General features: G+C 35.2%; 1 protein-coding gene across 1 annotated transcript; it reads left to right on the forward strand.

Annotated features, from left to right (window-relative positions):
• The first annotated feature begins 30700 nt into the window (after positions 1-30700).
• On the forward strand, positions 30701-94943 carry RB1CC1 (RB1 inducible coiled-coil 1). The gene is made up of 23 exons (XM_044666313.1): positions 30701-30766; positions 32450-32579; positions 34920-35046; positions 35554-35724; positions 41083-41285; positions 42545-42977; positions 52471-52641; positions 55028-55212; positions 55519-55705; positions 55792-55873; positions 60165-60226; positions 60977-61080; positions 61451-61577; positions 62526-64426; positions 72806-72971; positions 79458-79566; positions 79702-79942; positions 82455-82509; positions 83747-83794; positions 86034-86092; positions 88412-88548; positions 92726-92796; positions 93495-94943. Exons 2-23 carry the CDS (start codon positions 32509-32511, stop codon positions 93570-93572), a joined length of 4788 nt encoding a protein of 1595 aa, XP_044522248.1. The 5' UTR covers positions 30701-30766; positions 32450-32508; the 3' UTR covers positions 93573-94943.
• The last annotated feature ends 49236 nt before the right edge of the window (positions 94944-144179 follow it).

The following is a 144179-nucleotide window of genomic DNA, read 5'->3' on the forward strand; positions in this document are numbered from 1 at the left end:
TTTCTTCTCTTTTTCATTTGTTTGCAATGTTTCTATGCCCTATTACATGGTCAATCTTTGTGAATGTACCATGTGCAGCTGAAAAGAAGTTGTATTCCTTTTTGTCCCTATTTATTTTTCTCTACATATCAATTAAATCTAATTTTTCTAGGACTTCATTCACCTCTCTTACCTCTTTCTTATTTATTTTTCGGTTTGATTTATCTTGATCTGAAAGAGGAATATTTAGATCTCCCACTATTATGGTTTTACTATCTATTTCCTTCTTGAGCTCTGCCAGTTTCTCCTTTATGAATTTGGATGCTATGCCACTTGGTGCATACATATTGAGCAGTGTTATTTCCTCATTGTTTATACTGCCTTTAATCAGGATGTAATGACCTTCCCTGTCTTTTTTAATCACATCTATTTACTTTGGCTTTGTCAGAAATCATAATAGCCACTCCTGCCTTCTTTTTCTCATTTGACGCCCAAAAGATTTTGCTCAAGCCCTTAACCTTAAACTTGTATATGTCCACCCACCTCATATGTGTTTCTTGTAGACAACATATGGTGGGATTTTGGTTTCTAATCCATTCTTCTATTTGCTTCCGTTTTATGAGTGAGTTCATCCCATTCACATTCAGAGTTATAATTATCAGTTGTGCATTCGCTGACATTTTTGTATCCTCCCCTAGACCCACCCCTTCTTCTTACACTATTTCCTTTTAAACCAGTGGTTTGCTTTAAGCCAGTATCCCTTATCCTCTCCCTTGATTAACTTCCCTTTCTATCCCCTCCATTATTATTCCCCTCTTTTTATTTTTAAAGGCCTAATGAATTCCCTCCGCCTTCTTCTCCCCTCCCTTTTTTTGACCTCCCCACTCCTTTGCCCCCCTTGGTTTATCCCTTCTGACTTTCTCAGTAGGGTTAGATAGAGTTTTATATCCCAATGGATAATATAGCTACTCTTCCCTCTCCGGGTTGATTACACTGAGAGTAAGGTTTAAATATTACCTCTTAATGCTGTCTTCCTCGCCTTCTTATAATAGTATTTGTCCCCTTCCCTTCCCATGCCCTCTTTGTGTATAATACAATATCCTATTTTTCTTATTCACTCAAGTTTCTCTTGGTGTCCCCTACTATTCACCCCCCTCTTTCCCACCCCCATATCATCTTAGACCATTTAGTATTCCACCCTCTCCCTATGAATTATTCTTCTGATTACTATAATAGTAAATACTATAATAGTGAATAGAGTTCACTACAGAGAATTATACATAACATTTCTCCACCTATTAATACAGATAATTAGATCTTATTTAAGCCCTTAAAGAGTCAAATTTAAAGAATTATAAGTTTTCTTTCTTTCCCCTCTGTTTCTTATTTACCTTTTTATGTTTCTCTTGATTTTTGTGATTGGATATCAAACTTTCCATGTAGCCCTCGTCTTTTCTGTGCAAATACTTGGAAATCTTCAATTTTGTTGAATGCCCATACTTTCCCCTGGAAGTATATAGTCAGTTTTGATGGGTATTTAATCCGTGGTTGAAGGCCCAGTTCTCTTGCCTTTCTTAATATCATATTCCAAGCCTTGTGGTCTTTTAGCGTGGAGGGTGCCAGATCCTGTGTGATCCTGATTGGTGCTCCTTGATATTTGAATTGTCTCTTTCTGGCTTCTTGTAAGATTTTTTATTTTACTTGGAAACTCTTGAATTTGGTTGGAAATTAATTTTTTTAATTTTAATAGCAATTAATAGGAAAGATAAATGCACCTGTAGCCATCACTGCCCCCCCTGGATGGCTGCAGCACCCACCAGGGGGCAGTGGTGCCCACTTTGGGAATCACTATGATACATATTCACCCATCCAGACTAACAATTTAAAAAAATAAACACCTTGATTTAAATTTTAAAAAATTCAGTCACTTCAGCGATTATCCCCTGTCAAGTTGCTCATTGATGATGATTTGTGGTGCCTATGACCAAGTGAACTGGATTAATACAGAGGACTGGAGTAATATTGGAGATGACCCATCAGAATAAGCATATGAAAGCATTCTTATATTTAATATTTATCTTATTTTAAATTACATTCAGAAAAAAACAGCCACTAAAGTTAATCTTCTTAAAATGTAGGTCAGTCACATCATGCACCCTTCCTCACTTGCCCATAAACTCCAGTGGCTTCCTATTGCCTCCAGGAACAAATGAAAATATTTTATTTGGCAAAGTCTTTCATAACCAAGCCCCTCCTTCTCCCTTTCTAGTCTTCTTAAACTCTACTCCCTCTCAGATACTCTTCAGTCCAATGATCCTGGCCTCCTAGCTATTCTATTAATATCATGGCTCCATATCTCATGGCTCTGGGAATTTTCTCTGTCTGTCTCAATAACCGGAACACTTTCCTCTTCTGCTCCAACTACTGACCTCCCTGGCTTCCTTTGGATGACAACTAAAATCTTTCTTACTATAGGAAGCCTTCTTCAACTCATTAATTCTAATGCTTTCCCTCTGTTAATCATTTCCTATTTATCTCATATAGCATGTTTTGTATGTATTTGTTTGCATGCTGTCTGCCTTATTAAACTTCAAGCTCCTCCAGGGCAGGGACTGTCTTTGTACTTTTTTGAACCTCAGCACTTAGGATGGTGCCTAGCACATAGTAGGCACTTGAAAAATGTTTATTACCTAAAAAATATCCATGCTTTGTTGTTAGAAAAATTATTAAGACCTAGAGTTGTTTTTTTTTTTAAACCTTTCTGTCTTAGAATCAATACTATATATTGGTTCTAAGGCAGAAGAGTGGTAAGGGCAAGGCAATGGGGGTCAAGTGACATGCCCAGGGTCACACAGCTAGAAGTTTCTTGAGGCCACATTTGAACCCAGAATCTCCCATCTCTGGGCCTGGCTCTCAATCCACTGAGCCACCCAGCTGCCCCCAACCCAGAGTTTTAAGAACAAAAATGACTGAGACCCAGAGTTCTAAAGATAGATTAAGGAGTTGATCAAAATAGGACATAAGGTTACAGTGGAATATCACTGAGGCCCAGAAGGAAAAAAAATTTTTTGTACTGCCACAAATATAAGTGGGTTAAAAAGAATGACTAGTAGCAGAAATCAAGCTAGCCTGCATTCTGAATTTGGAGTCAAGAGACTTAGGTTTAATGCTACCTGTGTCTTTTACTAATGAGCACAAAGAGGTATTGTGTCACATTTAGAGCTGCAAGAACCGTATACGTCATTAAGTTTACTGAGGCACAGAGTTCTGACTTACTTAGGATCACATAATTATCTAAAGTGGGATTTCTAAGGATTTTCATTGGTTATCCTCCATGCCTAGAATGCTCTCCCTCATCTCTGCCTCCTGGCTTTTTTTAAGATTCAACCAAAATCCCTTTCACAGGTGGTCTTTCCCAGTCCTTAATTCTAGGACTTTCCTTCTACCTAATATCTCCAATTTATCTTGTATACAGCTTGTTTGCCTGTTGTCCCCCCAGTTAAAATGTGAGTTCCTTGAAATCAAGGATTTTTTTTTTAAACCCTTACCTTCCGTCTTGGGCTCCAAGGCAGAAGAGTGGTAAAGGTAGGCAATGGGGGTCAAGTGACTTGCCCAGGGTCACACAGCTGAGACGTGTCTGAGGCCAGATTTGAACCTAGGACCTCCCGTCTCTAGGCCTGGCTCTCAATCCACTTAGCTACCCAGCTGCCCCCATCAAGGATTGTTTTTTAACATTTCTTTGCAACCCTAGGACTTAACACAGCACTGATGCCAAGTCTAATGCCCCAGTGTATAATGTTGATTCTCAAGACAGTGGTGAATGAGCAAGTCTTGAGTTAGAATATCAACCTCACATTCTATTGGTCATATGATCCTGCTTGTACTATAGTACCCCTCAGCTTCAGTTTGCTTCTCTATAAAATAAGTCTATCTACAGTATCTTATAAAGCTGTTGTATGGATGACATGGAAAACACTTAACAAATCTTAAAGCACCTACAGTGGTTATAATCTTTTTGACCCCATTTCCTTATCTCTGAAAACTTGTAGTACCTTGTAGCAAACTTGTAGTTTGCTATAATAAGGTAATATATGTATTATGTAAAGCTTGAAGTGCTTAATTTAGGTAATTTAGGTAAGCTGTCATTATTACGATTAGCTACCACTGAGCATAAAGCAGGAACTAATAAAGGCCACCATAAAACAACAACTGCTAAGTCTGAAGGTAGTGCTGTGTAAAACTAAAACTGCCTCTAGGGAATGGAAGGAAGTTTTACATGCTCTGATATTAAACAGACTCTTAGATATAAAGGAATAAAATACAATTTTCTAATGTGGAAAATTGTCAGATAAAGGAATCGGCATTTGTATAGAACTTAGTATGTGCCAGATAATGTGCCAAGCACTTTTTTAAAAACATAAATCTCATTTGATCCTCACAACAACCTTGAGAGGTAGGTGCTATTATCTCCATTTTACAAGAAAGAAGAAAACAGAGATTAAATAAATTGCCTAGTTAGTATCAACATAGCTAATGTCTGAGGCATGTAAGGGCTAAAAGGGGGCTTATTGTTGGATATTAATATTTAAAGGTGTGGTTGCCAAGGAACTGAATACCAATTCCTAAAAGGATTTTAGTAATTTATTTACAAACTATAGGAGAGAGTAGAAGTAGAGAGATGAGAAGAAGGTAGAGTAAGAGATTTGTATTCAAGTCTGGGCTTTACTCCGGCCGGGCTCCAGAGCCCTAGCTGGAGAGCCAAAAAGTTTAGCCACAAGGGCTTCTCCCAATCAAGGCAGCCTCCAGGAGGCTATTGCCTCCTGGGAGATTAAAAGAGTCAGCCTTCTTCACTCACCACATGTAGTTCTAAGAGTTCTAAGAGTCTCACCAAGTTCTCAAGGTCCCAGCTCCAGGGCTCCTCCATGTCTAAGCAAGAACCAGAAGAGGTCCTTCAGGTCCAAGACATGAGTCAGAAGACCCCTGCTAAGTTCAATGAACTCTCTTTTAAAGGGTCTTCTTTTGTGTCACTTCCTGTGTCTTCATCTTAGTCCAATCATAATATAAGTTTTTCTTAGGACTGCCCAGGAGGTAGTCAGTAAATTCTGATTTGTCACTCACTCTAGCACACAGACCTCCCAACTTGTGAGTTAAATGGAGATGTTTTCACCTTTGGTGATTAAATCTAAAGATTAATCTAATTATCACAGGCAGTACCTGAACTCTATCCTCTATACCACCAACTATCACATATTATTGAGGAAACTGAAATTGTATTACTGTTGGTGCTGAAAATTTATCAGATACCACCAGTATTTTGTTCAATAATCTCAAATTATTTATATTCACAGGCTGAATAATTTTTCTGGACCTTGGCTCCTCATTGTCACTTAATTTATGAATGGCCTTTCTTTTTAAGGCTATCAAGTTATCTGGACAGGTATTAAAGATGTTTTCATTTAAAAATCAAATATGTTAACTCTATGTTAATCACAGTTATGATATGCTCTAAGTATGTGCACAGTTCTAAGTATGTAGGGCATTCTATGTAGGGCACATAAAAGAGGATAAAATTCTTGTGTTTAATAATTTAATCATAAGAACTCAATAGCTATCCATAATTATGCTATAAAATTAGTGTATGAACCTGACAACTGTACATGGGTAAATATCTATTTTTTTTAAAGTTGTAGCTTTTTTTTCCTTTTCAAGTAATTGTAACCTACGTAACAGTATTAAAAATATCAAAATGAAAAGATATATTTGTTTTGTCTTTAGTTTTGGCATTTATGAAATTAATCCTACCTGTTCTGCTCAAATGTAGTCTTCTCTTTTTTAAGGGGAAAAAATTGCATTAGGAACTATTTAACAATAAACTGGGGGGTTGGGATTCATAGGCTACTATGACTCTAGGAAATGAATACATAATTGTCTAAGAAAAATTTTAAAACCTCATTTCTTTTACATGTTAAAATTTCACCCAATTTTCTCCTTCAAATATTTAGAAAACCATCTCATATAACAAGTATTTAAAAAATGTGTAGGGGGAATCTGCAAAATTGATTAATATGGGAAAAAAAATCTATGGTATTTCCCATTCCACACTTAGTTCTTCTACCTCTGCAAAGGAGTGGGAAAGAAGTGTCTTTTTTCTTATTTCTTTGCAACTGTTCTTTAACTTTTGATTGTTTTGTGGTTCTTTTCATTTGCATTGTTATAATTGCTGTTTATGTTGTTTTCTTGGCTCTGCTTAATTTTAACATGGTTCATGTGATTGTGAAGGGTTCCAGTGCCAGGATAATGCATTTGTATTTGATCCTCTAGGCCAGTAATGGCAAACCTTTTAGAGACTGTGTACCATGCCCCACCCCTCCAGAATGCTGGGCATCCCCCTTCTCCATACCCCACACAGGGGAGTGAGGAAGCACTCCCATTGGGCAGCTGGGCAGAGGGGCAGGTGATGTGAAAAAATGTCAGGCATGGTGGAGAGGAGGAGGGGAGCAGTTCTGTCTGAGTCCCTCTGCTTTTCTAGTAATGAACTCTGGGTGGGGAGAGGGAGGGTGGCTCATGTGCCTACAGAGAGTGCTCTACATGCCAAAGGTTTGCTATCACTGCTCTAGGCAAATGAGAGTCACCTCAATGAAGGTTTCTGAATATGGTCCAACCTATGTCCTGGGAAAGGTATTTTGGCAATTGTGTGGATGGATTGTTGAGAAAAATCTAGAAACAGGCTGACCAATTAGGAGTCTATTTCATTAAACAGAAAAAAAGTAATTAAAGTCTGAAATAGAGTGGCTTTAAGTGAGTAAAATGAGACAAATGTAAAGAATATTTTGAATGCAGACTCAAAAAGACCTGATAACCATAATGAATGAAATTCTCTGGAGGTTGTATTTTTAGTTTTAAAATACTAATTTATTAATTGGTTGCTCAAGAAAATCTAACTAGTCAATGGACCCCCTCATAGTCTGAACAAATGCCACAGAACTCAAGTGGGGCAGAAAAAGATAAGATGTGAGCAAGAGCTTCCAGGCAGCTAGCTAGGCTAGGCCAGAGAGTAGAGGCTCAAGTGAAAGCAACTAAGCAGTTATGCTTGGTGAGGAGAGACACATCTAGGAAGGTAGGAAGGAGAGCTGGGTGAGCCAAAGTTCCTTCCTAGGCCATTTTTGATTGGAGAATAGTCCCACAGGAAATGAACTCAGACCTAAATCACAGTAAGAGGCAGGTCTTCAGGACCCTTCCCAACATGGTAGCTGCCTAGATGAAGTCATTACCATAGAGTTCTTGTTTACAAATAATTATGGCATAGGTCTTTACTCTGCCTGTAAAAGATCTAGATAAAATAAGGGAGGATCCAATTCGGTTTCATAGCCTGGGGGACTGTTTGAGCTCTAAAATCAAGAGTTTTTTTTGGGGGGGGAGGAAGGAGGAAAAAAGGTGGGATTTCTCAAAAAGTATCCCAATTCAATATTAATTTTCCACACAACTAAGTGGATATGGGAAGAAGGAATCATTATTGACTGAGGTTATGAACCCGGGCTGCTAGGTGATATGGACAGTGTGCCAGGCCACGAGCTGGGAAGACCTGAGTTCAAATCTAGCCTCAGACACTTCCTAGTTGTGTTACCCTAGGCAATTGCATATAATTGCAACTGCCTAGTCCTTTCTGCTCTTATGTCTTGGAACCAATAGTTAATACTGGTTCTAAGACAGTAGGGTAAAGGTTAAAAAAAAAAGTTTGGGCTGATAATGGTACCTTTGATAGAAAAAAGGAAGTCTGGAAGAGGAGGCAGACTTTCCATTTTTTATGTTTAGATTTGTTACTCATTCAAAACATCTATTCAGTTTTATTTTTTATCTTTGTGATCTACCCATAAATTCCACATTCATTCCTCCAAATTGTACTGAACTTGGCTGATGGGAGAATATAGTCCAGCCTTTAGTTTTATTTAAGTCAACAAAAGATCAGACAATCTCAAAGCAGCTGAAAAAGTTCCCAGGTTCCATTAACTATTAAAATCTTTAGAGCGATAAAGAGCATGCTGTATGAACTTAATGGAAAAAAAAGACCAGGAAAGGATACATCTGGTATCTCAGTGTAGTGGTTAGATCTTTGGGAGGTACAGTCAACTGAACAAGTATTTTTGGATGTTGTGACGCTGGAAAAATGTTGCTTCTCAGCTAACCAGATATTTTTAATGAGCTTTGAAAATAGTAATTTGTAAGTTATCATCATTAATTACAGCTATCTGTGGCATATACTATAACAACAAAGAATGGTAGTTGGAAGTTCTGAAATTATTAGTTTAATGATTTCATTAATGCAACATAGTAGCCTCTAAATGGCACAAGACTATATTTAACAGCTTGAAATAGTTGTTAGTCTTAAAATAAAGTTACAACATACCTTTTCTTTCCTGGTAAAATATAGGGAATTTTTATTGATTCTTTGAAGGCACATACTTGTATGATCTATATATAAGGGGATTACTAAGAGAAAGAAAAAAGATTCTGGGATTGAATGCACACATTGAAGGAAAGTTCACACCCAATATTGCAATTATGAATTGTTTTTGAGCTTCTTGGTATCTCTTCTGGGTTTGAAAAGGCAAATCTGGCACAAACATTGTATTGCAATGATCTGGTTTACATGAAGATTAATTATCACTAAATACTATTCATTAGATTCTACTATTGTGTAATAGTTGCATTAAAGTCATAGCTAAACTTCTTTTATTTTCTTTAAAAACTACACCAGTACTCCTCACACATGCTTACTATTTACTGAACAGAATCATATCATGATACAGAGGTAGAGTATTAGTAAATTTTTCAGGTTTATGAAAATTTCTCAGTATTCATTTTTAATTGTTTTGCTATTGTTTGGAAGCACATACAATATTGTTACAAGTCCTTTCAGGAAAACTTCCTTAGTATGGGGTGGATAATACATATATTTTACAGTTTGCACTTTGCACATATTACTTGAACCTATTTTGTAGATGTGCAAACTGAAACTGAGAGGAGTCAGATGACTTGCCATGAGTAGATAATTAAAAAGTATTAAAAGACAAGATTTGAGCTCAAGTCTTCTTTACTACAAGTCCAATATCCTATCTCCTAAAGGAAAACTACCTGCCTCTCACTGCTGGATGTGCTAAATTCAGTTCCAATGAATAGATATTACTCCATAGAACTGGAGATTTTTTTGCTTATCATTACAATCTCTATCCAAACAAGACTCTGTCTGTCACCTATTTAATAAAAAAAATATTTTTTCTTCAGATTTTGATTCTGTCAAAGCCTTCTTTTTAATTCTAATCTTCATTTCCTGGCACAGCCTTTTTGTAATCATTCTTTTCAATTTTTTCAGCTGTGCTCTTTTGGAAATTTTTGTAGATACCTCAAGCATTTAGGGGGCATTGTGGAAAGAGTACTGAACTGAACAGTTAGGCAGACTTGAGTTCAAATCTCTGCTTGATATTTACTTTTATCTGTGACTCTTGGCAAATCACTTAATGTCCCTATAAAAAGGGAATAATAGTACCAACTTTAGAGGGCTGTTGCTTTATGCAAAGCAAAATAAATATAGCTAGCAAGTGCTGGCTGGCTGGCTATTGTTATTTATTTTATAGCCTTATTTATTCACCAGATTCAAACAGTTGGAACTTTCTCCCATTTATGTTCATAGATATTTTTCCTTTTGCCACCAAACTCTCCTCTTCCATGTGACTTTATGATTTGAGGATATTTACTAATAGCAAATATAAACAAAAATCTTAATTTACTGGGCTTCTTCCTCTTCCAAATTTGACTTCTGTAAAATTAAATGCTAAAATTGCCCTTCCTAATAATGTACATTTACCTTTCATCCAATGTCCTTTACACACACTGGTATATATTCTCTTCTTGTTTTCTTTTTGAATTTCCCTATTACTCTGCATAGTAAGTAAATCTGAATTACTTTCAACATTGATGTCTATTTTAGCTTTAGCACTGTAATTACAGGTATAAAAAAACTCTCAAATTTGATGAGGCATATCTTATCCAGTTTCTATATACTTTCCAGGGAGAATATAATCACCAGTTTCCAACTGCCTTGAGACCAGTCATTCTTTTTATTTCAAACACGATGAAAACTAAGCATGAAGATTATGTACAATAGATTTTGAGTCATATTTGGTGAGGTTTCAAGAAGTTGAGACACCAGTAAGTTGAGAGCTGGAGCCCAGCTTTTTAATCTATCAATTTATCAGTTAATTATAGCAGTTTAAGCAGTTGTACTGGCTCTAAAAAAGTCATGAATAAAACAGTTTTAAAAAACAACAAAGCCAAAATGAAATAGCTATAGCTGAAACATCTTACTTTGTTTTTTAAAAAAATCCTTACCTTCTGTCTTAGAATCAAAGCAAAATATTGATCCCAAGGCAGAAGAACTGTAAAGGCTAGGCAAATGGAATTACACAGCTAGGAAGTGTTTGAAGCCAGATTTAAACCCAGGTCTGACTCTAAATCTTACTTTAAAAGCTGACCTACTCAAAAGTTTTGAACTCCAACTTGGACAATCTTAACACCCCAGTGGAAATAAGATACAATGTAGCTTATGGAAGCATACAATATGTCCCCTTTCCCTTAATAATCCTGGTTACATTAACTGCAAATTTTCCGGGTGTTGATTACTGTTTTCTAGACATTTATCAAATCTATATGCCTTGTAATTTAATACAATGGCTACTAGATCATAGAATCACAAACAAGATAGTAGAACCCTGCCATCTAAATAGCTGTTGAAATTGATGTGTGGCCAAGTTAAGAGACTTGTCCAAAGTACGTTGGTACTAAATAGCAAGAACTTGGATTTGAATTTGGGACAACTGACTTCAAATTCAGCTGTCCTCCCACCCTCCACCCCCGCCACTATATTAATAACTAATATGCTTTATGAGCTCACCAAACCTGACTGGGGTCTCTTGAAAATTGTCTCCCTTTGTAGCCAAGCGAAAGTCTCCTCCTGGAGTTCACCTTTAGGACAGGTGATATCAAGATGAGATTATCTATCCTCTTTCAAAAAGCCCTCATTTAGTGCTTCGCATAACACCGTAATATTTCCAAATCTGACTACTTCTTAAATTTGGTGAAATAGAATAACTTTATAATGCTAAACAGATTCGCCAATTTGTTCATTTAAAGCATTGAGTATATACACTCTCTCATTCTCTCTTTTGGTAAGAATTGATCTTCTTTACTTCTCGGTCTCAGATCGGGTCATACCTAAATAGCAGTTTCCCCCTTCCCTCTCCTCCTCAGGACTGGGGCCTTCCTCTCCCCCCAGGTGACTACGATTAGAGGTTTCTGAGTTTGAAAGGTCTCTGTCCCCAGATCTTGGAGATCCGGGAAATGGGCCGCTGGCTTGCAAGGGAGGCCTAGCGTTCTGGAGTCAGGGGAGTGAAGGGCTGGCAGGGCGGCGGAGATCCAGGAACTGGGAGCTTTCCCTCACCTACGACTGATCCCAAAGCCGGAGGGGACAGGCCCAGCTGACTGTCCCCACAGTGAAGGTCAAATGCACCAGGTAGAAGAACGACCCTGCCATAGGCGTGGCTCAGGCCCGAGCTGCGAGTCCCAATTGCAGCGCCCAGGAGGTGGGGGTAGGGAGGAAACCAGCCCCGGCCCGAGCCTGAGAGGCGGAGTCACTCAGTTTTGCGTTGGCTCCGACGGTTTCCGACCATGCGCGGTGACACCTCTAACCTCTCTGGGTTTCCGATGTCCGTCTCTATGGTGTTACTCACAGCCCCCTCCCCCCTTAGCCCGATCAGCCCTTTCCCAGCTTGCACCGCGGCGGAAGAGACAGAATCGACAATAACAAACCGAACCCCGGCGGTGTCTGCGACTAGGGCCCAGCGGTGCCCCTGACCCGCGGAGTCGCCTCAGTCGTGGGGCCCAACCGTGTTGTCTCTCAGTTCCACTTGTTACCGACCAGGAGCCAAGGGGCCTGGCAGCGCACCGAGAGCTTTGCTTAGTGGCCTGAACTCCTCCCCGCCCGGAGCCCGGCGGGGCTGGGGGGGAGCCGCCGCCGCTTGTGTCGGTTAGCAGTGCCGAATGGGCGGTTTGGAGCCGCCGCCGAAAGAGTAGGCGGCGGCGGAAGATGGTTCCGGGGGCCCCCGAGGCTGCCCGCGGAGGAGGAGGCGCTGCCGCCGGGTAAGAGGGTGCCTCTGCTGCCGAACGCCTTCCTCTCTCAGCGGGGCAGCTGCCACCGCCGCCGCCCGGGGCTGCGCGTCCCTGAAGCGGAGCATGCCCGGGGGAGGGGGCGCGCACTGGGGCCTTGGGGTCCTGGCCTTGGAGCCCCCTCTTCGTGGGGGCCAGGATCCATGGGGCAAGGGGTGGGAATACTGCTTGAACTCCCTTCTGGCTAGTGGGCTTGGGCACCCCTGACCAAGCGCTGGCCGCCTTGGAGACAAAAGCGTCCAAGTCTTGGATTTTGGGAGGAGCCGGGGTTGTCTGATGCCATATGGGGCAGAGCTGACATTGGGTTTCTTAAAGCTTCCAGGGCTTTATGTTCCCCGACTCTGCTGCCCCGTAGGAGGCAGGCAAAGTTGTGAGGAAAGGGAATCGATGACAGGGGAGACCCTTTCCCGTAGAAGACCTCCTTCCCAGGAAGGGGACGAAGGGAATGGTGTTTTCATCTTGTAGCAAATACAAAGTCCATCTGGTGTGGGCTGAATGAAGCCCTGCTTGGGTTGTTGGGAGAGACAGCCGTGTCTTTGTCCCCTTGGAGTGAGAGGGTCAGTATAAAGTTACTTCTAGGAATGACTCAGCCTCTCCGCACATTTCCACCTCCCCCCACTAATGATTTTTTTTGTTTTTGAGGGGTGGTTGGAGTGAGTTTGGGGAGTTTCACAACTCATGAGTACAAACTGTTAAACGTGAGAAATGACAGGCCTTAGAGGGTGAGGAATTTCCTTCCACTTTTTTTGTGTGCCTAGGCAATGTTTGCAGTTGGCAATTTCGTAATCTGTGTTATTTCCCATCATGACTCTTTACAAGTTTAGTTATATCATAAGAAGTCCGTCTAGGCCTACTTATCAAAGCAGTAATGTGCCTATCCTTGATAGTCATGCTGCCCCTTGATAATTTTGCTAGTTGGGAATGTTTCCCCAACTTGACCCTCTTAGTGTGCTGATTTCATATTGAAAAAGTCGGAGGCTGTCAATAAGTACTTGTTTCTGTTTCCCCTTTTTTTTAGGTTTTCACCTGTAGCTAACCTTCACATTGTTTTCATAAGTAGTTATAGAAGCTTGGTTAATAACGAGATTTTGAAAGTTTTTTAAATGTGAATTATCGTCAGCAACTTAAAAATTGTTAAATAACCGAGCACTCTAAAAATGACAGCATGAGGGGGGAGAATGTTGATGCACCAGTACAATTAATGAACATTGCCTAAGGTTTAGAGATTGTTTTTTCACATATTGTAATGGAATAAACATGTATAAGCAAGTTCTCTTTGTGCCATTCCTATTCTATATAAACTGATGTTTTTTAATGGCTTTTTTTTTCCTTTTTTTGCTTTTGTGTGTAATGGTTTAGGCTAGCTTTTCTCATAATAAAAATCTTGAGCAAAGTAGATAATCAAATTCTGATTAGTTGATTGCATTAAACACCTTGACCAGTACTTATATTTTAGAGATGTTTGAGACAGTGTTTGGAATATTGACTTGAAGACTCCATTTTCAGTAGTTTTAGCTAATAAACATAATATGCATTTTAAAAACTTCAATAGAATTCATTGTGTCTCACCCTCCAATTGTATACTGGTAGCATGTTTAAGCAATATTTTTTGAAATGTACTATGAAGAAAGCATGAACTACTTTTTCCGAGTTTTCAGAGGGGGGAAATTGTTTAAGGATTTTGCTTACAGGAGGTCAGAATGCACGACAACATTTTGAACTTTTGAATCTGACTTTCTAAAAGGGCAAGGAACACAAAACCTTTGTTCCTGATTCCCTGCTCCATGTCCATGTCTTTACATAAAGAGCTGTATTTGAAGTCAAAGGATACTGATTAGAATACCAACCCCAGGCACTTGCCAAGTGCAAATCACTTTGGGCCTCAGTTTCCTCATCTGTAAAATGAGTTCCCAGAAGTCTAGCCATAAAGGTCTAATTCTCTGATCCTACGAACTTTTAACATAAACTTGGGCTGTTTAAAGTAATGCTCTCTTCATCCTTTCAGTACTTTTGATTCTTTGTGATCCCATTTGGAGTTTTCTTGGCAAAGATACTGTAATGGTTTGCCATTTCGTTCTCCAGCCCATTTTACAGATGAGGAAGCTGAAGAAAACAGGATTAAGGGACTTGCCTAGAGTCACAGCTAGTAAATGTCTGAGGTCAGATTTGAACTCATCTACCTGACCATGGGCCTGGCAAATGTCCCATTGCACACATTTCCTACAGGCTAATACTTAGTACTAATACTAAAAGCTAGCTTTTATATAGGGCTTTATATAAGGTTTGAAAACACTTTTTAAAATTAACTCATTCTTTCCTCTTAACAACCTTAAAAGCTAGGTGCTATTATTTCCCTCATTTAACAGATAGGGAAACTTGGACAGGCAGAACATGACTTGCCCAGGGTTAAATAAGAGCTAATAAGTATGTGAGACATGATTTGAACTTGTTCTTTCTGATCCAGGTCCAGTGTTCTGTTCCCCCAGTTACCTCTATCTAGCAAATTTTAATTTTTAGATTGTACTAATGTGAAAATAAATTGGTGATTGGATATACTAAATGCTTACTCTGTTCTAGGCACTTTACTAAATGCTAAGTAGATAGATAAAAGCAGTCCCCACTTCAAGGAAGTTCTGGCATTTAGCATTGGGGGGAATTAGAGATGAGAGTCAATAACAAGACAAGGCTTCCTCTATAAAGTGGGATTTGAGCTCTGAAGAACACTAGGAAAACCAAGCCAAAGGAGTCACAAAGGAAGAGTTTTTTAGGCATAGGGTACAATCAATGAAATGCCAAGAGATAGCATATCTGGGAGAGTCAATGTAGATGGATAATAAATTGAATTCGTGGAGAAGAGTGGGGAGTAAAGTGTAAGAAGACTGGAAAATAAGAAGACTTCAAAGGAATGAATGGACCAGTTTGTGAAAATTTTATGAAAATGATCCTTGAGGTAATAGGGAACAATTAAGTGCTGAAGTTTTACAATAATCACATTTGGCAGCATAATGAGTAAGATTAGGGATTGGATTGAGGTGAAGAGACTTGCGAAGGGGAGACTGACTCATCTGATGGCTCTTTCTAGTCTAGTTGGACTGGGTTAGGGTGGTAGCTATGTGAGTTGACTATAGGGGACCTTGATTGTTTTTGCCATTTGATTTGATTTTCTTTGAAATTTAGAATATTTTTCCATGGTTACATGATTCATGATCCCTCTTCCCCCACTTCCCTGCTCTTCCCCTCTCCCAAAGCTGACAAGCAGTTCCACTGGTTATAACATGTATCATTGTTCAAAACTTATTTCCATGTTATTCATATTTGCAGTAGAGCAATCTTTTAACATCAAAATCCTAATTATATCCCCATCGAACTACGTAAGCCATCATGTGTTCTTCTGCATTTATTCCCACAGTTCGTTCTCTGGATGTGGAAAGTGTTCTTTCTCATAAGTTCCTCTGGATTGGGGGACCTTGATTCTGTGAAAGTAGAAATGACAAACTCTGACAGTGTGGGGTGAATGAGATGTGCCTTGGAGAATGGTGATGCCCTGGATAGTAATAGGAAAGTTAAAAAGAGATAAAGGTTTTGGGGGGAAATTCTGTTTTAGAGTTGGAGATATTTTACAAATTCTATTGATGATTCAGGACTGGAGGTCAGGTGAGAGATGTGATCAAGATATTCTAGATATATTTTTATAAAAAGTATATGCTTTTGACACATACTGAAGGGATTGCAGACTTGAACTATCAGTATTAAAGATTTGCTTTGTGCAAGGCAGTTTAGGATTTTCAGATAGTTAAGACTAGCTCCCTTCCATTAAATAGCTTATAGTCTGGTAGAGGAATCAACAAAAAATACTTGAACACCTGTTACATGCATAGTGCTACTAATAAGGAATAAAAAGAGAAGCCCCCACTTTGAAGGAACTGACAAGTTTAGTTGGAGAGAAAAATACATTAAGGCTTCAATTAACCAAGAGGTGTGGCCAAAAATACAAAAGGAGCTCATTATCTGTTGGAGGATTCAACAAATATATACAAACAAGATCTATACCAGATAAATGGGAAATAATGAACAGAAAGTGGGCACTAGATTTAAGAGAGGTTGGAAAATGCTTTCTGTAAAAGATGAGATTTTTAGGTGAGACATAAAAGAAGGCAGGGAAAACCAGTAGATTAAGATAAGGATTCTTTCAGAGCATTTCAGGCTTGGGAGCTTGGCCAGAGAAAATGCCTAGCAGGGAAGTTAGTTGTTTAGTCTTTCCAATCATGCATTACTCTTTGTGACCTCATTTGAGGTTTTCTTGGCAAAGATTACTGGAGTGGTCACTATTTCCTCTCCAACTCATTTTACAGATGAGGAAACTGAGGCAAACAGGGTTAAGTGACTTGCTGTGGGTCACAAAGTCAGTGAATGTCTGAGTCCTGATTTGCACTCAGGAAGAGGAGTTCTACATTTTAACCACCACTGTGCCATCTACCTTGCCTAGCAAAGAGGTCACTTTAGGTCTATTGACAAATAAATAAAGGGAGTAAGGTGTGAGAAGACTGGAAAGGTAAGAGAGTGCTAGGTTTTGAAGAGTTTTGAATTTTGAATTTACTTTTTATATTTGGGATACAGGGCCATTTTTTGATTAATAACCTCACATGACCAAATCCTGTTTTATGGGATATGAAAATTTACTCTAGATCTATAAACATTTTTTAGATAAGAACCTAGAGGAAGACTCTCAGTTACTTCTGATTGACATTAGGCAAATCCTCCTCTTCTATCAGCCTATTCGTGAACCCTCAAAACTGTATTTAACCAGAAACCTGACTTAGTTTAGAATTTGACTAGGTTTGTTTCCTTAGCATTTAAAAGTACTTAATTTGGTTCAGCTCTTATGACATTAAAAGAAGTATGGGATTATGGATCTATCTTTAATTTTTGTAATTTAAGAAGAATGTGCAAGATTGAAGTATGTGAATTAATTATTTCTCTGTTACTGCAATATAATTTTGTCTTGTTAGAATCCTAATGATTAGGGGCAACTGGAGAGCCGGACCTAAAGTTGGAAGTCCTGACTTCAAATTGTCTCAGACAATTCCTAGCTTAGCTGTGTGGCCCTGGGCAAGTTACTTAACCCCAATTGCCTAGCCCTTATCTCTCTGCCTTGGATCAGATACTTATGGATTCTAAGATAGAAGTTTAGGTTTTTATATTTTATTTTTATTATTATTATTATTTTTTAAACCCTTACCTTTGGTCTTGGAGTCAATACTGTGTATTGGCTCCAAGGCGGAAGAGTGGTAAGAGCTAGGCAATGGGAGTTAAGTGGCTTGCCCAGGTTCACACAGCTGGGAAGTGTCTGAAGCCAGATTTAAACCTAGGACCTCCCCTCTATAGGCCTGGCTCTCAATCCACGGAGCTACCCAGCTGCCCCCTAGAAGGTTAGGTTTAAAAAAAAAAAAAAAAAAAAGAATCCTAATGATCAGGTTTTCTGTTGAGGCTTGAAACTCATACTTGAGCAAAATAATAAAACCTGTTTTTACCTCCATAATTTCTGGTTAAAATATACTTATATATTTGGCAGCAATTGTCTACCCATGAACTCAGAAAGGAGATTCTCATGTAAAAAAAGGAAGCCAATGGAGTTTAATGAGTAGAATGGTGACCTGATTGGACCTGCTCTCTAGGAAAATCAGTTTAGTGGCTTAAAGTGAGAAGAAACATGAAGGAGGCAGATAACACCAACAGACTATTGAAACAGGATGTGAGGTTATGAGGGCTTGCACTAAAGTGGTAGCAGTGTCAGGAGAATATAATGCTAAAAGATGAAACAGGCATTGGCAACAACTTGGATAGAGGAGGTGGAGTGAGAGATGGTGAAGTCTTCAGACTCACACTGAGCTTTGTGCTTGAGGGACTGGGAGGATGTTGCCTTCTACAGATAAAGAGAAGGCAGGAGAAGGAAAGAGTTCAGGGGGAAACGAGATCAAATTTGGACATGTGGAGTTTAATATGCCTACTGAACATCCAGTTTCAGATATCAGAAAGACAGTTGGAGATAGGATAGTGGAAGTCAGGGCAGGATAAATAGATTATTAAACTGTCCTCAATTACTAAAGAAAACAAGACTGAGCATAAGACATTATGTGATAAATACTGTATCTTAAGAATGGTGTGATTGAAATGCTTTTTGAAGTTCAGATTGTCATTGGTCTCAATTTTTTTTGTTTAAACCCTAAAGTCTTATAATCAATACCGTGTATTGGATACAATGTAGAAGAGCAGTAAAGGCCCAGCAGTGGGGATTAAGTGACTTGCCTATTTGAGGCTACATTTGAGTACTGGACTCCTGTCTCTAGGTCTAGCTTTTAATGCTACCTATCTGCCTGCCAGTCACTTTTTTTCAAGAGGAATTAAGAGGAGCTTTTTTTGTGGTCCTTGAGCTATGATTTGAAGGCTGAACAGAATTTTTATTGAGAAAAGGTTTGGGAGGACATTGTGGATGAAAAGAATACAATTTTTAAAGCTCCTGTGGGCAAAACAGTGCAAGTGAGATAAAGGTAAATTAAAAACCATCTGTCATTTAGGAGGCATATTTAGGGATTAGTAGGTAATCTAGGGTAGTTAGAGCATCAAGTATGTATATTGCTGGAAAGGTAGATTGAGGTTCTATTGCAAGAAGGCCTTGAATATTTGGTCGAGCTCTTTTATATTTCATCCAAAGGATCAAATAGTACACTGGAAATACAAGACCCCTATTACAAACATAGTCAAGTAAAACAAATTTTTGCATTGGCCATGTCCAAGAAATATATATGTTTCATTGTTCACTCTGAGTCTTTCATCTCTCTATTAGAAAGTGAGTAGTATGTTTCATCCATATGCCAAAATTTATTCAGCTATTCCCCTGTTGATGGGCACCTCCCTCTTCCTCTTTACATTTGTTTTCATTTTTTTCCTTTTAATGTCCTTTTGGGGATCAGGAAATCATTATGTTTGGACTCTTCCCTTCCCTGTCTTTGCTCTAAAATCTCTTTCTCTTTATTCCCCACCCCCTAACCTGCTGATATTGATGTATTTCTGTATTAAATTCTCCATTAAAAAAAACATAACAAAATTTTACTTTTCTTAGTTACAGCTCTTAAGACAGAAGGGCAAGGCAGTTTAGGTTAAGTGACTTGTCCAGGGTCACACAGCTAGGAAGTATTTGAGGCCACATTTTGTCCCAGGTCCTCCTGATTCCAGAGCTAAGGGTCTATCCACTGTGCTACCTATCTGTCCCAAATTCTTCATTTTTTGCCTTAGTTTGCTTATGTCTACTCTTTTATTTGGTTCAAAGTCTAGTGTGGTCCATCAGATGGTTCCTTCAACTCTTCTCTACAAGTATATTCTTTATGTCAGCCCTGAATGACTCTTTCCTGACTGTATGGGTTTTTCTTAACAAAGATACTAGAGTTTGCCATTTTCTTTTCCTTAAGGCAAACAAAGATCAAGTGACTTGGCTAGAGTCACACAGCTAAATGAGTGTCTAAGGGTGGAGTTGAATTTGGATCTTCCTGACTCCAGTCCCAGCACTCTATCCACTGAACAACCTAGCTGTCTCCAAGGCAAACAGAGGCTAAATGATTTACCCAGTCCCATCAGTCATGTCAGGCTAAATGACTTGCCTAGCTAGTAAGTGTCTAAGATTGTATTTGAACTCAGGTCTTTCTGTTTCCAGATCCAGAACTCTTTCCCCTGGCCACTTAGCTGCCTCATATTTCTTTACCATTCCTTATTTTTATCTTCCTAAAATCTTTGTGACAAACTCTTCTGTTTTTCTTATTTTATTTCCACAATACCTGTTGAAGACACTACAACTCTTGTACAAGATGAAAGTTTTGAGAGGATTCTGGATATGAAAAATCAATTTATTAATAATGGTCTAAGGTTCTCTTAGTAGCCAGAGACAAGGATTGCAGTTTCTGACAGCTCATTAGTCAGCAAAAAACATTTCTAATTGGTGGGTATCCAATAAGGAAGTGGACTAATATTTTCTAGCTCCATTCCAATTACTTTAATAGTGATGATGGGGGGAGTCAAGAGCAATGCATGGTCCTGATTAAAAAACAAACAAACTCTTATCTTCCATCTTGGAAGGTTCCAAGATAGAGTGTGGTAAGGACTAGGCAACTGTGGTTATCTAAGGCTAGATGTGAACACAAGACTTCCCTTCTCTAGGCCTGGTTCTCTATTCTCTGTGCCCCCTGGTCTTAAGATTCTAATAGCCTTCATTGGATGGAAAGATCCATCATGTTGTGGTTCTTCTGAACCAATTCTTCTACATTTTAGTGTAGAAGTGTCCTCTTCCCTGGCCTAAATCAGTTCTTGTTGACAGAAATAGAAGAATTCAACTTCTCAAACCTAGGTATCCCAATTTTAGAAATTCTCTGGGATAAGGAATGCAAGGACATTTCTAGAATTGTCAGGATTTAGGAGTAGGGTAAAGTTTGGACACAAAAGCCAATGTTACAGATTAACATTAAAAATTAATGACATCCCCCATTGCCCAATCTTACCAATCTTCCACCTATGAGACAATACACCGAAGTACAAGGGTTTAAAAAAAAATTAATGACATGGCATTAAAAATACTTTTCCTCACTATGAAAGGGACATTTGTTTTTACTCCTCATAGAATGTCAACCTCTTGGTTATCATACAATTCCTTCCAAACTATACAAATAAATTTACTTTTGTCGGTTCCTAAGTAATCTTATCATTTTATTTCAGGGTTCTTTATGCAGACTCTGATCTTTTCATCAAGAATACTTGAAATTGGGGGCAGCTGGGTAGCTCAGTGGAGTGAGAGTCAGGCCTAGAGACAGGAGGTCCTAGGTTCAAACCCGGCCTCAACCACTTCCCAGCTGTGTGACCCTGGGCAAGTCACTTGACCCCCATTGCCCACCCTTAACAATCTTCCACCTATGAGACAATACACCGAAGTACAAGGGTTTAAAAAAAAAAAAAAAGAATACTTGAAATTCCACTGTTCCCTTAAAGGTTTATTCTCTGCCCTACCCTTCATGTAGGATTATATTATAAGTTTTGCATTTATTCTAGATTGTAATTTTCCCCCTTTCCTCAATTTGGAATATTCCAAGATTACCTTGTCTTTATAATAGAAGTAACCAGGTCTTCTATGGTACCAATTGTGAATCCTTGGTACCAGAACTCTTTCCTGGTTGCTTATAATATTTTTCCATTGACATGGAAGTTCTGTTAGAAGTTCGATGGCCAGGACATTTCTGGAATTCTACTTTTACTTTGTCCTTTGGTTCTAATATATCTGGACAGTTTTTATTTCTGATTTTAGTTTTTGTTTTTAAATCAAAATGTTCAGGAAGTTTGAGCCTTAGATTATTCTTGTTTTTAGGTCATATTTTTCATAGCTTCTGTTTTTCAGGCTCTTCATTTTTGTTCTAAATACTAATTTATCATAGAGTCCTTGATTTCTATTACAGTCTAATTTTTATGGAGTCTATTACTTGGGTGGAAGCTGTTTTTTACTGCCTTCTAGTTCTTTTGGTTGATTTTCTTCCCTAATATTTTTAAAACCCTTAACTTCCATCTTAGAATGAGTACTGTATATTGGTTCCAAGGCAGAAGAGTGGTAAGGGCTAGATAGTGGGGGGGTTAAATTAATTGGGGTCCAGGGTCACACAGCTAAGAAGTGTGTTAGGCCAGATTTGTACTCTAGGCCTGGCTTTCAATCCACTGAACCACCCAGCTGCCCCTCTAATTTTCTTTAGATATCAATACAGTCCTTTTTTCTTCTGGTTTTTATTGGAAGAGTTGTGTGGTTGGAGATCTTCAAATAGACTAGTTTGGCTGGAATATGGAATGTATGAATGGGGCATAATGTGTAGTAAGTCTGGAAGCATGCCAAAGCTAGATTGTGCAGGGTTTTAAATGCCAAGCTGAGTTGATAAGTTGATAAGGGCCATGAAATAGTATGGCATGTAAAAAGAAAAGAATGGATTTATGAAGGACACATTTGTAGGATTTGGGTAGGTGATTTGATGTTTTGAGCTTGAGTAATATAGGAAATCCTCGTTCTTCTGACCAAAGGAGCTTTTGATTTTAGGGTTTTTTTTTTGGAAAATTTCAATTAATTAATTTAGGGTATCTTTTCCATGGTTACATGATTCATGTTCTTTTCTTCCCCTCCTTCCACCCCTCTCCCATAGCCAACGAGCAATTCCACTGGGTTTTACCTGTGTCATTGATCAAGACCTATTTGATATTTGTATTAGGATGATTGCTTAGAGTCTACATCCCCAATCATATCCCCATTGAACCATGTGATCAAGCAGTTGTTTTTTTTTTTCTTCTGTGTTTCTACTTCTACACTTCTTTCTCTGGATGTGAATAGCATTCTTTCTCAGAATTGTCCTGGATCATTGCATTGCTGCTAGTAAAGAAATCTATTACATTCAATTGTGCCACAGTGTATCCATCTCTGTGTATAAGGTCCTCCTGGTTCTGCTTCTTTCACTCTGCTTTTGATGTTATTTTAATAATAATTTCTATTATTATAACAAAGTACTTTCCTATCCATTATCTTGTTGAGTTTTATATTACCTCTGAAACACAGGTTTCTGGGCTTTTGGCCTGGCCTTAAAAAAATCTTTATTATGAATATCAAATGTTAACATAGGCATTTTCATAAACAATGAACAGAAAGATGATAGTACATGAAGCCACAAATCTGTAATGTAAAGCTTTTTTAAAAGAATTTTAAATTAAATTTGAGATTATTGTGCAACCAACCCTGCTTGGATGTGTATCCTCAGTATTCTCTTCTGTTAATTTCTTAAATATTTCATTAAGATTCTTTTATTTTTTGTTAAAATCTTTTATTATATTTTTATTATTTTATTATATTTTTATATCAAAATAGACCCTTCTCTGGTAGTGTAGTCATTGGCATAGTGGAGAGAAACCTGGGCTCAGTCTAGAAAACCTGAAATCAAATTTTTTTTTTTAGACAACACTTAATTGGATTATGATAGATGCTTTACAAATAATTCTTATTTTAACACTTTCCCTCCCAAGTAAGTTTACTCTTAAAACAAAAAAATATTAATATACTGACTGTTTATCTCTGAATTCAGTTCATTTCAATCATTTTTCATAATTAGAGTTGAAGGACTTTAAAGGTTTTATGAAGTTGTCATTTATTTTTTTCTTGAGGACTTCCTGTGAGAAGAACTTACTACCATCCAAATCAGACTTCCATTTTTAATAACCTTAATTATTAAGAAGATTTTATATCAGATTCTGTTTAAACATTTTTTGCTCTGAATTAATGAAGCAGTAACAAAAATGAACATTTCAATATATAGAAAACAAAAATCAATTTTCTTTATTTTTATTTAGGTGGTTTATACTCTCAATGTATGCATTGCATATGTTATGTGTTTGTATGTATATTATAGAAAAACCATTAGCCCCAACATTAGGATATATTTGGATAGGCTTTATTCATTCATTCATTCATTCATTCATTTATTTATTTATTTTCATTTTAGTTGTGAATTCTTATACATTTTTGTTTCTGGGAATTTGCTTTTTAAGGACCCCTTTATAAAAATAACTAATTGGTGATGAACTCTAGATATGGCAATTCCTGAATGAAAGAAAAGTGTGTAGTATACTTCTATATCTGATTTTCAGTGATAATTGTAGAATAATAATGGCAGAGGGTATTGCGGGTGATCAGACAGATCAGTAGTTTCTATGCATTCTATAACTTTAGCTTAGCTAAATGTGAAATCCTTATGCATTGACTAATGTGGGCATATTTCTGCTCTAGGAATGGACTCCTATCAGTCTTGAAAGACTTTAGTATAAATGAAACTAGAAGAAAAAGGGTTGCTGCAGCAAAGTGGAAGGATGACTCTGGCTCTTCTTGGGGTAAAAAAGGGGAAAATGCAAGGTTTTGTGATACTCCATAGTAAATAAAACCTTTTACCATCCCATAATTGAAGGAAATACAGAATATAAAATTAACTTTAAAAAATAATACAGCCAAGTCTAATGCTATCTTCAAAATTTTCTTCCAAGAAAATGTCTCTCTCTCTCTCTCTCTCTCTCTCTTTTTTTTTTTTTTTTTGTCTAAGTTGGTATTTATCATTTGGCTGATGGGGAAGTGTTGAGAAGGTAGAACCAAGAAGGCTCAGCAATTTTTTGGTTCTGGTAGTTGATTGAGCATGAAGGAGATGAGAGTAACTCGTAGGTAGAGAACCTGGGTAATTGCAAGAATGGTTACACCTTGACAAAAATAGGGAAATAAAGATGGGGTGAGTTTTGGGGGGAATAGGGGAAGGGAAATATTGAATTATTTGACATTCCAAATTGGATTTCCTGTGGGAAATGAGATGAGTAAGGATTTTATACATAAATTTAGAAATTACTTGTACAGAGATAATAGAATAGGTCCTAAGGAGAGTGTATGTAGGGAGAAAAAGAGGTCCAAGGACAGAAGCTGGAGTCTACCTACACATAGCAGATGGGACATGAGTGATGAACCTACAAAGGATTCTGCCCAAGCATGATAGAAATAGACAGACTGAAAATGTTGCCTTTCATTGAGCATGCCTATTTCCACATATTTTTTTGTATAGTTAATTGAATTGGTAGTTGTTGGTCTATCAATAGTTGCACATGCGTGTGCGTGTGTGTGTGTGTGTCTGTGTGTGTCTGTGTGTGTGTGTGTGTATTGCTGTTGATTTCTTTTTCATTCTTTGGCTCCTTCAGTCATGAAAAATTGCGTCTGGATTCCTTTGACACTACTTTAGATCTCTTCTTTGAGTTCTTAATTAGTATAGCTTATCTTGATTTCCTCATCTTAACTGTCATGTCCATTTTCTATTTTTATAAAAATTGGGTAATGTGAAAATAATAATAATAGGATTGAATGTGGTTCTGCTTTATTAGTGATGGCAAAAAAGTTGCTCTTGAAACCCTGGCAGTTCTAGGTTGCATCTGTTTTTTGTCTTTAAAGTTTCATATATAAAGGTTCATGAAGTGATCAGAATTAGCTGATCTTGCCAAACTGAAGTCACATTTTTCCTTCTATTATTTTTGGCCATAAGGTATTGTACTGTCTATTATCTCTTTTTTTCTTTCTCAAGAGAGAAAAGGTAGTCTTTCTCAAGGTAGTCTTTTGCACTTGTAAATCCCTTCTAACAGTCAGGCTGAGACTGGTAGATTTCTTGAGCTCAGTTCTGAGTTACATTGAGCTAAGCTAATCATGTCAATCAATATGGCCACACACTGCCTGCCCCCCTGCACGCCCAGGACAGTCTATGGAGTTGCTTTAGGAGGGGTGAACTGGCATAGGTTATCAAAAATGGAGCAAGTCAAAGCTCCTAATTAGTAGCCTGTGAACAACCACCTTAATTCCTTCCTGGATGAAATAAATAAGGTCACCCACATTCTTTTTTTTCTTTTTTTCTTTTTTGGTGATCTGAAGAATTTAATTAATTAATTTGGGATATTTTCCCATGGTTACATGTTCTTTCCCTTCCCTCCTCCCACCCCCTCCTGTAGCCAAGGAGCAATTGGACAACCACATTCTTAAAGAAATATATATGTATATGTTTAAATTAAAGCATAGAAATGCATTATTGAATCCATTTATTAATTCTCTGCTAGCACTACTAGCCTCAGGGTTTTAAAAAAGAGTGAAAAATAGTTCTTTCCCTTAAAGAGTATTTTTTACTGAGGGGTTGGGGGAGAGGACATTGTATGTAAAATTGTATATATCAACTAATTTGGGGAAGCAGGGGAGGAGGGTTAATATAGTGGGTTTAGAAGGTAACTTGTGAACTGAACATTGAAGGGGGAGGAAGTTAAATCCAAAATTGGGATGAGAAAGTAGTTCATTCTAGCTAGTTTAATATTGGTTAGATGTGAAAGATAACCTGTGCAATGATCTGAAGGGTATAGTGCTGAATACTTACATGAATTTGACTGGAACATAGTCTGTGAATTTATGTGTAGGAAGTTTGGGAAGGTAGGCTGGATGCCAGATTGTGAAGATCTTTAAATACCCACATGAGAAGTTTAATTTCATCCTTAAGGCAGTTAGGAGCCATTGAAGCTTCTTGAAGTAAATGTTACTTATTTGCAAAACCTTTTTTCTTCTAAAGCAATCTATCTACTCCCACTATCTTCTTTTTTCCTTTTCATTGCTAACTCTTTGAGGAAGCTATCTTTGCCATCACTTCTCTCCTCACTTTTCTCTATAATTTGCTGACCTCATCATTTAGTTGAAACTGCTCTCTCAATTTATCAATTATCTTTCATTTGCCATATCTATTGAACTTTTCCCAATTCTTTTCCACATCCTCTGGACTTTACTCCTTGACACATTATATATACTGATTTCCCCCAAATCTTGTATCAGATTTGCAAATTCCTATTGTACCTTATGAATGTTAACCTGTTTTCTTCAAAGAAATGATTTCCTTTTTTTACATATGGTATTGGTTATTGTTACGTTAGAAATCTTTAATTCTGTCATCATCATCAAGGTCAGCATTGTAGGGATTAAATTTATGGTTGGACTAAATATAAGAGAATGTGGTCTCCGATTTAAAAAAAAAATACAGCTCAAATCAAAATGACTTTTAGCAGCTTTATTTACCAAAAAAAGAGGGAAAGAGTGAAAATAGAGAAATGTGAAAGGAGGTAGAGAAAGAAATCTTATCACCCTAAATATTGCTCCAAGTCTCCTGCTCAACCCAGTAGGGCTTGTAGCTGGAGGGCTTGGTGTTGAATTAAGCAAGGGTTTCCCCTATGTGGCTTCCTCTGAGAGGGAGGCCTCTCCGGGTTCTAATATCTCCAGAAGCCAGGAAAGGAGAGTCGGCTTTTTTCACTCACTCAATCCATAATCCAAAGGGAGAAGATTCAAGAGCAGTCTTACCAGAAGCAGGCCAAGAGTCAGAATCCCAGTCCAAGCTGAAGCCTCCTCCAAAGCAAGTTCAAAGGAGAAAGTTTGGACAGGAAGTTCAGGGTTTTTATAATTTTTTTTTCCACATTCCTTCTTGTCTCTTCCTCCACTTTATGGGGGCCAAGTGCAGTCTTTTAAATTTGCTTAGCACTGCCCAGGGGTCAGTCAATGGCTCCTGGAGGTGTAAACCACTTTAGTAAGTGGTTTGTGATCCTCCCCTACTTGTGGTTAAGTAGTGGTGTCTTGCTTTTGTTGATTAAATTTAAAAGTAGGTCAGGGGACAGTTAATCCCATATTCACAGCATTTATATTCATTCCTGCTTAGTTTCCCAATTTCACCATTTTAGAGCTAGGGGCTGACTTTGTCACAGTACTATTTTATTTTATTTTGTTTATTATTTATTTTGTTTATTTTTGCTTTCCTTATTTGTACTTTAGTTTTTCCTGAATTTTGTGCCCTCTGTCAATTTTATGAGACATAAAGCATGTCCTTTTGCCAAATTTGTAAAAGGTAAATTCTAAGAAAGAGTTTTAACTGTTTAGAAATAGTAGTGATACTTGTTTGAACTTTGAATTGAATAAATCATAGTAAGGGTAAAAAAATAACCAGTCCAAGTAAAAGCTGGTACATGCAAACTACCATGTAGCAGGTATGTATAACTTTGATATTACAGTGGTGCTAAGAAAATGTTTAAAAGATCTAGCAGAAGTATATCATGGAAGATTAGAAGGGCATGAACAAGAATTGTACAGGATGAGAAATAATACATAGGTGTTATCTGACCCATTAGAATGGACATGGATCATGAATCCACTGAAGAATTAAAGTATAAAATTAAGATTAAAGGCCAAAGTTTTGTTTATTTTATCTGCATATTGGTTAAGAAGAACTTCAGTCTTGAGATCTTGCTAGATTAAATAAAAGAAGAAAGTGAGATAAATAAAAATGTAGTTCTTTAGAATAAACCAGAATGATTAATAATTAAGTTGTTTGAAATACAAATGGGGAGGGAAAGAACAAGCACAGAGTTTATTAAAGGAAAGATAATTTATAGAAGGGAGTACTAACTACTTAGTGTTAGTAGAAAATGCATCTGATAGAAGTGTTAGCCATTTGATGAAGGATTTTAGGAGTTTTTAAGTAGAGCTAAAAGTATGTCTGGAAATGTGGTAAGGTTGAAGGCATCTAGGTTCCAGTTAAGTTTTGAAATATATATCTTGCAAAAGATAATAGTAATATGTAGATTCCTCTTCCCAGCCTAGGAATCAATGAATATCTGCAGAGAATATACCCTGGGATAGATTAGCTGGCATAGCTAGAAAGTGAGTCACAAGCAACCTTTGAGCTTTTCAGAGGGTCAGGATAGGAGAAATGTGCCTGGCCATGATGGCGAACCTATGGCACACATATCACATATAGCAGAACATTCTCTGTGGACCCTCGGCCACCCTTCCTTCCGAGTTTATTACTAGAAAGACAGAGCTGCTCCCCTCCCTCTCTCCACCATGATGACATTTTTTCACACCCTCTGCCCAGAGATCAACTAGAAAGCTTTTTCTAGAGATGTTAGGAAGGTAAAATTGACAAGCCTTGGTGCAGGTTAGAGATATGGAGGAGGTATAGGGGAATAGTCTAATCAGTGAGGCAAGGGTGGTGACTGGGATGATAGGTTGAATATCAAAGGAGGAAAAGTCATTAAGTGATGATAAAGGGAGAATCTAGAGGTGGCCATTGGAATCAAACAATATTCTGACTACCATCACCACTGGGTCAGAGGGGTATGAGTGAAATTACAACTGGTTCTACAATGGGTGACCAGAGATATTGTGTTTTCAGGTGGAGCCATGTGTCACTGAAATCTGGAAGATAGAGTGGATAGTTTTCTTGTTTGTTTTCTACCACATGACCTTTATTTTTTAATTGTCTAATAAACCTGTCTTCAAGATTCATATGTATTCCTACATAGAGATCATGTTTTAAAATATTATCCTTTGCTTCTCTTTGAATATTGTCCCTTACTTTTGTGTATTTGCATCCCCAATCATTTGTTCCTTTTTTCTGCTTTTTGGAGAAATTTGCAAGTATGGACACAAGTTTTTCTTTTCTGCTTTACAGGTCATAAATTCTGTTTTTTTTTTTTTTTTTTTTTTTACAATTCTTATTTCTCTCCTATGTTCTCTTGGGAATCTAGAGGTTTTCTGCATCATCAGGTGTTGACTAATTTTTGAAATATTATAGTCAGATGTTTAGTTGGTTTGGAGTTGGTATTCCTCTTTATCATTACTGTCTGCCCTATTGGTTTATGGACAGCTAGATGGCATGTTAGTGCTGGTGTCAAGAAGACTCATCTTACTGAGTTCAAATCTGGCCTCAGATACTTAGTGTTGTGTGATCCTGAGCAAGTCATTAAACTCTGTTTGTTTCAGTTTCTTCATCTGTAAAATGAGATAGAGATTGAAATGACAAATCACACCAATATTTTTGCCAAGACAACTCCCAAATAGGATCAACAACTGTGGTTTATCTGCTTATGCTCAAGATTTTTTTTTTTACTGAGCTTTTCTCCTACTGACATTTTTGGCAGTTAAATTCCCTTCCCCTTTTTTTCTTTATTTTTCTTCCATATTACTCATTTTCTCATTCCTTTTTTGATGATGATTCCCTTGTATGACCCTAAAAAGTTCTGTTAGTCTCCTTCCTTAGTCTCTTCTCTAGGTGACTTTTAGGGGACAGAACTGGTCTCTGTTGGATTCCAGTCCCCTTTCCTTCAGGTTTGGTGGAACTACACCCACATGTTGGAACCTTACCCCCCAATTCCTTTATTTCTGATGTCTTGAGCTGTTTATACTGCAGCACACTTGCTGACCCCAGAGAGAGCATAGCAGTAGCAAGGAAATTGCTAAGTGGATCCCAGAATTTGTCTGCCTGTGTGGCAACTTGGTGATGGGGTAATAAGTGAGTACATTAGTGCTTATGGAGCTGTTGCCGAGTTATTACCTTGTTAAGGTTCGGGTGTCTTAGACTATTGATATTGATATAGTTTCAGTTATTTAATTCTTGACCCTAGAGATGTCACAAGGAAATGTTCAGTCTTCCTTCTTGTTTGTCACATGATCTGGAAGTCTCTGGTGACTTATGTATTACAGATATCTTTCCCTAAATTAGTAACTGGAAAATTGCTTAAAACTGATTCACTTGATTGGGAGTCAGACCTAGAGATGGGAAGTCTTGGGTTCAAATCTGGCCTCAGATACTTCCTAGCAGTGTGACCCTGGGGAAGTCACTTAACCCCCATTGCCTGGCCCTCTTCTGCCTTGGAACCAATATGTAGTATTGATCTGTTGGCTAAGGAGCTTTCATGACCAACCTGCCCCCTAGAATCTTCTTCAAAGATATGGGTCTTGGGTATATGTGGTACTTTTTAATTAATGAACCAAAAAATTTTTTTTTCTAGGACACCAGATTTCATTTTGAACAGTAATGCCATTCTGTTGCCAATATCAAGCAAAGGAAATATACACCAGTTTTTAGTCTCTTACAGTTAAGAAAAGTGGTAGCCCTTTTAACAGTGCCTAAAGGTAAGCCTAAATCTTACTTTTACATGTAGTAATTGGTTGGTTATCTTTAACTTTTAACATTTTTTCATAGAACTGCTTTTTTTTCCTTTTCATCCCTAGGCTCTAGCATAGTGCCTTATAATTGTAGATATTTAGTAATTAAAAAAATTAAGCGGTTAAATACTTTGCATGATATAATAGAAATGTTATTAGTATTATACTTAGAAGAAATGGATTAAAGTTATATCTATCACTAAGATTTTTTTTTTTAATAGCTGCAAGGAAACCCTTAAAATATATATATTTATGGAACTCTTTAGATTATACCTAACATCACCTACTGTATCCCCCTTTACTCCTTTTTGAGATCCAAGAGGAATGACTGATTTATACTTAAAAAGCATTTTTTAATTCATCTATAGTCTAGAGCAGTGATCTGCAAACTTTTTAAAGAGGGGGGCCAAAGGAAAGGAAATTCTTATCTGTCAGTCTGTTTCTAAGACAACTCTTTACAAGTTTCATTGTATTGTATCCTACTCATTGTATTCGTCAGATTAGGAATAATGTCCTGCGGCCAGATAGAACATTTCAGGCCTCCCCACCCCCCATCTGGCCCGTGGGTGGTAGTTTGCCCATCACTGGTCTAGAGTTGGTGAACCTATGGCACACATACCTGAGCCTTTTGGAGGGCGCTGCTCCTCTTCCCCTTTCTACTACTCATGAGGACACTTCTCCTATTACCCATGCAGCAACCCAGTGAGAGTGCTTCCTCCCTCCCCTTTCTGGGGTAAGGGGGAAGCTCACATGTGGCATGAGGGTTGCAGTTTGGGCACTCTAAAAAAAAATCTCTAAAAGATTCACCATCACTGGTCTAAAGAGGGATCATTTTTTGAAGTTAGAAAAATATAAAGAAGACCAAGTAATCAGTCAACATGCATTTATTAAGCACTTAATACATTCCAGGGATAATAATAAGTTCTGGAAATGGTAATTACACATAGTCCCTCCTTTCCCTCAGGGAACTTATGTTGAAATGGGGGACACCACATGCAAATAACTTGATAGATGCAAGATTTAAATAGTATAGATAGTACACTATCTCTGAGAAGATACTGGCAGTAGAGGGCAAGAGTTTAGTCTCCTGTAACATATGGGATATAAGCTACAAATTAAGGAAAATCAGGAGATGGAAGTAAGGAAATTACATTTCATAGGAATGGGAAAATAGAGACGAGCAGTATCATGATACAGGAACTTCAGAAAGGCCAGTGCAACAAGATCATAGAGTGTTTGAAGGAAACATAGGAAGTGTCAAGGATATACCAGCAGCTTTAAATACTAAACAGATGAGCTTTTATTTGATCCTGGAGATAATAGAAGGCTAATGGAACTGACTGAATAGGAACATATGATATAGAGAATGGCGTAGATAGGGAAAGATGGAAGTAAATATAGTAACTTTTGTCTTCATTGAAGTGAAAATTATGATTATCATGTTAACTTTCCTTTTAATATTATAGTTTGCCACTCTGGCTATATCACTTCTATATTGTAACCATTTTTGTTATATAGTTAATATTAATCATATTATATGTGAAAGCCGACTATTTGTCTTACATGTATATACATGCTCTAAAAATGAGATGATTTTTCTAAGTAAATGTGCTCTATGTTAAAAATTGGCCTGTTTTCTCTTCTTTTTAGTTCTTAAATGACCATATCAGAGTGAGAGACATAAACTCCTGGAATCCAGAGAAATCATCATGAAGTTATATGTATTTTTGGTCAACACTGGAACTACCCTAACATTTGACACTGAACTTGCAGTTCAAACGTGAGAATATTTTATTGACAGAACTCTGCATGCATGTGGGTGTGAATGTGTGTAATAAGTAAAGAAAATACATCTTACTACAGTAGGCAATATACAAATGCTTATTCCCTTTTCTTCCCCATACCTCAATCCTGTCTCTAGCCCATTATTGAACAAGAATATGATTGGTATGTATAAAAACATTCATTTTTTTCCCCAAAAAAATAAGTTTGGTACCTAAAATTTTCAAATCACATTTTGGTTAAGTATGATAAATTTTGCTTATGATTCATGAATTTTTTATTTAAATGCTTCTAAAAATTTGCGATTTCATTATAGCCCCTTAAAATTTTAGAGGAAAGCTTCAATTGTTGCTGCTGTGGCAGTTTTTAACACTTGCTTGCTAACGGTATGGTCATGAATATACTTGTATTTAGCTAGTCAGGTCCTTGTAAAGTTGATTCAGTTCATTATTGGGCCCATGTACTCTTTCTATCTTGGAAAGACTTGTAAGTTGACAGGAACTTATTGCCATGTTTATTCCAAAAATAATTGAGTTCACTGAAAGGAAAGATAAGGTCCAATAGCCTAAAATTCCAAAGAGAAAGTTAGTGTAGGAGGAATGTGAGGCTCATCAGAAGGAATTCTTAACACTAGAAAACTTTTCTGACAAGGGGAAAGGAAAACATTTTATCAAGAGACTGTTGTGAGTACACAGAGAACTAGCCAACTTAAATTTTAAAAAGAGTTGTACATAGTGTGGAAACAGTAGTAGGCACTGCAGAATGAATACAAAAATTCGAAACGATCAGGATTGTGAAATGAGTTAAGGATGACAAGAAAAGCTAAGGGGCTACAAAAACATTCTTAAAATGCTGTTTTGGGAGAACTAGGAATATCAAAAAGGAAACAGAGTTGCTGATTTCTGGCACAGTGATAGTAGTCCATACAGAGCAGAACTACGCAATTTTCATTTTCTTTCTAATTTTCTCTGCCAAGGAGACAGAAAAGTTGTAACAAAAAATGATTAATAGTGCATTAATAACCTAAAATGCATGAGAATATTCAGCTGTTCTCATTACCTAACTCAGATGAGCTAGGGCATTGGAAAAAATTCTTAGAGATGATTGCTAAGCCATTGTCAAAGAACTTTGAAAAATATGAAGAATTTGAAAGAGTTAAAAGTCCTGGAAAAGGGTAGACCTGGAGGATTTGGGGAAGATGCTTTTAAGTTAGGATGTAAAGGACCCAGTTTGAGAGAGAGAGACAGAACTACAAATTGAAAATAATGATTCTGTGGTTTTAGGGGAAAATAATAAATCAGGATAGAGAAGTGGAATGAGTACTCACTCATGTAGGCTTCAGAGAATCTTATAGAAATGAATGAATCATTAGATTATCTAAAAATCATTACCAAACAAACTTGTTAACCATATTTCAGTTAGTCCAAGATTAAATGAAAACTTCCCAGACCTCTAAACTACAGGGCAAAAAGAAACAGAATGGAATAGAGTTTACCAATCATATCCTAAAAGAAAACCTAAAGTGAAAACTCCAAGGAACATCATAGTTAAAATCCAGAACTTCAAGGATAAATAAAAAATACTATAAGCAACCAAAAAAGTGGAGTTTTCAAGTAACAAGGAATCATAGTTAGGATGATGCAAGGCTTGTTTATAATTGTTTCCTGACAAATGGTAAAATGAATATAAAACTATTCCATTTCTGGTTCTGAAGTCAAATTTTTCATATTGAAATGAAAACTATCTTAATTAAAATTCAGGCTTTTAGAATGTAGTTACTTAATTTATAGAATCTAGCTAAAAATCACATTGGTTACATGTTAATTATGATATTGTTCTTTTTTTCCCTCTCCGATAATAGTGAAAATCTTTTTTTTGAGATATAGAATACAGAGGACATTCAGTAGGTTTGACTGTTAATTTTCTGAGTTCCAAACTTAGAGGTGGCTGAATTGTCATGTGTCTTTGAAATCAGTTTCATTTTTATGATGTGCCTCAAATTATACCAGACTTAATTGAGAAGAATTTTGTTATCTTAAGAAAGTAAATAGTTATTTTTTTAATAAAAATTTAAAAATAAGATAAAAAGGGAGGTTTGTTGTTGTTTTTTTCCCCCCTTATTTCTTCATGTTCAGGATTTTTACTTTTCATGTTTATATATTAGCTTGTAATTGTGATAATAAGATTTGTACATTTTTGATATTAACATTTAAATAAAATTTAGTTAAACCATGAAGATTTGAATTCTGGCATAAACCACTTTAAATTTTATATTTTGTGAATAAGTCTTTCTCTTATTGAAGCAACTATGGAATAACTTAGTTATCTTTTCTCTTAGTGTGGCAGACCTTAAGCATGCAATCCAAAACAAATATAAGATTGCAATTCACCAGCAGGTACTGGTAGTAAATGGAGGAGAATGTATGGCCTCAGATCGAAGAGTATGCACTTACAGTGCTGGGACAGTAAGTATACCACTATGGTCTACTATATATTTATTTCACTTGAAGAGGGGAAAACTTAGAATCCAAAGATTTTTAGGCTTGCATCCTAGATTATTGAGAATGAAAAGGTTTATAGCCAAAAGATAGAAATATTCATATTCTAGAGCAGTGATGGAGAACCTTTTAGAGGCCGCATGCCATTCCCTCCCCCAGAGCACTGGGGAAAGAGAAAGAACTCCCATTGGACTGCTAGGGAGACATGTGGATGATGTGAAAAAATGTTATCAGGTGTGGTGGAGAGGGGGAAGAGAGCAGCTCTGCCTGAGTCCCTCTGCCTTTCTAGTAATGAACTTGGGGGGAGGGGGGAGGAAGGGAGCATGCCCACAAAGAGTGTTCTGACATAGGTTCATCATCACTGTTCTAGAGGAAACCATTTTGCTATCAGTCATACAATCATAATTTTAAAATTGGGAAGGATTGCGAATTATGTTGTTACATAACTTGAAAATTATATTTTTTAAAATACAGGACACAAATCCAATTTTTCTGTTTAACAAAGAAATGATATTATGTGATCGTCCGCCTGCTATTCCCAAAACAACATTTTCAGCAGAAAATGATATGGAATTAAAAGTTGAAGAGTCTCTTATGATGCCGGCAGTTTTCCATACCGTAGCTTCAAGGACACAGCTTGCTGTGGTAAGTTTTAAATAAATACCTTTTGACTTTTCCGAATAATTTCTTTCTTTATTAGATTTTAATTTCTTTTAAATTTAAGTATTGTTCTATGGTTCAACGAGTCATATTCTTTCCTTGCCCTCTCCCAGAGCTGACAAGCAATTCCACTGACTTATATACGTATTATCACTCAACACCTATTTCCACATTATTCATTTTTGTGATAATCTTTTAAGAAGAACCTATACCCATACAAAGAAGCGATAAATCAAATGTTTTCCTTCTGCATTTCTACCCCAATAGTTCTTTCTCTTGATGTGGATAGCATTCTTTCTCATAAGTTCTTCAGGATCGTCCTGGATCATTGCATTGCTATTAGTAGCAATATAGTAGTAGATTACATATGATCATCCCATAATGTCTCTTGCTTGTTTTTAACTTCCTTCCTATCCTTTAGATTGGACAGGTTATAATATTCTATGCTCACCTAATTTATTTATTTATTTGTTTGTTTTTAATAATTTTTGTTCTTTAGAAAAGTTAACCTGGTTACATGATTCATGCTCTTACTTTCCCCTTCACCCCCCAACATCCCCTCCTTACCCCCCATAACCAAAGCACATTTCCACTGGTTTTAACATGTGTCATCGATCAAGACCTATTTCCAAATTGTTGATAGTTGCATTGGTGTGGTAGTTTTGAGTCTACATCCCCAATCATGTCCACCTCCACCTAATTTATTTATGATTTCACTCTTTATATTTAAATCATTTACCCGTTTTAAATTTATCTTGTTTTGGGGTGTGTGAAAACCAAATTTTTCCTATACTATTTTCCAATTTTCCTCTTTTGTCAAATATTGAGCTCTTGTTCCAAAAGCTTGAATCTTCCCAAATAATTTCTGCTTCTTTTATCTAGTAGAACTTTTATTTAAAAAAAAAATTTAGAATTTTCTTTTTCTACATCACTCAGATTTCTCAATGTAACTTTTCATCCTCTTTGAGAGCCATTGCATTAAAAAAAAAAGGTTTTTGTTTAAAGAAAGGGAAAAAAACTTATCAGTCATCAAAACTTATCAGTACTAAAACAACCTTTTTTCCAAATTCATGTACTTCTCTCCTCTGCAGAGCAGTAGGCTGAATTCTAGGCCTTCTATCTGTTCTTTGGGGCCTTACTTATTCATTGCAGTTTTTAAAAATTCACTTTTTTTTGGGTGGTAGTTCTTTTCATATATATTATTGCAGTCTTTGTGTATGTGTAATTTTCTTGTTCTGCATCACTTTGAATCAGTTCATTTCTTTCTGTGCTTCTCTATATTCATTATATATAGTCATCACTCCTTAAGATACAATAACATACTATTACATTCATATAACCAAATTAGTTTAGTCATTCCCTAATTGATGGACACCTTACTTTGTTTCTAGTTCTTTGCTACCACAAAAAGTGCTATTATAAACATAATGGTGGAGATGGGTACTTTCTTTTTATCCTAGTCACTTTTGGATGGACTTGCTACAGAGAGATTCAAGATTTTCTTTTCTGATAATTCTGCTGTTCAGAACATAAATTCTAGTATTTTGTTTCCTTTCAAGATTTTGATTTCTGTCTACACTTTTGAAAATTTGCTGTTATTCAGTTCTCTCTTTGGAATCCAAAGGGTTCTCTGTCTCATCAGGAATTGGTTTTATTTCTTTTGTTTGTTTTTTTTTTAGAGGTGTTTTCAGTCATTTCAGATGTCTTCATAGCCATTTTCCCTTATGTTTAAAAATTTTCCCTCTTGATTTATATATTTGTACTCTTAGGTTTTTAACTGAACTGTCTTCTTGAGATCTTTAATTGATTTTAGTCTTTTCCCCTTTTATTCCCCTATTCACTTCCTGTCTCTTGTCTTTGATGGAGGGTCCCCCCAAAGTTAAAGTAATCATGTGTCTCATTATCCTCCCACATTGTATATGTGCCTTACACCAGCTTGAGTCTCAGCCTCAGGTATATTGTGGGGACGTGGGACTGTCTTCATCTCAATCCTAGCCAGGTTCCCTAGCCAGTCCTATTCCTTTATGTTTAATACATAGTGGTGTTGTCCTAATTCTCTCATTTCTTAATTTTTTTGGCTTAGCACTGCTGTCTCAAGTAAAGCATGCTTTTGCCTTCCTCCACTTCTTCCTCCTCTGAAAGTGGGTAGCAGAATTTAGCTATACTATATTTTGCCTGCCTAGGGCAGGGACAGAGTGTGCTGGCAGAGACTATAGCAACAACGGAGAAGTTGGTTGAATGTATCCCAGAACACAATCTAGTAGGTCAGGCTATGCATCTTGCTATAGCATATGGTCTACTGGCATTATTGCTGCAGGCTTTTTGATATTTTGTTCTGTAAAGATGGTTGGAATTACTTCTAAATTTTTCCTTAGTTTTCTAAAGTTTCTAAAGTTTTTCCTTAGGGAGTTTTCGATAATGTATTTGAGAATTAGAGAAGATTTCTTATATCTTGTTTGCCCTGTGGATTATCTTTATTAATGACCATTTTATTAATGTCTGTAGTGGATCTCTGGGTTGAAAGGTAGTCACATTATTTGCATAACTACATATTGCTTCTCAAAAAAAGTTGAACCAGTTTCTAATTCCAGCAAAAATACATGTATACCCGTTTCCTTTACCCCTCAAACAATGATTATTCCTAAATCTTTTGTTATCCTTTTCTTGTTAGCCAGTTTCTTGGTATGAAATGAAATTTCAATGTTTTGATTTGCATTTTCCCTTCTAACAATTTTATTCTCTTTGTGTAAACTTGCAAACTTGACTTCTTCCTTTTCTAATGTTACATTGCATTTACTGAGAACCATTTATCAGCTAACTCTTTTAGTCAGGCCTTAAAAACCTCATTTCTGCTTGTCATTAAAGTTGATTTTCAAGAGTCTTTTTGACCTGTCTGTGATCTTTACTTCCAAATAACTTAGCCAGTTCGGCTGTGTTTTCTTTCTCCTTTAGTGTAGTTTTGTGTTCTGTTGTTGAGAGTGACCACAGATAAATTGTAGACCACAAACACACATACATAATACAGAGCAGAACTTATATCACAGTGGTTAAATGGCACTTTGTAGTTATGAATATCCCGACTCTGATATACATTAGCTTTGTGATCAAGGACAAGTAAGTTAAAATGCCACAATGATTAGAATATAAGTCTGAGAATTAAGAAAAGCAAGCCTGAGTACAAATCCTTACTCAGATGGTTACTAACTGATCTTATGCACAAGTCACTTAATCTCCATCTGCCTTTACTTCCTCATTTATAAAATAGGGATAAATAACAGTGTCTACCTCTCAGGGTTGTTAAGAAGACAAAATGTGAAAGAATTTTTAAAGTGCTTTGCAAATCTTAATGCTAGTTAGTATTCTTACGTAACTACTAAGTCATTTAACCACTAATTAACCCAGATGAATATCTAAGGCAGGAATTGGCTACCTTTTTGGCTGTGAGAGCCATAAAGCCACGTTTTTTAAAATGTAATTTCATGAGAGCCGTACAGTGCTCATAGTGTGTGCTCCTGTAACAGCGCCTGAAAAAAAATTGACTTTATGGCTCCTGTAGAAAGAGCCATACCTGGCCCTCAAAAGAGCCAAATATGGCTCAAGAGCCATACGTTGCTGACCCCTGGTCTAAGGAGTAAAATGTAGCATTTTATTCTAGTGGATAAAGTGCTAAATTTAGACCTCTGAGTTATAGCCCCAGTCTTCCACATAATACTACCTTGTATAGGTCACTTAATCTTTCTAGGCTATAGTTACTTGACTGTAAAATGAAGGGGCTAAGCTAGTTGACCTCTGAGATCCCTTTCAACATTAAATCTAATTCTTTGATGCTACAAGTTAGGATCTGTGAACTTTTTGTATTTTTGATAACTATTTCAGTATAATTGGTTTCCTTTTGTAATCCTATGTATTTTATCTTATGCATTTGAAAATATTTTTTGTAAGAAAGGGTCCATGATCTTCACCAAAGGGACTTGTGACCCAAAAAGAGTTAAGTATACCTGAAAAATGTTGCCAAACTATCTACATTGGAAGAAGTTTTTTACACCATGAGTTTCTTTCACTAATGAAATGAAACCACAGCACCAGAACCTTACTTCATTTGTGTATACACATAAAATATGTGTACATACTCAGCCTTCCTACTTCAGTATAGTAATAATTCTGTATATTAATAATTCTGTGATCTGATTCCTGTGGGCTCATGTGTAATTTTAAAAATGAAAATGATTTGTGAAGAATTGCAATTATATTAATTTATAAGAAGATACATAATTTAAAAAAAGGTTTTGCTTTTGGAGTTCCTCTCTTTCAAGGATCATGGAATGAATAATGAATGAATGCACAAAGCATTTATTAAGTTCTGTGTGCAAATCACTGATATAAGTACTGAGGATTCAGGTAGAAAAATATTTTGCTCTTAAGGAGTTCATATTTCTAATGAGGGAAATAACACATGGGTGGTTTCTACTACAACTCATGAAAAAGTCTCTTTGTCCTTAGGGTATACTGGTAAAGCAGATATTGATGCCTTATCAGGTCATTTCTACTAATAAAGTGATGTGATGTTGAACCATTTGACAATGCCAAGGACTTTGGTAACAAGAACTTTACTTTCTGGGTCTTCATTAGCTATGGCTATATTACCTGCAGGAGCAGTTGCCTGGCTGCATCTCTGTAGGATTTGCTTCCCAGGTGACAACTGAGGTCATTGGGCTTGAAGCATTGCTGTTCTCAAGGCTCTTCTGTTTGCAGTCCTGGGTTGTCTCCATTAGAATTAGAGTTCATATCCAGAGCAGGAAGGAATGTCAGAGACCATAGAGACAACACCACCCCTCTTTTATAGATGAGGAAACTTGAGACCTACCAAAGGTGAAATTTGAACTTATCTTCTCTAATACTAATGCTCTTTCCAAAACTGTAATGACATTCAGCTTCAGTATGTATTTTTTGTTGTTGTTGCAGTTTTTAAATTTTATTTCATTTTATCTTATTTTAAAAGTAATTGTTCTTAGTTGTGTGACCCTGGACAAGTCATTTAACCACAGTTGCCTAGTCCTTACTGCTCTTTGGCCTTGGAACTAATATTTAGTGTCAATTCTAAGACACAAAGGTAAGGATTTTTGAAAAAAGTTATAGCTTTAAAAAAGTTTGTTTTAGGCATACTAAAATCTCAAGAGAAAATATTCACAGCTTGCTATAGTTGCCATAAGGGAAATGACTACCATTGACCCTTGCCTCCTAAGAACTCTTATTATCTCCCTACCTACTTTGGGAATATTAGGTCATTTCTAAAACTGATCTGATGGAATATTTTTTCTTCTTCTTCTTTTTTTTTTAACATAGGAAATGCATGAGGTTGCCAAGAAACTCTGTTCCTTTTGTGAAGGTCTAGTCCATGATGAACATCTACAACATCAAGGCTGGGCTGCAATAATGGCCAATTTAGAGGATTGTACATTTTCCTACCAAAAACTGCTTTTCAAGTTTGAAAGTGCTTATTCAAATTATCTGCAGTCCATAGAAGATATCAAGCTGAAACTTACACAGTATGTCTGCTATTAATACTTATAGAATTCAACTGTAAACATCTAGTTTTTATTTTGTAATTTTATCATTTTTGTAATTAAATTTAACTATTTGAATTTTTCTTGAGTTGTTAGTTGTCCTGCCAAATTAGTTTCTTGGGTGACTAAATGGATGGTCTGCTTTCAGAATTTTAAGAAATATAACCTACAGATAATCCTGAGAAATAAAATATGGTAATTAAATAATATATACATTTAAAAAGTTGATGACTACTTGTGTATCTGTCTCAAACTTCTTTTCCTTATTATTTTCTCTCTCATTTGAAAGGAGGAAACCACTTTTATTAAAATTTTTTAAAAGTAAAAGAAAATTCGATAGTGATGTAAAGTTATTCATAGGCCAGTTTCTTCCATAATTTTCATTTTAAAAGATAAAAAGAAAAGAAAGAGATTGTCTAATGAAATGAGTAGTATAAAAATGACAGTAGCTCAATAGATAGAGAGCTGGGGCTGGAGATGGGAGATCCTAGATCCAAATGTGGTCCTCACACATGTTCTATCTGTGTCACCGCAAGTCATTTAACTCCAGTTGCCTAATCCTTATGACTCTTCTGTCTTGGAATCATTAATGATTGGTGGAGAGTTAATTTGTTTTTTCACAAAGTGGAGTTTCTTAAGATTAAATTTTATTGAGTTGGTGCATGAATAATAATAAGAACCCACATTTACATAATATTTTAATATCAGCAAGAATGTTTTCATCACTTCAGCTCTATCTGGATTTCATATTTATGCTTATTCCCGTTTTTCACATGAGGAAACACATGATTGCACAACTTTGACAAAATCAAGTTAAAACCAATTTCTGACTTCAAATTTAGTGTCATTTCTATTTTACCCAACTGTGCTGATTATTTTTCTGTTTACCAAAACAACAAATACAATTTTAAAATCATATGTAATATGCTTTTTTAGTGACTTCATTTAAAAATTTTCTCCGGGGCCAGCTGGGTGGCTTAGTGGATTGAGAGCCAGACTTAAGAGGTCCTGGATTCAAGTCTTGCCTCAGAGACTTCCTAGCTCTGTGACTCTGGGCAAGTCGCTTAACTCCCCATTGCCTAGTCCTTACCACTCTTCTGCCTTGGAACCAATACACAGATTTGATTCTAAGGCAGAAGGTAAGGGTTAAAAAAAAAAAAAAAAGAAATTCTCTCCACTTAGTTTGAATTAGTACATTTTGATATATTTTCTTGTTAATGACAGATCACTTATGTTTTAAGTTTAGGAACTGCGGTTTCAGTAATGGCCAAGATTCCACTTTTGGAGTGCCTCACAAGACATAGCTACAGGGAATGTTTGGGAAGACTTGATTCTTCTCCTGAACATGAAGGAAAAGAACCAGAGAACAATGAGACTGAAAAATCATCAGAATTGGTGCTTTATCCTGATATGCCTCGGATGACTAACAAATCATTGTTAGCCTCATGTTGCAAGTCAGTGGAACATTCAGCCCTAGACAACACAGATCCTGAAAATGGCAAAGAAATTAGGGAATCTTGTCAGAGCACTATCCAGGAGGAAGAAGTTTCAGTAGAACCTAAAGAAAGTGACTTGCCTTCTTTCAACGTTTCTTTATTAGACTGGATAAATGTTCAAGATAGGCCTAATGATGTGGAATCTTTGGTCAGAAAGTGCTTTGATTCTATGAATAGAGTAAGTAATCATTTTGTTATTTGAACATAATAAAGTTATTGCTAATTGCAATATTATTATTGCATGGTTCCAAATATTCAAAATATATACTTTTTCTTTTGTTCCTCATAACTTTTAAGTTAACTCTTAACTTATTCATTAATAAACGGAATTTTCAAGAAAGGGGAATGTGTTTAAGTTACATAATATTAAAATGGTATCTTATTTTTGTTTTATCTTGTGATTAAAATGCAGGTTTTAGAACTACATAATTGTTGACATTTGGTTTTTTGTTTCAGTGAAATGTTAAAGGACTGTTCAAGTTGTGTTTATAAAAATTCAAAGTTATAGCCATAAAAATAATATGAAACTTTAGTTAGTACTAAGATTATATTTCATCGTAAAACTTTCCTGGCAATTTACTATTTTTAATCTCTGTAGGCAGTTAAAAAGAAAATAATTAGAAAACATTTATGCCTTAAAGGAATGCGAAAAAAGTCACAAATGATTCTATCAAATGAAGAAAGCTTATTTGAAAGTTTTGTTTTATTTATTTTTTTTTTTTTACTGTGTGATTGGTGCCTTTGTGAATTAGTAACTTGGATCAGGTAGACCGCAATATAAGACTGTGTCTAGACTATCTGAACCATAGATGTGTTGTGTTTTGTTTTGGGGTTTTGTTTTTTTTTTTCTAGAATGCTGAACCTGTAGTCAGAACTAATTTGAAGCCTTGGTCTGATATTTTTTGCCTTTTTGAACTTACTTATTTGAGTATCAGTTTACTGTAAAAATTGGCATTATAACATGTGCAAGAAGAACATTATTTATAAATTTCAAAGTACCAGGTGCCTGGCTATTCACAACAACCTCTGTTTTACCGGAGAAGCTGTAGAATCTGATATCACTGCTCCCATACTGATGTCATAGTCTATCTTCAAAAGGACCTTGGTGTTGAGTGTTGACAGTCTAATCAAATGGTTCTTTCCCTATCTTAAGACTGGTAAATTCTCATTTTCTGTGATTCATAGTTGCTTCCTAGAGAGGAAAAACTCCTTCCCCCTTGCTATCTTCCCATACTTTCATTCTTATTCTTAGTCCTTCTCCCTAGTACATTTTTTAAGTCTTTATCCATTCTGCTTTCTAGATTTTCTTGCTCTATTGTTAATAGAGTCCTCTTCAATCTTTGTCTTTTATCCTTTTCATCTTCTGGCCCTCCTGGAAACTGATCTCTTTTAAAGATATCTTAAAGAAGGTGTAGTCACCTTGACACACACGGAGCCAAGAAGAGGATTTGGTTAGACTGTAACAAACCAACTTCCTCTACATTCTAGTTCACTCATATCTTTTTATATTACCTTTTCCTATAATATACTTATCTCTAGGCTATCCTTCTTGCTTTCTCAAGTTAAGTAACTAGCTCACAGTTTTCCTCTCTGTCTCTTCTCTTTCTTTCCCTTATACTAAGGACTTGAATATAACATGCCTCACTTTCCTCCCTTGATCCTTGATAGCCTTGATCCTGTCTCCTCTTTCCTTGAATCCCTTTCTCCTAACAGTCACATCCTATCAATTTCTGAACCTTGGTTCATTCCCTCCATTGTTACTTCCTTGCTTCTACTCTTTTGTTGTGGAATACCAGTGATGGGAATTTCTCAACTGGGCCTCTGTTGCATGGTAGTTCTTTTATTCTTCACTGATTGACATTTTACCACATTCCCCAAAGGAAGCATTCCAAAATTCTTCTCTCTCTAGGTCTACCAGGCTTCCTTTGCTTTTTTTACTCTATCCCTTTATTGATATTTATTTTTTTATAACCCTTACCTTCCACCTTAGAATCAATGTATTGATTCTAAGGCAGAAAAGTGGTAAGGGCTAGTCAATGGTGGGGTGGAGGGTGTAAGTGGCTTTCCCAGGGTCACACAGCTAGGAAGTGTTTGAGGGCAGATTTGAATCTGGGACCTTCCAACTCTAGACCTGCCTCTCAATCCACTGAGCCACGTAGCTGCCCCCTGACCTCCTTTTTTTTTTTTTTTTTTTTTTTTTTAAAGAAAGTCAAGTTTATCTTTTGTCGGCTTTCTCATCACAAGGAAGATATATCCCTTTACTTTGCCAAAGTAAACTCAACTTGTCCTCTTGATCTCAATCTGTTCTATATCTTTTAGGAACTTAAGCCTTTGATCATTGATTGCCTCAGTCTCTCATCTTTAAATTTTCTACAAGCTCTTTCCTTGTTCTTTCTTTTATCCTTTGGAAACCTTTATTTTAACTTGCTATTCCTTAATGATTTTATCCTATGTTTCCTATTCAACTTGATTCCAAGGAAGAATTCTTCCTAGTATGATCACTACTTACTCACTTCATAATCATTTTTACAGTCAGGTTTCCAACTCTATTGCTCTCCAGAAACTACATTCTCCAAGATTACCCAGAATCTTATAATTGCAAAATCTAATACATTTTTCTTTGGCCTCATCCTTTTTGACCTCTCTGTAGCTTTTGAAACTATTAAACATTCCTATACCTTAATTTTTTCCCCCTTTTACATCAGTGACACTGCAACCTACCTTTAAGTTCAGAGATTTGTCCTAGATTCTTTCATTACTTTTGTACTCAATTATGATCTCTATATATGACAACAAAATCAATCTGCAACACTTTCTTCCAAATGTCAGTCCTCTATTGACAGTTGTCTAATAGACATTTCTATCCAAATTAATGTACAGTATCAAACTTGACATCTCATAAATATAATGCAATATCTCTTTTCCCACACTATCTGATGAAGGCATTAACTTCCTTTTAGGCTTCAGGTTCATTAACTTTAGGATCTTGCCTTGAGAAATCAACAAAGACAACCTTTTATTCTTACTAACTGGGAAAAACTGGTTGCTGAATTGTGAATAATGAGAACTTTTGCATGGAAGTAGCTTCTATGTCAAAAGTTTCAGGTGGGGAAAAAATAGAAAGATCTCATAGGGTTCAGAAGGGAATGCAAACCTAAGAAAGATAGGAAACTTAAAAAAAACTGAAAACATAACTGGAAACAATTACAATAAAAGTGAAATCTGGAAGCACAGTATGCATCAATCTACATAGATATAGAAATGATATGAACAAAAGGTGTAAGGAAAAGCAGATAACTGAAAATGTATAAATTAAAAGTATGTTTCAATCTTGGGAGATTAGTGCTATAAATGTAGCTCAGAAACACACCAGGATAGGCCATTCACCCCTACTCTCTTAATGTTCATCTGACCATGTCTTTGGGAACATTTAGCTTTAGAATTCTTACCTTGGCGCTTGAGTTACCCTGATTGTAGCATGCCCCTCATGTTCTACTGTATTTAGGCTGCCTTCAGCCATGCCTTACTCTATGTCTTGATCATTTTTTCTTGGTCTTCCTCCCCCAGCCCCCAACCCACTTCTAGTTTTAGAATCACAATCAAATCAATGCAGCCATTGGTACTTGAAAGAGTATATCTAGACTTATTATGCCCCTGGTTTCCCAGATTATATTTTCTTTCTCTGGACATCAATGTATAATCTCTTCCATACAAATATGAAATTCTTGAGTACAGAAAATTTTTTTCTTTGTATCTCAAGTACTTACTGCTTTACCAATAGCAGGCACTTAACTGTCTTTTCAATTCATTCAGCCCCACATGACAAGAAAAGTTTTTAAGTTACTATGAACAAAAAGAGGATCAAAAAGAGAATATGGTGACTTGATGATAGCTGAGAATTGAGAGGAAATAGAATTACTTCTTCCCTAGTAATCCTGTTTCCACCCCTGTTCATCAGAAGGCCTGAGGCATTCACCTCTCCTGAGGTGCTCTTTAAGAGGGGCCAACTGTACTGATATCCACTGAAACTTGGCCTGACATTACTACCTTTATGACCATTGCTGCTGTTACTTCTTTGGCCACTGCCCACTTTCTGCTTGGACCTACACATTGCCCACTGTGCTAGTCATTTGCCCAACCCCCATGTCCCAAGGAGAGAGTGCTATCTTGAATGCTGCTAATGCTCCATTCTATTAGGGTAAAATAACTATTAGTATTAGGGCTTGGGCTCTACTCTCTTAGACTGAGTCAAGCATCAACTGTCCTGTGCTTGGGACTTGACTCTGGCCTCCTATGTAAAATGTTTTTACTGCCCTGTGCTGCCATTACCTCCTGTGCTTGTTGAGAGAAGTCTCTGCTTTGTCTGCTTATGTCTCTGCTTTGGCTAGACTCTGCCTTCCTGTGCTGGGAGGCAAGATGCTGAATCCATAAAGTGATTGCCTCTGCCTGGTCCACGTAGGTTAAAGAGGTCAAGAACTGCCTTGTGAGATGGTTCATGCCAGAACTTGCATTCTTATTCCTATCAATGATTATCTTCTTCAGTGCAAGATATTTTTGCTGCTAAGTTGGCACCTACTTAGGGACCCAGGAGGTCATAGCATCTCAAACTCCCAAAGCAGCCACCAAAACTAGAAATGTCCAGATTTGCAATCTTGGTCCTCCACTTAAAAAAAATTATTTTAGTTTTTACATCAAAAATTTCTCTTCCCCCTGTCCATTAGCCTATATATATATTTGCAGAGGGAGGAAGAGGTCCATGATTATAGAACATATGGCATATTAATTTTTTTCTCTTCTTTATTTTTAACCTTCTGCCCTTATCCAGTTAGTCATTTGTCATCTCTACCTGTTCTACTTGCATCCACCTCATCTATAAATTGAACATTTATTTTCTCTACTTCCTACCTTTTTACTTCTTTCCCTGATTAAGAAACAAATAAACCTTTGTAACAAATATTCATAGTCAAGCAAAACAAATACTCTTGGGTCATATCCAAAATTGTATCCCTCATTTTAAAGATTGAGTATATCTACCTTTATTTTAGACATTGGGCAGCATTCTTCATCAGTTCACTGGAATTGGTTGATTTATTGTAGACAGTGAACAAATTATCATATATTAATGTATTGGAAAACTCTTGTGCTGTAAGAAATAATGAAGGTTTCAAAGAATGAGATTTTTATGAACTTCTGCAGTATATTTGGAGAGCAATTTATAATATATCAAAAACTTGGAAATGGAAGTTTGGAAAGTTTAAGATTGGCATTTAAGGCATTTAAAACCTTTTGCTACCTGTTTCTAGTCTACCTTTTCATTCTTATTTAAAATTATGCCCCTTCATACTTCTTTGGTGCTCTTCCTCATTCAAGGAATTTATCTACTATCTCTGTGCAGTTGTACAACTTGCCTTCTTTCTTGGACTAAATGCCTAGAACCTCTAGTTTCATTCAGATCTTAATTCAAATGCATTTTCCTTCTTGAGGCCTTTTATATTCTCCCTAACTCCCTCTTTCTACAACAAAATTATCTTGAATAGATCTATATGCTTAATTTGTATATACTATTATATATATACCCATTCCCAGTAGAAATAAGCTAATCAAAGGGAAAGATTATTTCATTTTAATGTTTTTGTTACCCCAGTGGCTATTACTCTCCTGGAACATAATAGATGGCTAATAATAAGAAATGCTTGTTAATTAATTTCTGTGTTTGTATAGATTGAATAATAAAGAGATGTTTAAACTGTAAAATTTTAATTTGGGACAGATAAAGTTTTTTCCCCTTTAGCTTCTCATACATAATTTATAAAGTTTTAAGATAGCATTGCTGCTAATTTGAAGTGAAACGGTTCTTAAGAATAATAATTTTCACATTATGAATTATTGTATTTTTCCAGATTCGAGCACATTATTATAGGGACCCCAAAAAGTGGAATGCCCCATAATGTTAGACAGTGATTATTTGCTACAATTCTGCTGTATTACATTTTTGTTATGAATAGCATATGTTAAGTGAGTCTCTCTAGCCACTTAGCTTCTTTAATTACAATATAGTTACCTCAGATTCCTGCCTTAATAAAATCAGAGACTGTTCATCCTAAATCAGTTGCCACTAATATCTTAAAATGTTTTCTTATGTGAGTGTATATTAAGCCTGCTATGTTTGCCCAGGCACTATGCTAAAGGCTAAAGGCTGAAGATATCCCCTTGCCCTAAAGGTTCTCACAATCTTATAGGGGAGACAGCGGGCAAAAATATGCAAGCAAACTACATAGAAAGTAAATAGGAAGTATTCTTCTATATCCTTCATTTTCAGAAGGAAGACATTAGAGTTAGAGGCAGGGAGAGTGAGAAAGGCATCTTGTAAAAGATGGGATTTTAGACGGGACTTAAAGGAAGCTGGAGGAGCCAGTATGCAGGTTGAAGAAAAAGCATTCTTGGCTTTGGGGGACAGCCAGAGAAAATGCCTGGAGCCAAGAGATAGTGGAACAGCAAGTAAGCCTGTCCCTTGATTGAAGTGTATGTGGCAGAGAGAAGGTGTAAGAAGACTGGAAAGGTAGGAGGAGGTTAGGTTATGAAGGACTTTGAATGCCAAACAGAACCTTTTGTAATTTGATCCTAAGGTTGGGAGCCACTGGAGTTTGGGTTGGAGTGGTGACATATTTGGACCTGCACTTTGCAAAAATCACTTTAGTGAGTGAATAGAGGATAGATTGGAGTGAAGAGAAACTTGAGGTAGGCAGACCCATCAGCAGGCTGATAGCAGTCCAGGTATAAAGTGATGAGGGCTGTACTAGAATGGTGGTGGTGTGAGAGGAGAGAAAGTGTATTTTGAGAGATATTACAAAGGTGAAATCAACAGGCTATATGGATATGATGGATCAATAAATGGTGAGGACTTGAGGACAACTCCTAGGTGTCTATCTTAAGGGACTGGGAAGATTGTGTTGCTTTAAGGGGAAAAATAATGAGTTCCACTTTGGACATATAAGGGTTAATATGTCTACTGGACATCCAGTTCAAAGTATCTAAAACGCAGTGGTAGAAGAAGAGAGATAGAGAAACAGAGTCAGACAGACATGCCCAGGACAGAATGATGTGGAACATATATACATGCATATTAGAGAGGTGTCATTTTTTGCATGGATATTAATTCTTTTTTTTTTTTTTAAACCCTTACCTTATGAGTGGTAAGGACTAGGCAATGGGTTAAGTGACTTGTCTAGTGTCACACAGCTAGGAAGTGTCTGAGGCCAGATTTGAACCTAGGATCTCCTGGCTCTCAATCCACTGAGCCACCCAGGTGCTTCCCCACCCCCCGATTATTTCTTAATCAGTTTCAGAATCCTGATGCCTTTTTCCTTATTTTTAAGAGTAATAATAATTGCGTAATTTCTTCCATTATATTTTTAATTATTTTCTTAATAAACCATTCTTTCTTTTGACCATGTATATACTTTCTGTATTTGAAGAAAAATTGCTTTTTTAAATTTGCTTTTCTCTTTTAATTACTTGGAACAATCCTTGTTAAAACGTTTTTTAAATCATAATTATTATTATAATCTTTTGTTTTAAAATCATTTTCTTTTTATAATTTATCTGTTCCTAGTCCTTACCCCCACAGAGAGAGCACTATGTTCTAACAAAGAATAAAATTAAAGGAGTTGGGGGTAGCAGGAAGCAATTTGATAAAACTAAGATATTCCACAAGTCTGAGAGTATTACCAATTATGCACTTTCCTATAAAGAATGGTGATATGCTTTCTAATATTAATTTTCTAGGGATATTCTTGGTCATTATAATTATGTATATAGTAGCATTTAGTTTTCCATTTACCATATTGTCTTGTGTATAATTTTCCTGGTTCTTCATTTTGCATCAGGTTTATATATGTCTTCCCCATACTTTTCTATATTCTTAATATTATTTTTTTACAGTGCATTAATACTTCATTTCATTCATGGATCATAATTCAAATAGTCACTCCCTAGTTAATGATAGCTCTTAATTGAGTTGTTTGCTACTATAAACATAATGATATAAATATTTTTAAATTTATAGTGCTTTCTATTTTTGACCCTGAGCTATAATCCTAATAATACATACTCTTTGGAATAGTTAATAATTAATTAAAGGTGATTTAGTCATTCTGTTTTATATCTATTTTAATGATCTCCAAAATACTCTGGAAATACATTGCAGTTCTATTAATTATCAAATTAAAAATGTCTTGATACCAATTTTAATTTTTAAGTAAAGTCTATAGCTATATAACACTTTTAGAGCTACATAAGTATGAACTATCATTTGAAAACAAAACATTTTAATTCTTGTGATAACATACTTAGATATCAGCTTTCAAATAATAAGTGTGACAATATTTTGATGATAGAGCAATTAACCTTAGAAGAATATTAGCCTTAGCTTTTGTATTATACCCCCAAATTTTGTTATTTAAAAACAAATTTATTTCTCCTTTAGAATAATTTCTGATGTATTTTAAAATTCAAACTATTATCTAAGATAATAAATTATAGATAAGTTGGTGAACTGCATTGGTAGAGGGAGTTTTTATATTAGGATATGATGAAATCATACTTTACTATTTGGGGGAAGTAATAGTCTAAGAGAAGGCATCTAGGATGATAAGCTGTGTACTGACGAATGGTTGAAGAGGTGATACATTAATCCATAGGAGAAAGGTCCAAGAGGAAACTTGACAGTCATCTCTAAATAATAGAAATATCATCACATAGAAGAGTAGACAAATGGACAAATAGAAAGCAGATTTTGGTTGGCTGACTTTCTAACAATTAGGAATGCATAATAGTAGAATAGGGTATCATTATTCATATATCATTTCTCTCTCAGATCAAATAACTGAGGTTAAAATTAAGAATTGATTGTGATCTGACTTAATGAAAAGTGAAAATATTGATAAATTCCATTATATTTCCCCAGTCTCTTAACTAAACACTCTGATTCTGAAATCATTTCGGTATGACCTAAGGATATATTTTGATACTTAATTTTTGAAAATGAATTTATTCAATTTTCTTGGACAGTACAACATTTCAACTAAAGCACTTAAGACCTAGCTAAAGAAAAATATTATTTAACTTTGTCTACTGCCCCATATCATATTTTTCTTAGCATAAGTTATAATGGTCTTAACAATCCATATTTTTGCTTTAGACCTTTCCAGTTTGTTTATTGAAGCCTTTTACTTTTTCTTCAAGATACATAGAAATTAGATCACTTACTATGCTTTTTGTAATAAAAATTTGAAAGCAGTATTTTTCTGTAGGACATTTTGTTTATGGCCTATGACCTTTTCCTTTACTGCTAATGATGTAACATTGATAGTGTAGGTACATTGACTCCCTGCTTTCTTTGCTATTTGCTCCATTAGTATTTGTCCCAGAGGCTTCTAGGATGATGATAGGCGTCAGTTCTCTTTTTCTTAGAAAATTATTCACCATGTTCATCTTGCCCTTTTCACAGCAAGACATCGGATTTAGCATAGCTTACTACCTTGTTTAACACCTTTTTAAAATTTGCTTAAAAAGTAATTTTAAAAATAGTACAAAATATCATTTGGGGTGCATGTGAATTTAAAAAATCCTTCCAAAAGTCATTGAAGTATTTCTTTGCTCTTGTCTTTTAGCTTGATCCAAGGTTCATTCAGCCCTTTTTGGCAGATTGTCGACAAACTGTTGCCAAACTGGATAATCAGAACATGAAAGCCATTAAAGGACTTGAAGACAGGCTTTATGCACTGGACCAGATGATAGCTAGCTGCAGCCGACTGGTAAATGAACAAAAAGAACTTGCTCAGGTAATTATGTCCCTCATACTAAAAAAAAAAGCCTTGTAATTGTTCTGTATAGTATCCATTCACCATAATCAAAGAAGAGTCTTTATATCAATATATGGTTATATATTATTGGTTCCTTTTAATTGTGAATTAGAATTGGAACATAACTTTTATAACTTTATGTAAGATCAACATAAAAATGAGATGATTTAAAAACTAATTGCAAAGGTGGGTATTTCTACTGTAGATATTTGCTGAAGAGGGCTAGGATAGTTTATACCAATTTAATTTAATTATACTAATTTAAAAATAGTAAACAAAGTCCAAGAAAGAAGCTGGTAGAGGATTTAACACAAGGGAGCAAATGTGATCTTATTATAAGTCTTGGTAGAAATAAAACCTATCATCTGGACTTTGGTTCTGGATAAGATATACCTTATTCAAAAGAAACAGAAAAGATAAAGAGTGCTGGAGGAATGTATCCTGCCTATCCCTCTTCTGATCTTTTTTTTTTTTTAAGTTTATTGCTTTTTCTGATCTTTTCCATATAGATCAACAAAATGCCAAAATTTGGTAATATGGACTTTGTGTATATGAAAGGAAACTGATAACTATTAATTAGCCATATTTCAGATATAATTTCATAAATTTGACATTTATTTCCTGACAATTTTATTTCAGCTGTCTTGGTGTATTGAATAAAAAATTATCCTTGAAGTTGGAGAACCTTACTCTTCTAATCAGAAATGGACAATTTTTCTATATCATTGATCATAGGATCATAGATTTAAAGGTGCAAAGGTATCTTAGAAGCCATCTATGCCAGTAGCTTCATTCTGGAGATGAAAAAAGATGTAAAGGGGTCTAAATAAACATTTTAAAATGTCAAGCTCAGAGAAGTTAATGCCTTGCCCAAGGTCACATAGTAAGTAGTAGTGGTGGTTTGGGATCCTAGGTCCTCTTAAAATCCAGCACTCTCTTTCAACTGATATACAGGTAGAAGTTGTAGTTCTTAAATTGTTAGGTATGGGAATTTGCCTAAAACTATTTAAAAAATTGGATTAGAACAACAAACTATCACTAGATGGCACTGTGCATATTAGTGCATATTAGTATTCAACTTTTTTTTTTAAATGGTATCCATAACAAGAACTTAGTTAAATTCAGCATTATGATTTATGAACTTTTACATCTGAAATTATTATTTATCTGTAATTTGATTTTTAAAAAGCCTTTGTATGATTAATTGCATAAATCAGATCATCTAACAGTTTAAAACATAATTAGATTAATAATTTTCAGATCATTATTATTTTTCCACCAAATATATAATTGTTCCTCCCTGTAGAGGTGACCTGTGGTTCTTGGAAGTTTTTCAACAATTCAAATGGCCTATGCTTAAAGGCCATTGAGTACAGATAGGGTATGATAGACTATGTATCTGTTGTCCAAGTTTGGGAAGCCTGTTACCAGCAGATTGGCCACTAGGTGATTTAACTTTTTTAGTCACAACTACTCAATGGGGAGTAGAGGAGTAGTGGCATATCTCCTAAGGGAGTACCAACACTTATAATCACAAATCCATCAAGTGCAATTTATCACTTGTGCATTTATGAATTTACATAAACAGGGCTTTAAAACTATGATCTTAAAAGTTAATACTTTTGGATGGTGTGCCAGTCTAGTGTAAAGAGCATTGGATCATGAGGCCAGGGTTATAATCTTGGCTTTGCCACTGACTTAACTATATATTTATAGTTATAAATTATATGTTTATACATTGTTACATATATACATATAAACTATATGTTTATAGTTAAGCTATGTACCCATTTTTGACCTTTCATTGATTTTCTGTAAAATGAAGAGGTAAGGTTTGAACTAGAAAATTCCAGAAATTCATTTCTAACTTTAAAATTAATCTGTTTTATTCAGCAATTACACTGTGCTTCAAGTGTTATTGGGAATTATATTTATGTGGTTTTTAATTGTATTTTCGGGTGTGTGGTTGTATTTTTCTTTGACAAAAAGATAAAAAAAAAGATTTTATGTTAAGGATGTGTGTGTATATCTTTAAAAAAGATACACATTGATTCCTGAATGTAGGAGAACATAAGTTCCTTGAGGGAGGTTATTGTTTTGTCTTTTTATTCTCAGAATACCTAGCAACAGAGCCGTATAAATATAGGAGCTTAGTAAATACTTGTTGAAAATTTAAATTTTGTTCTAACTGATAAAATGTTTTTGTTAAAATGTATATTTTATCCTTAAGATGTCAATATTTTAAATTTTAGGAAGAGACTTATTTTGAAATTTACTTAATATTTTGAGTATTCTTGTTTATAAATATTTGTGCTAAATTTTAATCTATATACATATAAAAAAAAGAAACATTTTATTTTTCAAGGGATTTTTAGCTAATCAGAAGAGAGCTGAAAATTTGAAAGATACTTCCGTGCTACCTGATTTGTGCCTGAGTCATGCAAATCAGTTGATGATTATGTTGAATAATCATAGAAAACTGTTGGACATTAAACAGAAATGTACCACTGCCAAACAAGAACTTGCAAATAATCTCCAAGTCAGATTGAAGTAAGTTATTTCTAGTGTATTTCTAATTATAAAATTTTATATTATGCAGCTGGAGTTTAACCTAGAACTTCCTGATAAAAGAGTTTAATAAATTTTCATCAATCATATATTTACATACAAGTTGATTAACTTGAAGAATAAGAAAATTGGGTTTTCTCAGATACTAAGCTAGCTGATTTTCTATTATCATTTCTATGTCTGCAGTTTCTACATCTGTTCCTAAATTTAATTAGAAAGTATCTTTGGGTAGTAAGAGGTTTTGTGCCTTTAATTTGTTGTATGCTCACATATGCCATTCACCTGCAGGTGGTGTTGCTTTGTTATGCTTCATGCTGACAAAGAAGGTGAGAAGCTACAAGCTTTACTCCGCCTTGTAACAGAGCTGCTAGAACGAGTCAAGATTGTAGAAGCTCTTAGTACAGTACCACAGATGTACTGCTTAGCTGTTGTTGAAGTTGTAAGAAGAAAAATGTTCATAAAACACTACAGGGAGGTAAGCAGCTTAAATTTTACACACATTCACACATGACTTGGAAGAATTGACTGACCACATTAATTTGTATGTATCACTTTTTATAGTGGGCTGGTGCTTTAATCAATGATGGAAAACATTTATATGAAGCTGAAAAGTCAAAAAGGGAATCTTTTGGAAAATTGTTTAGTAAGTATTCTTCATTAATAGCTTTAATGTTTTGTTTAAACATTTTTTTTAAAGATTTCTTATGTTCAACTCACAAGGCTTACAAAATAAGATGCTAATATTTGGATGTTTGGTTTCCTATAAAATAGTTGAAATTTCTGTCATTGGAAAATATTGCATAAAATGCACAGTTACAAAATGTTATAATTCATGCATTTCTGCATATATAATTATATCTACAAATTATTCAAATAAATACTAATTTAAAGATCCTTTTAAAAGTAGGAATTCTTTTATAGCATTATTTTGGGGTCCTGGGACTAATGCTGCTTCCATAGAATCATAATAAAAGGAAAGATATTCATGTAGTTCATGACCTTCATCTGCATTTAACATTGCAAAAAAGCGGTCGTCATCCTCTGGATATATACTTCTAGAGATAGAGAACTTGATCCATATAATAACCAAATATTTTCAAAAAATTATCTGAAATTTGTTTCCTTTAATTTTATAATTTTATATATTAATCCTTCACTCGCTCACTAGGCAAAATAAATATAATTTTTTTCACACATGATTGTTAGCCATTCAGTTTTTGAAGACACCTTTCAAGCTTGTGTTCTCTTCCTGACCATTATCTCAGGACTCTTTTTCCATGTTTATCTTTTCTGTTCTTAAAGCAGGCCCTCAGCATAAAAATTCTATTCTTCCCTAACTATTTGGCTCTTTGTCTGTTTCTTAGTACTTCCTAGTTCAACCCACTCAGTTGAGGACCTTTTCTCCCTCCTTCCCCCAAAAAATCATATTATACCTATCCATAAGACATAGTATATTCATCAGGAGTCCCACCTTCTCCTCAGTCCTCATCTCATACTATTCACCCTGTTCTCTAAAGAAGCATCCTTTTTTCTTGCCAAAACCAAATCCTCTGTATGCAGTCTTGATCCCATCTTCTCCAGCATATTGTCTCAACCATCACTCCTTCCTTTTTTATTTTCAGTCTCTCCCTGCCAGTGTCTTCCTGGCTTCCTATAAATCCTCTATATTTAATAAAATAATTCACAGGATCCTACCGTCCCTGCTAGCTGTTATCTTATATATATTTCCTTCTCTTTTCTGGTTAAACTCTTGAGAAAGCTGTCTGTACCTGATGTCTCCATTTCCTTTCTTTTTATTCATTTCTAAACTTTCTGGAATTTGTATATTCTGACTTAGTCATTTTCAGAAACTGTTTTCTCTAAAGTGACCATGAATTTCATAATTGCCAAATCTTAATGACCTTTTCTTAGTCCTTTAATTTGGTCCTTCTTGAATGCTGGCATTTGACAATTGTTGATTAACTCCTTGTGGATATTTTTTCTTCTTTGGGTTTTTGTGACACTACTGTTTCCTGGTTTTATCATTCTGATTGTCAATTCTCAGACTCCTTTACTGATTTCTTATCTGTGTTATATAACCCCTAACCTTGAGTATCCCCTCAACAGTCCATTTTGATCCTTTTCTTTCTGCTTTTAAAGATTTCATTTGGTGACCTAATTCTCTTTGGATTCAGCGGCAATTTCTAAATAAATGTAAAGAGATAAATTGTATGTGTGTGTGTGTGTCTTGCATATTATTTTATATATTTTTTTCCTACCTTAGAATATAAGCTTCTTTTTAAAATTTTAATGTTTAAATTTTTATTTAGAATATTTTTCCATGGTTACATGATTCATAATCCCCCTCCACCCCTGCTCTCTCCTAACCCCTTCCAAAGCCATCAATCAGTTCCACTGGGTTGTACATATATCATCATTCAAAACCTATTTCTATGTTATTCGCATTTGCAGTAGAGTGATACTTCAAAATTAAAACCCTAATCACATCCCTATCGCACTATATGATCAAGCATATCTTTTTCTAATGCGTTTCTGGTTCCACAGTTCTTTCTCTGAATGTGAACAACGTTCTTCTCCACAAGTCCCTCAGAATTGTCCTGGGTCATTGCATTGCTGCTAGTACAGAAGTCCATTACATTCTATTTTAACACAGTGTATTGGTCTCTGTGTACAATGTTCTTCTGGCTCTGCTCCTTTCGCTCTGCATCAATTCCTGGAGATCTTTCCAGTTCACATGGAATTCCTCCAGTTCATTATTCCTTTGAGCACAGTAGTATTCCATCACCAACAAGTATATAAGCTTCTTGAGAGCAAGGACTGCTTTTTCTTTTATATTTTATTTAACAGATAAGGAAACTGAGGTCAGGAGGGGTAAATTAATTGCATATGATCACAAAGCCAGGCCCAGAATTTTGGTTTCCTTAGTCTCAGGTCATTGACTTTTCTGCTTCATCTGTTCCATACCATCTAATCAAGTTTCATCTCACTCATTATCTTTAGGGCAGGAGATATAACACTTAGCACTGATAATTGGCCTAAGCAAGTTATTGTATAGTACTAGACTGGGATCATAAGGTTCTAGTATGTCAGACATTTATTTCACAGATTTTATGTGTTCAAAAGAACATAGTTTTTATTTATTTTTATATATATTTCATATGTATATAATTTATGAAACAGCAAGCTATGTTATAAAAGTCAGCTACTCTTTTCAGCTTTTACCATTTGGCATTCAACAGAAGTAGGTTGAAGATAAACTAATAAACTGATAAGAATATGAAGGGATTTCAGATGTCATTTAATCTAATGCTCTTTCAGAAGAATTACTTTTTTAAACAAATGTTTTAAATTTTTAAAAAATTTTTATTTAGCTGGGTGACTCAGTGGATTGAGAGCCAGGCCTAGAGATGGGAGGTCCTATGTTCAAATCTGGCCTCAGATACTTCCCAGCTGTGTGACCCTGGGCAAGTCACTTGACCCTCATTGCCTAGCCCTTACCAATACACAGTATTTATTACAAGACAGAAGGTAAGGGTTTTAAAACCTGTCTCTATTCCTTCTTGAAGTGCCATTCTGTATAACAATTTTTAAAAAATTCTTATTTTATATCTAATATACTAAGTATTGGTTCCAAGGAAGAAGAGTGGTAAGGTCTAGGTAAATGGAGTTAAATGACTTGCCCCTGGTCACACAGCTAGCAAGTGTCAGAGGTCTGATTGAACTCAGTTCCTTCAGCCACCTAGCTGCTTCTACAAATAGTGTTTTTTGAAGATAGAAGAAAAAAAGATGAGGAACAAACCAGCATAATTGATCAAAATATCACAAAAGTCTGAAAATATGTGCCATGCATAACATTTGTAGACCACTTCCACCCCCATCTTTGAAAAGGGGTGAGAATATCTTCTCATCACTTCATTTGAGCCATGCTGCTTCTTTTTGTTATGCAACATTCACTTGTGTGTATTTGTGTGTTTTCCATTTGCATTGTCGTAGTTAATGGGTATATTGCTTTCTTGGTTGTACTTTGCTCTGCATCAGTTTATGCAGTTCTTTTTTTTTTTTTAAGTACTATATTACAATCATGTACAACAATTTGTTCAGCTGTTCCCAATTGATGAGAATCTATTGTTTTTAATTCTTCAAAGTCACAAAAAGTGACAATGTAAATATTTTGGTATATTTGGTGGCTTTTTATTAGTTGCTAAATCTAACTTGTACTATTGTGGACAAACAAGCTAATATTACAAAGTGTTTTTCTCAGTACTGTTAATGCTGAACTATTGGTACTGAATTTCTAAATATTAATGAGAATGTGGAAATTTCAAATTTTCATCTACCAGTTTACTGCTTTTGGAGCCCACTTTAGTAGAATGCTTAATTTTGGGAGGGCAGATTGCAGAGTAGGGGTATTTATAAAGATTAAGCATCAACCACATACAAGGCCCTATGGATCTGGGTAAACAAAAACAATATAAAATCCCCAACTTCATGGATTTAACATTGAGGAGGACGGTATTTAGATAATAAACACAATAGAAATTGCACATAGTCAAAGCACCAAGGCTTCCTAAATTAAGTAGTACCTCACCTGTATCAAGCTATTTCATAAACTAAGGATTCTACAAGGTAGCAGTGAGGGAAAGAGTGTATTCCTGTCATGTAGCATAGCCTGTTCAAAAGTAGAGAGGCAGGAGCCTGACTGTTTATTATTTCATTTTTGTCAGTGTTTTGTTTTTGTTGATTTTTAAAAATAACTTTATTTTCAGTGAAATCTATGGAAGCATGCTTTTTTGAAGTCTTAAGAATCGAATCTACTTATTTCTTTCAAGGGAAGAATTATTAAAATATATTTTAATTATTCATAAGATAACAAAAATTTATGCTTTTCCTTTTTATTCCTTCTGTGTAACCATATTGTTAATCTCGTCTCACAGGGAAATCTTTTTTAAGAAATCGTCTCTTTAGGGGTCTTGACTCCTGGCCTCCTTCCTTTTGTGTATGTATGCATTTTCTTAAACATTATTAAATTATACATGTTTTGATTCAACTATACTTTTTTTTAGGGAAAAACTTGATGTGGAAGCTGTCAGTAAACTTGTGTGGGAGCTTTAAAAATAGTTCTTGTAAGCATAATGAGCTTTGTACACAGAAGCATATTTTATTTAGTATTTAAAAGATCACTCTTTTAAGAATCAATTGATACAAAGTCTTAACTTTTTTCCATAATCTCATTATGAATATAATAGTGGTTTTTTTGTTATTAGAGGATATACCAAGATCATGGTATTATAGGATACCTATATTGGGTCTTCTATGAAAATGAAGGAAACTGAAAACCCTGAAAGATGCTGAGTGTGTAGATATAACATATAAAGTGTTGTAAGAGTATATATGTTATAAATTTAGGAGAAATAAGACAAGTTAATTATCATAATTGACTAAAACACATTATATAATTGATAAATAATAATAGTATCTAAATAGCATTGATTTGGCTAGTACTTCAGAATCCTTTGTTGCCATATGATAAGACTTAAAAAATATATTGTAATGTCAAAATTAGCTAACTGAGCCTTATGAATCATGAATTTCTACATAGAAGTACTAACTGAAAATTGAATCCTTTGGTGGAATAATTTGATCACATTAAAACCCATTATATGTATTGACTTCTGCCTTTTAAGTCTTGTTTTTGTCTTATTTCTGAGCCCATGTTACATTTCTTTGTAAATTGCCTTGTCCTCAGACTCGAAAGCCTCGGAAATTTGATGGTGAACTTCCAGATATCTCTTTAACTGATTTGAAGTTTCTGCAGTCTTTCTGCCCTTCAGAAGTACAACCGTTACTCAGGTAAATGGTCTTACCATGCTTGATTATAGGTATGATCATTATTTGTTTTCATTATAATACTAAGTTTGAGGGTTATAGTTAGTATAACTTTTAGTAAGATATTTTTAAGAAAAATAAAATACTGCTTCAGGATCTTCTTTAGTAGCGTTTAGTGGATTTCACTGGATAAGGCAAGCAGAAAAAAATAAAAATATAACAGTATGAAAAAATAAAAGCAACTTTGGAATTGGTGGTCTGCAATTCAAAGTATGTCTTCTTAGTCATTTATAACTTAAACATTTGAGTTAACATCTAAGTTATATGTTTTTAGTATTTTGTTGTATTATAATAACATCAGAAATTAAAAAATAAAAACTCTTCTTTCACTCAGGGTTCCATTACTTTGTGACTTTGAACCTCTACACCAGCATGTACTCGCACTACATAATTTAGTGAAAGCAGCACAAAGTTTGGATGAAATGTCACAGACCATTACAGACCTACTGAGTGAACAAAAGGTAGGCTTTTTAAAATTTGCAGTTATTTATGGTTAAATATTAAGAATATAATATTTCTAGAAGGACTTACATGAACTGAGACCAAGTGAAATGAGCAGAACCAGAAGAACTTTGTATACAATATCAGCAATATTTTTTGATGAACAACTATGAGTGACCTTATTATTCTCAGCAATACAGTAAGCCAAGACAATCCCAGAAACTCATAATGAAAAATGCCATCTGTCTCCAGAGGAAGAACTGTTGGGAGTCTGAATGCCAAAACACAATCAGTCAGTCACACACACTCTCTCTCCATCTCTCTGCCTCTGCATGTGTGTGTGTGTGTGTGTGTGTATTTCTTCCAACCCATACCTTTTGTGTTAGAATTAATATTGTGTATTGGTTCCAAGGCAGAAGAGCAGTAAGGCTAGGCCAGTGATTCCCAAAGTGGGCGCTACCGCCTCCTGGTGGGTACTGCAGCGATCCAGGGGGGCGGTGATGACCACGGGTGCATTTATCTTTTCCTATTAATTACTATTAAAATTTTAAAAAATTAATTTCCAGGGGGCTAAGTACTATTTTTTCTGAAAAGGGGGCGGTAGGTCAAAAAAGTTTGGGAACCACTGGGCTAAGCAGCAGAAATTAATGACTTGCCCAGAGCCACATAGTTAGGGAATGTCTGAGGTCAGATTTGAACCCAGGACCTTCTGTTTCTCTAGGCTTGTGTTCCACTGAGCTGTCTAGCTTTCTTCTACTATATTTCTCTTTCTTTCCCCCTCCCCCAACCTCGCCTGTATGGAAAAATTGCACATGTAAAATTGCTTATTGTCTGAGGGAGAGGGGAGGTTGGAAATGTGAAAAAGAGGAAGAGAATTTGAGCTTAAAATTTTTTTTATGTATAATTGGGGGAAATATTTTTTAAAAAAACATAGTTTTTAATTCTATTTTTTGTCTTTTTCCTTCTAGGCTTCCATGAGTCAAACATCCCCACAATCTGCTACTACACCAAGGATGGAAAGTACAACAGGAATTACAACTACTACCTCACCTAGAACTCCTCCTCCACTCACTATTCAGGATCCTTTGTGTCCTCCAGTGTGTCCATTAGAAGAATTATCTCCAGATAGCATTGATGCTCATACATTTGATTTTGAAACAATTCCTCACCCAAATATAGAACAAACCCTTCACCAAGAATCTTTAGATTTAGACTCCTTAGCTGAAAGCCCTGAATCTGATTTTATGTCAGCAGTGAATGAATTTGTAATAGAAGAAAATCTAACATCTCCTAATCCTATAAGTGATCCACAGAGTCCAGAAATGATGGTGGAATCACTGTATTCTTCAGTTATTAATGCAATTGACAGCAGACGCATGCAGGATACAAATATATGTAGTAAAGATGATTCAGGAGACCATGCTTCTCTAAATGTTCAAATGGAAAAATGCAAAGCTGTTGCCCAAGAATCACATTTCAATTTACAAAACATCAAAGAAGACCTCTGTCACTTCAGAACTCTTGTGCAAAAAGAACAGTGTGATTTCTCTAATTCTTTAAAATGTACAGCTGTAGAAATCCGAAATATCATTGAAAAAGTAAAATGTTCCCTGGAAATAACACTAAAAGAAAAGCATCAGAAAGAACTGCAATCGTTAAAACATGAGTATGAAGCTAAACTCAATGCATTAATAAAAGATAGTGAAGAAAATGAAAAAAAAATTAAAAAATTAAAAGGAGATTTAGTAGGTCTTGAAGAGGTTTTACAAAACAAAGATAATGAGTTTGCTTTGGTTAAAAATGAAAAAGAAGCTGTCCTCTGCCTACAAAATGAAAAAGATCAAAAGCTGATAGAGTTAGAGCATGCTATGAAGAACCAAAATTTTGAAATTAAAGAACTGAAGCAGTCACGAGAAGTTGTGTTGGAAGACTTGAAAAAGCTTCATGTTGAGAATGAAGAAAAATTACATCTTCTTAGGGCAGAGCTTCAGAGTTTGGAGCAGAGTCACCTGAAGGAACTAGAAGATACTCTTCAAGATAGGCACACACAGGAATTTGAAAAAGTTTTGAGTGACCACAAGGTTTCTTTAGAGAAATTAAAAAAGGAAAATCAACAAAAACTTGATCAGATTCAAGAATCCCATACAATAGTTGTCCAAGAAAAGGAACAGCAATTACAGGAGTTAAAATTTAAAGTTTCTGATTTGTCTGACCTGAGGTGCAAGTTAGAGGTTGAACTTGCTTTGAAAGAAGCAGAAACTGATGAAATGAAAATATTATTGGAAGAAAGCAAAGCCCAACAGCAGGAAACCTTAAAGATCCTCATTGAAAAAGAAACAGAAAACTTGAGATCAGAGATAAGCATGTTAAATCAGAAGATTCTAGATAATAATGAGAACTACCAAATAGGCCTAGCAGAGCTGAAAACACTAATGACCGTTGAAAAAGATCAGTGCATTTCAGAGTTGGTCGGTAGACATGAAGAAGAATCAAATTTATTGAGAGCTGAACTAAACAAAGTAACATCTTTACATCAACAAGCTTTTGAAATTGAAACTAAATTGAGAGAACAAATAGTGGAATTGCAGAGTAAGTTGGAATTGGAATTGAGTGCTCTTGAAAAGCAAAGCAATGAAAGATTGGTCCAACAAGAAGAAAAATACAAAGCTATTATCCACAAGCTTGAAGAAGACAAAGAAAAAATAGCTATGAATCAAGAACAAGACAGGGAACGACTTGTTCAGAAGCTTAATTGTGAAAAAGAAGAAGCTGTTCAAGTTGCCCTTAAAGAATTTGAGTTACAGAGAGAAGCTGTTGAAAAAGAACTGTTGGAAAAAATTAAACATCTTGAAAGTCAAATAACCAAAAGGTAAGAATTCAATTGCCTAAAAGTGTTTATAATTGAAACTAATATGTTTGTCTCTCACCTTTTTATAATTATGGTTTTCATGTGATCATGTATCCTAAACATATACATTAATCTTATAAAGTTGTATGTATGAACTTTAACATTGTTAAGTAATCAGTTATAGTTGAGCTGATGTTGGAAATCATATTATGTATAATGATATCCTTTTTAAAAGTAACAAAATAGACAAATGAAATACATTTTGTGTGTTCATATGTGTATGATTGAAAATACAAACTTGAATATTATAATTTTAGAAATGTAGTTTTAAAAGTCTACATTTCTGAGGAGTTCTATATTGTAATTTTCCACAATTTTTTTTCAGTGAGGTAAATGTTGGGGAAGAATCATATGGTTGTATGAGTCAAAATTGATATTTCAGTTATGTGCATATTTACTATTGTCTAGTCATTAAAGGAGTTTATAATTTTGAGCAATAATGCAATAATTATTTAGGAAATACCAGCAATAGTATTAGTATCAGAGTCAGTTTTCAAGCTTCTTATAACAATAACAATAACTAATATTCATATAATACTTTTAAGGTTTTCAAAGGGCTTTATATACATTATCATTTTTTGGTCTTTTGAATCTTTGACATGCAGCTTACTGTTAGTGGCTCTTTTTGTTCAGTGTAATTTTGGTTGTGAGCCTAGTGTTTTACAGCTGTGTGTTCCCCTGAATTATGTACTCAATGTTGCTATTTTACAGTTTTAGGATTCCTCTTAAATATAATATAAAGTTTTATAAAGAGAGAATATTTGAGGACTTCACCTGTGCAAGTTAAAAATGCCCAAAAAACCTAGCTCATCTATTTCCAAAGATTAGAAGTCTATGGATTTTCCTTTTTTGTTTTTTCTGTCTCATATGTATAGCAAATGTATATTTCTGTGAAATAACCATCAACATACTCCATTTCATATCGCCTTGACCAATGTCATTTTCCAGTAAAGTCATAAATTTAATCATACCCCTTTATAACTTATATTTTTTAATATTTACAAATTTCTACTTGCTTTTCTATTTACAGTCCTATTTCCATGGACCCAACTATGTCTTGTAATGTTGTTTTGTCTATTGTCATTTTTATGGAGCCACTTTAATGATGTTTGGCAGGGTATGCCTTTATTTTGGAAATTTACTTTGAAATATCATTATCACATGATAACCATGATACGATTATGCTATCAAAATCATAGCTATAAGAAATGAAAAATTTACAGCATGTTTCTATATGTTACAATATGTAGATTTTTGTACTTAGAGAATTCAGAAATCATCTGTATATAGAAGAAATGTCTGTAATATACAGTAGCAGATTAGAAGCTTCTTATGCCTTCAAAGCCATATGTTTAAGGAATGTGTTTCTTCATTTGTCGGCGTGTACGGCTAATATTGTTTCATGTTCACTTATTGCCATATTTTCTTTCATCCTGCCATATCAACCATGTTCATAAACACAAAAAAAACTTTCCTTCTGGTGCTACAAAATGTATCTAAACAATCAAGTAAAATTATTGATCCTATTTTTAAACACTGAGGAAGTGGTCTGAGAAAAAAAAGATAGGTTACTTTTCAGTCTAGTATGTCCTTGTTATGAAAGTATAATATTTTAAAAATTTGTACCTAAGATATTTTGTCAATTTTAAAAATTACTATTTCTGTTTTCAGTACTAATAAACCATAAAATTCAATTTCCATTATAAACTTGTGAATTTTTTATTATAAAAAGCTGATCAAATTCTTAATTGTGACTTTATTACAAGCTGAAATCTAATTATTTACCAAAGGAAATATCTGTTTTATTTATTGAAAGTTAGTGGGGAAAATGGATTAGATATACAGAAATTTCATTTTTATTGTTTAAAAAGTTTTTTTCCCAAAGCTGAGGTACCCACATGTAGAATCTTGATTCAGAATTTAAAATGAGGACTTACTATCTGTCAACATCTTTCAAAAAATATGTTTTAGATACCATATTATTTAGAGAATTATTGTTAGTGTTTGTTTTTTTTTTTTTATGTCAGCTGTTGAAATCAGAAGCTCTGAACTCAGAGGACTTTGATATGCAGTTTGACCTGCCAACATTTTTTCTGCAGTATATAATCTTGGTCAATTGATTTATCTTTGAGGAGGTCTCAGTTTCATTATCTGTAAAAGAGTGAATTAGATGCCATTTGAGGTATCTTCCAGCTATAAATTAGTGATCTCAGGCAGGTTGAATTTTGAGAAAAGATATTGAGGTTTTTTTTAAGAGTTAGCAAGAACTGAACTAAACTTGTTCCTTTGAAGATACACTTAAAAAAAATCTGCCCCTTGCTCTTTCTCTTTTATTCTTATTCCCTCAACCACAGTTGCCTCCTCTGTGACTATAGCCAGATTCTTTCCATGAAGTTGACCACATATGTAGTTTCTGTCTACTCTCCTCACCAGGTAGATATGACTGAACACTTTCATTTTTAGATATTTTACTAGATACACACATTTTAAAAAATATATTCATTTATAAATGTCATCTATTGGGAACAGGGTCTATGTTTAATCACTACATAGATGGAATTTTTGAGCAAATTAATCCTGAGAATAAACAGATTGATTCAGAAATGAAATAACAATATTGAGGCAGTGTGGTGAAGAAGTGAAGAATATAATAGTTCAGATTTTGCCTCAGACATTTATTAGCTTTGTCCCTGAGCACATCATCTGTAAATGAGAGATTAGACTCAGGTACCTTTAAAGTCCTTTTCACCACTAGATATATGATTATGACTAAGAACAATTAAAAACTATATGAAATTCCATACAGAATTAAGATAGTCACACCTCAGTTATTTCTATAACTTACATTCCTTTTTATTCTTATTCCCCACATTAATTCAACCAATATTTCCTATAGTACAGTAGAAACTTGTTTTTTTGTTTGTTTGTTTGCTTTAACAAGAATGAAATAGACAATTCGTTAAGTGAAATTTTGGTGGAGAGTAAAGATGAGATTTCCACTACAAATTCCTTCTCATTCTTTTTAAACTTAAACCATTCAATAATAATGACAATAAAAACTTTCATTAGTTTTAATTCTTCATAGTTTAAAAAAGCCCTTTTCTATACATTATTTTCATGACCCTTGGCCTAAAAGATTATATGAAGATATAACTAAAAATGAAATTGTATTTGTGATCTCTCAGTATGATCTGAAATAACATGTAGTTATGGTTCCATATCAGGTTCAGTCCAAGAGTTTATTTAAGGTACTGGATATATGAGAAGGTAGCTCATTTTCCTTTGGAAATACCAGAAGTATACTTAACAGGCTACTTTTATTTTGGAATTTCAATGTAGCACTTATGACAAGATACTGAAAGCTACTATATATTAGTTCAAATTCTGGGTTTCATTTGCTATGGCTAAAAAGATAACAAAGATCATATGAACATTTGTGTAAGAGCTTTTTTTACTAAAATAAATGAAAACAACTAGAATAATATGCAACATAGTTAAAGCTATCAAATTTTTTCTAAGAATAGGAAGTCTCTTTTATTTTGCACTTAAGATTTACCTTTTTTCTATTAAACAATTGGAAATTGATAATATTAAAACATTTTATAAAATTTAGTATCATAAGCATTTCACCTAGAAGTCAAAACAACTTTGTCAATCAGTTCACTTAGCTTCAGATTGTTTGACATTTGTGATTTTGTTAACTTTTAAAATTAAAATGTGAGTTGTTGACTAGTGTAATAGGGAAATAGAATAACAAAAATTGAATTATTATTCCCCTACAAAAGTATCCTCTTCCTAATTTTCCTTTTACTGCTGGGACATCATCATCATTTCAGTTCCCTAGTCTTAGGTGATATCCTTGACTCTACTTTTTCTTAGTTCACATCCAATCTGCTGCCAAGTCTTTTTCATTTTACCAGTCCTCCATCCTGGTCCCTCTCTCTTTTTTCCTATACTTTTTCACTTGGTGATCTCATCAGCTCATCATCTCTGGGCTGCTGAGTCTCTTATTTTCTTATCTTATTTTATCTTATTTTCTGCTTAGCTCCACTATTGAACATGCAACTGCTTATTGGACATCTCAAACTAGATATACTGTAGACATCTTAAACTCAACATGACCAAAACTAGACTCATATCCAACCTGTTGCTAAGCCTTGATGATTTTGCCATTGTAACATTGCTCAAATATGCCTTATTTTCTCTGACATTGCCATTTTCATAGTGTAGGACTTCACCTCAGTCCTAGACTATTATTGTTATACTGGTTGATCTGCCTTCTATAAGTTTTTTACCACTTCAGACACTCCATTCACAGCTGCCAAAAAGATCTTCCTAAAGCATAGGTCTGGCCATGTCACCCTCCAACGGACTCTACTCAAGTGGCTCCCTGTTACCTCTAGGATCAAATATAAATATTTTGGCATTCAAAGCCCTTTACAACCTGTTTCCCTCCAGCTTTTACAGTCTTCTTACACCTTATCTCTATTTCCTCTGCAGTTCAGCCACATACCTCCTTGTTGCTCCTCAAACAAGATACTCTTTCTTTCAACTCTACAATACCTGCCTTCATCTCTACCTCTTGACTTCCCTTTATGCTCAGCAAAAATCTTATCTTTACAAGATTTTTTAAAATCCCCCTTAATGCTGGTGACTTCCCTCTGCTGAGTACCCACAATTTATCCTTGAAAATGTCTTGTTTGTACATAGTTGTTTGCATGTTGTCTCTTCCTTTAGACCAAACAAAAATTTTCTTTTTTGTATCCTGTATTTAGTTAGTAGTTTGTAACATAAATAAAATGGTATTAAAAGTGAAAGCACTCTGAATTCCAATTAGATTATGACACAGTTCTTCAACCAGTAGGGTTTAACTTATTATTACTTAAGATCTCAAAATCTTGCCTGACGGTCTAAAAATAATGGTTCCCTCTATATAAATTTTTGAGGTAATTTCCTCACAATAGCCATAGGTATGAATATCATGCCAAATTTACATAGGGCTAAATGAATCTAAAACCATTGCCCACTTATACTTTACCACATTGCTGCTCTATTCACCAAGCAAATTTTCAATATATTCAATATATTCACCTATCTATCTTATTTTCAATCTATTACTTGGATTGCCCATAGTGAGGGGGGGGAGCATAGCTAGTAGCAACAGTAGTGATAGAAACTTTATTGTTAGAATATTAAAATACTAACTTTTAAGTACTGTCAGCACCATTTTTTTTCCTACTCAAGCATTACTAGATACACCCATACCTACCTCCTATCTCCCCTAAGATAAAATCTTCAAGGAAATAAGCAAGTCTCACACAAAGTGAATTATGTATAAGTATACTTTGTGTTTTGTATACATTGCTTCTTAGCTCTAATCAGGTATTGTGTATTGGCTAGAAAAATAGCCAAGAACAAGTGGTCTTTTTTGTTTTTTAGAATAACAAATTTTTTAAAAAATTTTGCATTGATCTTTCAAAGCGTTTTGAAAACCATTTGTACATACTTCATTCATGAACTCTGGATCCATTTTCATTCGAGATTTTGGATGCAGACTTAGATAAAACCATAGTAGCATCTATTTATTTTTAAAGAACCCTTACTTTCTCTTTTAGAATCAATACTATGTATTGGTTCCAAGGCTAAAGAGTGGTAAGGGCTAGGCAATGGGGGTTAAGTGACTTGCCCAGGGTTACATGAGTAGGAAGTGTCTGAGGCTGCATTTGAACCCTGGACCTCCCATCTCTGGGTCTGGCTCTCAATCCACTGAGCCACCTAACTGCCCCAGGAGCATCATTTTAAAAGTCATCTTCTGAATTCACATGGAATATTCAGTCAAGATGCTTCTTTGAGTTTTGAGAGAGGGCTAAGTGGCATTTAGAGAAAAACTAAAAGGTAACCAGAAGGTATATAAAATTAATGGCTTCAAATCATATAACTGGAAGGGACCTCACAAAACATTTTGTCAACTTTCTCATTTTATAGAGGAGCTGGAGGTTTGAAAGTTTGAAAAGAAATTTTCCCAAGGAATGAAAGTAAATCAGTGAAGGTGGTTGTGAAAGTACCTAACATAGGCTTATGTGCCATTTTGGTTTTAATACAGACTAAGCTTAAATTATATAACATATGTTTGATCCACTTTTTGGAGTTCACATGGAGCTACAGTCCCTATCAGTTCTTTATTCACAAATAACTTTCAGAGAGATTTCCCCAACTTTGTTGGTCTGAGGGGAGTTTTTCCTGTTCTTTCCTCCGGAGGAAAAAATTTGAAATGCTCAAAAGAGTTTTTTGATAGAATTAGAGTTTTCAACCTGGAATCTGTAAAATTGTTCTTGAATTTTTTTTTTTTTACTATTTCAATATAATTGTCTTTGTATGTTGTGTATTTTATATATTTAAAAACCTTCTGAAGTTGAGTCTATAGACTTCATATCCATAACACAAAAAGGCTGAAAAACTTTGTGTAAGCAAGAGGTGTTTGATGACTTTTTTTTTTTTCTCCTTGAAAGAGCATCCACTGGAATTATACTAATGCCTAACTCTTAACTAATGCAGCTAACTAATTGACTAATGCAGCACTCTTTTATTCACTGATGAGATACAAAGAAGATATTGAAGAGCCAGTTTTACTATAATAATTCTTTAAATGTCCATCGTTCCTTTACCTCTTAGATTCTAACTGCATTGGTTATGGAATTTTAGAATTTGAGAGATGGCAGGAACTTTAGCACCATCTAGTCTAGTCCATACAAGAAAGATATCCCACTACTGTCTCCAGTATCTGCTTAAAATACTTCTAAAGAAGAAGTGATCTACCCCATCTTGATGCAAGCAATTTCACTTGGGGGCAGCTGTAATTGTAGGAAGTTATTTTCTTTTGTTTTCTTTTCCTGACATAAAGACATTTGACCTGGAGTTAGGAAGAACTGAGCTCAAAACTGGGCTCAGACACTATCTGCATGTCTACATTATGCAAACCACTTACCTATACCTCAGTTTATTCATCTGTAAAATGAGGATAATAATGGCACCTACTCCCAGAGTTTTTGTGAGGATAAAAAGAAATATTTGTAAAGGACTTGACAAACTTGAAATTATTATTTCTCTGTTTCTCCAATACTAAAATGTTAATAGTATTTTTTTAAAAATTGTACAAATGGGAAGTTTTTTCTCTTGTGTCTGAAAGATGGAATGGAATTTGATCATGGGATCATCACTTAATGGTGAAAGCATTTTTTAAAATTCAAAGAGATTTTATTTTCTCAATTACATGTAATAATAATTTTCAGTATGCGTCTTCCAAAATTATCAGATATAAGAACTGTCTCCTTCCCTCCCCTCACTTGGAAATGGTAAGCAATCTGATCTGGGCTATACATGTATTGTCATGCAAAACACACTTCCATATTATATTGGCCATTGTTGTAAAAGCACCATCATGCCAAACCAAAACCATAAACACACTGAAAGAGAGTATGCTTTGATTTGCATCCATCTAGCTCTCTTTCTCTGGAGGTGAATAGTATTCCCCATCATAAGTCTTAATAAGAATTATCCCAGATCAGTGCACTGTTGAAAGTAGCCAAATTTTTGCAGTTGGCCATCATACGATATTGCTGTTACAGTGTTTTTCTGGCATTTTGCTTTACATTAATTCATGCAGATCTTTCCAGCTTTTCCTGAAATCCTCTTGCTTATCATTTCTTATAACAAAATTGTATTCTATTACCAACATATACTACAATTTGTTCAGCTATTCCCTAATTAAAGGACATCCTCTCAATTTCCAATTTTCTTGGATTAATAATATCCATTAGGGAGATGAAAGCTTTTCCATTTTATTTAAGCTATAGCAGCAGTAGGTAGAAATGACCTGGGGAGCAAATATTTTGGCCAAAAGCATGAGTTTTTATAATGAGATCTCTTTAAAACTGTAATGGCTATCTTGTCAGGTTTAGTAAGTTTAGTTTCATAGGAAATCTTAAGGCATAGCCTCGGTAGTTACTAGCTGACCATATTGTAGAAAATATGTTTCAAATTGAAATTAAAAGTTTTTTAATCCTTTTTTTTAATAACTTAAAAATAATATAGCTCTTAGCTATATTATCATACCATGTCCTTGCAACTGCTTTTTCCGTATCATAGGAAGCCAGAATTCATATAGATATATTCTCAGTATTTGTTCAGGCATTAATATGTTTAAAGGGAAAAAATTCACTTTATGATATATCACAATTCTTTTTATAAACTATTTAGTTGCTAAGGTACATCATTGAAGTATTTAAGAAGGTATTTCATTAATTTAATAGCTTGTTCTCAATATTATATTCGCTTTTCAAGTCTTCCCATTGAGCATACTAGTGAAGATTCATCAAGTTTAGTTGCTGAACTTCAGGAAAAACTTCAGGAAGAAAAGGCCAAGTTTTTAGAACAACTTGAAGAACAAGAAAAAAGAAAGAATGAAGAAATGCAAAATGTTCGAACATCTTTGATTGCAGAGCAACAGGTAAGTTTGTCTTTCTTTTCTTGGGGATTTGCAGGGAATTAACAGAATCAGGACTAATATTTGCCTGTGTAGTCGATATAATCAGCCTTGTTCCTCATAAGACCTAAAAATGATAGTAGAAATATACTATTCCAGAGGCCTAATTAAGGAAACCTTTTAGGAATAGGACAGTGATATAGAAGCTCCCTAAAAGATCTAGAAACAAAAAATTAATTTCAATTTAGGAAGTGATGAGACAGATCAGAAATCATAATACTTAATACTTAATTTACCTGATGAATGATTTTGTGTCTATAGTTTTCATTTAAATTGAACCTATTACATTGTAGTTGATCCAGATTAACCATTAATTGAGTACCTTCTGCTATATGCTCTGCTATATGTTTTTATCTCTGTCCTGTTTGTAGTGAAATTCCTTTTTCCTGGAAATATGTCACATTTTGAATTGGGATTGTTTCATTCTTTGTACTGCGTACCCAGTATCTAACAAAGTTCCCAGCAAAAAGGAGTTTTTAATGAATAGTTGCTGACTCTTTGACACCTAATTAAAAATAGCATTTTACAGGAGTTATACAATTCGGCTACTTATCTTTCTGACTTTATAAGATAAGGGTTTACAGGGGAACATTATACACTGATACATTGTGGCACAATTGAATATAATAGACTTTTCTACTAAGAAAGAATGCTATCCAAATCCAGAAAAAGAACTGTGGGAGCAGAAACACAAGAAAAACATATGATCGATCATGTAGTTTGATATGGATGTGATTAGGGTTTTGATATTAAAAGAGTGCTCTACTGCAAATATGAATAACATGGAACTAGGTTTTGAACAATGATACATATATAGCATATATATATATATAATATATATATATATAAGTGGAACTACTTGTCAGCTCTAGGAGAGGGGAGGGAATAGGGGGAGGCAATCATGAATCATGGAATCATGGAAAAAATTCTAAATTTAAAAAAATATGGGTTTCAACTAAGTGATTTAAGGACCCAACCTGTTCTGAAATTCTGAATTAGTCTGCAGCTTTAAAAAGATTACCACTACTTTTTATAAGTGTTTTGAGGAGAGAGGTAAGGGGAAAAGAAAAGTGAAGACAAGGTAAAATGATGTTCAGCTTCACTCATAACTACTATACTGTAGTAGAAAGTGCACTGAATTTGCAGCTAGCATATCTAATTTCATGTCCTAATATGACTTATTGTGTAACAGTGATATGTATCAAGCATTGCTATAATTATGAGAAGTGAGCACAATAGAGATGCCATATTTTTCCTTCCAAATTTATTTCAGCCATTTTCCACACTCTGCTTTAGATTCTTCAATCTGTAAAATAGAGAAAAAAATACTTAACCCTCCTTTTCAGGCTTTTCTGAGGAAAATATTTAGTAAATTTTAAAGCTGTATATACATTTAAACTTATTGACTAATGTCCATATCCATATAAATGCAGTAGTCTTTACTATAAATAATAACTAACATTTTTATAGTGCTTACTATCTGCCAAACACTATGCTAAGCTTTACAATTATTAACTCTTTAGATCTCACCAGCCTAGGGAGAAAGGTGCTTCTGCTGTTTCAATTTTATAGATAAGCTGAGGCTGAGCCCAAGTTCACCATTTAAGTAAATGTCTGAAACCTGATTTGAACTCGGGTGTGCTTGGTTTTGATGTTTCATCTTCTATTTTCTGTAGCACCTTCCTTACATCCTAATTCTAGATAACTCATTCCCCTCCCAAAAAAAGAAAGGAAATAAAGTTCTTGGCAGTAAAGGGATCCCTTTTCTTAAGGCAGTGAGTTTGAGTGGCGAACAGAAAAGGAAGAAAGTGGAGAAATAAAGGATAATATACTACATTCTTAAATAGGGGATATTCATTCTCCAATTTAATTTCCATTATCAGATGTTTAAAACTTCCTTAAGGAGAGACATTTCCTGTTGGAAAAAAATGTCTGATTTTTATAATTTAAATACGACACATTTGTATCATTATTTTCACAACTTTAGCAATAAGTCAGTTTCAGATAGTTTTATTTGATGTTAATTACCAATTTTTTTTTTTTTTTTTTTAATCCTGGGACTCCATTCTAGGAGCATAGGGCCACAATCAGTAGGCAATGGGACACACAGTCGCTCAGGGTCACCCAGCTGGGAAGTGTCTGAGCCCGGACTTGAACCTAGGACCTTTCATCTCTAGGCCTGGCTCTCAATCCACTGAGCTAGCCCAGCTGCCCCTACTTTAGGTTGCAGTTTCTTTAGCAGATGTAGTTTTTACTGGGTGGGGTTGCTAGCCCCACGCCCAACCCTCCTCCTTTTTTCATCCGGGCTAGGGACCGTCCTTGGCCCAGGAGTGGTAAGGGTGGGCAGTAGGGGTCAAGTGACTTGCCCAAGGTCACACAGCTGGAAGTGTCCGAGGCCGGACTTGAACCTAGGACCTCCAGTCTCTAGGCCTGGCTCTCAATCCACTGAGCCACTCAGCTGCCCCTAATTACCAATTAATAATTACCAATTAATAAACTCAAATACTAAGGTGGATCTAGGATCTCAGTTCGGTTGATTCCTCAGAAGATGCACATCACAACTACTCCATGCCTGCTTCATTTTTTGTACCTCTTTTCCATATCCTCCCATGAGTTCATCAGAGAGGATGGAGACTACCATTGCTGTATACCTTCCTTACTTTCTCTTGACACTGAGGATACCAGTGGAACACTCAAAACTGTACACCTGTCATTCCTTTCCCTTACTTTGTGAAGAGCCCATCTTCTCTTGTAGCTTTTATTTCCCTGGTAACATCTTTTACTTTTGTTCTTTGCAGTTTTTTAGTGATTAAAATGTGCAATCTGCTTATACCTTTAGTGTTCATTTTCCATTGCTCTTTGTAATATTCATTTCTTATTCTTTGAAGAATGGTGTTCTATCTTTCAACCATGCATCAGTAGGATACTGTTATTTAAGTGGACCTTTCTAGGAGAAGCTTCTGATGACTAGGATGTTCCACAGTATTCCAGGGCATCATAGAATCATTATCCTGTTATATGCAGACAGGAGTATCAAGAATCATCTTTCTCATAGAGAATCCCTTTCTAATTTTGATTCTGCATTGGTTCCTTGTCAGCAGAAGGGTGATTTGGGAAAGCATAATCTTCCTCTTTTATGTTGTACTTTAATATTTATGAATAGAGTGCTGTTGATTAAAGTGTCATTTCTGTTGTCATATCTTTTGAGGGATCTTGAATGATTTTGATATATAAATGAACTTTCATTTTTCATAATTATAAACATTCATCTTGTAGCCTTTACATTTTTCGGTTGCATAATGGCAGATATGTGCTTTGGTAGCTTATTACTTGTGAGAATCAAGTTTGTTCTCTATTAATACCATCATTGAGGATGACTTCATATGTTTGATGAGTCTTTATAATGATTTTGTATACATGTAAAAATAAGACATGTAGCTTAGTAGTTATTTATATCTTATTTTTCTTAGTGTTATTGAAGTATTAGCTTTTTTATAGTCCTCTTTGATATATCTTCCTCCCAAGATACCTTGTGCATTGATCCCTTAAAACCCTTTCATTTTTGTCATCTCCAGTATGGGTTTTATCTGGGTAAACTTTGTCTAATTCAACTGATTTTTTTCTCCTTTTCACTGTTTTTACATGCTGTGATGATTGTACTTGATGGTGGAAACAAAAGAAATCTTTGAAGATCATTCCCTTTTTCCTTCTGTTTCTTATCCTTCATTTTTAAATGCCCTACAGATAATTTTGCTTATTCTTTCCAGGTTTTCTTTAAACTGCTTTTATGCTTCACTCTTTTAGTATAAATGAGCTGATACATGAAAAGTGTTTATGAAGCATTATGTACTAATTGCTGTGTTAGGCACAGAGGATACTCTTCTTGCCTTCAAGGAGCTTACATTCTAATAGAAGAGACAACATAATGGTAGCCAGAGAAGGAAATTATAGTCTGAGAAGTCACAGAACAGAAGGGGTTTTTCCTGTCAAGATAGGAGCCTATCAATAAAAAGGGCCAGTAACTGATGTTTTATAGAAGAGAGGTAGAGAAAGTCTATGTGGTGAGTTTCTCTTCCAGCTCTCCCCTACAGCCAAATATACACTGGGAGACTTTAAGGGGGTGTCACCCCGAAACTGGGTGACCTGGATGATTCTGCCTCCCCACAGGAGCTTGGGGCAAGGCTTCCCTATAAGAGGAGGCATGTGGTACCCCAATCTAATCCTGTGTAAGGACAGGGTTCACACAAACCTCTTCCCAGTCAGTTAAATTCACAGCGGGTGGTCTGGCTTTAAGATGGAGGTAGCCAGACCAAGCTGTGGTTCCCTGCTCCCTTGTTGTCTCTCAGGCACTCTGGAATGCTATCTGACTGTTGAATGGCTTTATTTGCAAATCAGGAATTGGGGAAAGGGGTGAAGGACAGAGGGATTTTGGGGTGTTCTCTTCGCTGTTCCTATGGGGTCCGTCATTTAAGTGGGAACCTTAGTGGTTCCCATTCCTAAGCTTCTCCCCTCACCCCTTCTCCTTCTATTTCTATTTTGATTTTTCTGTTTTTATCCTTTTCTATAATTGAAAATTTCTACTGAAAGGGGTCTCTCAGCAAGGTTGGGAATGGGTGAAGGAGAGTAAGAGATTGCTCCCAAAATGGAGTCCAAACTTAGTTGACTTAATGGTTGAAGACTTGATGGGTGAGATGCAAAGGAATGGCTTTGAGCAGTGAATCAGGGTTTCAATTTCCAAAAGAAAGATCCTCAGGAAGCCCTCAGGACTGGACCCAAGCTAGGATGTTCTCCTCTTTTGTCCTCCCAGTTCTTCCCCTGAAGATCACTCCTCTCCTCTCTTCTCCCGAGTCAAATCCCAGAGTCCTCTTTGGTCTCAACTGTCAGCAACTGTCTTCTCTGGCTCCTTTGGTCCCATCCCCTTTGCACAAATCCCATCCTTACAGGAGGCAATATAAGTGTTGATATGAATACAGTTTAGAGCAAGAGTTGAAAGGGCAGAGGGTACGTATTGTTATCATGACAGAGCAGAATATGGCCAGTGAAGAGGAGGAAGCTTGTTCCCAGGGGGTGCCTTAGGAGAGTTTGCTGCATTGTAGATAATCATCTATTAACCTACTCTGTAAGATTTTACAAATGAGTTTATATTTTGAATTAGTATTTTCTTTAGCTACCTTTCTCTGTGTTTTGCAAGTTAAGTCAAATGTTTGCTCTCTGAGGTGCTAAATTTAGGTTCTTTTTGGTTTCCTCATTATTTCTTTTTTTTGTTATTTCAATTTAATTTAAAGATTAAAAGAATTTCAAGAATTAAAGATTAAAGAGCTTAAGATAAATTGTCATTGTAATATCCATTGTCTTTTTCTGATTTTTCATTACTAACCTCTTTTTCAAGTATTTCAATATATTGTTTCAATTATATCACTTTTTTTCCTGACAATTCAGAGGCCTAATTGTATACAAAGCTCATTGAGGAATATCTCCCACATCAGTTAAAATTTTCCTTTTTGCTAAAATATAATGAGTTTTAATTTTGAGATATTATATATATGGTGCTCATCATGTCTAGTGCCTACTAATTATTTTCTTGAAGTTAATAATATTCATGATAGAGTAGTTTTAGGCTTCTGTGTTTTTTTTTTATATCTTTCTCATTCCTTCTTACTCATCTTTGCTCTCTCACCATCCTCACCTATTCCCATCTTTGCATTGAAGTTACTGAGTATCAATATATGTTGATTATTTTGGACTTATTATTAGAATTTTCCTACCTTTTCATCTTCTATAATCAATGCTGGTATGTAAGCTATAATTGTTATAATCTTTTATTTGCAAGTATTCTTAAGTACTATACTGTGAGAAAGCAAATGCATTGTAAATTTAGGTGGTTTTTGTTGCCTTTGGTTATATAGTAAAATTATATGTTCCAACTCTTCCTTACCTCTTCAAACAGTTCCTTTTAGTTGTCCTTCCAATCTTCTCATTTTGTTTTTATCAAGTCATAAGGCAGCTGATATACTCCAGCTCCTCTATTTCTGTACATTTTGCTTGCTAATGAACAAGGATCTCACATATAGAGTACTAGAAACTAAACTAAAAATCTTAAATACATTGTGATACTTAATCCTATTCTTAGGCCTCAACTTGATGTATATAAATGATAATTAATTCTTGAAGGCTTAGCAATCATTTAAGAAACCTATTTCTACTTCTTTGATGATGGTAGCATAATAATAGAAAAGAGGACAGAGGATGCCAGGTATTAGCAAATATTTTGAAGTATAATCAACAGCAAATTTAATTGCCAAGACATCTTTGGATTGAGTTTCTCCCATTTATTTTTCCTAGCACTTTTTTTGGAAAGATAATTAGCAACTTTTAAAAACTTTGTTAGTCATTTTCTGTTTTCATGTCTAGACTATTAATTTTAAGTCATTTTCATTTTTCTAATCCTAGACTAATTTTAACACTGTTCTAACAAGAGAAAAAATGAAGAAAGAAAATATAATAAATGATCTTAGTGACAAATTGAAAAATACAATGCAACAACAGGAACGAGATAAAGGTTAGTTCCATTTATTCTAATAGAATATTTTAGATCACATCTGTAATCTTTTGTTTTAAATTTAGAGCTTGTCTTCAAAAATATTTTAAATGTTATTTTGTTCATTGATTTTGTCTTACTCTTTATGTTGTTCAGATTTAATTGAATCACTTTCTGAAGATCGAGCACGTTTACTTGAAGAAAAGAAAAAACTTGAAGAAGAAGTAAATAAATTACGTAGTAGCAGTTTTGTTCCTCCACCATTTTTAGCTACAGCTCCTGAACTTTGTGGTGCTTGTGCACCTGAACTCCCTGGTGAAACAGACAGATTAGCCTCAGAAATAGCAGATGAAGGAAGAACAGATTCAGCAATGGAAACAAGCATGATGTCTGTACAGTGAGTGTTCATCTTTGTGTATGTATCCTCAAATATTGCTAAACTCTTATCTACCAGCCAGACCTTTGCAGAGAATTATCTTAGGGCATGGTATGTAACAAGGAGAGAATTTTGTAAGCTCTAAATAATGGAAGGTCATATTTTTGCTAAGTGATACTGACAGGACACAAAAAGGGTTGCAAAAATTAAGTCCAGTGTAGTTGAATGGTTTAACAGCCTACTTTCAATCCAGGAGACACAAAATGAGTTAACATTAACACAATAAGGAACACATTAAGAGTTATCTGGGGATATTAATTAACATTAAACTAACATTTTATTCTTTCTTGGTTTCTAGTAAAGTCAACAATCTATAATCAGTATATATGCGGTTCACAAAGTTTTAAGCTCTAAAGGAAACTTTTAAAGGCCATAATTAAGTAAAGCAAAGGGCCTTTTGTCATGTAAACAATAAATTGTTTATGTAGTACTTGAAAGATTACAAAGCCCTTTCCTTAAAATAGCCCTGGGAGGTAATAGTTCAGGTATTATCCCCATTTTATAGATGAGAAATCAAAAGCCCAAAGAATTTTCCAGACTAGCCTTTCTTTAGATGTCTGGCAGCTATGTCCTTGGCATCTCTATAACTATTTTTTCTTATATGGTATCTATTTTTTATTCCATCTGCCTTGGTATATGATATTTGTCTCCTTGCTTTTCAGTTTAAATCACATTTGGTTAAATTTGCAAGAATATAGGCAAAACTGTTTTTCCCTCCTCTGATGTAGTATGTTCCATCCCTGACCAAAAACCATTTTTTTACCTACTGTTGAATTCACAATTCAGAAATGCAAATTCTGTTCTCAGATATCATTCACTTAATCAGTTGTTTACTTCTGAAATCTTTTTTTTTTTTTTTTTTAATTTTTTTATAAGCTCTTACCTTCTGTCTTAAGTCAGAAGAGTGATAAGAGCTAGCTAGGCATTGGGGGTTAAGTGACTTGCCCAGGGTCACACATACTTCTGAAATCTTAATCTTTCAAAGCACCTCATTCCCATCTTCAGCATAATTAAGTAGTTAAAAATTTCCCCTTTATCCCTACTGTCTTCATTTTCATGATTAGGTCTTTTATTTACCAGTAATGCTAGGGTTACAAATGAAGGCACAAGACAGACCCTGTTTAAAGCCCTTAAAATCTAATAGGGGAGGTAAATATTTTATAGAGAGTGAATTGAGGGTTATCTCAGAAGGAAGACAATAAACTTAAGGAAGACTAGGAAAAGCTTCTAGCAGTAGATATAACTTTAACTGAGACTTGAAGGAAACAAAGAAAGCCAAGAGGGAGTGACAAAAAGGAAAAAAATTCCAGGCATATATCCTCTGTTTGGTATTCAGAGTACTTCATAATCTAGCATCCCACCATTGCCACCTTTCCTCTTTTTGATCTGGAAATAATACTGGTCTCCTGACTGAATGCTCTTCTTCATCTCCTCCCCTTGGCTTCCTTCAAGTCCTAACTAAAATTCTATCTTTTTACAGAAATGCTTTCCTGATTCCTCCTTAATTCTACTACCTTCCCTTTGTTGATTATTTCCAATTTAAAAGCAGTTTCCTTCAAAAGCAAGGAACTGTCTTTAGTCTTTCCTTGTTTCTTCAATGCTGACATAGTAGGCACTTAGTAAATGTTTATTGACTGACTTATTTATATTCCTAGTTAGGGTGCTTCACAAATATTTGTTTATTATTTGATACACTTTATCAAATTCTTTGTTAAAATCTTATTATAGATTTTTAATAGGAAAAGATCCTACAGGTCTCCTTCAATTTCCTCATTTTTGCAGAACTAAAACCTCAAAAGGTTAAATGAATCTCCAGTGAGCAGATTTAAATCTAAAAAATATTTTTAGTATTGCATGAACTGATAAAACTATGCTAACTCTTTGTAATAACTATTTAACTTTCCAGAAATTCATCAACCATTTCTTTTTTGAGCTCTTTGTTTCTTTTCATGGGAGCTTCAGAGGAGATAATTCAACCACCATCACCCAGCTTTCACTAAATGGCACTGACCCAGCCACTCTTAGTTGTATATATTGATCACTGGAATACTACAGTTGTACAACTTGCAAAACTAGTGATTAATAGTCATTCAAAAGGAACAAAAGGAAAATTAAAATGAAATAAGTAGTATTAAGACTTAGTCCCAGAAATTTAAGGGGAAAATAATCTTTATTTTATTGTCACTAAATTTTAAGTTATAGATGGCATATTCTTAGAGCATTGTATAAGTGTATTGTAAAAAATAAAACTAGTCAAGATTTTGGAAGGCATTTGATATCTTTTTTTCCACTTTTAAGTTTCTTAAACTTACTTCAAATCTTAAGATCTTTTAAGTTCTTAATTAAAAAACCTTCTTTTGAAAGTTGAATTGCTAAAAAACTAAAAGAATTTTAGATAGCAGTTAAAGATAGGATTTAACTTTTTGAAATGGTAGAATTATTTCTTCATAAATTACTTTTTTGTTCCCTGTAGTGAAAATATTCACATGTTGTCTGAAGAGAAACAAAGGATAATGTTGTTAGAAAGAGTAAGTAACTTTAAAAAAAATTCTCAATTCATTCTGTTCACTTTGGGATATTCTGGGGTATTCATTAATAAGTTTTAGCCCACAAGTATATTTTTCTTTTCTTCTTTGCCATTAAGAATTTAATGCTTAATTATTATGGTTTTTTTTAAAGGGTATAGTTAACATTTTTGAGGAATCCTGTCTCTATTAAAAAGAATAAATGACTTAGCAACTCAGATAACCTTTGTAATTTTTGAATGCCAGTTAAGGAGGTACTTATCAGAAAAAAATCTGGAATCTTTACATATTTCCTACTTTTAGTAGCAGTCCTATTAATAATTTTAGGAAAAGGAACCAACATTGTATGTTGAGCACCCTTAAAATAATATCAAGATTAATATATATTTGGACTCCTACATTTTTTAAAATGGGAAATTATATTTATCTATAGTTGGGTTAAAAATATGAAATGAGAAGAGCAATAATCTTTCATTTTTTTAAAACTCATACCTTCTGTCTTAGAATCAGTACTTTGTATTGGTTCCAAGGTAAAGGAGTGGTAAGGGCTTACCCTTAACCTTACAATGGGAGGTTAACTCTGACTTGCCCAGGGTCATATAGCTAGGAAGTATCTGAAGCCAGATTTGAACTCAGGACCGCCTGTCTCTAGGCCTGGCTCTCAATCCACTGAGCTACCCAGCTGCTCCCTTCCAATAATTCTGATAACACAAGTATATAATTGATACACCTCAAATGGGTAAAACTCTGAATGACAAATAGGATTTTGAGAATTGGAAATTCTTTTGCATTTTCAGTTTTGGCCAAGCCATTACTTTTATTTCTCATGTTGTATAGTTCTGTAGTCAGACAGGCACAAATCTAACTTGTATAACACATATGGAAATTATTTTTCCATAAACTAATTGTCATTCTGTGATTGAATAAACATCTTTTTATTTCTGCCCGAGTTGACCATCTAATGACATTTTAGAAAAGAAACTGGTAAATATTTTCATTTAGTGCTTAAATAGATATATTTATAATTGCTTTGTTTCAAGCTTTCAGAGCATTTTGAATTGATTTATATTAGAAGATCTCACCAGATACAACAGGCTTTTTTTTAAAGAAATTTCCAGACTTTATTTTTCTTTAGATTTAATTCAGATTTCTCAAAGAAGTACTATTTGGCTTCAAGTATTTTATCATTCGGATTGATTGTGCTATAAGTACAGAAAATAAACTATAATTTGTTCTCTAGACTTTGCAGTTAAAAGAAGAAGAGAACAAGCGGTTAAATCAGAGACTAGTAAGTATTTGTTACTTAGCATGCTGATATTTCTAAAAGTGTTATTTTTGTGCCCTCTTTTCATCCATTGGATCACCATTCTAGTAGTATTTCTAGTAGATTCTTTTGAAATGAACCATCATCTCTAATTTTCTTGCAATAAATTTTCAAATCAAATCAGCAGGAGATATATTAAGAATCTATTAAATTTAAGAATTCCACTAGCAATTATGATTAAATATATTATGTATTTGCAGGTGGGGAAGAATCTGATCTATGTACAACTAAGCATAATGAAAGAATTACAAGTTTTTTTTACCAAGCAATATTCTCAGTGCTAGGAATTCAGATACAAAAGCAACAAAAATCCTTACCATCAAGAAGCTTATATTCTTTTTAAAAATATTATTTATTTTGTTAAATATTTCCTAATTAGGTATAAACATTTTTTTAATGTTCATTTAAAGAAATTTTGACTTCCAAATTCCCCCTTTTCCCACCCCTTCCTCCTTAATAAGACAAATATGATATCAATTAGGGGCAGGTAGGTGGCTCAATGGATAAAGAGACAGTCTGAAGACAGGCGGTCCAACAGTTCCTACCTGTATGACTGTGGCCAAGTCACTTCATCCCCATTGCCTAGCCTTTATCATTCTTCTGCCTTGAAACTAATACTTAGTACTGATTCTAAGAAATAAGGTAAGGGATAAAAATAAAAGTAATTTCAATTATATATATGAAGTCAGGAAAACATTTCCATATTAGCCATATGGCAAAAGAAAATATTCATACATGCGCGTGCACGCACACACACACACACACACACACACACACACACACACACACACACACACACACAAAACCCTAAGGAAAATAAATAGTATGCTTCGGTCTCTATTCAGAATTTATTAGGTCTCTCTCTGGAGATGGATGGCATTTATCATTATGGCCTTTGGAATTTTCTTGGTGCATTGTCTTGATCAAAATAGCTATGCCTTTCACGGTTCATCCTTATATCCTTACATGGTCATCCTTACAACATTGCTGTTATTGTGTACAATGATCTCCTGGTTCTGCTTACTTCAGTTTGCATTAGTTCATATAAATCTTCCTAGGAATGTAAAACATTCCTATTCATCATTTCTTACAGCATAATAGTATTTAATCACAGTCATATACCACAACTTGTTCTACCATTCTCCAGTTGATGGTCATCTCCTCAATTTCCAATTCACCACAAAAATATGCTGCTATAGATATTTTTGTACAGAGTTTTTCCCCTTTTCTTTGATCTTTTTGAGAAATCACATATCTAGTAGTGATACTGCTGGGTTGGAAGATATATATAGTTTTATAGCCTGTAGCCCTTGAGTATAGTTCCCAATTATTCTCCAGAATGGTTAGACTAGAAGAAGCTTTAGACTAGAATAAATTTCTAACAGAGAGAAGCAAACATAGTAGAATGGTGGCCAGGACTGAATATATTGTTTGGAAAAGTCATAGAGATAGTGAGTCAGTGCTTAACAGAGTAGATTTATATACTCTGTCCAGGAGCAACACTGACTAAGAAAAAAGCCATTAAAAATACCCATATTTGATAAAGGCAGGGAGTATAGTGGCATTAATTCATGAGCTTTATAAACCTACACTACCTCACCATAATATTTATTCCTAAGACATACGTATTTTTCTGCTTTTATATTGCATGTGCAGTGTATGTTTTGATTAAACGAATAGACTAGATGAAGTAGACCATTTTCAGATTTGCAGATTTACAACATATGAGTATTTCTTATCTAAAATATAATTTCTATGTTTCCTCCTCATTGCCACTTTGCAGAATTTGGAATTCCATCCTTTGTGTAGCCTAACCCCCCACTTCATGTCTCCATAAACTTATATGTATTTAATGTAAGTTAGAGAGCAAACTAAATACAATTATAGGTTCACTTTTCATTCCAGCTATATTTTAAATAAAAATAACTAACGTCAGAGAAAACTTGGGGAAAATGTTGAAGGTAACTATATTCAGATACTCTATGACCAAGGGAAATAATTTGAGTATTTAACCAAATTTGAATGATTCTTTGAGTTACTAAGAACTTTTAGATAAATGTAATCGTTTAATCAAAATTAAAAGTATCTTAGGTTTTTAAATCTAAAATTCTGTTTGGGTAAATAATAAACTATTTGAGGATAATAAGCTATTTCAGTATATATTAATATCTTTTTTACTGCTTTTCTCTTTTTTCTCTTTCAGATGTCTCAAAGCATGTCCTCAGTTTCTTCAAGGCATTCAGAAAAAATAGCTATTAGAGAGTAAGTATTTATTTTGGGGAGATGTTTTATGTAACCACTTAGTAAATAAAATATTTTAGAAAGATTAGAGAATCATAGATTTTCAGACTAGACCATCCTATAAGAATTATTGCATGTACTATTGGTGGTCATCCAATAACTTGAAGAACATCCTTAGTGAAGAGAGACTGGCAGCCTCTTGAGGCATTCCATAGATGTTAACCCAGGAATAAATATTTCATTACCATATAATATATTTTTATAGACCATAGCTCCATTGAGGTTAGTTTTTAGATTCATTAGAGTCTCTAGAAGTTGATGTATAAGAAGCCAGTGGCCTATAATGAAGGGCAATTCAAAATGTTTAGAATGTATGCTAAAACTTCCTTAGATTCACCTCAGTAGTATTTCTTGAATATATTCAAAATCCTTCATGAATCTTGGTATAAGTATAGCTAATATTATAGTTCATAATATTACTGCATGTTTTTTTAAGTTGTCATCAATTTATTTTGAGAAGTTCATTCTGATTTCTAGTTTTCTTCTGGACCAGAATCCCAAATATTAGTTTTTGTAATTTTTTTTTTAAACCCTTACCTTGGGGTCAATACTGTATATTGGCTCCAAGGCAGAAGAATGGTAAGGGCTAGGCAATGGGGGGTCAAGTGACTTGCCCAGGGTCACACAGCTGGGAAGTGTCTGAGGCCAGATTTGAAGCTAGGACCTCCCCTCTGTAGGCCTGGCTCTCAATCCACTGAGCTACCCAGCTGCCCCATCTCTTTTGTTATTATTTTTTTAAATTCTTACCTTACCCCTTAGAATCAGTACTGAGTATTGTTACTGAGCAGTAAGGGCTAGGCATTGATGGTTAAATGACTTGTCCCAGGTCACACAGATAGAAAGTATCTGAGGCCAGATTTGAACTTAGAACCTCCTGTCTGGAGGCCTAGCTCTCAATCCACTGAGCTAACTCAGTGTTGTCACCTCATCCCCCAATGTTATTTAAAAATTTTTTTAGCCATCTGTAGTTTTTGTTTTGGCATACCATTAATATAAAAGTATAATCCTTTCCCAGTTTTTTTATGTCTTAATCTCCATTTCTGTCTGATTTCAGTTGTAAAAGGAAAATAAGAGTTCAAAATGGTTATTTAGTTAGTATGTAACCAGAAAGTTCTGGCTGAAAACAAGATGCCACTTTTGTCATTTTCAAACATAAAATTCTATTTTACGTTGTATTTGTTTGTTCTGTTATAGCATTTACCAAAGTCTTTCCCCGCTCCCCTATCCCCCAGTGCTTTCTGTTTTAGGGAGAAAGTAGATAAGTTTTCTTGAAATAGGATTCTCTGTTATTCTAATCATTAAGATAGGGAGATTTATAAATCAAGTCATCTAGCATCTTCTACTTTTTTCCTAAGCAAAATTTTTTATACTTAGATTGTTTCACTTTGAAAAAAAATGTGCCATTTATAATTTCTTTCTTTTTGTACCATTTGCAAATACTTAGGATAAAAGGGAGAAAGAGAAGTTTTACTGGCACTTTGTTTTAATATAAAAGTCAAATTATAATGTACTCCTAATGACACCATAACAATTATTAAAAAATGCAAAACTTTTTTACTAAATAGATAGCTATGAATAAAGTGTCAGAAAAATAGATTTATATAAACATTGGTTTTGTTTTCTCATAATCAGATATTTTTCGAATATATAACTGTATGCCTGGCTTTAGGCTAATCTACTTAGATTAAAAAAACCTGTTGAGGCACATGGAAATATAGATTTAAATGGAATTTTTAGGGTTTATTTAATCATTTAATTGAGTAACATGACACAATGGAAAGAATATTAAATATGGAGTTAGAGGACCTGGACTCAAATCTTACTTTTGCTCTTTACTATCTCTAACAGCTCTATAGCATTAGACAAGTCGCTTCACCCCTCTTTTGCTCATCTCTTAAATGTAGAGGTTAAATGAGATGATCTCAGAAGCACTTTCACATTTATAGCATGTAATTTTATCTTAGGTCAGCTAGGCAGCTTCTGGACCTAGTCAGGAAAACCTAATTTCAAATCAGGCCTCAGACATTAGCTGTGTGACCATGGGCAGTTCATTTAATCTCTTTTTGCTTTTAATCCACTGACAAAAGAAATAGCAAGCCACTCCATATCCTCGTCAAGAAATTCTTATGGACCATATTCTCCATAGGGTCACAAAGAATCCAATATGACCGAACAACTGAACATAAAAAATTTTATCTTAAAATCCAAAAAATACTTATGTTTTTCATATGTGATGGTAGTAATATCACCAGTACAATGAAACTCTACTACTTTATTTAGTTTTCAGGTTGGAGACTTGGTTCTCATTATCTTGGATGAACGGCATGACAATTATGTATTATTTACTGTTAGCCCAACTTTATATTTCCTGCATTCAGAGTCTCTTGCTGCATTGGACCTCAAACCAGGTGAGTGTGGTAAGTGTCTCATTCTTAACTAATATATAATGCTCTAGTGTTATCAGTTTTAATTTAAACGATAGCCCTCTCCCCCCCTTTTTTTTTCAGAATTGTCTAAAAGTCCCAGAATTTAGCACGTTAATTAATTCACTTCAGTACAAATAATTACAAAATAAAGAAAATGTCTTGTTTAGTAATCTATTTTCAGAGTGAACATTTAACAAATATTCCTTGACCGTACACTGTCCAGGGCACTATTAAACACTGAAATATTGTTTTTTAGGGAACTACCAGATCTGTAAATATTTTTTAAGTTATTTAAGAAATATATGAAGTAGAAAAAGCAAAAAAAAAAATTAGGTGTTAGAAATAATGAATTCTAATCCTAGCTTAGAATCTGTGTGACCCTGATTATATTCTTAACTTTCCTAGGCTTTAGTTTCCTCAACTATAAAATGAGAATGATCTGGGGGTCCCATTTCTTTAACATTATGTCAGTAAATATTACAACTGGTCAAGATAGTTTAGGGTATTTTATTTGACAATTCTTAACAGTATGGTGATATATATGATAACTATTAAACAAAATAGTTGATTAAAACATGCCATTCAACTCAAGATCTGTTTTAGTGCTTCATCTTTATATAGGAATGACTGGATTCTTAAAGGCTATGGTAGTCAAGCATAAGATCTAGGTTGGTTTTACCAAGTCAGAGAGACCTTGAGTAGAGGCTTATTGAACGATTATGTGTATGTCTGTTGTCTGATGATAAGCTTTGCTGAGTTCAGAGGGGCTTATCACTAGAAGGTTAGTCTCTAGAGATGGATTTTTTTTTTTTAACCACAGCAGTTCAGTAGAATCATTTTAAGTTGTTGGATCTGCCTTGGTTAAGATAGAAACCAATGAAATCATTACTATTTTAAAATATTAAAATGATCCCTTGACCATGATGAAAATAATTTCTTTATTGTATCAGATGCCATCATTTAGTCCAAAGTTACTTGATTGAACCTTGTACAAAAATATAGATTAGTATAGCTTTATAAATTTTAGGTTTTCCACTCCTTTCTTTCCCCTCAAACTCAACGAACACTAAATAAATGTGTGTGTGTGTGTGTGTGTGTGTGTGTGTGTGTGTGTGTGAGCACACACATATAAATAAAACAAAATGGGGAAAAAAGATTTCACGAAACTGCAAATCTCTGTTATACATAACTTGCTTTTAAATAAGTAAACATATAAAATAAGTCCAGCCTGCAATTTTCAAAGGTATCCTGGTTGTTCTGGTTCCAAGGCAGAAAGGGAGTAAAGGCTAGATATTGGGCGTTAAGTGAAAGTTTGCCCATGGTTCCATAGGTAGGAAGTATCTGAGGCCAGATTTGAACCCAGGAATTCCTAGTTTGCAACTCATTGAGCCACCTAGCTGCCTACAGAGAAAAATGTAATATTCATTTGTAAAACCATGTAACTTTTGACTTTTCTTTGACTCTTAAATAGAGAAGTAGGCATTAAGTTCCTCACATTCATAGCTTTCTATCTAAGTACCTCAAAAGCCCTTTTTTCCTGCGTTCAGAGACTGTTTTTAAAATGAACAATTAACAAATATTCCTCGACTGCATACTATGTCCAGGGCAGTGTGAAACATGGAAATGTTTTTTAAGGAACTACGAGATGTGGAAATACTTTTTATGTCACCTAAGGTATATATATGAAGGTAGTAAAAGCAAAAAAATTGGGAACCAGAAATCACGAATTCTAATCCTAGCTTGGATTCTTTGTGACCCTGAGCATATTCTTAACTTTTTTGGGTATAGTTTCCTCAGCTATAAAATGAGAAAATAATCTGGCATCTTATCTAACTAGTAACATATGAACAAATATAATTTGTAATTCTCACTTTTAAGACTTCTAGGTTCTTCCGTAGGACTACCTTTGACAAGTTTCCCAGGCTGCTGGGATTGAGACTTTGTAGGACCATGGATAGAGAGATTAGGACTTCACTTGTAATCTAGTGCAGTGATGGGCAAACTATTCCTCGCGGGCCAGATCCAGCCCGTAATTGCTTAAGGCAGTGATGGACAAACTATGGTCTAGATATGGCCCGCAGGGAATAGTTTGCCCATCACTGGCTAGTGCATAGAATACTGGAGAAGATGACTTGGCCTCAGATCCCCTGCTATATACTGCTGTTCTCAAGAAGTTAAAATCTAATCTAGTGCTGAAATACTGCCTATTTTCCTTCGTACCTATAATCTCTCAACTCTTCTTTGTTAATTGGGAGAACAGCTCAGTATATGTGGGCTCCTTGGATCTATAGTTTGTCCACTTGAGTTACACTACAGCCACTTGCTGTCTGAGCAAGTCATGCTGAGAAGGTACTGACTTGCATTAGTTGAGGTAGTCTCTTCATGCCTGTACTTTTCACTGCCTATGCCAATGAAATCACAGTGCTCTTTAGCTCTATGCCAGGACATTACTCTCAGCTTCTCAATAATATAAGTCAAGTTGGTGAATAGCTATAAAGATAGATCCAAAGAACCTGCATACAGTAAAGCATCCTCCCACTGAACAGATAGTAGAGCAAAGAGGTTTAGAGGACTGGCAGCACTTCTGAATAGATTGGGCTTTTTTAGCCTAGATTTTAACTTTTTCAGTATAACTTCCAAGGCATGAACTGAGGGAGAATTGAGATAATAATAACAAGGGGAAATCTAGCTACTAACTAGCTATGGGCAAGTAATTTCGCTTCTTAGGGCCTCTGAGCTTTCATGTATACAATAAGAAAATTAGACTAGGTAATCTCCAAGACCTTTTCTTGCTCTAGAATTCTAGAGCAGGAATTTTGTCTAATTTTTTGGGGGGGTGGTGGTATAATTTTCTTCTTTTCCCAGTCAACAGAATTGAAGCTGTTTAGATGAAACTTCCACGGGTGCTACCTTAACCTTGTTTATATTTCCCATATAAAATATCAAAAGATAAATTCAATTTCAAATGTCTTTTCTCTGGGTTAATGGATTATCTGGCGAATTATATCATGGGATTCATTGTTGTCCTGAAGTCACTGGTGGTTTAAAGAAAGCTTATCTTTCTTAGATTTATAATGTGATGATATCTATTCTTTTGTTTCTAGTATCTTTAAAATTTTTATCTTTTCCCCCAAGTCACATGAAAAAACAATTTTTTAATCTTCATTTTCTTTTTTTGTTGTTGTTAGAGTCAAATTCTCACCTTCCTTCCCCAAGACAGCAAGCAATCTAATAGAGGTTTCTTGTACTTTAAAGATGTTAGGGAAAGGCAATCCACTTATAGGTAGGATTGGGTGCCTTAGTAATCACTGGAACTTTTGCACTCACAGAACCACAAAATTTCACTAAATTTGAGAGTTGAAAGGAACCTCAGTAGCTATTTACTCTAACTCGTACATCAAAGGCAAAATATCTTCTATAACATAGTCAATAAGTGTTCAGTATCTGTATGAAGACTTCCATGGAGGGAGATCTTACCATCTAAGGAACTCATTCTATTTTGGAAGAACTTTAATTGTCAACTTCCTGACATCATGCTGGCTTCTTAGTAGCTTCCATCCATTGTTCTTTGTTTTGCTCTCTAGGACAAAACAAAGCAAAATCTAATTATTCTTTCATTATAATGGTCCTCCATGCCCCTAAAGTTGTTTATTCATCTTAAAAGTTTTGAGAACAACATCTTCACCTATTAAGTTATTATCTCTGACACTATAATCCACAATTTATGCAAGAAAATTGCAGCTTTGAGAATTGAAGAGAGTTTTGCTGTTTCTTATCAAACACATGCCCATCTCCACTTTAGACTTTTCTACTTTGAAAATCCCTTTTAATTGCTGCCCCTGTGATCTGGATCCTCTCTACTTTTTTTTTCTTCATAGATAAAATCTCAGTTAGCACAGTAGGTGGCACTCCTGAGCCATTATGGAGTTTTTAGACCTAGGTGTCCAGTGCTCTTTCCACATGGACTTGAATTTATTCCGTAATCCATGCAAGTTATGCCATACTACTTAACTAAACAGAGGAGAGATGGCCATGTTAAAAGCATTGTCCATAGACATTTAAAGTTTTCCTTGTTTCATGTTATAAATCACTAATGTAAGAACTTTTTTCTTCTTAAAGTATTAATGTGCTTTATTTTCAAAATGAAACTAATGCTCTAACTCATTAGCTTCAGGTACATCTAGAAGACCCTGGGTACTTGGAAAAGTAATGGAAAAGGAATATTGTCAAGCCAAAAAGGTAAACTATAGGCTGCCATTATACAAAGCATAGAATTGGTAGAGAAAACTTGTAATGCTTCATAGAGAAATCATTAACAGTCACTTCCTATCAAGTTAGGGTATGGTTCCAGTGATACAAAAGAAGGTTATTCCTTGAAGAATAGTCCTAATTAATCCTAGCAAATAATCTTAAATAGATATGTACTATTTGCCATAAGTGAGATAGACTGATAAGCAGATCTGCTGCCGGAATTGAAAGATTAATTCTTGCTTTACTCTTACTGAGTCAGTAGTGTCTTGTAATGAGGGATGGCTCCATAAATTAATGTAATCAGAAAGGAGCTCTGTTTTGACATAGATCCTGTTTTCCCCTTAGATCTCCCCAAGTGCAGATGTGAAAGAATTCTATACTGGTTTAAAAATAACAGGTTTATTGTCAATCATGTATTTATACATAGTAAACATGTACATGTCTCATTTTAAATAACATCATTCATTCTCTTGAGTCACCACTGAAGACTCAAACTCTAATCCTGTAATTACTGTAGAACTATTTTTAGGTCAGGTAGTATTATGAAGTCCTTTAGTTGCAGTAATAATTCTCTTAGATATTATCTCACCTTAGCTTGAATTTTGCATGCAACAAGTAGAAAGGTATTTTGTATTTTGTGCATTTGTTTTGGTTATTTAAAGAAATATATTATCTCTTTCTCTTAGGCACAAAACAGATTTAAAGTTCCTCTGGGTACCAAATTTTACCGAGTTAAAGCTGTGCCGTGGAACAAGAAAGTATAACCCTCAAAGAAAATTGAGTTCATTCTGTCATATTTTTTCTGCCTTGTCCTACAGTGTTCATCCATCACTCCAAAAATAGAAGGCCATCTTTTTTATACAGAAGTCAATATGACAGTATACTTCATTGATGTGTACAACATTTACTTTTTAACAAATTACATTTTAGAAACAAGAAATTCATCAAATCCCTTGGCTGAATTACAGTTTTTTACCCAGATGACTCTAGAAATGCGGACCAAATTAGTTCATTTTCTCAAAGGGCATACCCTATACATTGTGGCTTATAAATTAGCCATATTAATTGCCTGTTAAATATACATTAGCTCGATCTTAGATGTTAAATGTTAGTTACCATTATTACCAGCATTTGTCCTTTTGTGAAATCGTTATCAGGATACTTGCTCTCTTTAACACATTCTTTATAATATGTATAAATTCTTCAAAACTATTTAAAGAGGAGTGTCATTGCATGCAGATAATCATATAATTTTCTTAAACATGAGTTTGCCTCTGTAGATAACTACCACCACTTGTTTCATTATTTTTTAAAATGCCCTTTGATGTTTCAAGGAAGAAAAAAAAAGGAACCCTACAGTTGGATTGACTGATTTTAAGATCAGCCACAGGTAATCAGCAATCTTCAAAGCACTTTCGATGGATTGATCATATAGATTCTGAAGGGAAGAGTCTGTGCCATTGACAGTTTTAAATGTAAGCACATGAATCTTCCCTATAACACAGAAGTCTTGTATTAATCTATTTAGAAAAATCATATTGATGAAATTGTAATTCATGGTTGAGTTTCAGGAAAAAAACACTCATTGTACATTAACCATATAAAAGTCATTTAAGTAACAAATTATTGTATTGTAAAAGACATGTAGAATTTTAAAACAATAAAGATTTGAACCTGTAAATGTGTGTGCCTTTTAAAGAAAATGGTAAGTTTTTTAATAAATTTGAGTGAATGCAGGAGAGGGTGACAAGATTATTCTGTATCATTACAGCACAGAGAAAGATCTGTATTACAGAAATGGTATTCTTTAATTTATAGTACAGGGTAAAGCAGTGTTTCCTAAGAGTTCGAAATGAATCGTGACAAACTCCCTTTGCTCAGACAAGCAACTGTTAAGCAAAGGTATTTCAAAGAGTTATTGGGCTAGAGAAGATAGTGTTTCAGTTATCTTGCTACAGACAATAATGAAATTATTCATTTGCATAAAATATTTAACAATATTTCTTCATGAAAGAGTTAAATGTTTTTTTAAAGATGTATATCTAATAGAACAGAAAGCAAAATGGAATAAATTACAGCAGTGTAAAAAATTCCTGAGTTTGACAACATATTAATAAAGAATGAATGATTTAAAATGTTTCTATTCAGTCTGTCCATGACTTCTTGGTACAAAAGAAATGTCCAACAAATTACTTTGTATTGCATCTGCATCTACATCTGCGAATCAAAATTTTGGTGAAGAGTCCTCTTCTACACCCCTCATCCCACCCCCATACACACACTTAAGCCAAAGGAAAACACAAAAATAGACTCATTTTGATTGTATTTGTGAAAAGTTACCAGATATCCAGATGTTACAGTGTCATGTAGACACATCCTGAAAGAGTGAGTTATTCATAGACCTTAACTGTGTGGTGCCAAAGTGAGCTAGTAAGTATGATACCAGATCTGTCCTTTTAATTTGACTTTTTAATGTGTAAAATTTAAATTTAATATCAATAACTCGAGGTTCTTATTTTTCATAGAGTTTTATTAATAATCCCTAAAAGTAGAGAAAGCAGATTTGAACCTAATCTAACCTAACTGACCACCGCCTGACTCTAAGCCATGGTCCCACCTGGCTGCCTCCAAAGGGAATAGAGAGAGCAGGCGGTCTCACCCCACACCTTTATTCTTTCTCTTGAACCTGGACCCATAACCTTCAGTTCCAGGTCACGTTCTTAGGGGTTCTCACCTGTGCCCTCTGGAGTGTTCATGGGACATCCAGCCACGCAGCGAGGTGGGATGAACTGGGGGAGGGGGATGGATTCTATGTACACAAATGTTTAATTTCTTCCCAGTTAATAACAGAATTGTTATCTAATTTTATCAGTTTTGCTGATGTCACATTCAATTGAAAATCTGGATTTTCTTCCTTTGGATAAAAGTATATTTTAATAGTTTCAGTGTGTAGATTGCAGTACACTCACACATTTTCATCCTGTGTAACTGTAGACTGTGCCTTTAATATATATCCCATAGAAGATCTACCCAGCATGCTAGTTCAACACTCAGGTTCTCTACCTATCATTTTAGGATGATGTGCCTACCTCTTAAGTCAGGAAATCTTACCTCAGTTGTTTACACAAACCACCTTTGGTAATACTCAATCACAATTTTAAGTCCTGAGAAATTTTTATTTTATAACACATAATTTAAGGTTATGAAGTGAAAATTGTATTTAAACTTAAAGCAACCTAATCATGCTAGATATATTGGTATTCACTTAGTTTCTGAAAATGTATCAATATTCTAAGAGATTAGCAAAGAGAATGTGGAATATTACATTGTTCAATTCTGTCTGCAAATAAGTATAATGGCATTCATTTCCAATGTGCAAGTCAAAATTTGTTAGCCTAGGAGGGACTTTGAGGTCATCATTTTATAAAGGGAAAAAAATTGGTCAGTTTGACTCTTTATGTTTCATAAACAAAATGTGCAAGGAAATCCTCTCTTCCAGGCCTCCCCCCCCCCCTTTCCCCCAATATCTTACAAATAAAGAAAAAATCTTAGATGGAGTATCTCACCCAAAGTCAGACAAAAACAGATAAATCCATTACCCAATTCTATCTCCAACCCCAGCATTCCTACCAAACCAGGCTGCCTCTGAACTGCTTTTGAGTGAAACCAAATAACTAGTTCCCAACAATTTAAATTGTAGGCAAAAGAGAGAGGAAAGGGGAAATGGGAGTGAAATGGGGAAAAGAAGGAAGAAAATAGGCTGAAAAATAGTTATCACCACCAATTACAACTTAAGTGACATTCATTCCTTATTTGTTGTGATTTGATCTAAAACATACATCCCTTGAAGGTCTTCAAATTAGCCTGTAATGATGAGTCATTCCTTTTTAATGCTGTTTTTGTGTGAGGAAAAATAACTATACATAGCATTCTCTGAATATGATGGATTTGTTGAGACTGAAAGGATCTGTGATTTTTGGTGACACAGGGACTCTGGGTGTGAAAAGTCCATAAGACAATCCAAAAGGATTTAACAGATAAAATGGAGATGCCAGCATCACATAAAGGTGAAGTGACTTGTTCAGGGTCAAACAGTGGTTTCATATGAAACTTAAACCCTAGTTACCCAGACTTTGAGGCCAGCATTCAGATTGCCATTGTAAAAAAGTTCTATATACTTAATCTATACAAGGTACTTGTGTAAAAGGTACTTATTTTTGAAACAAGTTCAATCAGTGGACTCCAAAAGACTTGGAATAGAATTACCATTATATAGCACTCATTGTATACTGCATACTTTGCAAATATCTCATTTGATCCTCACAATACCCCTTCAAAGCTAGTGTCATCCCCATAATGGAATATTTGAGGCAAAGGATAAGGGGACTTGCCCAGGGTCACAACTAGTGTCTAGGGCCAGATTTGAACTTGGCTCTTGTTATAGGTCCAACTCTATTCACTGTGCCACCCAGACTTCTTTACTTCCAGTTATGACAGTTAAAGGGACTGAGGAGAGGAAAAAAAAATTCAGTTTTAGATTTGAAGGCAAAATAATGTAAAGGTATCTTTTCAGTACTATTACAGGCAGGAATGTTGTGGCAATAGAGATGGTAATGATAGCGATACTACATATAGTACTATTATTACTCCATTATAATTTAGGGGCATGGAGTGGAAGGACATCCTTCATAATATACTTTTGTATGCTAAATGCAAGAAATAGCAAACATTTGTTATTATACTGGAGACCTATTAAAACTTGTGAATTGTATGATCTCTATTTTTAGAAAAACCTCAAAATTATAGAAGTTCCCTTTATAAATTGTAGCTAAACCCTAACCCTAAAACAGATGCAGATTTTCTTCTGTTGACCTATATTTAAAAGTTAGCATTAAAAAAATGTTCAACTTGCTCCCATAAGTTACTTCACAGAGCCCCCCAGACTTTATTTTTTTCTTAAAATGGAGGTAGTTGTGTTGGATTTGGAGTTAGATCCATGCATTCTCCAATTTATATGTGTGAAGCTATTTTTTTGGACTCCAGTATATGACTTTTACATTTATTTCTATTGAGTTTTGTCTTATTAGATTCAGCCCAGTGTTCTAGCCTTAAAGATCCTTTTGGATCCTAATTTTGTCAACCTTTATGATACCTTTCCACCCCAGCTTTGTGCCATTTGCAGATTAATGAGCATGCATACCATCTTTGTCTTTATTCAATAACCTTATGAAAATGCTAATTTGCACGGGGCCACGTTCAGATCTCTGGGGCACTTCCCTGGAGATCTATGCTAAGATGATGCTAAACTCTGAATCCATCTGGGTGTAGCAGAGTCTTAATTCATACCTTTCTCATCTCCACAAGAATATGAAATATTTTCTCATGACATTGCTGGACTTTGCTAAAAACCCAGGGAAATTAGATCCATTATCATTTTCTTCATCTAGGAATTCTGTAAACAAAGGAAATGATGTAGTCTGGCATGACTCAATCTTGATGAAGCCATGCTTGCTCACTGTAATTGCTACTTTCTAGATATTCAACAATCTTCTAAGTAATCTGTTCTAGAATTCCTCCAGTAACTGAAGGAAGCCAAGCTTACTGACCTGTTTATTATACTTTGTTCTCTTCCCCTTTTTGACAAACAAAACATTTGTCCTTTTTCAGTAATACCATACCTCCTCTTTCCCATGATCTTTCAATTATCAGTGACAGTGGTGCCAGTTCTTTCAGGAGTCGAGGATGTGGTTGATTTGGGCCAAGTAACTTGAATGAATAAGTACCCTCATTTGAGGATCAAGTCCCTGTTAGTTAATCTCTCCCTTTTGTAAATGTAAAGATCATTTTTACAGAGGAAACAGAACAGGAATTGTATGCCTTCTCCCTCTTCTTGTCAGTTTTCATTGCTCCACCACTCTAATCAAGGTTCTGTCCCTTTTTGGATTCTTTTTCCTAATGTAACTAAAAAGCAAAACAAAGCAAAAAAAAAAAAAAAAGGTCTTGTTTTTCTTGGCTTCCTTCTTCAGCTTCTGCTTTTTCTGAGCATTATTATAGCACTATTTTTTTTTTTAAACCTTTACCTTCCATCTTAGAATTACTACTGTGGTTGTAGATAACAGGCAGATGATATTAAGGGCTAGGTAACGGGGGTCAAGTGACTTGCCCAGGGTCACACAGCTGGGAAGTGTCTGAGACCACATTTGAACCCAGGACCTCCCATCTCCAGGCTTGGCCCTCTTATCCACTAAGCCACCTAAGTGCTCACTCATAGCACTATTTTTACAAAAGACTGCTACAATTCTTACATTCATTTTCTTTGACCTGGCCTTGCCTCCAATTTCTATATATTTCTTTTAAAAACTATGTTGGTGAGGAGTTCCCTGGGTATCCACATTCATTTTCCTTCCTCATTGGGATTTTTTTCTCTTTGAATCTCCTGAATTTCATTCTTTACCATTCCTTCTTTCCCTGGTAGCTCTGAAAATTACTTTCCTAAAATCTAGGGTTCCTCTCAGACTATATCCAGATTTCTTCTCTTCATTCATATACTCTGATATGGATGTCACTTTCCTTCAAGGTTCCTATCATTCCAGCTCAGCAAACAATCCTTGTCTATAGATGAGAATTGGATTCAGAATAAATTTACCATTTTTGATTCTTCACCTTTTGAAAGATAAAATTGTCCTTATGGTATAAGTCAGCAAGTAGGCTTATTTCTTAATGCCCTACTTTTGCTAAGGAGAGCAGTTCCAGCAGAGCAGATGTCTGGATAATTGAAATCCTCTTGTTCCAAGCTTGTGATCTGTTTTCCAAACTCTTCAACTTTTGTACAGGTGGTCTGAATTATACATCTGATGACCACTTCTGTTCTTTGCATTTTTAAAAAAAAATTTTTTTTTAAACCCTTGTACTTCGGTGTATTGTCTCATAGGTGGAAGATTGGTAAGGGTGGGCAATGGGGGTCAAGTGACTTGCCCAGGGTCACACAGCTGGGAAGTGGCTGAGGCCAGGTTTGAACCTAGGACCTCCTGTGTCTAGGCCTGACTCACTCCACTGAGCTACCCAGCTGCCCTGTTCTTTGCATTTTTAAGTGAAACAATATCATGCTCTCCTGCTCCAGTTTCAGGATTTCTTCATATGTGTATACTTTTTAAATGTACAATACTATAATACTTCACACCCTTTTTACCCATCATATTTCTTGGAATAAGATACATCCATCCAAAGTCATAGATTTTCTTTCACCAAGTCTCACAGGTGCTTATGAAATATAATTTGCACCTTTGCTTTTAGACCTCTAGTTCCTTTGTCTCCACCTCACACACACACACACACACACACCCTAAGCTTTGGACATTTGTGAATAGATTAGAGGCTATGGAGTTTACTACTGGTAATTTTTTGAATTTTGTCTCCTGTGAATTTCCAAGAATCTCAGTTGCTATTCATCCTTTTTATTATCGTATCTAACTTGGAAATACATAGGCCATTTTATCCTTCTTTTATCTTTTTTAAATTCAGATTTCCCTAATTAGATTTGAAAGACAGCTGTCAAATGCTTACCAACCTTTGTCAGGTGTCCAAGAATCTGTCATCCTTTCCTATAAACTGTCCTTAATTCTGTTTTTTTTTTTTTAAAGCAGAAAGTAGAATTCAGAACAACACTTGGATTTTTAGTTTTTCCCAAATTTTTCCTTAGCAAATTCAACCTCTGACCTACTTTACTAGTTTGAACCCCTTCTAATTACATTCCTTTTTTTTTGTTTGTTTGTTTTTGGATACAACTTCCTTTTCTTTTTTTCCTGGTTCTACTATAGAAATTGAAAGTGGAGGTGGGGAATCAGTTACCATATTCATAGACTTAAGTGAGTTCAGACTTCAAACCAAGAGCCCCATAAATAAAATGAATTCTCTGATCCCTGAACAATCAGCCCTGCCAGCAATGCATGTGATTGTTTTGTGATTACTGAAAAACACAACAAGTCAACCCGGTTAAGGAACTCCCAGAATCCCTGCTCTAGCCCTAAATAAACTTGCTATATTTCCCCTAACAAGTAAAAAAATACTAACTCAGAAGTAATTTTCATAGAGAGCAATTCCCCTAGGATAGAGGATGTTGTTGCATCTTTGCATTACAAGGAGTATATCTGAGCCTTTGATCCCTTATTGCAGTTTGAAAATACATTTTTTCCAAGTTAGCCTTGCAGAAGACACATGCAAAAAAGCAAGGAGACAGGAGTTGAGAATAGCTGATTCCAGGGAAATGGACACTAAAGCAAAATAGCGAAACATTCCTGTTAGGGGTACTGCCACCTTCCCAGAACCTCTGGCTTGCAATCTTGGTGGATATCGTGAACTTCTAACTGAACCTCATATCTAGTCTGTTGCCAAGACCTGCCCATTTCACCTCTGTTACATCTCAGTCTGCCTCCTCTGTTATCGCCATCCACCTTGGTGCAGCCCCTCATTTCCTCCTGCTTGAAATATTGCTATAGACTGCTGTTGGTCTGCCTGTCAAGAGTCTCTCAACTCCAGCCCATCCTCCATTTAATAGCTAATGTTTTTCCTTTCAGGTATGATCATATAATTTCTACTCAATACATTTCGGCGACTCTCACTTCCAGGATCAAATGAAAAATCCTCCATTTGTCATGCAAATACTTCTGTACCCTAGGTCCACATTCATTTCTAGTCTTCTTACACGTTACTCCCTCCAGCCTCATCTCCCCATCCCTCTACCACATACTCTTTGATCCAGTGACACCAGCCTCCTTGCTGGCCTCTATGCTGTTTCTCAAACATTTTCTTTCTTTTTTTTTTGGAATGAGAAAGCATACCATACTTTTTAAAAATTGTTTTGGACCCATATTTAAAAAGATGATGAAGAGAAACGACATTACAATAATGTCTCATTCATCTAGAATTATTAAATCAAACATTTTCATTGGTTATCCTTCATACCTTGAATGTCTCTCTCCTCTTCTTTCATGGGATTATTGGCTTCTATCAAGTCCCAGGTAAAATCCTACCTTCTACCAGGAGCCTTTTCCAATCTCTCAATTCGAGCTTCTTTCCTCTGTTGCCTTATATAATGCTAGTTTGTACATGGTGCTTTGTTTGTTTTCTGCCTCATTAGACAGTAAGCTTGTCAAGACCAGGGACTGCTTTTTGTCTCCCTTATTATATTCTTTTTTTTTTTTAAACCCTTACCTTCCGTCTTGGAGTCAATACTGTGTATTGGCTTCAAGGCAGAAGAATGGTAAGGGTAGGCAATGAGGGTCAAGTGACTTGCCCAGGGTCACACAGCTGGAAAGTGTCTGAGGCCAGCTTTGAACCTAGGACCTCCCATCTCTAGGCCTGGTTCTCAATCCACTGAGCTACCCAGCTGCCCCCTCCCTTGTTATATTCTGACCAGGCTCAGAATAATGCCTGGCACATAGTAGGCTCTTAATTGTTTATAGACTGACTGATCTAAATCTGTGTCTCACATGGGCAACCATGTAATGAGTCTTTTGAGCTAATTCACAGACCAATAATATGAATATTATTTTTCCACACTATTGAAAAGTGGAATGGCTATGTCCAGAGAGAGTAGATTCCATCTCTGTGATATTCTGGTGTTGTAGAGGGGAGTCCTGAATAGATATAGATGATATTACATGCTAGTCTGAAGTTCCTCCCAACCTGAGGCTCTTTTTGTGAATAAATAATAACTATAAGATCACAGGGAAGATAGCGGTGAAATACTAAGAACAACAAAAAGGACTCTTTGAGTTACATCAAGAGAGAAAGGAGGATGTCAGTGAATTGGAGAGAATCCAGAAGGGAGCCACCAGAATGGCTAAGGGCCTTCAGTTCATGATAAGAGCATCATTTGAAGTAATTAGACATGTTTAGTCAGGAAAAAGAAGACTCAGAAAGGGAAATAATGGCTGGGTCAAAATATTTGAAGGACTATCCCTTAGAAAAGGGACTGAACATGCTTTGTTTGGTTGTGGAAGGGAAAACAAGAACAAGGGGCATGTTAGAAAGAAGCCAATTTAGGTTTCATGTCAAGAAAAATTTGAGAACAATTAGAACTGTCCACAAGAAAAATGGCTTACTTGTAGAGTGAGTAGGTTCTACCTCCTTGACAGACTTCAAGAAGTGGTCTAGGTGGGCTGTAGTGGTACACGGGTTGGACTCTTTGGTTGCTAAGATCCCATCTAACCAGAAATGTGCTGGCAAATGTTTAACAACTGGCTTTCTGTGTGTATATGTGTGTATATGTGTGTGTGTGTGTGTGTGTATGAGGGGTTGGTGGAGATGTACTCACAACAAACTTTTAAGTTTAATCTGCATTATTAACATTTTCTCCTTCACTTTCTTAAGTCTAGGCAATCAACAAAACCATATGTCAGGATTTGTAGCATTTCCAGATTTTCAAAGTGTAAATGCTCACAAGGAGAATTTAACAATTGGCTCTCATGAATTGGAATGAGCTGTCTCCAGCACACCCCTCCTTCCAAACGGTCCAATTCTTTGAGTCTGTGACTTCATGCAACTACTAAGTTTCAGGGGATATAATCAAACCTAAGCCTCTTCCCTGGCTAAGACCAGTGTTCTTCCCGGGACACCTTGTTGTCCTCGCCTTCATATCTCCCAAACATCATTATACTGTCGTTAAACATTTTGCGTTAGCCAAAAATAAAGAGAACAACAACTTGTCATGCACTCTATAATCTTGATGTATATGTGAAATGGAGATTCTTTCAAACAAATTCTTAACATGGTGATAATGAGTCTGAATAGTCAGCTTTAAACTATGTGGTTTACATACTTGTTAGATGTCTCAGGCATACTGATGGGAAATGTGTGGACTAAGCTCCACCTCTTTGTTTCAAACATTCTCCCAAATGAAAAGTCACAGTTGTTGTGACTTTAGAGGTAGCATGGCTAGGTAGTAAGAACCCTGATCTTCAGTCAGAAGACCTGGGTTCCAGTTCCAACTGTCATTCATTGTGTGAGGCAGCAGATGCCTGAAGGTCAATTTATATAATGCTTGTGGTGTCCATCCTATGGAGCACTTAAAAATGTGCTTTGTAAACTTTCAAGTGCTTTATAAAGATGATAGGACGGTTATAAGCAGCTTTAGGAGGAAACAAGTTCGGAAATAAGTTAGAACAAGTCTCAGCTTGTTGGAATACCAGATAGATCCTCATAAAAATCTCCTGACTTTCCATGATAACCACAAGTCCTGCCTCTACATCTCCTAGCAAGAACTCAGTATATCTGGTCCCACTCCCTCATTCTTTACTGTTAGCGAGAGAAAATGAATACGTTTCCTGCTCAAGTTTTGAATGGCATTCAATTACTGGATTTAAAAAATGTTTTATTGACATTCTTTAAAAAAAATCAATGTCACTTCCCAATGATTCCTTCTCCTAGTGCTCTGAACCCACAAGGTGCTTCCCTTGTAAGAAAAGTACAGTTAAGTAAAAGTAAAATAAAGCAGCATTTTGCTTATGTCTGACAACATATGCCTCAAGATGTATCTGTACTCCACCCTCTTTCTACTGAAAAGTTTGAGGCTTACTTGACTGAAGCTGGCTACAATTGGCCATTACATTGATTAGAGTCCTACAATTGTGCAATATCTTCAGACTTTTTCTCTATTTCATCAATATCACTTCAGAATGATCTTTCCAGTCTCATTTAACTTCTAGTCAGTAGTAGTACCTCTTATGAACCTCGAATTTCATAATTCTGAAGCTAGTCTATCCTTTATCGTTCAGTCTTCCCAAAGCATGCTGATAAAAATTATAGCAATAATTAATTTATGTATTCGTGCTGCATAGTTAATGGAATTCCAATCCCTTTGGAATTCTGTTGTAATATTGTTATCAACAGAAGTGTAATTAACCGTCCCCCTCTTGAAATAAAAAATCCAGACATTCATATTTTGGTATGTAAACTTATTTGACTCAAAAAAAAATGTAAAGCCTCTATTGACTATCACATGAGTAACTTGAGATTGCAATCCATCAGTGACCAACTGAACCACCTGAAACTTCCATGTACTGCTGTCAAATGCTAACTTTTATATATTACTATATATGTCAGGATCTCATTTATAATTCAGCACATTCATATATCTTTTTAAAAAATCATTGATTCGAGTAATTAGAAATGGTTTTCTAGATAGCTAAGAGACTACTAGCACATAGATATTAGCTTACAACACATTTATAGGGCAGCTGTGAGCCCCTTTTACCTTCCATGAACAGCTGAGTTTTTTAAACAGTCTCAATTCAGTGTTATTTTTTATTTGAATCATCTTTTCCCATGCATAAATGGATAGAGAATGATTAGTCTTTCCCCCACCTTTTATGGGAGTTTTTGGCATATCTAATATCTCCTTTTCTAGTACATTCTATGTGTGAACATATTCATTTAAATAAACTGAATTACTCAATGTTTGATTTTGGAAACTTCTTGAGTACAAGTATTATATATGTGTTTTTAAAACATTTCTTTCAGCTTACTACTCTTAAAAATTATACTAGCAATGATTTCCACACACACACATTCCACTCCCAACACTTCCCTGGTGTCGTGAAAAGAACACTCAATTTGGAACTGGAAAGACATAGATTTTTCACTATAGCTTTGCAATTATCTCTATAACCTTGGGCAAATATGGACAAATAGGTCCTCTGCTTTCACATTCCTCAACTATTACATGAGGTTGAATTAGAAAATCCTTTGAGTCTTCTCATCTTGTAAGCTTCCTGTCAGGCATTTTGAACTTGATGTCCCATGGAAATAGCAAACAACATTTCTGAAACAGAACTCATTAATTCCCCTCCCAAGCCCACCCCTCTTCTTAACTTCCTTTTATTTGTTGAAAGCCCCACTATCCTATCAGTCACACATTCTGTTCTATGGCTATTCTCCAAGAACTCCTCCATCTCCCCTTTCCCCACTACTTCACATTAGGCATCTTTACTAATTCCAGTGTTTGATAAAGAGATGGCCTTTCTCCTTCCAGAGTCAACCCTTCTGCATGTGCCCATTATCTCATCCCTTTCCAACTTTCAAGCAAATTGTGGCTGTTATGATATCCACTCGATAAATTTTTTTTAACCCTAACTTTCTGTCTTAGTAACAACTCTAAGAAAGAAGGTAAAGGACTAGGCAAACAAGGCTAAGTGACTTCCCAGGGTCACACAGCTAGGAAGCGACTGAACCCGGATCCTCCCAGGCCTGGTGCTCTATCCTATGTGCTGCTTTAACTATTCCCATGCTCACTTGATCTTAAATCTATCCCTATCTAAACTAGAAAAAGAACAAATTGAAGACCCAAATTAAATGCTAAATTAGAAATCCTGAAAAACAATAGAGAAAAATAAAAAGTAAGAAAACCATCAGACTAATAAGATAAAGAGCTGGTTTTGGGAAAGAAGAAAAAAACACAATAAAATAGATTAACCATTGGTTGATTTGGTCAAAAAAAGAAAGAAGAAAACCAAATTACCAGTATTAAAAATGAAAAGGGTGAAATTACAACCAATGAAGAAGAAATTAAAGCTATTATTTAGAGTTATTTTGCCTATTTGACAGTAAATCTGGTAATCTAAGTGAAATAGATGAGTGTTTAAAGAAATGTAAATTGTCCAGATGCCCAATAGATGAGAAAATAGAATAATTAAATAACCCCATCTCAGATAAAGAAATGGAACAAGACATCAATTAATTCTCTGGCCAAATGAATTCACAAGTGAATTCTACCACACATTTAAAAAATAATTCTAACACTGTATAAACTATTTGAAAAAATAGCTGAGGAAGAAACTCTATCAAATTGTTTTTATGACACAAATAAGATGTTGATAACTAAACCATGAAGAACAAAAACAGAGAAAGAAAGCTATAGACCAATATCTCTAATGAATATTGATACAAATACCTTAAAATAACTAGCAAGGAGATTATAGCAATATATCCAAAGGATTATATGCTGCAACCAGGTGGGTTTTATCCCAGGAATCCAGGGATGATTCACTATTAGAAAAACTATCAGGGGCAGCTGGGTAGCTCAGTGGATTGAGAGCCAGGCCTAGAGACAGGAGGTCCTATGTTCAAATCTGGCCTCAGCCACTTCTCAGCTGTGTGACCCTGGGCAAGTCACTTGACCCCCATTGCCTACCCTTACCAATCTTCCACCTATAAGTCAATACACAGAAGTAAAGGGTTTAAAATTAAAAAAAAAAAAAAGAAAAACTATCAGCATATTTGGCCATATCAATAACAAAACCAACAGAAACCATACTATTATCACAATAGATACAGAAAAGCTTTTAACAAGACAAAAACTCATTCCTATTAAAGACATTTGAGAGAATATTGCAATAAATTGAACACTCCTCAAAATAATAAATAGCATCTGTCTAAAATTAACGGCAAACATTATTAGTAATGGGAATAAACTAGAAGCCTTCCTAGTAAGATCAGGAGTGAAACAAGGATGTCCGTTATCACCATTGCTATTCAATATTGTATTAGAAATGCCTAATTATAGCAATAAGAGAAGAATAAATTGAAGGATTAAAATAGGCAATCAAGAAATAAAGTTATCACTTTTCACAGATAATAAGGTGGTATACCTAGAGCAGTAATGGTTAACCTATGGCATGGGTGCCAAAGATGGCACTCAGAGCACTCTCTGTGGGCACATGGCCACCCGCCCATCACCTTCCAGAGATTGTTACTAGAAAAGTAGAGGGACTCAGGAGAGCTGCTCCCCTTCCCCTCTCTTCTGTGCCTGATGACATTTTTTTCACATTCCTGCCCCTTTGCCCAGCAGCTCAAGGGAAGTGCACAAGGGGTAAGGTGGGCAGCTCCTCAGGTGGCAGAGCTGGGGGGAGCAGAGCTCTAGGGCCACTCCCCTCTGCCTCTCTACACTCGCTAAGGACATTCCTCATTTTACCTGCTCCTCTGCCCAGAAGCCCAACAGGAGTGCTTCCTCCCTCCTCTGTATGGGGTAAGGGGAGGCAGAGCATGCCTGGCACTTGGTAGGGGAGAGGGCCATGGCATGCAGTCTGAGGGGTAGGATAAGAGTGGGGTCTGGCACTCTGTCTCTAAAAGGTTTGCCATCACTGACCTAGAGTATTCCAGAGAATCAAACAAAAAACTAATCAAAACAATCAACAACTTTAGCAAGGTTGTATGATATAAAATAAATCTAAATAAATCATTAGCATTTCTGTATACGACCAATAAAGCTCAATAGCAAGAGATAGAAAGAGAAATCCTATTTAAAATAAGTCTAGACTATATAAAATATTGGAGAGTCTACTTCTCAAGACTCAAGAACTTTATGATCACTAGTATAAAACATTTTAAACACAAATAAAGTCAGATCTAAACAATTGAGAAAACATTAATTGCTTGTGGGTAGATTGAGTGTATAATAATAATGACCATTCTTCTTCAATTAATTTACTTATCCAGTGCCATATCAATTAAATTACCAGAAATTATTTCATTGAGTGAGAAAAAATAATTAAATTCACCTAGAAGAACAAAAGACCTAGAATATCAAGGGAATTAAAGAAAAAAAAAGGAGGAAAGAGGCTTAGCTAAACCAAATCTCAAGCTATATTATAAAGCAGCAACAATCAAATCAATCTGGTACTGGCTAAGAAATATAGTGGAGATCCCATGGAATAGTTCGGACACTCAACACACAATGGTAAATGATCCTAGTAACCTGGCATTTGACAAATCCAAAGATCCAAACTTTTGGAAGAACTTACTATTTTTTTTATTAGACATTTATTAATATTCGTTTTTAAGAACTTACTATTAACAAAAACTGCGGGGAAAACTGGAAAACAGTATGTCAGAAATTAAGCATAGACCAATATCTCATGACATAAGCCAAGGTAAAGCCAAAATAGATACATCATGTAGAAATGAAGGGTGATACCATAAACAAAATAGGGGAGCATAAAATAGGTTACCTGTCAGACCTAAGGATAAGGGAAGAATTTAGGTCAAAACAAGACATAGAGAACATTGTGAAATGTAAAACAGATAACTTTGACTAAATTAAATTTTAAAATTAAAAAGAGTTTTTTTGCACAAACAAAATCAATGCAACTAAAAGGAAAAGGCAAACAAAAAAATGAGAAAAAATCTTTATAACAAATCTATCTGATAAAGGCTTCATTTCGCAAATATATAAAGAACCAAGTCAAATTTTAATACAAAGCAATCTCCAATTGACCAATGGTCAAAGGATATGAATAGGCAATTCTCAGATTAAAAAAAAAAGTAAAACTATATTTAGCCAAGAGCACTATTTCCAAAATACCCAATTCCTTTGTTATCTTCAACTCCTTACTCTCTTTGACTTCATAATCTAATTTGTAGCCAAACCTTATTATTATTTCTATCTTCACCACATCTATGGAATTTGTTCCTTCATTCAGCCACAGTCCTAGTTCAGGGCCACATCATTTCTTGATAAATTATTGTGATAGCCTCTTGACTAGTATTTCTGTGTCAAGTTTCTTCCCACTCTGATCCATTCTCCACCTAGATGCCAAAGTGACTTTTTAAAAGTTTGCCTATGTTATATTACTCTTCCTTCTTAGATTGATGAGTACCAGGGGCTCTTTATTACCTACACAATGAATTATAAAATCCTCTGTTGAGAGGGGATGTTCCTCAGTTGGGGAATGGCTGAACAAATTGTGTATATGATGGTGCTGGAGTACTATTGTGTGCTATGAGGAATGATGAATTGATGGATTTCTATAAAAACTGGAATGACCTCCATGAACTGATGCAGAATGAAATAAGCAGAAGGATCTTATAGCCTCTCTTCTTCCTCCCTCTATCCTAACCCTATGGCTCTGAAAAAATGGGCTTTTTGACTTTTGACTTTTTTCTTTTCCATTCTAGGTAGAGAAAATGGATCCTATGACTCAGGAGCTTAAGGTATAGGGATCCAGAAGTCCAGGGATCCAGACAGGATGTTGCATTCAACCATTCAATGAATATTTGGGGAGCAAGCATTGGGGATGCTACCCCAACAGGACTTTGAATTTGAACTCATGGGACCAATACTATGTAGAAAATGAGCTCTATTATGAATCTGACTAAATCCCTCCACCCATGCTCAGACACTTGTGGAATGTGGGAACTATGACCACCAAATATTCAAGGTAAAGGGTGATGTTTGTATGTTTGCCCTTGTTATATCTTTTAAGTAAATACTGATTAGATGTTACCTGTTTAAGTGGACCTGGGGGTGAGGTGTGGGGAAGTTAACAGGTCTGGCACTCAGACAGTGGGGCCAGAGAACCATTATAATCCATTATTATGAATATTTATAGACAATTACATTTAAGATTGTTTTATGTGTATATGCTCTAGGTCTGACTGAAATAAGGACATGTCCCTAGTAGAGCCATTCCTTGGGATAACATTAATTTATTGTGAGATAAAAGTAAACACAGTGGCTAGCATTACTATGATATTCACTGTGTTTCTTTGGGGAGCCAGAACTTAATAAATATGTGTCATAAAAAGGAATGAGAATAATCTATTCTAAAAGCTCTTTAGGTAGCAACACTTTGATTTAACAAGGAATAAACTTCCCCATTTTTCCTAAACACCCAGCCATTAAGGAATCTGTGCCCAAGATAGATGGCCGCTGTTAACAAGAGCACTTGGGGCACTGCATTACAAAGGCATGATGCAATAACTAATAAAAATAAAAAAGGACTGGGCAAAACATTCAAAGCAGTGAATGCATTGAAAAGAATTTAGACTAAACAAGTAACTCTTCTGCTAGATAAAGATATAGGAATACAAGCAGAGAAACTGACAAAATGCATTATGTATTACTTATGTTATATTCAAATCATATTCTGATTCCCTTATACATTTCACAGCATTTCATCCAGGTGATCATGTCTGACATAGTACCATTATAAGAAAAGTCTTAGAACTGAGAATTTCAGGATGTACCTTCTATTCTTTTCAAAATTCATCTATAAGTCTACTCATAGATGCACAGTTAAAGTTGATACCTGGTAATCAAAGTCCTTTAATTCATGCCTGATATGAAGAGTTCATAGACATAATAATTTAACATTAAGAGGGCACACGAGTTCACAAAAGATATACAGACCATTTTTCAAAGGGATGAGGGATGTGAGTACATGAAGTAATGGTAGAAAGTAGTTTTTTTTTTCTCAGATAGAGAAAAAACCCAACAGACTATGTCTGCTGTTTGAAACCTTGCTTAACTAAATATGGAAAAACTCATCACCAGAAGATTAACCAATAGATGAGGTTTCTGTATTATTTTTTGGTGGTGGTGGGGAAGTTTGTTAATCTATTAAATAAATAGATATTAAAATCTATTAAAAAGTAGAAATATTGAATGATCCTCAGTTCAATGTGGCTCTATTATTTTGTAATGATTGTAATGGAGTGGGACAAAAGAAGGTAGATGGTACTAACTTACTCATTTTTATCAGTAGGTTAAGAAGGTAGAGATGGCACATGTACTATATTTTCAGATAACACATAGCTGAGTGCAGCTAACACATTTTATAAGAGTCATGACCTTAAATGATCTCAAAAAGCTAGACCATTGAATTAAACCTAAAAAGATGGAATTTGACAGGGTTAAATTTAACTTTCTCCTATAGATTTTAAAAATCGACTTCCTTAGGAAAAGAAATGTCTTTAACATTAACTCCTTTAACAAGAGATGTCAGCTTATCTGGTTGAAGGTAACAAAGCACGTTTTCCACAGAGGCCTCCAGTGTTGAGAGGGTACACAGATGTGTCATGATTTTAGAGAAATCTACTCTGAAAGAAGTGTCAATGGGTTGGATGTTTGCTAAACTCCTCTGAAGCATTGTGGAATAAAATGTATGGAAAAATATAATATTAAGGTCAATAAAGCAATTCATATGAAAAAAAAAGTTATGGAGGTTTAAATGTACTACAAGCTCAATTTAAATCAACAGTGCCATATGGATACCAAAAAAGTCAATGTAACATTAGACCACACTAATAGAAATATTAGGTCCAAAATAATGGAAATAACAACCAGAATTACTATCCTGGGCAGAATACACTTGAAATACTGTCTCTAATTTTTGGTGTCACAATTTTAGGAAGGACGTTGTTAAACTAGAACAAGGTCAAGACAATCAGGATGACAAAGTACCTCAAGATCATATAAAAGAAGGATTAGTTGAAGGGACTGGCAATGTTTAATCTGGAGAAGAGAAGATGAAAAGAGGAATATTATAACTATTGTCAAAAAGAGACATCTAATTTTAGCTTTTTAAATTTTTTTTAAATTTTACCTTCTATTTTAGAATTGTCACTAAATATAGGTTCCAAGATAGAAGAGCAATAAGGACTAGGAAATTGAGGTTAAGTGACTTGCCCAGGGTCACATAGCTAGGAAGTGTCTGAGGCCAGATTTGAATGCAGGACCTCTCATTTCCAGACCTGGTGTTCTACCCATTGAGCAACCCAGGTGCCCCTACTTTGAGCTTTGTAAGGATGGGATTTGTGCAAGGGGGAGGGGACAAAAGGAGCCAGAGAAGGAGTGGCTGACAGTTGGGGGAATTTTGGGAGATTCTCCAGAGGAAGAAGGAGGAGAAGGGCTGCCAACAGAGGACTGGAGAGAGGGAGGAGGAGAACATCTCAGCTCAAATCCAGTCCTGAGTGCTTCCTGAGGATCTTTCTTTGGACATTGAAACCCTGTTTCCCTGGTCAAAAATTCCATCGCTTATCAACCAGCAAGACTTCAACTATTGAGTCAGCTAAATGTTTGGACTCCATTTTGGGAGTGATCTCTTAGTCTCCTTCCCTCATTACCCAACCTTGCTGAGAGACCCTTTACAGTCTAATTTACAATAATAGAAAGGATAGAAATAGAAATAGAAACTGTAAGAGAAGAGGTGAAAGAAGAACTTCGAAGGTTCCCACTCGAGTGACAGACCCCATAGAAATAGAGAAGAGGGCACCCCAGATCCCTCTGCCCTTCAACCCTTTCCCCAACCCCTGAATTGCAAAGAATAAAAGCCATTCATCAGTCAGATAGCATTCCAGAGTGCCTGAGAGACAACAAGGAAGGAGGGAACCACAGCTTGGTCTGGCTGCCTCCATCTTGAAGCCAGACCACCCGCTGTGAAGTTGACTGACCTTGGGGGAGGCTTGTGTGAACCCCACTCTCATTCAGAATCGGATTGGGGTACCCCATATCTCATACAAAAAGAGGAAATCCAGATATAGTCTTAGTGTCACAAGACCTTGGCTTATCTTCTAGGTAGTGACACTTAGGTTCTAAGCAAAATAGAGCATAATTGTTAATATTTAAAATTTTAGTGACTTTTTATATTCATAAAAATAGGAATAGTTTCCCAATCCTTTTTCTGCTGAATTCAGATATGTCTGATCACAAGTTTCTTCCCGAAATAGAAGTCTACCTTTTATAAACTAGTATTCTTCAAAAGATGCCATATGACTTTGGAACATAAACCATCAGAATTTTTCAGGAATCAAAATTTAAGACTACCTGAAGACCAATGGGGAAATATGGAGCAAGACATTAAAGTGGGCTTTAGCTTATTTCCAGCAATGCTATGCTCAAGAAGTGGGGCAATGAGATGAGTACTGGATTTGACCTCTTAGGACTTGGGTTCAAATCCTGCCTTTGCTACTTACTGCCTAGTACAGTTTTCAGCTCTGTAGGTTGCAATCCCCTCATGTGCAGATGAACTCTAAAGTACTACCTAACTCTAAATTTGTAATAGCTTACCTGATGACTATCTGTTCAGGGAACACAGGGGAAAATATCCTTATGCCATCCATATAAATATTAGGCACAGTTTTCCTTGTTTGACTATTACCACTCCTTTAACAAAGATCAAAAATATATTTTTCTCCTGTCACCATAAAATAGACTTGCTGGTCTTAAATTATTTCTTTGTAGGTACACAGGTAGATTCAAGAGATAAGATTCATTAATTTTAAGAAAACAGGGGGTAGCTGGGTAGTTCAGTGGATTGAGATCCAGGCCTAGAGATAGGAGGTCCTAGGTTCAAATCTGGCCTCAGACACATCCCAGCTGTGTGACCTTGGGCAAGTCACTTGACCCCCATTGCCTACCCTTACCACTCTTCTGCCTTGGAGCCAATACACAGTATTGGCTCCAAGACAGAAGGTAAGGGTTTTAATAAAAAAAATTTTCAGAAAACATTTAATGGTCAGAGTGACCATTAGAGAATTGTGTAACATGTTCATTTAACAGCAGTTCCACAAAACAAGTTAGGGAAAAGGTGACTAACACTTACATCAGGAGACTTTTTATACTTGTCAGTTTGTGAACAAGATATAGATGGAATTTCTACCCATAAAAACTTCATGACCAAGCGTATATGAATATTTTTATTAGCAGCTAATGTTTCCATTGTATTTCATTCCAAACTATGCTTCCCAAATTAATGGTACTGAAAATATTGCATACTACTGACAAGATTATAAATTGATCTTGTATAATTTTCTCATTGATCCTATTTTATAATTGATTTTGTCCTGTAACTGCTTTTGTCTTGTAGTTGCTTAAGTCATGGTTCTTTGTCTTTGTGATCACCATTATAGAATCATAAGATTTAGAACTGTGGTAGATTTCCTGCAATGCCTTCATTGTGATGTGAACTGACAGTGGACAGTATGGGGTAATAAATAGGAATGGCACCCTCCTACTCTGAAATCTTGCATTTCTTACTAGTTAGCACTGGTTAAACATCAACTGCAAAATCTGTAGTTTCACATTCTTTAAACATGAATTATAGATTGTTCAATTATCCACTCTGTGTACTAGATCTGTGACATTCTATACTAGGCATTAGCTTTGTGTTCTTAAAAATAATTAATTACCTATAGTAGTCCTCCAATGTAACACATTCCCCCTCCCCACATCCCTCCACCCATGTTCCCACTCTAGAAGGGCAGCAAGACCTCTCCTGTTTTGACAAATGATGACAAGGTGGATAATGGAGGAACGTGGTACCTATGCACTGGGGACTCTGGCATTCCAGAAGAATCCCCCAATCTTGTGCATGCTCCTTATTTCCTATGGTGACAAACCCCAAAACATACCTCCACCTGAGTTTGGAAAGGTAGATGATAAGCTAGCAGCCCCCAATAAATATGCCAATCCTGATCTACATGGTGTGAAAACTGCCACTCCATGGCAGAAGCTGCCACTCTACATTGGAAGTTGCCACTCTTCAGAGGAGCTATTACTCCATATTATCAGCTCCAAAGAGGTTACACTACTAGACCCTGGGCTTATCCATCAGCCCTAAAGCTGCCTGATTTTCCCCAAGACTATTCCACTAGTTATTAGGCCATTATACCACCAAAACTGTGTGTTTGGAAATTCAGGAAGGTGCCATTTAAAAGTATCTTATAAACTTCCTGTGGACACGTGGGGACTTTGAGACTACATTTTCCGTGATTCCAATGGGTTTCTGGTTTCTGACGTGATTAGGTCAAAGAACAGGAACCAACGTATAGCGCAGTTTAAATTCGGAGGTTGGGTTGGAGACGACGTCTTGGCTACGTAGGGAGGATGGGCTCTGGCGGTAAATTTAAAAGATAGTCAGGTTGGTCATATATATTTCATCAACATGGCCATGGCAATTAAAATATTAATTTCTCTTATTTTATCAGTCTTTCATTTTTAATCGTAACAAAACCCACTTCTACTTCCAATAAAGTTCTTTTCTTATTTCTGCATTGAATGGAGTTTGAGTCTCCCATTCTTGGGGTGAGACCCTGATACAAACTTGGGTCCACTTCTCCCACATCATTTATAAATGAAAGTAAGGTTCAGAAAAGTGAAATAATTTGCCTAAAATTTTTGTTAATAAGCAGAGTGGGAATCCAAACCCAGATCATCTGACTAGAGATCTATGATTCTTTACTCTTTTTCATGCTGCTGTTCCTTTAAAAAAGCAGATTGGGAAGAAGGAATATGTCTTCTATAACTTTCTTTCCTTCTTTTCTTCTTCCATCCCTCTTTCCTTTCCCTTTCTCTTTTCCCCTCCTTCCTTCCTTCCTCCTTCTTTCTCTTCCTTGCTCTTTTCCTACTTCCCTTCCTTCTGCAAATATTTATTAGGTCTTTCCTTGTTGTATACATCATACTGTGTAAGGCACTGGAGAAGATACAACATCTAATTATGACATGATCTTTGCCTTCATGGAACTCATAATTGGGAAGGGGAGGAGAGGTATAATCATAGAATATGCAATATCCCATGATAAGTGCATTAGAGAGTTGCAAAACTAAGTTCTATGAAAAGTCCAAAGAGAAAGGTAGATCAGAGGAGGCTTTGTGGAGAAAGTGTTATTTAATTTGAGTTTTAAAAGAGTGGTAAAAGTCAAAACAGGAAAACTATGACAAATATTAATGATAAACAGCGTAAACAAAGGCGAACAGGTATAAGAATATAGGGCTGTGTTCTGTGGCCAGAGGATGTCCTTCAGCTTGGCTAGACCATAAAACATGTGGAAAGATGAACTAATGTTGGAAATATACAATAGCACTAGATTTTGGCAGCCCTTGAATGTTGGACAAGTGAATTTGAACTTTATTTGGTAAAGGCAAAAGACTAATTGGGTATGGAGTGACAGGGAAGCTTTGGAGATGCCAAAACATTGCATTCTCTTCTTTCTGCTCCCATGATTTTAAGTGAAATTATCATCTGAATCCTATGCCTAGCAGAATTGAAAATGTTAGTTGACATGATATAAACAAGTTATTTCTATTACAAGTGTAATTTAAATTATCAAAGTTTAAGAGCTGAAAAACTGCTCAATGGTTTGATTAGGAGCCTTTGTAAATATTACCCATTTTTGTTCAGTGATATATCCATCAGTACATTCATGCCCTTCTTTCCCCTAGGATAATTTAAAAAGCAGAGAATACTTCTTAAGTACTTCCTCATAGTGGTTAGGCTAATATTTTGTACATGTTCCTCATTCAACACACTTATCTCTAAAATCACCTACAGATGACTCCATTAGCCCCCACTCCAGTCCCATCTTCCTCCTGCACTTCAGAGATACTCCACAAAGTGGCACCAACAGAGTGTTTAGACAGTACATTGCTTTATCACGAGAGGCCCAAGTTGAAGCTATCTTTTTGTACTTTAGCTTTCCCTCACTTTTTTAAAAGTAAAAACAACAACAACCTAAGGAGACTTCTTTGATAATGTTAAGGAGAAAATTCTTTCACCATTACATGAAAAAAATATTTTAAAATGTAGTTACTCAACCTTATAGTGGATTTACATTTCAGCCTCAGGGATTTCCATTAGATATAAAGTAAAACTTCTGGGTTCTTTCCCCAGAAATGCAACAGAATGTTCTACTTTGCATGTTGTCTGCATAGATTTATATGTTTAATTTAATTGATCATAACTCTCTGCATGGAGAGGATAATACAATTAGGTAGATCCTGAAATGGCTGGAAAAACAGTTTTTTTTTATATCAATAGCTTGGATATAAGGATAGATGTCCTGCTTGTGAAATATGCAGATGATACAAAGCCTGGAGATTTAGCTAACAAACTGATGATAGAATGAGGATTGAAAAGATTTTGGAGGGCTAGAACTTTAGTTTGAATTTAAGATGGAATGAAACAAAAGTAAACCATTCCACTTGGGAATTACAATTAGATAGCTTATTTGAAAAAGAGCTGGAGGTTTTTAGCATTATCAGTTAAACTAGCATATCGGTTAATAATAATAATAATAATAATAAAGCTCATTATCAGTTCGAGAAAGTGATGTGGAAGTCATCAGAAGTGACTTTGAGCTATTTTAGAGTGACAAACCTGCTGTTCTTTGTAGCTAATTGGACCATGGCTAGACTATTATATGCAGTTCTCTATGCCACATTTTTAGGAAGAACACTGATAAACTGAAGAGTGTCCAAAGGAGAAAAACCAATATGGGGAAGTGTTTTAAGTCCATTTCACATGAAGAGCAGTTGAGGGTAGTTGGAATGTTTAGTTTGGGGAAGAAAAGACACACAGATTTCCTATAAATTGTCAGATGCTTGAAGGGTTATCATATGAAAGAGGGATTTGACTTACTCTTTTGGTCTCCAGAGGGTAGAGCCAGGAACATGATTAAAAGTTTCAGAGGTGAGTTTAGGATTGATGTCAGGAAAGAAAACTTCCTAATAATTAGATAAAAAAAATGGAATGAATTGTTTTGGAGTGAGTGAGATTCTTTTCGTTGTAAGTCTTCAGGAAAAAGCTAGATCACCACTCATTGGGTATGTTGTAATGGGGATTCTCTTTTGGATATGGATTGGAGTAGATTACCTTTGAAACCCCTTACAACTAAGAAATTCTATGATTATATTAATATTACATAAGAAATGTGCCTTGTCAAATATTGGAAGGAGTTAATAAAGGAGGTTGAGAAGACCTTTAAAAACAATAGTCCTTTACTGTTGAGAATTATTTAGGGCTTATATAACTAGAAATGAACTCATTAAATGCCCTTTCTGGGTATATGATTGCTATGATTTAACTTTTGCTTGCTAAATTTCAGATGAATGAAAATCCAGATGGCTCAGATTGTGTCTAGATGTACTATTGTTTTGGTAAATTTGAGGGATCATGGAATTCAGATAGGGGAAAAATATTCAAACCTTGTTTTATTTATTTATTTAAACATTTATTAATATTCATTTTTAACCTGTTTACATACTTTATGCCCCTACTTTCCCCTTCACCCCCTGCTCTCCCCCCACCCATGGCCGACGCACTCAAACCTTGTTTTGACCTATCTCAAATCCCCAGGACTTCTTTGAACTCTTCCTTTACTACGCCAAGCCACATGGATTTTTCCCTTCTCTTATTTAGCATCTCTGATTTTGTCATCCCTACTAGTGAAGATCAATAAACAACAAGGGCTTGTGTTCTTCTTAATTACTCTTACTATCTAGCCATTAGAGAAGAGTTCTGGGAATATGTGTTCTTTAAGGGGATACTTGATTTATTTTCTGTTTAATAAGCAGAGAGATCACTAAGATCCCTTTCTTTAGCTTCTTCCTTTCAAATGGCATTTATCCAATGTTGCTGTTGTCTTGGAGATTAAAATAAGTCTCAGAGGATTTAAGATTCAGGACCTTTGGTAGGGTACTCCAGACAAGAAGTTACTTGGGAGTAGGCACAGCACAGGAAAATATTTGGAGTCAGGAAAATGGATTAGAATCTGATTCTAACATTTAATACATGTGACCTAGAGCAAGGTTCTTAACTTTTCTTTGATGTAGAGTTTTCGATGGAAGGATGAAGTGATTGGACTAGATGAACTCTAAGGCCACTTCTAGCTCAAACTCTGAGTTTATGATTCTTTATCCCCCAGTCTAGTAGACAAGAGACTAGATATAGCTGCACTACCTAAAATCATGGCCATTAAAGTTCTATATAAGCCAGAAGATGGGAGAAAGCTCTTTCATAGTTGAGTACCTAAATACTGATTTTTCTGTTAACTTTTTCTAGGACCCAAAAGAGACCACACACAAAAATAAAAGAAAGGAAATATTTTATGGTTAGTTCCACACTTGTTCTGCTAATAATTACAGTAGTACAAGGATAATTTTTTTTTCTATCTGAAAACTATAAACACTGGAAAATATTTCCAAGAATAAAACTTGGTCATGCATTTTGTATTTGTAGCAAATTCCAGTTGTGTGAAACAATGGCAGATCCCAGGAAGTGTCAGATGTATGAAATAATGACAGGAATAGCACAATGAACTTGCATAATGCTAAAAAACAGTGGTGTTGGATAAAGTGAAGTATATCATGACCCCCTAATCTAAAATCAAAGGAGCATTTACAAAAACAGTGTGATGGTTGGTGTATGTATTGCTATGATATATTGAAAATTTCCTCCATATTTGGCCTCTACTCTCCAGTCCCTCTTCTTTTGCCCACTTTATTCCCTGTTCTGGTATACTATCCTTTTTTCTCCTTCTTCTGCTCTTCCCCCCTCCAAATTTCTATTTGAAGAATATTTGAAGAAAATGGGGTATTTAAACTGGAGAGGAGACAACTAAGGAGGATATTGACTGTTCAAATAATGGAGGGTTGTCATATAGGCAGAAATTAGATTTATTCTGGGTAGTTAGCTCCAAAGTGCAAAAGTAGGACTAATGATTCTCAAACTCTAGATTTGCTTTTTAATGGCTTGTTATTTTGTCAGTGTAGGGACTTCCTACTGATAAAAAAAAAACTCCCTTTATCAATGCCTATCTGTTCACACTCTGCAATTTATAATTTTGGAGAGTTGACTAGCACATTCTCAAGTTTTTTATAGGAGATTATAAGGAAGAAGATTTGGGAGCAAGAAAAAAAGAATTATCTGTCTAAATTGTCTCAATATGTTTTGTTAAGAATTAAGTTTCCTGTCTCTGGAAATATTCATCCAGAAGACCTGTTAAGTCTTTATGGATGTTGTAGGATATTACAGAGGAGATTCACAGAACACATTATGGGTTTGGCTTGATGAACCCTAAGGATGGCTTCCAACTTTAAGATTCAGATTTATATCATCGTTCCTTAACTGTTCACTGCCTCAGGCTCCAAGATCTCTCACAATGTTTTGGTTTGGTAAGTGGTTTGGAATTTAGGACGTGTGAGGTGGGGAGAGATGTGTTTTAAAGGGTATTTGCTGCCTAATAGAGGAATAATAGATCCATGAGAAGCCTACTAAAATGTTAAATACAAAGTTTTACTCAGTGGGAAGAATTTTTTTTTATCTGCAGTTTTCCATAAAATAAGGGGATTAGAGTAGTATTTATTTATAATATGTTTTTATTTATTTTTTTGTTTCTTGCATCACTATAATTTTCCCAATTATTCCCACCTCTTCTCCTTCCCAGAGTCATCCTATATGACATAGAGTATTTTTTTTTGCGAGGAAAAAAAAGCACAACTGATTGATACATTGGAAAAAAGTCTGAAAGCATGTGGAATGTGTAATACCTGTGGACTTCCAACCACCACAGAGGAGTAAGGTAGAGAATGCTTCTTGTTTCTCATTTGAATACTGATTGGTCTTTATAATTTTGTTACATTTACTTTTGACTTTTTTTTTTTTTTGGCGAGGTGTAGTTGTTCTTTTCATTTACATTGCTAGAGTTACTGTATGTATTGTTTTCTTGGCTCTGCTTACTTCATGCTTCCTGTATTCAAACAAATAATTACTTATAGCATAATAATGATCCATTTCATTCATGTGCCACAATTTGTTTCCATTCCCCAATTCATGGCTATCTACTTTGATTCCAATTCCTAGCTGTTACTGAAAGTGAAGCTATAAATATTTTGGAGTATATGGGGACTTTTTTCTTATTGATGACTTCCCTTTGGGTATAAATTCAATAATAGAGCTGCTGATTCAAAAAGTATGGGCATTTTAGTCACTTTGTATAATTCCAAATTACTTTCCAAAATTGTTATACTATTTTATAGCTTTGCCAACAATGTATTAGTATCTATCCTTTTACACCACCTCCACTTTGGAGTGTTACCTTTTTTTAGTCAATTTTGTGAATTTGAAGTGGGTATGGGAGGAGACCTCAAGACTTTTTTATTTGCATTTATCTTAAAATGAGTGATTTTAAAGCATTTATTTCATATCATTGTGAATACTTTGTAGTACTTTTGAAAACTCTTTTTGTCATTTGACAATTTATCTACTAGAGAATAGCTATTGGTCTCACATACACATATTTTTTTCATATCTTGAATACAAAACCCTTATCAAAGAAAGATACAAATATGTTTTTACTCACTTGACCATATCTCTTCTTATGCAATATACATTAATGTTGTCTGTGCAGAAACTTTTCAGTTTCGGGTTATCAAAGTTATCTCTTTTACCTTTCATAATTGCCTCTGTCTCTGGTTTGATTAAGAATACATCTCTTGCCCAAGGCTATGAAGGACTAAATATTTTATAAGATCTCTTCTATATTTATATACCATAAGCCTCTGAACTTCAGCAAAGAAGACATCTGGAGGCAAACTCTGATCTACCTTTACTGTTGCAGGTGGAACTTGAGATTTTCATTACTCTACCATTTCTCTCTCTCCCAAACAAGGCAGCTATAGCACACAAAGAAATGCCAGAAAGGATCTGTGTAAGGGAATGTCATTCTGGCTTTTGCATTTTCCCAAGATATTGTCCATCAGTTCAACAAATGTCATGAAAATTTCAAAACAGAAAGAAAGTTGTTTTGATTTTTAAAATGCAGCACTTTAGGGAAATGGGGAAAGGATTAAATCAAATATTCCAAAAATATTAATGTAACCCCCTCCTCACTTCACTTTAATGGAGCAGGAGAGGATAAGGGAAAAAGCCACTTGTCTCAAGTGTCAAACAGTTCTATTCCTAAAACTTCTGATGATGGGTAAGTCCACTAACCTTTAGCTTCTGAAGGAGGATATGAAATGAACTAAAAGGCTGGGGTGGAAATTATACAGATGCAGGAGGATAAATAGACATTCAAGGAGTTAATGACTAGAGAGAAGGATAACAGGCATAGGCGAAGGAGTCATCAATCTCCATGTTCTGGGCTGCTCTAGATTCTATTCCTTGACTACTCTAGTGATGATCAAAGTGCAAGAAAGTGATTGGGGTGCAATTTAGAACAGCCAATGAACCATATGTATTAGGAAGTGGTTGGAAGGTATATTCTAGCCAGGGATGGTACAGTTGTGTGTGTGTTTTTTTTTATGTGAGATCCACTCTAGCTTTGATTTTTTAAAATGTTTTTTTTAATATTTTATTTTCCCCAATTACATGTAAAGCCAATTTTTAACATTCTTTTAAAAAACTGAGTTCCTAATTTCCTCCCTCCTTCCTGACTTCACTCTCTCAATTCCTCCCTCATCTTACCTCTTCCTGCAATGGTAAGCAACCTGATATAGATTTTACAAGTGCAGTCATGTAATACATTTTTTCCATATTAGTCACCTTATCAAAGAGATCTCAAATTTTAAAAAAAGAATAAATAAAGAGAAATAGGAAATGTTTTGGACTACAGTCAAACTCCATCTACTCTTTCTTTGGAGATAGATAGCATTTTTCATCATGAGTCTCTGGGATTGTCTTGAATCACTGTATTGCTGAGAATAACTATCAAAGTTATTCACCAAAAAAAAATTGCTGCTACTATGTATAATATTCTTCAAGTTCTGCTTACTTCCCTTTGTATCAGTTCATGGAAGTCTTTCCAGTTTTTCCAAAATCAACCTGCTTGTCATTTTTTATAATACAATACCATTACAATCATAGACCACAACTTGTTCAGACATTCCCCAATTGATAGACAATCCCTCAATTTCCAATTGTTTGCTACCACAAAAAGAGTTAAAAATATTTTTGTATAAATAGGTCTTTCTCCCTTTTTTTTGGATCTCTTTGAGATACAGATCTAGTACATAATTATAATTATCTAGCTTTGATTTATTTTTATTTTAGTTTTAAAATTCAAAGACATTTTATTTTTCTAATTACATATAATAATAATTTTCAGCATATGTTTTCCACAATTATAAGACCAAAACTGTCTCCTTTCCTCCCTTCCCCTCATCAACTTGGAGATGGTAAACAATTTCATCTGGGCCATACATGTATTATCATACAAAACACACTTCCATATTGGTCACTGTCATAAGAGCACCCCCATACAAAATGAAAACCCCAAAATAAAACCATAAATACACTGATGTGAAAGATAGTTTGCTTTGATCCACATCCATCCAACTCAACAGTTTTTTCTCTGCAGGTGAATAACAACAGAATTTTCTTGGATCATTGTATTGCTGAGAGTAGCTGTCTATCACATTTGATCATTCCTTTACTGTGTTACTGCACACAATGTTTTTCTTGTTTCTGCTTATTTCATTGTGCATCAGTTCATGAAGGTCTTTCTAGCTTTTTCTGAAATCATCCTTCTCATCATTCCTTACAGCATAGAAGTATTCTGTCACTATCACATACCACAATTTGCTCAGCCATTCCTCAATTGATAGATCTCTCAATTTCCCTCAATTTCCAATTCTTTGCCAGCACAAAAAGAGCAGAGCTATAAATATTTTTGTACAATTATGTCTTTCCTCTCTTTTTATTATCTTTTTGGGATATAGACCCGGTATTGACATTACCAGATCAAAGGGCATGCACAATTTGATACCCCTTTGGGTATAGTTCTAAATTACCCTCCAGAATGGTTGGATTAGTTCACAACTCCATCAACAATACATTAGTGTCTCAATTTTGCCACATCCCCTCCAACATTTGTCATTTTCCTTTACTGTCACATTGACCAGTCTGACAGGTGTGAGGTGGCACCTCAGTGTTGTTTTAATTTGCATTTCTCTAATCAAGAGTTATTTAGAGCAATTTTTTCATATGATTAATTTATTTTATTTTATTAATTTATTTGTTTTAGAATACTTTCCCATGGTTACATGGTTCATGTTCTTTCCCTTTCCTTTTCCTACCCCATTCCCATAGCCAATGAGCATTCCACTGGATTTTGCAGGTGTCATTGAGCCAGACCTATTTCCATATTATTAACATTTGCACTAGGGTGATACTTTAGAGTCTACATATCCAATCATATCCCCATCAAACCATGTGACCAAACAATTATTTTTCTTCTGCTTTTCTACTCCCACAGTTCTTTCTCTGGATGTGGACAGCATTCTTTCTCATAAGTCCTTCAGAATTGTCCTGGGTCATTGTATTGCTGCTAGTAAAGAAGTCCATTACATTTGATTGTGCCACAGTGTATCAGTCTCTGTGTACAATGTTCTCCTGGTTTTGCTCCTTTCACTCTGCATCAGTTCCTGGAGGTAGTTCTAGTTCACATTTTTCATATGATTATTGATGTCTTTGATTTCTTCATCTGAAAATTGCTTGTTCCTATCCTTTGACCATTTGTCAATTGGGGATTGACTTGAATTCTTATAAATTTGACTTAGTTGTTTATAAATTTGAGAAATTAGACCTTTATTAGAGACATTTCCCCCCAGTTTGTTATTTCTCTTCTAATCTTGGTTAGATTAGTTTTGTTTGTATAAAAGCTTTTTAATTTATTAAAATCAAAATTATTCATTTTACATCTTATAATACTCTCTATGTCTTATTTAGTCATAAATTCTTCCCTTCTTCAATGATCTTCCATGTAAACTATTTTGTGTTGCCCTAATTTAGTTATGGTATCACTCTTTATATCTAAATCATATATGCATTTTGATCTTGTTTTGGTATAGGGCATAGTCTATACCTAGCTTCTGCCATACTGTTTTCCAGTTTTCTCAGCAGTTTTTTGTTAAATAGTGAGTTTTTATTCCAAAAGCTGGGATCTTTGAGTTTATCAAACACTAGGTTGTTAAAGTCATTTATCCCTGTATATTGCATATCTAATCTGCTTTTTTGATCTGCCATTCTATTCCTTAGCCAGGACTAGTTTGTTTTGATGAATGTTGCTTTATATCACAGATGAGATCTGGTACTGCTAGGCCTTTTTCCTTCACTTTTTTTTCATTAATTTTCTTGATATTTTTGACCTTTTGTTCTTCCAGATGAATTTTGTTATTATTTTTTCTAGTTCTATAAAATAATTATTTGGTAGTTTGATTGCTATAGCACTGAATAAGTAAATTGATTTTGGTAGAATGATCACTTTTATTATATTAGCTAAGTCTACTCATGAGCAGTTAATATTTTTCCAATTGCTTAGATTTTACATTATGTGAAAAGCGTTTTGTAATTGTATTCTTATAATTCCTGTGTTTGTCTTGGAAGGTAGATTCCCAAGTATTTTATGTTGTCTAGAATTATTTTAAATGGAATTTCTCTTTTTAATCTCTCCCTACTGAATTTTGTCGGTAATATATAGAAAAACTAATCATTTATGTGGATTTATTTTGTAACCTGCAACTTTACTAAAGCTTTAATTTCAAATAGTTTTTAGTTGATTCTCTAGGATTCTATAAGTATACCTTCATATCATCTGTGAAGAGTGAAAGTGTAGCTTCTTCACTGCCTTCTTTAATTCCTTCAATTTATTTTTCTTTTCTTATTGCTAAAGCTAACATTTCTAACAAAATGTTAAGTAATAGTGATAATAATGAGTATCCTCTTTTCACTCCTGATCTTATTAGGAAGGCTTCTAACTTATCTCTTGTAAATGATGAGTACTGTTAGTTTTAGATAGATACCACTTGTCTTTTTAAGGAAAAGCCCATTTATTACTATGCTTTCTAGTGTTTTATTTATCTAAAGACTCTTACCTTCCATCTTAAGGTAGAGGAGTGGTAAAGGTTAGGCAATGTGGGTTAAGTGACTTGCCCAGGATCACACAGCTAAGAAGTGTTTGAGGTCAAATTTGAACCTAGGACCCCAATATCTGGGCCTGGCTCTCAATCCACTGAGCCACCCATCTGCCCCCTACTGTTTTTAATAGGAAAGAGTGTTGTATTTTGTTGAAGGCTTTTTCTGTATCTATTGAGATAATCATGTGATTTCTGCTGCATTGGTTAGTGGTATGGTCAATTATGTGGATATATTTTCTAATATTGAACCAACCCTGCATTCCTGGTATAAATCCCACCTGATCATAGTGAATGATCCTCAAGATATATTGCTGTAGCCTCATTGCTAAGTGTTTTATTTAATTTTTTTTGCATCTACATTCATTAATAAAATTGACCTATAATTTTCTTTCTCTGTTTTTGTTCTTCCCAGCTTAGGTAACAGTACCATATTCAAGTCATAAAAAGAATTTTGTATGATTTCTTCTTGTAAAGATTAAAATTAATACACAATAATTATTATATTTTATAAAGTTGATTAATAATAACTAAGGTAAAGAAGCTAGCTAACTCAGCCCTGGTCATGAGAGAGAAGAGCATGAGAGGCAGAGTTATAGAACTTATAAACAAACAACATAAGCATCCAAGGTATGGGTGAAGGAGGAAAGGGATTCTGGGAGATGAAGTAATTCTGGGGAACATAGTTGCAAAGGTACAAAATCTCCACTTATATACTCTCTGCCTATTTTCTCCAATAGTTTCTACAGTATTGGGATTAATTATTCTTTAAACGTTTGATAGAATTCACTTGTGAATCCATTTGGCCCTGGTAATTTTTTTCTTAGGGAGTTCATTGATGGTTGTTAAATTTCTTTTTCTGATATGGGATTATTTAAGTATTATATTTCCTCTTTTATTAATCTGGGCAATTTATGTATGTAAATATTCATTCATTTTGCTTAGATGGTCAGATTTATTGGCATGTAATTGGGCAAAATAGCTCCTAATGATTGCTTTAATTTCTCTTCATTGGTGGTGAATTCACCCTTTTTATTTCTGATACTGATTATTTGATTTTTTTCTTTCCTCTTTTGAGTTGAATTAACCAATGCTTTGTCTATTTTGTTTTTTTTAATATAACCAACTCCTAATTTTATTTATTAGTTCAATAGTTCTCTTACTTTTAATTGTATTTATGTTTCCTTTGATTTTTAGCATTTCTAATTTTGTCTTTAATTGGAATTTTTAACTTATTATTTTTCTAGTTATTTTAGTTGCATGCTCAATTCATCAGTCTGCTTTTTATCTATTTTTATTGATAAAAGCATTTAGAAATATAAACTTTCCTTTGAGTACTGCTTTGACTGTATCCCATAAATTTCAAAATGTTGTCTCTTCATTGTCATTTTCATTAATGCAATTATTGATAACTTCTAAAATTTGTTCTTTGACTCACCCCTTTTTTGCATTAAATATTTAGATTTAAATTGATTTTTATTTGTCTTTTCATAGGTCCTTATTTATTATAATTTTTATTGCATTATTTCTACATTTCTGCATTTGATTATAAAGTTTTTATGACCTAACACATGGTCAGTTTTTGTGTGGGTACCTTGTACTACTGAAAATTTCCATTCAATGTTCTCTAGAGATCCATTAGTTCTAACTTTTCTAAAATATCATTCAATTCTTTTTCTTCTTTCTTGTTTATTTTTTCATTTGATTTATCTAGATCTGAAAGGGGGAAGTTGAGGTCCCCCAAAAGGATAGTTTTACTATACATTTCTTCCTGAAGCTCATTTAATTTCTCCTTTAAAATCTTGGAGGCTATACCATTTGGTGTACTGACTATTGGTTCCTGGTATGTGAATTTTTTCTTTCTGGCTGCCTGCAGTATTTTCTTTGTGGCTTGGGAATTCTTGAATTTAGCTATAATATTCCCGTGAGTTGTCTTTTGGGGATTTATTTCCAGGGGTGATCTGAGGATTTTTTCAATTTCTATTTTACTCTCTTGTTCAAGAATATCAAGGCAGTTTTCTTTGATAATTTCTTATATTATGAGCCCCAGGATTTTTTTTTTAATTATGGATTTCAGGTAGCCCAATAATTTTTAAATTGTCTCTCCTGGATCTATTTTCCAGGTCAGTTTTATTTTTCAATGAGATATTAAATGTTTTCTTCTGTTTTATTTTATTTTATCGTTTCTTGATGTCTCATGAAGTTATTAATTTCTAATTACCCAATTCTAATTTTTAAGAAATGATTTTTTTTCTGTGAACTTTTGAGTTTCCTATTTCATTTGGTCAATTTTGCTGTTATCTTCTCCTTACATTGCTCTCATTTCTCTTCCACATTTTTCCTCTGCCATTCGTTTTTTGAGCTCTTTCACAGCATTATACCTATTCATATTTTTTCCTTGAAATTTTGTATGTATTTGCTTTGCTTTCACTGTCCCCCACTATGTTTGTGCCTTGCTCTTCTCTGTCTTCATAAAAATTTTCTCTGGTTAGGTTTTTTTTGAGATATTTGGCCATTTTCTGAATCTTTTTCTTGACTTTAACTTTTATCTTAATGGTGGACTCTATTCTCAGAGTAGAAGGGTCACTCTCTTAAATTTCAGTGTTTCTTTGTGGCTACCTTTATCTCTATTTCTGGGGTTTGTTGTTGGTGTTCCCTGGTACCAATTGGTGTTGTCTCCTGTGAGCTGTGTTCCCCTCTCATCCCAGTGAACCATATCCTCTCTGTCTAACTTTCAAATTGTTCTCTGCATGAAAGTACCTTCATTCTGGCTTCTTGTTGGTTCTTTAACTTCACTATTAGTTTTAAGGTATTACTTTATGGTTGGTTGGAGAAGATTCTCATAGTGGTTCCAATTTTCTCTGATTCTACTCTGCCTTCTTGGTTCCACCACCCACAAGTCCCATATTATTTTTGTTCGGTTGTTTCTGATTCTTTTTGATCCCATGGACTTTTTGCCAATGGAGTTTTCTTGGCAAAGACACTGTGGTAGTTTGCCATTTCCCTCTCTAGTTCATTTTATAGATAAGAAAACTGAGGCAAATGGGGTAAGGTGACTTGCCTAGAGTCATACATCTAGTAAGTTGTCTGAGAACAGATTTGAACTTAGATCTAACTCCCAGCCATTTCTCTATCCATTGTACCACCTAGCTGCTATATACAGTGGTGTTTAATGAGTGTGTGCTAATTGATTGCTTGAGTAACTAATGAGGAAAAATGGGGAGAGAAGAGCTCACTGCTCCAGGTCCTAAGGTCCTTGGAGGCTGTGTTTTGAATTGCCCTGGAAACATTTGCTAATGCATGATGGTAGTGGTTGATGGAGGGGTCTGAATCTAAGCACTGAATAACAGCTATTTTGAGTTGGTCTTGACTCAAAGTAGTACTCTAGTAGCTTATGTTTGCTGTGGGAATAAATGAGACATGTATATGTCACTCAACAGTTTACAAAGATATCTAGGTAGGACAGTGAACAGATCACTAGCCCTGGAGTCAGGATAACCTGAATTAAAATCTAGCCTCAGACATTTACTAACCTCATTTGCCTCAGTTTTCTCAACTGTAAAATATGAATAATAACAGCGCCTACTTTCCAGGGTTGTTGTGAGGAACAATGAGTTAATATTTGTAAAATGCTTAGCACAGTATCTGGCATAGAAGGCACTCTGTAAATGCTAGTTGTTATTATTATTATTATTATTATTATTATTACAAAGATATTGTCGTAGTCTAGTAGTAGAGGGACAATGAACAAGGATATTCAGTGAGTATAACCCAAGTTGATTCAGTCCAAGTTGGTTGAGTAAATGCGCATCAGATTCAACCAGCCACACATCAGAATGAGTTCCTAGAGCTCCTCATGGATGTTTTAAGCTCAGTTGAGCAGGAAAAGATGTCAATAGCCTGAGCCTTTCATCCCTTGAGCCAATCAAGGCTTAAGGATGGTTTCAATACCTTTTAAGGAAAACTATCCTAACTTGCACAAAGCAGGATTAAGATATTGCTCCCACAGCAGTTCTAGGAACTTGTGTGTTAGACTGATTAATAACTTCCTGCTTCTTGGAGAAGCTGATGGGCTATCATCTGAATCGTGTTTGTTTGAATATATTTTGTTTTATTCCTTTTGCTCCTCTGATAATGAGTCTTTAAAAGCTATATACTGCTAAGCCATTTATACTAGGCTTATTCACCGAAACTCATCAACAAGGGAAAGAGGTATATGATGGCTAAGAAGCTAATTGTATAAATCTGCATAAACACAACCCTCACTAATGAAACATCCTCAAAAAGGAGTGAGCTAAGGGACAGAAGTGGTTCTCTGAGAATCAGAGTTTGACTTTTTCTCTGAGCACTCTTCCAGTGTTAGATGTAGCTGCACAAACCAAAATATGCATAACAAAATTTTTTCATAGCAAAAAACAGAAAACAAAAAAAACCCTCCTGGAAATAACATTTAAACAAATTATGTCATATGATTTCACTGTAAGAAGCAAGAAATTTAAGAAATTGAGGTAAACATTAGGATATTAGTCTGACCTGATATAGAGAAAGAAAGTAGAGTCAGGATAACAATCTACATGACTTATAAAATGTGATGTGATATCATCATTATGTGAAACTTCCAGTGTGGAAACTCTTTCTGTCATTGTAGTGGGTGACTTGAATTAATTTAAAGTCTTAGAAAATTCTCTGGAACCTCTGAGCAGTTAAAAGAATTGTCCATGATCATATACTTAGTGGATGTCAGAAGTATAGGCTGAACTTAGGTCTTCCCAACTCCAAGGCTTGCCATCTATCTAATACAGTGGATATCACCACTAGGGATAGGGATATGGATAGGGATTAGACCTGACCTGTGATTCGACTGAAATTTTGAATTTCCAGGAGAGGAAATAATAATAACAATAATAATGATGATAATAATAATAACTAGCATTTATGTAATGCTTTAAGATTTGTAAAGTGCTTTGCAAATCTTATTTGATCCTTACAACAATTCCAAGTAGGTATTATTATATCCCCAATTTTACACATGGAGAAACTGAGATTCAGAGAGGTCAAATGATTTGCTCAGGGACACATAACTAGTAAATGTCTAAGGTAGGATTTAAATTCAAGTCTTCTTGACTCTAGGTGCAGAGTTCTATTCACTGCATCACCTAACTGTTTGTTAACTTTCCTTATAAATTCTGGGAGATTTGTTTAGATTCTAGAGCCTTTGGAAGTTAAGTGATTTGCCAGAGTGACATGATCATTCTGTGGTAGAGAAGGAACTTGAACCAAGATGTTCCTGACTTCAGGTCAGCTCTTGTATGCCACAGCGCTCCCACTCCACCTTTAAAAGACTAATTTCTTGAATTCTTCTTCCAGAAGTTGACAATGAAATATTTCCTCTTTCATTTTCCAGGAAGTCCCTCTTGCCATAATACTTTTATAGTCTTACTTACAACTTGTACACCATTAATAATTTATGTTAAACATTCTTTTCATTTGAGACCCCAACCTTTTTTCATTAAAAGTTTCCTCTAGACTCCCACTGAAATCTTTCCTGAGTTCCCAATCTGCACTAACTGTGATTATTCTTTGTTGACCAAATATAAATGACTTTTAGGGCCCAATCAGGCTGCCAATTAGAAATCTCATAATTCCAAAGATTCATTTGTGAATTCCCAGTGAAAGAGAACAAAGAAACATAGCTTGGCAAATTCAATAATATTTCTGGGATCCAGTAAAATCTAGATCTATCTGGGCTGTACAGATTATTAGGTCAGAGCCATTTAAGAGTTTCAGGAAACCCTCTTTTAACAAGCATCATATTCTCTTTCAGAGGCTTAAAGTACCAGCACATAGACAGACCTGACACACAGGGGCTTGAGCAAATGATTTACATTCCATGCGTGTTAAGCAGAGTCTTAAGAATGCTGGCTGACTATATCCTAACAGAGAGGTTAGGGCTGTCTCATTTGCTTTCTATCTTTGGAAATCTCATACTGTACATTTGCTTCCAAAGCTCCTCCCGTCTCATTGAATCCCTGTTTTAAATTGGCTGCCACCTTTCCAAGGGACTATCTCCGGGAAAAAAAAAATGTTGATCTGGTTTATGTCTCTGGATTGCAAATGTCATATGTCATAACAAAAAGGAGTCTGAGAAAATGGAAGTTATGGTTCTGGAAATAAATTCCAGGGTGGCCTACTGTTTGGTTTTGAATACTGAAGGCATCCTCTTTCCCCATTAACAACTACATTAGTGTGGTACGTCGCTTTGCAAATGGATTTCACAATCATTATCTCATTTGATGTTAGTGACAACACTTTGAGGGTGGTAAGGTGGTAGGGGCAAGAACTATCATGATTTTACTAATAAGGAAAATGAGAGTTAGGGGTGTTGTTACTTACTTATTTATAGTCACACAGATAATATATAGTAGACTTGGAATTAGAACCCAGTACTTTTAAAGTTCTTAGGTCTTTTCATGAATCTAATGATGTAGCTGATTAGATAGACAATGAAGAAATAGACAATGATAGACAATGAATCTAAATGATGCACTCTTTATGTTCTAAATTCTTAAAGATACACACACACACACACACACACACATATATATATATAGTCAGAGAAAAATATGCAAATATATATACATATATATTTAGTCAGAGAAAAATGGTAGTCAATAAATACATTTATTTTACATTTTAAGTGAATCCCTAAAGTGCAAAATCAAGTCCTAAACACTACATAGTTTGTATTTTCTGTGCTTTTTTTTAAAAAAAAAAAACCTTACCTTTTAACTTAGAATTAATACTGAGTATCAATTCCAAGGCAGAACAGTAAGGTCTAAGAAATGGGAATTAAGGGCTATATATCTAGAAAGTGTCAGAGGCCAGATTTGAACCCAGTATTCCTTCCTCTCTATCCACTGAGACACCTGGCTGTCCCTGTACTTTTTTTTTTAAATAGCATTTTATTAGCACATTTGAGCCAGGATTAAAATATCTTCATTTCTTCCTCACTAGAACAAAAGGTGTGTATGAAATATTCAGGGAAGACTAGAATCTCTGGTGTGAGGACTTGCAGAGCTCTTTTCAGGCTCATCTACCTTTGCTATCTACTTGGCACTCAACCCTCACCCCTTGTGGCTCCAAGAAGCTGTAGCACACATAGTGGAATCACTTTATTTCTTTATTTCACTTTAAGGTGGGGATAGGATGGGATGGGATGGATGGGATTAGGGTGGGAGAAGAAGGAGGAACAGTTTTCATTAATCAGCTACATATAATACAAATTTCTGCCTGTCCCTTTAAGTGAGGAAGCACTTATTTATGTTATTTCTGGACCTCAGCTCCTTATGCTATCTGCAGAGACAAATCTTTCTTTTTTCATCAGGTGAAAGGTTTAGCTTTGTGACTTAGTGACATCCTATTCCTGTTTTATGATTAGAGAAAGCCCATTAGATTTTGGTTGTGGCTCTGACCTTACTGTGAGGGATCAGAACACCCCAAAGAGTCATAAAATATTCTAATGTCCTTATAAACACTGTGGGCCATGAATCCAGAAATAGCTCTGGATAACTAATTGTATACCCTAAGGCATGCTGTTTCTTTTTGTGACTCCATTCCTTATTCTCCTCATTACTACCCCTTAATGCTTGAGCAATATAATCTTCTTCTGCCATTAACCACCAAACAACAACCTTACTTCTTCCCGTCACTCTCCAACTTTAAATATTCGTGTTGGCAGTGAATTCAAAGTGGTAGCAAATGATAATGTCTAAATTCATATAGGGTGTTCAGAATATTTAATCTCTTTAAGAGTCTGAAGGACACTGAGGACTGCTACAAGGGAAAATGAATTCACAAAAGATTAATATTGGAAAAACAACTGACCTAGAAAATAAATCCAGGACAAATCATCTAAGAATTTTTAGACTACCTGAGATCCCCAATCAAAAAAAGGGCTTAAAATTCATCTTTCAAGAAACCATAAAAAAAAAACCCTGCCATGATATTCTAGAACCAGAGGACAAACTGGAAATGAAAAGACTCCACCTATCACCTCCTGAAAGAGATTGCAAAAGGATAACTTTCAGGAAAATTGTAGCCAAATTTCAGAATTCCTGGGTCAAGGAGAAAATATTGCAAGCAGCCAACAAGGAACAATTCAAATTATTGTGGGGCCACAGTCAGGATAACACAAAAATTTAGCAACTCTTACAAGAAAGGATCAGAGGGCCTAGAACATGATATTCCGAAGGGCAAAAGAGTTAGAACTTCAACGAAGAATCACTCACTTACCCAACAAAACTAAGCATAATCCTTCAGGAGGAAAAATGGATGTTCAATGAAATGGGGAACTTTCAAACATTTCTGATGAAAAGACCAGAGATGAATGGAAAATTTGACTCTCAAATACAAGGCTCAAGAGAAGTGTAAAAAGGTAAACAGGAAAGAGAAATCAAAAGACATTCAATAAGGCTAAACTGTTTACAAACCTATTTAGGAAATATGATCCTTGTGATTCCTAAGGATTTATTAGGGCAGTGAGAAGTATACATATACAGAGGGCAAGGGTATGAATGGAATATGATGTATGATATAAAAATAAACTAAATTTAAGGCATGAGAAGGAGGAATGCGTTGGGAGGAGGAGGAGGACGGGAAAAATAGAATGGGATAAATTATCTCATATAAAAGAGGCATGAAAAAGCTTTTACAGTGGAGGGAAAGATGAGGGATGTAAGGAGGAGAGCCCATGAATCTTATTCTCATCAGGATTGACTCAGGGAAGAAAGAATATACACAATTGGGTTTAGAAATCTATCACACCCTATAGGAAAATAAGAGGGCAAGCAGGTAGGAGAAGAGACTGGGGCTGATAGAAAAGAAGGTAAATTGGAGGAGGTGCTTAGTCAGAAACTAAAAAGGAAAAAAATAGGATGAAGAATAATACACAGTAATCATAATGGTGCAAATTATTTTTACCAGTGTCTCTAATAAAAGCCTCATTTCTGGGGGCAGCTGGGTAGCTCAGTGGAGTGAGAGTCGGGCCTAGAGATAGGAGGTCCTGGGTTCAAACCCGGCCTCAGCCACTTCCCAGCTGTGTGACCCTGGGCAAGTCACTTGACCCCCATTGCCCACCCTTACCACTCTTCCACCTATAAGACAATACACCAAAAATTAAGGGTCAAAAAAAAAAGCCTCATTTCTTAAATGCTCATAGAAATGAGTCAAATTTATAAGAATACAAGTTATTCTCCAATTGATAAATGTTAAAAGGATAGGAACAGGCAGTCCTCAGACTAAGTAATTAAGGCTCTCTGTAGTCATGCAAAAATGCTCTGTCACTATTAATTAGAGAAATTAAATTAAAATCAAATGACTTTGAGGTACCACCCCACACTCATCAGATTGGCTATTATGACAGAAAAGGAAAATGACAAAATCTGGGAGGAATGGGGGGAAACTGAGACACAAATGCACTGTTGGAGGAGTTGTGAACCGATTCAACCATTATGGAGAACAATTTGGACTTATGCCTAAAGGTCAATAAAACAGTAACAAATACCCTTCGACTCAGCAATTTCATCACTAGATTTGTATCCCAAAGTGATAAAAAAAATTATATGTGCAAAAATATTTAAAGCAGTCTTTTCATGGGGGCAAAGAATTGAAAAGTGAGGAGATACCTATTGATTGAAAAATGGCTGAGTAAAGTTATAGTATATTATTGTAAAGAAATATTGTGCTATAAGAAATGACGAGCAGAAGGAGCTTAGAGAAACCTGGAAGGACTTACACAAACTGAAGCTGGGTGAATTGAGCAGACCAGGTAAACGCTGTACAGTGGCAGGAATACTGTACAATGAACAACCAGGAATAACCACTATTCTCAGCAATACAATGATCTAAAACAATCCCAAAGGATTCATGATAAAAATGCCATCTGTTTCCAGAAAAGGAAATGATGGATTCTGAATCCAGACCAAAATAAACTTTTTTTCACTTTTTCTCAATTTTTTTTTTTTGGTTTGAGTTTCCTTCCACAAAAGGATTAATATGGGAAAATGTGTTATATGATTGTACATGTAAAATTTATGTGAAATTGTTTACTTTTGGGGGGGCAGGGAGAAGAAGGGAGAAAATTTAAGAATTCTTTTTAAAATGTTGGAAACTCTTTTCACATGAAATTGGAGAAAATAAAATTAAATGAAAATGAAGATGAACAACAACAAAAAGCAGGAAAAGAGTCAAAAATGCTATTGACACTGTATCACTTCAAATACCAGCTGAGAAATTCAGGATCACAGTCATGTTAGCAAAACAGCTCTTCTAGAAGGATTATGCCTTTTGGCAGCATTCTACTGAGAGAGTATTTGTTCTAGCTCTGAATCTGTTATTAATATCACCCTCCATTCTAAAGCAAAATTTCTCGGGTGATAACTGTGATATATGGAAGAAGCTAGGGGTGGTGTAATGGATAGAATGCTGGGGTTAAAGCAAGAAGACCTAAGTTCAAAACTCAGACACTTACTAGCTGTGTGACTCTGGACAAGTCACATAACCCTCTTTTTCGCAGTTTCCTTACCTATAAAATGGGGGTAATAATAGTACCAACCTCCCGGTGTTGTTGTGAAGACCAAATGAGGTAATATGAAAGTCAATTAATTATATCAATACCTGGCACATAGGAGGTGTTATGTAAATGCTAGTTATGATTATTATTTTACTTCAAATTGATTCTAGAAAATTTTATACCTTCTACTGAATACTTTTTGCACAGAAAAGCCACATTATAAAATGAGAAAAAGAAATGGACATTATTAAATGTATTGCTACACTAAAATTCTTATTACTACATTTAAAAGTTTTGAGCTGTCAAATTGTTTCACTGAAATTTCCTTTCTCAATGATCGATTCAAAATTCCAGTGAAGAAGAAGTTCTTTATGAAGACAATCTTATCGAAATCTAACAGGGTTTTTTTTTTAATACTAACTTTTTTGACTGAAGCATCAAAGTCTTTTTCTGCACTATTCTTTTGTTCGTTTTTAAAACTTTTACCTTCTGTCTTATTATCAGTTCTAAGACAGAAGAGTGTCAGGGACGAGGCAATTGGAGTTAAGTGACAGCTGAGAAGTGTCTGAGGCCAGAATTGAACCAGATCCTTTAGCCTCCAGACCTGGCTCTCTCTCCATCGTGCTGCATTATTTTTTTAGAAGCATCTTTCCAAAAATATTATAGGGCTTTAGGTAGCGCAGATAAAAGGTTCTGTATTAAAAGAGACCAAATATTTTTGTAGGTATTTCCACATTTATGTGATAAGACATAACTATTGTCTTTTAAGATTAAAGAAACATCCCTCTAATACCTTCTTGCTTACTGGCCTTTATCCTGCCTTCTATTTTTATCTGTCAGCCTAAGAAAGAAAATGCCTTTATTTTGTCAATGGTGTATATTCAAGAAGTAGGTAAATGTCTTTTCAAAGTTAAAAACTATTTTTGTATGATCTTAGAGATGTCACAAATCTAAAGGTCACCTATTAGATCAGAGGTTCTTAACCTGAGGTCCATAGGATTTTAAGAGGTCCATAAACTTGGATGGAAAAAAAATCACATCTTTATTTCAAAAATTTGATTTCCTTTGTAATCTTATACATCTTAGAGTATTATTCTGAGTAGGGGTCCTTAGTCTTCTGTCCAAAGATTCCATGACACATATGAGATGAAGAACCTTTTGTTCTAGATTGTAATTTCTTAGAAGCACCTGACGTGCTTTTCAGTTTTCTCTCTTTCTCAGCAGTTAAGAGAATGTTTTGCAAAGAGTAGCACAAGCTGAACTGAATTGAAAAATACCAAATTAAGTGATTTTCTAGGCTGATCAAAAGCCCAGATCTTTAATTACATGTCTCTGTTAACAGCAACAGCTTGAAAAAAAAGACGGAAGATTAAAACTCATAACAAATCACAGAGAACCCTGTTCAAGGACTCAGGCAATTGGTCTGATAATGTTGGGAAAAGACTTCAGATCTCATTTTATTGTTATTGTTTTTTCACTTTATTTTTGGTCCCACAGCACTGTCTCAAAAACCACAGAAGCTTAAATTAATTTAAATAAGCTCAGAAACCAGGAGCACCTACACATATTTTTTTAATGTCATCGTTAGGGAGCATCAAATATTCTTATTTTTGTAGTATGATGCAAAGCAAATGAAAAGGCATTTAGCCTTCAATTGATCTACTTGGGAATAACAGATTATCACTGCCCATCTGCTCATCTAATATATATCTGGACATGTTTCCTAGTGGCAGAAGGTGAGAGTAGGCAAAAATCTCACCATTTCCCTTGTATAGTCCCAATGAAGACGATCATAATTGTCTTACTAAAGTAATGATGGGGATTCAATCATTGGTAATCAAGTTTATGATATTCTACTTTATTTCTTCAACTTGACACTCAGGAGCAGAGGTAATGAAAGCTGTTATTGCTTCTATCATTATGAGCCCCAAAAAAACCTGAAAGTTTGTTTCCTTAAGACTATATATTAGTTAGGTTACATTTACTTAGGGATCCTGAGCCCCTCCTTTCCTCAAACGTGCTCTGCCATCTCTTTTCTCTGACCTACATTTTAAAAAATACACATACACACACAATCCAGAGTGTGACATTAAGTACCCCAAATTATCTAGTCCCATTATCTCTATCATAGATAATGTGAGATCATTTATCTAGTCTTAAAATTAAGAGATTTTTCATTTGCAACAGTTAGAGAATTTACAAATGATCTCTGAATGAAGAATTTCAGCTTTCTCATAAAAGTTCCAAGTAGTGTTAGTAATACATTGCTTAATTCATCTTCATAACTGCTTTTGGAGAGATTATTTACTTTACTTAAAAAAACCATAGATGAATCATGAAAACTAATTACCAAAATAAAAAAAAATAATTTAAACCCTTACCTTCCATCTTAGACTCAATACTATATATTGGTTCCAAGGCAGAAAAGTGGTAAGGGGTAGGCAATGGGGGTTAAGTGACTTGCCCAGGGTCACACAGCTAGGAAGTGTCTGAGACCAGATTTGAACCCAAGACTTCCCATCTCTAGGCCTGGCTCTCAATCCATTGAGCTACCCAGCTGCCCCCCAAAATGAGATTTTTAACCTCTGCCTAATGTGTTGATATCTTGTAGCCTTTCAGACTAAGATAATATTAATAATAATTAGAATTAGAATTTTAAAATTGCTTTAAGGTTTGTAGAGCACTTTTTTATCTGTTACCTCCATAGATTCTCAAAACAATCTTGTGAGATAGACATTATTATTATTTCTTCATTTTACACATGAGGAAATTGAATCTGAGTGATATGAAGTGATTTATCCAGCTTTACATTGACCATATCTGAGGCAGGATTCAAACTCAGTTCTTCCTTACTCCTACTCTGGAATTCTATCCATTATACAACCTAGCTACCAGAGTCCATGATGTAAGCATGAGCATTTCATTTGTCTTCATATTCTCAGTCAAACTGAAAAAGTATCAATAGAATTGTACATGACAATGTACATAATATTTGTATAATGCACATAATAATGTATAATTTGACAGAATTTGTTGAGAAATAGGGCATTTGTCAGTGAATTGGTTAATGCTTTTTTAATCAGTTTGACACAGAATTGTACCTATAGGCATACTAGAGCCAGAAATGGCATGATCACACTCTGAACAAGATATGGTTTGTGATATCAGGTGTACTATTACAGCTTGGGAAATGAGACGTTTTTAGAGTCAGTGGGATGGATCTTCAGATATCTTTCTCAAATGTGCAAAAGCTCTTCACCCTCCCTGTAAATTAGAATTCTATATATCTCTCTTCCCTTTCTTTGCTAACTCCCTTGAAAAAGTTGTCTGTGCTCATTGCCTCTTTCTTTTAATTCACTTCTCAACCTTTTGTAATCTGTTTTTCATCATAATTCAACTGAAACTGCGCTATTCAAAGTTATCAGTGATTTCTCAGCTGCCAAATTTGATGATCTTTTCTTGGTCCTCTCCCTTCTCTACTTCCTTACAATATTTGACACTGTTCTTTCTCCTCTTGAAGGTTCTCTTCTCTCCAAGTTTTCAAGGCAATGCTATTTTTAGATCTCCTGTTTGTCTAACTATTCTAAGTCTCATTTGTTGCATTATTATTCTTGTGAGGCCACCTAACTATGATGTTTCTCAAGGTTCTGCCTTGGCTTCCCTTCTCTTTTTACCCTACACTCACTCTTGGTAAACTTCTGTCATGATCTAATTATTACTTTTGTGAAGATGATCTCCATAACTTTCTCCTTCTCTCTCTCTCTCTCTCTCTCTCTCTCTCTCTCTCTCTCTCTCTCTCTCTTTCTCTTTTTCTTCTATCTCTCTTTCTCCTCTCACTCTCCTCTCCTCTCCTCTCCTTTCTTCTCCTCTCCTCTGCTCTCCNACCCCAAGATCTCATTAAGGAAACACAATTCCAACTGAACATGACTCATCCAAAAGTCAATTAAGCTGAGGATGTGGCGGGAGCTGTCCCATCCCACTCTAGCCCATATACGAAATTGTGTCTTGCTTACTTCACAGTCCAGAGACAGTGAAAATGAACAGGAGGTGAGGATACAGGCTGGATTTATGCATGAGGAATATGAGGGTGATAAAAGACCAGGCTTTGAAAAGCCATCAGAGCTGCCAGCCTCCCAGCTGAGAAGTGTTTAAAATAGCATCCTCAAATAGGAGCTGGGTATATACGAGTCAAATCCAAAAATCCCAGCTCAGACCTACTTTGCCAAACAATGTCAATCTGCTACTACATTGTTCTCTCTCTCTCTCTCTCTCTCTCTCTCTCTCTCTCTCTCTCTCTCTCTCTCTCTCTCTCTCTCTCCTGTTTTAATGTCTTGCTTAAGCTCCAGTCCCACAATATCAATTGCCTGTTGAACTGGGCATTCCAAAGGAATCTCAAATTCAATGTCTGAAACAGAAGTCATATTTTATTCCAAATCTACAACTTCCCCAAACTTCCCTTCTCTATTTTGTTTTAGGGTGTCACCATCCAGATTCAAAACCTCAGCATTATCACTTTTAGTCAACCCACATATCCAATGAGATGCCAAATCCTCTCATTTCTACCTTCACAATATCTCTCATATATGTCCCCTTTTCTGGACTTACAAAGATCCTACTCCAGTGCAGGGTATTACCTCATTACCTCATGCCCAGACTACCACAATAGCCTCAATTCTCTCCATACTTCAATCCACCCTATATGGTATAGCCACCACCATATAGCCACCTCCCCCCTTAAAATCCTTAGCTTCTCTCTTAGAATCAATACTAAACATAGGTTCTAAGGCAGAAGAGTGGTAAGGCCTAGGCAATGGGGGTTAAGTGACATGCTCAGGGTCACAGAACTGGGAAGTGTTTGAGGCCAGATTTGAACCCAGGACCTCCCATCTCTAGGTCTAGCTCTCAATTTACTGAGCCATTTAGCTGTGACCCAAATTATGACCATGTCATATCCCCTGCTTGCAAAATTCCATTGGCCCTCTATTACTTCTAGTATCAACTATAAACTCCCTGTTTGGCATTTAAAGCATCTTAAAACTTGGTTCCATCCTAACTTTATAACCTTAGGAAAGCTTAGCCCCCTTCTTGAATTCTCTCTTCCAGCCATACTGGTTTTCTTGCTGTTCCCCACACATAATCTTCTATATTTTATCTCCATGCCTTTGTAATGACTGTACCCCATATCTGGAATGTTCCCACTTCTTACCATAGCTTCTAAGAATCCAAGGTTTCCTTGCAGACTTGATTTAAGCCTTTCTTTCTACATAGCACTTCTCCTGGTTTCCCCAGCTGCTAGTTCTGATCTTCCCAAGATGATCTTCTATCTTTTTTATTTCTATTTTGCAGGTACCTGTATACAAGAGTACATTCTCTTAGGAACTTTCATACTTTTGTCTTTCACCAAGTTCAATAGGTAGCACATAGTAAGAACTTAATAAGAACATGTTGATTAACTGATGTTGAATCATGAAGCAAAGATTAAGGAATAAGGTATATAACAGCAGCTACTTTTGTGAGGGTAAATATGTAATGACAGAAAAATTAAAGATAGATCAGTCATGAAAACAACCACTGGAATTTGTTCTCTGAGAAGTCAGATAAAATCTACCCCTCTCTTCTTCCCACTTCCTTTCCTCAAAACACACACACACACACACACACACACACACACACACACACACACACACACACACACAGAACTTGTTTGGAAAATTTATTTTGGTTAGCAAGTTCTGAAGGCACTGGCTATACTTGGGTGTTGAACCTATTATTTGCTGAAGTAATAAATCATAAGGGGATGGCTGGGAAGCAAGGAACCACTGACTGAGGTTCTTTAAAAACCTTTTGAGACTTTATTCAACTAAGTGCCAAACTTTAGGAAAAGAATTGCCAAAGAGTTCCTACATATGTCTCAGACAAGGTAATTAAAGGAAAACATATTTTCTTTCTTCCTTGTTTATATCTTACTAATTTCTTGTAAAATGAAGAAGTAGTTACTCCTTCTGTGGCAATTATTGTGTTGAATCAATGTTGTAAATCCCAATATACATTCCTTCCTTCCTTCCTTCCTTCCTTCCATCCTTCCTCTTTTTATTCTTCCCTTCTTGTATTCCTCCCTCCCTCTTTCTTTCTTGAATGTTCTACAATTTAAGTTACAGGGGAAAAAATGATTCTGACCTCAATGAGTCACTGGCTATTGAAATTGTGTCCCTTCGGTAATTTGATTGAATTACAAATAAATGGTTTTCTTCTGGGTTTTGCAGTCAAATATGATATTTGCTTTGAGCTTGGTTATCTCCACAAATTTCATAGGAGAGTATTTTTTAAACTAAATATCAGTCTCAAATACTGACAGGAAACTATAACAAGAATGATGCATTTACTGGATGTTGATAAAAATAGAGATTTTTTTAGCCTAAAAACATAAAATAATAAATGCTGCCTATTTAGCTATAATGAAATCTAATATTTGGTTATTCCCTTGGGTTTTCTACTTCGTTTTACATTAAATCAATTTTTCTATTTTTTTAGAAAACTCATTTCTTAAATTAATCTTTGACTAAGAGACTTGCTTCTGACGTTTGTAGCCTGGTAACATTTCAGCATTTAAGCTAAATCCTCACTATTGGCTGAAAGAAATAAAACACAAAACAACTAAACACCAATAACCTTTTCTAAAAGCCAGAAAGATTGTGGAAATAAAATCTGTTAGATTTGGGACCCAGGATAAAGCCTTGAATTTAAGTTATTTATTGAACCATTTTCTTTTACTACATGTTATCTCACTTTGGTTTCTATGAAGGTAACCCAACATTCTGGATGAATACTGCTGGGAGAACACAAACTCTGGCAGATCCAAGCAAAAAAGAAGGGCTTTGAGCATTGGTGTGGTGAAGGACTAATGGTACATTTGTCAGATGAGGACAATCGTAATAAAATTCAGAGGCCTTTCAGAGAATTAAGAATTTTTCAGGCATAGCAACTCTCAAAGATCATCAATCAAGGCACAGGAGGAGCTGCAATCTGCATTGTTGGAAGGAGTTCCCATGTTGAAGAAATCACTAGTCCCTGAAACATTGAAGTAATGAAAGTTCTACATCAGTGGTCTCCAAACTTTTGAATGTATACTCATCAATTAAAAAAGCACCCATAGGATATATTTAATTATTCAAAAACTATAGACATGTATTGTGCAGTAGTTTAGTCATGTCTGACTGTGATCCTATGGGCCAAACATACATGGAGTTTTCTGATAAAGATGCTGGAATGATTTGCTGGTTCACTCTCAAGTTTTATGCAGGATGGGGTTAAGTGACTTCCAGGGTCAACTAGCTAGGA

This window comes from Gracilinanus agilis, chromosome 1 (assembly GCF_016433145.1).
Source record: "Gracilinanus agilis isolate LMUSP501 chromosome 1, AgileGrace, whole genome shotgun sequence".
Lineage (NCBI taxonomy): Eukaryota > Metazoa > Chordata > Mammalia > Didelphimorphia > Didelphidae > Gracilinanus > Gracilinanus agilis.

Coding starts and splice junctions, on each gene's coding strand:
- RB1CC1 (XM_044666313.1), top strand. CDS start 32,509: ATGAAGTTATATGTATTTTTGGTCAACACTGGAACTACCCTAACATTT. Junction 61,081..61,450: donor GAAGTACAACCGTTACTCAG/GTAAATGGTCTT, acceptor TCTTTCACTCAG/GGTTCCATTACTTTGTGACT. Junction 64,427..72,805: donor GAAAGTCAAATAACCAAAAG/GTAAGAATTCAA, acceptor TCGCTTTTCAAG/TCTTCCCATTGAGCATACTA.